At 34.9% G+C, this 144,179-nt stretch overlaps 1 protein-coding gene across 1 annotated transcript; it reads right to left on the reverse strand.

Moving 5' to 3' along the window:
• Positions 1–43,730: 43,730 nt before the first annotated feature.
• LOC149556950 (PHD finger protein ALFIN-LIKE 2-like) lies at positions 43,731–79,574 on the reverse strand. The gene is made up of 5 exons (XM_089831591.1): positions 79,216–79,574; positions 79,079–79,111; positions 46,417–46,639; positions 44,552–44,675; positions 43,731–44,445 (listed from the first exon to the last, which is right to left on the reverse strand). Exons 1-5 carry the CDS (start codon positions 79,316–79,318, stop codon positions 44,185–44,187), a joined length of 744 nt encoding a protein of 247 aa, XP_089687717.1. The 5' UTR covers positions 79,319–79,574; the 3' UTR covers positions 43,731–44,184.
• Between the last annotated feature and the right edge of the window lie 64,605 nt (positions 79,575–144,179).

Consider the following 144,179-nt stretch of genomic DNA (forward strand, 5'->3'; position numbering starts at 1 on the left):
GGTGTTGGACTTGAATCTCTCAAAAACATGTATAATGGAGATGAATACTTCAAAGACATTTACAAGGTTTGCACTAAATTTGGGAGTAGCTATTATACATAATTCTCTGAATTATTTAATTCAATATGGTCTTTTAATTAAAAGGTTATTAGTTATGTGTGCAAAAAAAATTAATAGGGGATAATATTCTAAAATATAGTGGATGTAGAAGGGGACACTGTTGGAAAAAACTCCTTGAATTGGTAAGAATATTTTATCATTGGCCAAAACTACAAAAGAAATGTTAGGAAATTTGTGGATACATGTATGGTATGTCAAAAATCTAGTGGGACAACAAAAAATGTGTGACTCTATCAACCACTTCTCTTTCCTTCAAGACCATGGGAGAGTGTAAGAATGGACTTTGTGATGGGTTCACCAAATACTCGAAAAGGGTTTAACAATGTTTTTGTAGTGGTAGATAGATTTAGAAAATTAGTTCATTTCTTACCATGGAAAATTACAAGTGATGCTTCATATTTTGTGAAACTTTTCTTCAAGGAGATAGTGAGAATACACGATCTATCGTTAAACATTTTATCATACATTGATGTGAAATTTGTGGGATATTTTTAGAGAGCTCTATGGAGGAAAATTGGGACAAATTAGTCATTCAGTTTGACCTATAATCCTAAAATAGTTGGTTAATATAAAGTAGTAAATATTTAACACTTGGAGACTTATTAAGATGTTAGACAAAGAAACATGGATAAAAGTGGGATGGTATCCTTCCTCAAGAAGAGTATGCTTACAATGACACTATCAACAAGAGTACATGGAAAATTTTATTTTGGATTATTTATGGATTAAATCCAAGGGGAGTATTGGAACTAAGAGATCTACTCTAAAATGAACAAGTTAGTTCTCATGGAGATAAATATTTAATAGGGATAAAGGTGATTGATGAAAATTGTAACTAGCATTGCAAAAGGCCACAAAGAAGTAAAATGAGTAGGTATATAATAAGAAAAGGGATGCACATTTCCAATTAAAGATCTAGTGTGGGCCAACTTGAAAAAGGAAAGTTTACCAATGGGTAAGCACACAAAGCTTATGATGAAAAAGTTAGTACCTTGTCCAATCTTAAATAAATTTAAGAAAAAAGCCTATGAGATCTAATTACCTTCAAAAATTAACATCTCCCTTGTACTTAATGTTGAAAACCTGACACTATTCATAGGTGAACCACATGAAACATATTCATTTTGATAAAAGATGAAATAGAGGTACTAAAGGGTTTTCTAAGGAAAGGAACACCAAAACTAGAAAGGATTACAAAAACCAAGTTCTATAAGTATTATCTAGTTAAGTGGAAATGACTCCCTAAAGTAGATGCAATTTTGATAGATGAAGATCAAATCAAGAAATATGATACAACATCAGAAGAACTCATATAAAGTGGACTTGAGATTCAATCACCCTAGGAGTATGGTAAAAGAAAACCCTATTAAAACCATGAGGATACTTCAAAGGAGGATCGTTGAATACTTTATGGAACAGGAAAGAGAAATTAATAGGATGTTATCGAGTCAATAAGGCCCAAATTGTAAGGTCATTGCCCTTATTGCATATTTATAAGCCATCAAGGAAAATTGGTCACATTGGTCCATTATAGTATAGTATAAGGTGATTCTAGTATATAAAGGTAATATGCTGGCCATTAGAAGGCATAAAACAAAGTTGTAAAACCTAGGAAAAGTTCATTTGCAAAAAGTGCAAAATTGACAATAGAAGTTACAAAAGTTGTCAATAAACATGACAAATTTTTTTGAAACTAATCAAATAAATCCAAATGGAAACATAATTTAATATTTTCTTGGAAATATTGTATAATCATATATAAAGTCCTCTTGTATTGAATCCAAGGATTAGTTGATGTTTTTGCAATATTTTGGAGTTTGAGTAATAATAAAAAATTGAAGCTTTTTCTACAAATATGTTCAATTGATCATATCTGTCAAATATATTGCGGGGATTCCTTAAAACATATTTATTAATAAGGATAATCACTTATATTTCACTTGAATCTAGTTTTAGTTCTTCAAGAACTAGGAGTGAAGATATCTAAAGGATTTTGTATCTACAAGTCTACAACCATAGTTTTGTAAGTGTTTGAAGTTTAAAATGTCCAAATGTGACATTTTTACCATAAGATCTTTAAAACCTTTGGAAAGATGTTAGTTTGGACAATTTAATATAGGATTATGAAGGAATTTTGCAAAAATATTTTTACACCTAGGATAACAAGTGATCCTTAGGCAAGCATTTACATGTGATCGCCTAGAAATCTAGAGAAAAATAAGTTGAAAATACAATTTCGGGTAGAATATGATTTTGAAACTATAGATTTTGAAGGTTTCTAGTCCACTTGACATCAATTTTATTTTATTCAATATAGGTGAAGAATTTGAGGCACTTGATTTATAATTTAGGCATATTTGGCTTCATTTGGTTTGTGGGAGTAGTCTAAGTCAGGACCCTCATACTTGGAGTTAGAAATTATAACCTTGGGGTTTATGTCATTCTAAAAAGGGTATTTAAAATTTTATTTATTGGGAGAGGTCCTTTAGAAGAAAAGAAATTTAGGTGCAAAAAATCCTTAAAGGAGGGCTACAAGGAAGATTGGGATACTATAAAGAAGGTACACCAACAAGTGTTGAGGGATCCAAACCAATTGTTGGATCATGTTCATTGAACTTGTAGGAGACATGACTCAACAAGGTTTCACCCCATTCCTAAGTTGGATATTTGAGTAGTTCTAAATTTTTCTTGTTCCTTAAATATGGATAAAGTAAAGAAGAAGATATGTCTGGATCTTGTCACACAAATGTAAATTGAGACTATAGATATGATAAAAAAAAAGTCTTAAGGAGACCTAAAATGGAGAAAGATACTCTTGGATTATCATTGTAAGTGAAGATACTAAGCTTCCTACTTATGGGTCTATACTAGTTTATAACTCTCCAATCAACATAGTACCATCATATTTCACATTCTTATAATCCAATGAAAACTTGTTACCATATCAAAGTACTCCATCTACATTCTCATGAAATTCTTCAATTACAATACCCCCTTTGAATCTAACTGAGCAACTTTTGACTGGCAAGAGAGATGGTATCAAATGATTGATGAGCTTGCAAAAGAGTTTGTGGCTTGGATTGCTAAGAGTATTGATATATTCATCCATTTCTTTGATAGCCTCTTTTAATTTCCTTGTTATTTTTCCATGATCTAGACAACATATGTTTGGTTGAAACTTCAAAATGATGATTATCTTCTTCTCTATTTACAATGCCCAAATTTTCCTTTTCCATGTTATAATATTTAGCAGTAGGACTAAAACATTCTTCCTCTATAGTTGGTTTAGTCACTTTTTCTACCCAATTACCTATTTTTGGGTCAAGATCCACTCTAGATGTGGCACTCAATTTCTTAGACCTAGGAGTCTTAAAATTACATTTTCTCACCACATCCCTGGTGTGAAGAGAAATTGGTACTATATTGTAGTTTTTATTAACCAAAGCCATCAAGCAATGTGGAGTGATATTTTTTAAGGCATTGACTTGGTTGGATTTACCAAGAGTTGGGTAACATTATCATGGAGTCATTTGAATCCAAGAGATTATCTCATAGCTGATTTGAGTTCATTGGTATGTTGCTTCTTCCTCTCCTGCTCTCCTCTGCCTAAATCTAAGACTACTATCCACTCACCACTTGATTATTGCTTCCTATTGGGCTTTGTCTTTGAACTTGTCACTCATGTGGTAAAGCATGTAATATAGGAGTTTTGGGTTGTTTTTTGGTAGTTGGATTCTTGGCTCTAGCCTTGATTCTACCTACATCACAAGTTGAAACATCTTAGAAATTAAAGCTAGAGAAGGGGATTTAAATGTATTTTTGGACACCATGTCATCACAATCTTAGGTTATTTTTCTTTTTCTCTTTGACCCAATTCTTAGTCCTCTTTATTGAATTGGGAGTTCTCATTTGTATATCATCATTTTCAGCCTTCATCCATTTGGCTTTGGGTAGAGGTTGAATCTTTATCTCTTGAAATTTTGAATCAATTATATCTTCACTATCTTCCTTAACTTTATTAGTATCTATCTTCAATCCCATGGTTATAATCTTCTACAAATTAAATATACTCCAATGCCTCTTTCTCACTTCCATCTCATTAGGGAAATCTTTCCACAAGCCTTCAATATGAGGTATAGGTAAAAACTGGTCACCTAACTTTAAGTATTGTCTAGCAAAACTTTATTGTAAAAGTTATGTCTAGCCTTATAATATTTGAAATAAAATATCTTAGATCATACCCCGTACTTAATGTATCAGAAAAGGTCATGCATGAACAATTACCTAGTTCAAGAGAAAAATAACTCTCATATTCTTCTTTAGGCAGATTTTTTTTGGTAATATGTGCTAGACGTTTTCATAACTTGACCAACACAAAATAATCTATGGCATACCTTAGTAGTTTTAATGGTTCATCTTCGTAGCCTCCTACATGAACATACATAAAATGAGGTTACTAGATATAGTAGCTACTATAAATACTCAAAATATGTTTTTCTTTATTGATCATCCTCTTGATCAATGCACCAGTTATTTTGAAAACCAATCTGCTAATGAAGACATTATTCACTCTTTTTTAATCTTTGACTACTCTCTCTTTGTGGAAGGGGGTAATATTCATAGATTTCAATAGTTTCAAACCATGGTTCATGAGAAAGACCAACCCACTCTCAAGTGTAGGCTAATAAATACGTGAGGTATGATGACATGTGAGAATCCTTGTGACCAAGGCATACTACTTTCAACTAGTCTTGCATAACTTTGACTATCACTCCTCCCTAGTCTATATATTGGGTTCCTTCATGAAGCAAGGGATGGTAGGAGGGATTAGTGGAATAAACTCAACTTAAACCTACTAACACTCTACCAAGACTACACATAGAATAAAATACAAAATTGAATCCAAGATACCATAGATTTACTGATTGATTACACATGATAAATAGCAACCAATATACCCTGGTATGAGGCCTTCTAGGTTGTGGCCTTATACAAAGAATTACAATATCAAAATCCAAGCTCTCAATCTAGAGACTTTCTAATCATATCTTCTAAACATCTTAAACCATCTATCCTACATCTAATTCAAGCTTCTTAAATAACCATCTAGAGCACAAATCAGTCAGTTAGACATTTAATTACAATTATAGGTCCAATCCTAATGATGTAAACCATAACCCAAGTAATGGGCATCAATTGTTCATGCACTCTTGAAGGTAGGTCTAGACGCAATATAGGAGTTAGCTCCCAACTTCCCAAGATGCCATGTCATCATAGGATATTATGCCAGATGAAAAAATATGTTACATTGGATGAAAATAGTAGGAAATTGAACTAGAAGGAATGGCATAGAAATTGATCAATATAACACATCACCATTTGTTCTTTTAGGGTAAGGACTAAAAATAGATCCTCGTCAACATGCCAACTATGTACAGTACAAAACTTGGGGCAGCAATAGCTACACCATGAATAGAAAAAAGGTACAAAAAATAAAAAATATTTTTGAGTGATGCAAGATTGCTCATTGGCCCAAGATGCTCCTAAATAGAATTTTGATGCAGGACCATCCTAGGGTAGTTAGTAATCATGCATGTTTGAGGGATTTTGGCTTTGAATTTGGAGGACTCGGTCACCAAAGGAATGGTGCTCAATTGTGTTACAGGGTGTAGTGTTGGCCAAGGTACTCGGTCGATGAAGGAGCTCAACATATACTATTTCTCAACAAATATTGTTTCTCAACACATACTATTTCTTGGCATGTACTATGTTGCTTGTCAATGCTTGTAGGATCTTGGTAGTGCTTGATTGGTGGTTGTTGACGCTCAACTATGTGGCTTGTAGGATGGAGTTCTCATGAACTTTCTTTTCTTACTTGGTGCATTTATAGTGTGAGGATTGAGATCATGGCTTGGATTGATCATGGGAGTCTGTGTGGACCTATTTGGGTCTTGGTCATTTTTCCAAGGTGCATTTAATGGGTGTTGTAAGCCTTCTAAGGAATTTGGTATTTAATATCTATTGTAGGTTAGCTTGTGGCTTGCACATGTATTTAATGTAAGGGTTTATATAATTTGTAACTTTCTAGGATAACTTGTGGCTTAGTTGGATATAAGCAAGGGGTCTTGTGGCATCTTAAGTAGTAATCATCCATCCAGGAGAAGAGGATGTGGAAGAGGAGCAAATTTTGAGAAGAGCTAGTAGTTGTGGCTTGGGAAAAAAGGAGATTGTTTGGTGTCTTGTGAGCACAAGTTCGGATCTTTCTTGGAGGTTCCTACCAAAGTGTGATGGTTTTGGATTGGGTCTTGAGGGATCTTTCAATATTATTAATTTCTTTGTATTTGGTTGTAACTAGGAAGGCCTTACAGCCAGCACATTGCATGTAATCCGTTATTTTATGAATAAATAGTTGTGTTTGGTATTAGATCTTATATCTTTTGTTGTGTTTCCATTTTGTAGTCATTTTTTGGGGGATAGGACATATCCTTTGGGGATTCTCCTACCTTTCACTACATTAGGTGGTATTAGAGCAAAGGTTTTCTTGAGTGTGTAAACAGATCACCAAAGTTGTGGCAATTTGCACTAGGACCTAGGGTGAAGATCATCAGAGTGAGTATCTGGTTGACCTTGTGGATTTTTTGAAGAGGGTTTTCAAAGATCTTGGAAGATACCTTAGTGTGATTGAAGACCTCTGTGATGGTGTGGAAGCAAGGATCTTAGAGCAGGTTTAAATGGATTTTACAGTTGAGATGGAGTTGATGAAGAATGAGATTATGAGGGATATTTCTAGTGTACCTTGGCATGTGGGTACAAAAGATGGTTATGAGGAAGTTTTTGAAGACTTCAAAGTTGTTGGATCGAGTGATGAGGACAGGACTAATCATGTGGAGAGACCTATGGGAGATAGGGTTATTCAATTTGCTAGATCTAGATCTCAGTTAAAGCTAAAGCATAAAATGGAGGTTTCTAATTTCTCAGGTACTTTGAATCCTGAAGACCTAATTGATTGGATTAATGAATTGGAAGATGACTATGAGTTAGAGGATATTGGAGATCTTCTCAGAGTGAGGTTGGCATAGACTAGGTTGAAAGGTCATGTCTCTTTGGTGGAAAGAATTCCAAAGAGATAAAGAAGAGGAAGGTGAAATGAAGATCACTAGTTGGAGATTGATGGTGACAAAATCGAAGGCTAAGTTCATTCCTATTGATTATGAACTTGAGTTAAATTTGAAGCAAAAGGATATGTCTATGAAGGATTATATAGAGGAGGTCTACAAGCTTACTATTTAGTCTAGACATAGAGAATTGTCCAAGGAAAAGGTATCTCGATACACTAATGGTTTGAGATTCAATATTAAGGATGAGGTTGGTATGCTAAAGATTGATTTGGTTGAGGATGCTTATTAGTATTCTCTAAAGGTGGAAGATAAGTTCAAAAGGAGAAATCAAAGAAGTTCCAATGGGAAAGAGAAGTAGGATCACTCAGAAAAGGATAAATTGAGTGCAGAAGATGAACCAAAACATATTGAGTTAAGGGTGAGGATGGGTAGGTTTCCTTTATAGGTAATTGTTTTCTTTTTGGTGAAGAAGGATGTAGATTTTATGAATATTCACAGAAGGCTAGTGATAGAAGAGTTGTTGTTGTGAATGAAGTTGAAGCTCATGTCAATAAATTGGAGGAAGGAAAGAACTTGTTGGTTTGAAAAATATTATTTTGTAAGAAGGCGTTGGAACCTTGTCATAGGAGTAGTTTGTACAAGGTTCATTGTAAGTTTGGTGGTAAAATTTGCAAAGTGATTTGTGGATGGTGGTAGTATGGATAACCTTATTGTTGAGGAGATGGTTCATAAAGTTGGTTTAAAGAGAATGGACATCCTTGCCCTTATAGGATTGGTTGGTTACAAGATGATCATGATTTGGAAGCGAGGAAGCAGTGTCTTATTGATTTCCATATTGGGAAATACAAGGATTAAGTGTTGTGCAATATTATGGACATGAGTAGTTGTCACATATTGCTTGGTATACCTTAGCAGTATGATTGTAGGATTATGTGTGATTGTTTCAAGAATGTGATTACTATTGAGAAAGGTGGTAGGAAGTATTCCCTAATTCCTTTGCAAAATAAAGAACTTAGTAGAAGGAAACTGAGTATTAGTAGTTAAGTTGAGTTGAAGGATTCTGAGAGGGTTAGAGATCAGCATGGACAAAAAACTTATGGCATGCCAAGGATGGGTGTGAAGAAGAAAAGGTGAAAAAAGGGGAAGAGTGTGCAAGTTGAATACTTGGAGGACATGTATGTGAATAACTAGTTTGGGATTTATGTGTTGAATCCCAGAAAATGTTCTTCCAGCTACTAAGAACATCTTTTTGTATCTTGGGTATCTAATGTAGTAGCATCCTAGGGTATTTAGTGATCTTCCATGTTTGAGGGATTTTGGCTTTGGAATTGGGGACTTGGTCATCAAAGGAGTGGTTCTCGATCATTACTAGGTGAAGTGTTGGCCAAGGTGCTTGATCGTTAAAGGAGCTTAACATATACTATTGTTGGACACATATTATTTCTTCACATGTCTTATATTTCTCAAAAATGCTTGTAGGAGATCGGCGGTGCTTGGTTGGTGGTTGTTGATGCTCGGCAGTGTGTCTTGCAAGATGGAGTTATCATGGATTTGCTTGGCTAACTCGATGTAGTTATTGCTTGAGGATTGAGATCATGATGTGGATCAATCATAGAAGAATGTGTAGACCTATTTGGCTCTTTTTATTTTTCCTAGGTGTATTTAATGGGTGTTGTAATCCTTCTAAGGAATTTGGTATTTAACATCTATTATAGGCCAACTTGTAGTTTAAACATGTATTTAATGTAAGGGTTTATTTAATTTGTAACTTGCTAGGATGACTTGTGGCTTAGTTGGGTATAAGTAAGGGGTCTTGTGGAGTCTTAAGTAATAATCGTCCAGCTTAGAGAAGAGGATGTGGAAGAGGAGTGAAGTTTGAGAAGAGCTAGTAGTTGCAATTTGGGAAACAAGGAGATTATTTGGTGGCTTACAAGCACAAGTTTAGATCTTTCTTGGAGGTTTCTACTAGAGTGTTGCGGTACTATAGATCTATACTAGCTAGTAGTTGGATTGGATATTGAGGGATCTTACAAAGCTATTACTTTCTTTGTATTTGGTCATAATCAGGAAGGCCTTACAGCCCGACACATTGCATGTAATTAGTTGTTTTATGAATAAAGAGTTTTGTTTGGTATTAGATCTTATATCTTGTGTTGTGTTTCCATTGTGTGGTTATTTTCTACGAGGCTAGGACATCTCCTTTGGTGATTCTCCTACCTTGCACTGCATCAAATTCCTAATCATAAACTGAATACATTTTCTTAGCATCATTCAACTGCTCACTATAAAAAGCTATAGGTCAAATCCTTCTTAACTCAAAATAGCTCTAATAAGACTTCCACTAGCATCATAATCAACTTGAAAAACTTTACTAATATTAGGAAAAGAAAGTGTAGGTAATTAACTTAATCTTTTTTTCAATGTTTCAAACTCTTATGTGCTCCATGTGTCCACTTGAAATTCTTTTTGTCACCCCTCATAGTAGATGTCATAACATTGCATACTGAACTAAAATTCCTTATAAACTTCCTACAGAAACTCGCTAATCCATGAAATGAGCTAACTTCTCCAACATTCTCAAGTGTAGGCCAGTCAAGAATAGATTTTACCTTTTCAAGATTCATCTTCAAACCATTAGCTGAAATTACAAAAACAAGAAACACAATATCCTCCTTCATGTATGAACATTTCTTTGAGTCAATCAACAACTTCTCTTCCTTCAATCTCTACAATAATTGTCTAATATGTTCAAGGTTGTCTTTTTTAGTCTTACTAAATATCAAAATGTCATCAAGATATACAATCAGAAACTTACCTGATAATTTCATCAAAACTTTGTTCATTAGCCTCATGAAAGTAATCGATGCATTAGTTAAACCAAAAGGCATAACTACAATTCATAAAAACCCTGATTAGTCTTAGAATATGTTTTCCATTCATCCCCTTCTCTAATTTTGATCTAATGGTATCCACTTTTAATCTAATTAGAATGGTGGTTATTCGATCACGAGATAACCTGAATTCAATAAAGGTGAGCCTCTAATTTTTTAGGGGGGCATAGCCCCCTAACCTAAAATTTTATGGGCCCTACCATAGTATTATATCCATACCCGCTATCATTTTACGTAGGTAGGTTATCAAACTTTGTAAAATATTTTTCTCCACTCAAACAATTCATTATGTCATCCATCTTAGGCAAGGGAAACTTATACTTTACTGTGACTTTGTTTATAGCTCTAGAGTTAGTGTACATTCTACATTCTCCATTTTTCTTAGGTGCTAATATAGTAGATACAACACAAGGACTCAAACCTTCTCTAATTAGACCCCTTTCAAGAAATTATTGCACGTGTCTATTCAATTCTACATTTTAAGAAGGTATCAACCTATGTTGTGCTTTATTAGGAAAACTAGCTCTAGGTATCAAATTCATACATTGACTAATACTAATCATAGGAGGTAAACTACTAGGTGCATTATTAGAGATAATTTCTTGAGACTTTTCCAACAGAGATTCAATCTTAGGTGCATGCTCAAGTTCATCTTGTTTCTTAGTCTTTCTAGGAATCAAAGAAAAACAAACATTATTCTCCTTTTCATCTGTAACAAATTGATTTCCTTCGACCAAATATACTCTAACTGTGGTACAATGGTTCTCATCAAGATTTTCTACCAAAGGTAACAAAATTTGCCTCTTCCCATCAACCTAAATAGTATACTAATTCAATCTACCCTCATGCAAAGCTTGTTTATCATACAACAAAGCTCTACCCAACACAATATGACAAGAATCCATAGGAATAATATCACATAAGACATGTCATGATTATTCCTGATTTTGAACTTAACGAGGCATTGTTCACTCACAAGTAATTTATGCTCCTTATAGCTCTAAGAAACATGATAAGGCTTAGGATGTCTCAATCTCCATAATTGAAACTTGTTAACCAACTCCTTAGATGCCAAATTATTTGAACTTCCACTATTAATGATTAGTTTGCAACATTTTCCAGTAATCTTACACAAAGTCTTGAACAAAATTCTTCTCAAAATAAGTTCTTCATCAATTTCCTCATTCCAAAAAACTCTTCTTATCATCAAGTTCTCACCATGCTCTAGTTCATTAGGTGTTTCAATGAATTCTTCACAAACCAAAGTATTTATGTTACTACCTCAATCTTCTTACCAGAATTACTACATTCAAAATCTCTACATCCTTCTCTACATTTGAAACAAGTGCCCTTAAACCAAGATATTTCTTCTTTTTTATCACCATTCTTATTCCTAGAGTAACTAGTATAGCTACCTCTAGTTTAATTACTTCTCTTCCCAATAGGTTTTTCTTTCCATTCTGTCTTTCCTTTATCTTGCATTACATTATCAAATCTACTACCTTCTCGATAGATTTTGCTTTTTCTTCTTTAAAATCTTCTACCTCTACCTCTTTGTCTTTTATTGTGTTTCTTTGCCAACCTTTATTCATCTTTCAATATCGATATGCTTCTTCCACACTATCCATCTTAGCATAACTGATTTCATCTTGAATTGATGTCTTCAAACTATTCAAGTATCTAGCTATCATTTCAACTTCATCATCCACATGTCAAAATTTGATATCCAATTTATAGACTTCCATATTTAATTCCTTTATACTCATGTCCTTTTGTTTTAGGTCATGCATTTTCCTTAATAGGTTAACTTAGTAATCTGCAAGAAGGAACTTCTTCTCTATTTTGCCAATCATCTTTGCCCATATCATGATCTTTTCTCTTCCTCTTTTATATCTTTCATTCTACAAATGATCCCACCAAAGTGAAGCATGAGCCTTCAACTTTTTGACTACTATTTTCACCTTCATGTGATCAGGAGTGCTTTCATACTCAAAGTAAATATCCATCTCAGATATCCATTCTAATACAGCATTAAGTCTTCCATCATAGAAAGAAATTTCAACAGTGGGTCTACATTTAGCACTAGAAGATTTTTTAAGAAGTCTTTCCTCATTTTTTTCCACCTCAGGTTTAGAGTTAGGATTAGGTGTTTTTTCTTCATCATCACTAACATCCTCAAGATGTACACCTCTTCTCTAGGCTCTCTCAACAATTTTAAGTCTTGCTATAATCTGCCTCAACATGTGCATTATAGAATTATCTCTATTTGCTCTACCTCGAACCATTTTGATGATAAATCATGTAAGATCATAACATTTTGCAAGTTATATACAAATTTTAGATCTACCACCCTACAACCAATCTAATCAAGGATTTCCATGATCTAATTCACAAAAAAGACTTCAAGCTATGATACCACCTAATGTAGGGGATGGTAGGAGGGATAAGTGAAATGAACTCGAATTAAACCTACTAACACCCTATCAAGTGTACACATGGAAGAAAACATAGAATTATAGTAAAGACACCATAGAATTAATAGATTTACTAATTGATTACATATGATAATCAACATCCAATATGTCTGGTTGCAAGGCCTTCTAGGTTGTGGTGTTATACAAAGAATTACAACATTATAACCCAAGCTCACAATCTAGATACTTTCCATTTCTATCTTCTAAACATCCTAAACCATCTATCCTACATCTAATTCAAGCTACTTATATTGCCAGCTAGACCACAAGTTGATCAATTAGGCATTTAATTACAATAATAGGTCCAATCTTGGAGATGTAAACCATAACCCAAGTAATGGGAATCAATTATTCATGCACTTTTCAAGGTATGTCCAAACACAATCCATGATTTGGCTCCCAACTGTGCAATATGTCATGTCATCATAGGAAATTGTGAAAAATGAAACAACACATTGCACTAGATGAAAACAACAAACAAAAAGTGGAAAGAATGGCACAAAAATCAAGAAATATGACATTTCATCCTTTGCACTCTAAGGGTAAGGACTTAAAATAGGTCCTCGTCAACATGCTAATTGTGCACAATTCAAAACTCAAGGCAACAATAGCTACACCATGAATCGCAAATAGGTACAGAAAATAAGAAATATTTTTGAGTCATGCAACCTTGCTCATTGACCCAAGATGTTCCTACATCACTTCCAAAATAATTTATATAAATAAATAAATCCAATGTAAGAAAATATATAATTCCTAAGAAGCTTTTTTTACTCTATGTAACAAAACCACCTATCCCTCACATAAGGCTTCATGTTTTCATGGGTGAGAGGTTTTGGTAGCCTAGATCCACCTTTTTGAAATTTGAGCATCTCATTCCTACCTATGATACTTATATGCATGTATACTCTCATTGAGTTCAGTAATAAAAAGAGAAGGGGTATCTTTTTGTGGTAGGGGTATTTCAAATAAAGACACAATTATTTTCGTATATATAATAGTATAATTTCTCCATCATCCTTACAAATGTATTGATGTCTAATTTTTTACCTATTGTAACATTCCCTAGCCAATTCTAGATCAAAATAGCTTGAGGAAATGCAGGGCTTCAACTAGGCCACTTTTGGTAATTTCCCTTATGAAGGGTTCTTCTGCCTATCTTCTCAACCTACATGAGTGAAGTGTCTTTAAGTCTTGTAAATCAACCTACATCAGAAGTACCACACTTTAACCTTTTCAAATCCTTTAAAATGAATAACTAAAAGTAAACTACATGCATGTAAACATATTAAATAAACATAAAGTAAACACATGCATCAACAACACATAGCACCAGAAATTTGGTAACCCAGAAACCCTCCAGGAATAAGAAGGTAAAACTAGGGTGGGGATGATACCCACAAAATCATTGTAGTAATAATTGGTTGACCACTTCTGATGGTCTACACTGTTAAAGGCTTTACACTATGTCAATAGTGACCTGGTTAAAGGATTTAAAACACTTTACATGAAGTGTCACCTTGCTAAAGGATTTAATCACCTCTTCAAAGGATCTACAAAATAGTTGTTAAGCTAACCTATCATCATAGGATTTTCACTATCTAATACAATTGCTAGAGAATATTAGAAATCTTTGACCTGATTGCTTACAACCTTCAATTGCTGATTTCAGGCACTTGATCTGCTCATTCTAATGTGATCCTTGCTTTATCTGATATCTATTTGTATCCCTTGCTTTGTTCTAATCAATTTCATATGTAATTGCTGCTCAATTCACTAAGTCTTTGATTCCCCTATTGTTTGCCCTGTTCTACAATTTTTGCTATCTACTTAGCAACTTCCTTAACTTTTATTCAACAACTTGAAATTGTGGGGTCTAAGTCTTGTTATAAAGGCTTCATAGACTTAGGATTAGGTATGGATCTATGATCCATATTGAATCTTTAATTCCCACTCATTCCTTGCACTTTTCTTACTGGTTGCATACCTTCTCCATTTTTCTTATTGGCTACATGTTGATTGCATAGGAAATATAAAAGATTCATTCTTATCTTTAATATCCTTCGAGATCCTTCCATATCGGCTCAAAAAAAAAATGGTTTACATCTGAGTTTGTGAAGACACAAACTCATATGTTGATTCTGTGTTACTCAACACATACTAGATTACTGATGCTCGACACATGTTTGATCCTGGTTTTCTCAACACCTATTACATTCTATCTTGCTTGACACATGTATAGTTCTAGCTCACTCGACACATGAAGCATTCTAACTTGCTTGGCATCAATTGTGACTCAGCACCTATATATCACTTGGCACATGTATAATGCTTGGCACCTTTTGGAATTTTGGCTTAGCACATATAGTGTACTTGGCTTCTATACGAAAAGTGGTTAAGTGTGTTGAGATTCAATTGTTAAAACCAATCTGAGACCAACATACCATAACTACTAAAAATTATTGACAAGAAGAAAGGTTCCAAGCTCACCTTGTGAGATGGAAATACCTATAATCTATGTACATGAAAAACCAACATTACCTTCACTATTTTTCCTTGGATTCATAGTTATAATCGTGTGATTCCTTTCAACCCTTTTAAATATTCACTATTGATCAAATCTTGGAGATTTATATGAGCATCCTAGTCTTTAGGTTTAACCCCTTAGGTTTATCTTTAATTTTTTAATGTAACTAATTCATGTCTTCTCAATGATGATTCACTTAGTTATAGAGTAAAACTATATTTTTGTATCAAGTAGAGGATAAATAACATGTTCTGGCCAAAATTGGTTTACGTCAAAATAGCTTTGGCTAGAAATTTTATAGTTAAACATATATGGTGTACATGCAACACTATGTGTACACTTTTTTGATGGTGACAAGGTATGGTTGAACTAGGTTTGTTCAAAACCAGGGCTAACTTGACATGGTCACATGGATGACCATGCCCTCAAGCCTCATATATGAGTAACAAGTGTTAAATCAAATTAAAATAATAATTGTGAATTTTTCCAAAGGTTTTTTTAAATAAAATCATTTTTTATAATTATAAAAGTATTTTTTAGATTTCAAGGTCAACCATCAATGACTATTAAAGGCATTTTTATGTCAAAGGACAACCTTAAAGATTAGAGGCATTTTTTGCATTAAATATCAACCATAGATATTAAAGGCATTTTTAAGATTTATTTTTTATTGCAAGTTAATTTTTATACTTTTCTTTTTTCTTTTTTTCGTATTTTCAACTAAAGCATTGTTCAATTACTACTTGATTTGTGAACTCAAAAATATTATTATAAATTATTTATTGCTTATACTGTTTTATACATGTAGGTGAATTGGAGCTCTCAATTTTAGTAGTTCATGCAATGGGGAATCAAAGGACTAGAACAAGAAAATGTGATCAAGCAGGGATGATGAAATTGAAGGTCAGACAAAACATAATCAAGATCAACCTATTAGGGTTTAGAAAGAAGTTATTGATATTGAAGATAAATTGATAGTTCTCAAGATAGAAATATATCATTTCAAGGCATGGGGAATTTAAAGGAGATGAACGAGGATTCACTTTTAAATACAATTTCATCAAAACACGTGACATATGAAAGAACAAATAAATTATATTGCAAAAAAAATGGGATGAATTTGTGAGGCCTCACCTTGACTCATCATAGCATAGTTGTTACATTTACATTTTGATACTTTATTTTGAGATTTTGGTACACTCTTGACTAATTTGGACATTGATTCATATCATTTGATACTATGTGATGATTTACTTTATGATGATTTTACCTATGATGATTAGGACGTATTCATTATACTTGATGATTATTTATATACGCACTCGATTGTTCATTTTATTGATAGAAATTGAATCATAATTAAATGAAAATGTTAGATGAGTAATATTTGAAAGTTAAGAAATGATTTTAATGATCATATCATGATGATTTAAATTATGCAAGTATTTTATATGCACATTTTTTTAGAAATGAAAAGGTTATTTGATATTGGATTGAGAAATATTAAATGTTGAATTTCAATTATGTAATGTAGATTTGATTGCATATATGTCTGTGATTTTTCCTTGGACTAATGATATGCAAATTTGAGTGTGTAGGAAAATAACCATGGTATTAAGTTGGACAATCAGGGCTAAACCTATGTGTAAACCATGAGAGCCAAGGTTTAATCTATTGAAGAGATTCAAACCTCATTGTGATGCAATTTATTTCATAAACATAATATGAATGTATGTTGTTAGATTAAATTCATTATGTGAATTAGATATGTCACTTGTAATGCAAAATATGTTTGGCGTCACTTGATACTCATAATGTTTATGTTAGTGACATGTTGAATTAGGATGTTGGAAAGAGACACCTAACACAAAACTAAATCAAATAGGATTCCTAAGTTAAATTCATTTGCATATTAATGTCATGTGAAGTTCCTTTCAAATAAATTTTGAATTCAGTTTTTAGGGAGACTTTAGAGGGAATAAAAGTAGTCCTAGAGTGTTCTTTTAGTGAACATAACTTACCTATATGATATTATTATGATTTAGGACTTTATTTTTTTATCTCCTTAATGCTAAAATAGATTTTATCACACTCCAAATATTTGACTTTCTAAAAGTTGTGAAAATGAAAATGGCATAACCAATTTTCCCTCTTATCCACACACTTAGTTGAACTTGCATTCATGAGGGGAGACTTAGGTGGAGGAAATATTCTCTTAGTTATCCCTCACATTTATGATGAGTAGTGGAGTAGGAATTTGGAGGTTTTATAGAGGATTTTTTCAAACTTGGTTGTTGTTTACCCACTCTCTAATTCTAGAAGCACCTAGGTTTTGGGGATTTTCAAGCTCAGGAAAGGAAAGGGGCTCTTCTCAAACCTCATTTTTTATTTACATTAGAAAAATATTGGTGTTATTTCCATGAAAGAGACTCACATTTTTTGTTGATTATTTATTTTATTATAGAATAAAATTGTAGTAGATGCATTCCTGTTATAACGGTCTTCATTATTTTCTTCTTTGTGATTTTGATGGCTTGTTACTAATGGGTGTGAAAGGACATCACTCGCCATTGGGAGTAAAGCAGTGGCCTTGGGTGAAGGGGTTAGTTGGGCTAGCCCTTAAGTGTAGATTATCTTCCCTAGAAGAAAGAGGGAGAAAGCTTGAAGTATGGGCTCTATGTGCAAAATATGTATTCTACACTTGGGAGTGATAAGGGAAGAAATTTTGAGGAGAATCATATGTGTTTTGATCCTTTTGAAGGCATGGTTTTGTTATTTGATTTTTTTGTAGCCTTGTGAAGGCATTTTATTCATTATATTTGGCTTCTCCTCTTAGGTTTGACACACCTTCACCCTCTTTCATGGGTTTCTTGAGTGACACATAATGATGCTCAATAATGGGGGTTCATTGTTGTTCTTGTGAAGTTTTACATTGTTTTTTAATGCATATGTGTAGCAAATTTAGCTTTAGTTCTCCAAGCTCAAGGGTGGTTTCATAGAGACCTAGGCTGGGAGGTGAGCTCTTCACGGTTATACTCATTATTTTATAGGTTGTGTGGATTAAAGCATTGGAAAAAGCTTTGGAGTTAATCCCCATGATGGTGTTATTGTGAAGAAGGAGAAAATGATGTATTGTTAAATTCAATGTAGTGGAAGAATCTCTATATTTTTCATCTTCCTTGCATTGCTATGTTGCAAAGTTTGTAATGGAAGAAATATATCTAGTTACATTTGTAATATATTGTGTTGTGTCAAAATGTAACTATACTTTCAAGAAGATGGTGCATTGTTCTCAATTTGAAAGTTGGTATGTAATGATATGAAGTATTAATTTATGAAGCTTGTCTTCACGTATTTCAAATGGTTATTGGAAATGTATTAAGAATGTTTTGGAATTCATTGTAAAATATGGAGTTTAGAATGATATGCTTGAATTCATGTTTTGTTTGTAATAGTGGAAGGAGGAATAGTTGATCTGAAATCACGTAGGAAATATATTCAAAGTTAATTGCATTAGAGAGAAAATAAAGTTTTAAAATAATAATCATATTGAGCTGTAGTATATTTCATTTCTAATTTAAGACTAAGAATTGTATTAGATTCAATTCAGTCATTTAAATTCATTAGTTGTATTTGATGTTATTAAAAGTTAGCATTAGATTATTTCTTACTTTAGAAATAAAACCCAAAAGGTAGAAAATTAATTGTTCATAAAATGAGTAGAAAATCAAAACAAAAAAAAAGAGATAAAAAATAATAATAATAAGTGCAAATAGAGACCTACAAGTCTCTACAAAATGTATGAGAAACCAAAATAATCCCATAGTCCAAGAGTTTACACAAAGGATTAATTACCTTAACTAAGTAATCTCCTAAATATATCCTATTAAAAAGGCAAAGTCATCAAGTCAAACAAGAGGAAGTCTAAAAATTTGAAAACACAAAAAGAATGTTTGCGCTCAAATTCTAAAAGAGGAAATTAATAAATAGCTTTTAGATAAAAAAATACTCCTATATTCTTGGTTAAAGTAATTGCTCAAAAAAATTTATATATAAAGAAACATCATTTATAAATTAATTCTTATAAAATAAAAGTACATATTTTTATTTTTTAAACATTTATAAAGGGAGGGTAGGGGGGCGAGGGAAGGGGGGGTACCTGAGTGGACCCCACACCACTGTCATGATTTGTAAACTAGAAGCAAAATTTTTGAAAAAAAAATTTAAAAATTAAATAATTTGGAGGGGACTAAGTCCCCTCCCCCCTTATGGTGAGACTTATGCCTGCACATTGTATAGGCTTGGCCTGCACGGGGGTGCCTGCCCCTCCTTTAATAAAGAAGTGTGTGTGGGAAGGTTAAGGAAAGTAGTGTTTATTTTATTTTATTATTATTTTTATTTTATAATATGTTAAATTTAAAATATATTTATATATTTATTTATTTTAATAATAGTTTTTTTTTAATATATAATTTAATATATGTAATATTTAACATATTTATAATTTATTAAATATAATATTTAATAGATATTCAAATATAATATTTAATATGTATTTGATTTAATTACTTTATATTTATGAATTAATTGTTATATATTTTATATTTTATAGTGTAATATTTTATTTAATAAGTTTAATATTGATGTATATAGTTTAAGAAATATATTATATAATGCAAGATTTATATAACATAGATAATATTTAATATTAGGAACAAACATTTAGTTTCAAAATAAATAATATTTTAATACATGATATTAATAACAAGTTATGTACTAGGTAATTGTATTTTCAATTGGAATATTGATAAATATTTGAAACTATAGCTGGATTTAATAATATTCAAGTAAAGTTATCACAAGAGAATTATTGTTGGAACATGGTTGTGCCTAATGGCTATGGACATTTTAATGTCAGAACTTACTACTCAATTGACCATTTGGAGAATTAAAATGTGAAAATTATTTTACACAACTAGAAATTGGAAAATGATTTTGAAAACCTAAGATATCGAAGTAGAACATGTAACTAATGAACTTCAACAATAGAAAATTGAAACCAAGCAAGATTCTCTTAAACATTCAACTTGAACTATCAATTTGTTCAACATAAACATTATATTGATTATCAATATAGTTGCAACTTAATTCGGTTATGCATTTAGTAACCTAAATTTTAGGCATGAAATTTTGGAATCAGAGCTAGGTTTTTTCAAGAATAATACTAAGGTTATAACATACTAGCATAGAATGCATTGCAAAAAGATAACAACAAGGTAAATTAAGTTCAAGTCACACGATTTAAGTAGAAATTAAGTTTGGATTACATCACAAGAGGATGTAGATTCACTATTCAATCATACTACATAGGTTTTAAACCCTACATTCTAATGCTACAAGAACACATAGGTCGGGTTGATTAAGTCAATTGATTTGAACCATAGTTTCATGAAGGTATGGCATTGTGTTCAAAAAGTATCTAGGGTTTCCAAGTCCCTAAGTTGAATTGAATTGGATATGTTTAGTTTAGGTGAGGTTTGATACACAAGTTGCATTTTCAATCATGAGGGTGGAAACATAACCCTTTATTGACATATTCAAGATTTAACCCTATTTAATAGTTAAGGAAACCTTGCTTAATTAAACTTTATTTCACAACATTATTTGATCAATAACATAAGTTTCATTAGGTTGAGACGATACCTACATTCATTTCATTATACTAGTTCAAAACCCTCAGTGAACTAGTTTTGCATCTTTAGGAAGTTGACCTACCACCTTAATACTTGATCTCAATTATTAACATAAACTATTAGAACTAGATCAAAACATTAAATATTCATCATTAGATCAGTTACAACATACATTTTATCTTCTAACATAATTCAAACTCATCCCATGATCTTATCTACTTAACTTTCCTCTATACACTTTCAAAGCATTAACATTTTCTTATTATTAAATTTCTATCACAAGCCCCATATATTTAATTGTTATTATTTTTGTTAAATGTCATCCTAAAATTATTAAACTATCATAATAATTAAACATTATACAAACTTGAAAACATTATTTCATTTACATACCCTAACACTTATTCAACTTCAAATCATCAACCTTTTCCATAACTTAAGTCTAATTTAATTATTTACTAACTAGAATAGATTTAAATTCAAATGCTATAAAAGGAAAAGGGAAATTCCTAATACAATACTTGAATTATATTCTACTATATATTATCCACAATATTTAACTATAAAACCATATTATTAAACCCTAACACTAGCCTAACCATCTCTCAATCCTACTAATTTCCAACTAATAAGGAATACTATACAATCCAAAATAAACATTCCCCATACAAATTAAATGTTCAAACTAAAAAGAAATACCCTCATTCTAAACCCTATTATAGATCACCAAAATACATGTACCAAGTACTAATGTCTATCTTATCCTAACCCTATCTAAATCATAAAACACTACAAGTTCTACTTATTCAATAATACCTAAATTACTCGCTAACTATACTAATAATCACTAATTAAATATTACTAGCAAATCTAAATTTTACAAACCCACAACAACTTCCTAACATCATAATCACTTTCTAACACTAACTAATTACTAACTAATTCTAGCAATCCTAACACCTAACCTTACCCATTAACCCACTTGGCGACTTACCTAAGCCTTTCCCATGCCTTGGAAGCTCTCCCCAAGGTCTAACAAATACTCCAAGTGCAAAATATGCTTCCCAAGGAAGATGTGTTTGTCCCATGCTCAGAAGTGCATGCATGGCCTTTGGGAAAATTTGAGAGTGAGTAGGTGAGTTTGAAAGTATTTAAACTTGTCTTCAATAACAATGTTGACTTTGCCTTTCCTCCATGTGCATAGTTGGTGTACAGACAACATACCAAGGATTACATTTAGAGAAGAATGTTGGAAAGTGGAGGAACATGGTAATATATGGCAACAACCTTCAACACATGGGAGGAAGAGGAATTTACAAGTGGGGGGGTAGGTAGTTAGGAAAACATAATCTTGATATTTTTTCAATTCAATGCCCATGCTGACTTAGCCTCCCCTTGGTACAATACTTCACCCATATTGGGTGATGAGGATGTGAAGTGGAGGTGGCCCCCATGGGAAGTCCCATCTCCCTTCAACATGTTTACTTTTAATTTGCTAAAGTCTCTCCATTAAAAGGGAAAGTAAGAGGGAGTTAGGTGAATGTTGAAGACCCTTTTAAAAACAAAGACCCAATATGATTTCAAGTGGATATCTTAGGAGAATATACTCTGTTACATTTTGCAATTTATAGTCTTTGTTCCATACAAATGATAGCATCTTGTAGGTGCTTCTTTTATCCCCTTTTTTGTTGTAATATTTTATTTTTCTTTCAAATGAGAAAAGGTTTTGTGGGGGTATCTTTTCAACTTCCTAGTTATGATATTAGGGTCAGTTTTAATAGTTTTAGGGGTAACCTGTGAGGTAATAAGAATGTGTTCCAACTTAAATTTAAATCTAATGATTACCAATATGTCTATTAAGCAATTTTATGATGCAATGATAGGAAGTATATCATTTTGAACTTAAATAACTTATGGAAGTCTATGCACATTTTGTTTTGGTTTCTTTGTGCAACCCCACGACATTACAATAACCCAATCTATCAAAAATCATGATTGAATCCAAGGTTACAAGAAGTTGGATTAAGAGGTAAACTAGATTCTAGCACTAATGTATTTAAAAGCAGTAAAAGAAATACATTTCAATAGGTTACAAGGAAGTCATGAATGATTTCCTTCAACACTTGACTACAATTTCTTTTCCAATACAAGGATGCAAGATGCAATAAGAATTTAACACAAGGAGAAGTCTCCAATGATAGGGTGACTCAAGATTTGCACCAAGAATCCATTCCAAGATTGCTTCCCTATTCGAATCCATCTGAAATATGAAAACACACACATGGTATGCCATGGAGATCTCACTCCCAACCTAGGCCTTGATGTGAGGCCACACCTTGAGCTAGGAGAACTAGTAACCGACCCGATGACATTCAAAATACAATCACAATGACACACTCAACATATAGTTCCCATATCAGAGATCTCACTCAACAAAAGAGAGGCATTAATGTGGTTAATAGGTGTAGTCTATGTAAAGAAGGTTATGAAGATAGAGATCACTTGTTCTTAAACTATACTTATAGTCAAGTATGGATTTCTATTCTCAACTTCTGGAATATCATTTGGGCCACCAAAATAATATAGAATAGTGTTTTAAGAGCTAGATTTTCCCATCTAAGGATAATGATGTTGGTTTCCTGTGGAAAATTACTCTCCCCCATCTCTAGTGGGGTATCTAGAAAGAAAGAAATAATAGAATCTTTAGAAACAAAGAAATGCCAAAGTGGGTGCTTGGCCAAAACATAATCAAAGCAATAAAGGAAAACTTCAATTCCCAGAGAAAATGTAATGAAGATTTCCAAATTGACAATCCAATGAATTCTAAAGGTTCTAATATGAAGAAAGAAGATCTAAGACTAAATACTAAGTGGAAGGCTCCTCCTATGGGATGGATTAAAGGGAATTTCTATGGTGCTGCTAAAGGAAACCCTAGCAAAGCGAGTTGTGGAGGGGTTTTGAGGGATCACACAGGTAATATTATAGATGTTATTGCTATACCTATTGGTATTTCTAATAGCCATAAATTTGAGGCTATTGCAACTCTATATATGATGAGGATAGCAGTGGAAACTGGGTTTCGGCACCTCTGAATGGAAGGAGATTCCTTGAATATTATAAATATGCTTAATGGAAAAATTTTGATCACATGGTCTATTGAAGCTAGTGTAATAGAAATTAAATCCCTAATGGATAAATTTGATAAAATCTTTATATCTCATTCATGTTGTGAAGGAAATGTTGTGGCTGATTGGATTGCTACTCAAGCTGTCCAACGGGAATGTAAGATGACATGGCATGATGACCTAAGTAGGAGCGTGGATTTGAAAGCTCTAATTAATTATGACAGAACTCACATGATGGAGGGAAAGATTTGCTAAGCTTAGCAATTTAATGATAAATGGAAGTGGGGTTATAGAGGCCAATTTTATTTTCCCAAGAAACTACATAAATGTGATTATTATCCTAGCTTGGCACATAATTTTTTTAATGAGTGCCTTGGTTTTTTTAATGAACACCTTGGATTTTCTTAATTCTTTACGTCTACTTGTCTGCTCGACTTTGGCATTTTGCAAAAAAAAAAAGTTTTCAGAAATGGGTGGGAAACCAAGAAAATAGGAACCAAAGAACTATAAAGCATGGAAGGCCAAAGCCTATGTTTGGTAGATTCTAGAGAAGGGTAATGTTACTACTTAGCTAGAGCACATTCATAGCTATAAACCACATATCACAGAGGCATTCTTCAAAAATTGGATCGAGGATAGGGTTTCTATGCATGGGGTAACGGTTCATTTGTCTGAAGATTTCATTGCTAAGGTTACAGGGCTTTTTAAGGAGGGCATAAAATTCAATAAGGAAACTAGTATCTCCAATGCTGCATTTAAGAACTTTTTGAAAATAGAAGAGGAGGAAAAGAATCTGGAGAAGAATGGTGACTTTTACGAGCTAGGTCAAATAAAAGTTATTTAGCAAGACGTTCTCTCTTGCATCCTTGAGTACTTCATTTTAGATGGTAGGGAAAAGCATGTTCATAAATTTCATTTTGTATTTGTAAATCATTTTTGATATAAGGATAGGATCTCATTTCCTTTTCATTTGAGATTTTCTTTGCTTCAAAATCTTCAAGCCCATAGGAAAAAAGAGTCCCATCCAATTTTACATGAAGGGCTAATCCTTTTAATTGAGAATTACTGTAAGAACAAGGCTATTGTATCTTCCCCTCGTTCTAAGAAAAAGAGGGGCTCTATCAGTGAAGCCTACTCTAGGAAGAGTAAGGTAGAGGAAGGGGTTAGTGTGAGAAAGAGGAGTCTAAAACACAAAACGCCTCAAAAAAAATGTTGAGGAAATTATTGAGTCTAAGAGTTTAAACAATAATGATGATAAGAATATGGAGAATGAGGAGAATATGTATGTGGGAGACTTTAGTTCAAATATGGAGGGTTACCTTGGCAGTAAGGGTAAGATTGGTAAGGATGAGGCTGGGGAAAGTAATGATAAAAATACAAGGTTAGATAAGTTTGGAGAAGAGGATAAAAACTAGAGTGAGAAAACCCAGAGAGCGAGGGAGGAAATTTTGGAGGAAGAAATTGCAAAGGAAAAGGAGGACCTCACTGGTAAGGGTGCTATGGATGAAGAGGAAGATACAGGGAAGGAGAAGAATGAATCTACTAGTAAGGAAGAAATGGAGAAGGAGAAGGAAGAATCTACTGGTAAGGAAACAATGCTTTCTTTCCTTCATACTGCTAAGCTTAAGGCTCATTCCTCTCTCCAAGGTGACTCCTGGATCTACAATGAGTTAATGAATTTGAAAAGAAGAATGGGAAAGATGCAATAGGACCAGGAAGCTGACCGAGCAAAGATCATTCAGCCAAAAGTTAAGGTTGGTAATATCTCGAATAAGCTAAAGGAATATAAACATAAACTCTGTCTTTTGATTAAAGAGAGTGGCAACAAGATGGAGCAGGTCACTTCAAGCATTTGTGCAGCTGTTGCTAGCTTAGGGAAGAGAAATAATGAGGAAATCATGTCTCCTGGCGAACCAAGAAAAAGAACAAGACAGAGTTCAAGAAAGAAGGTGGCTGAGGTAACTAGGGAATCTACTACTGATACCATCCAAAGAACTATAGAGGTGGGTAAGGAGGTGGTGAAAATTATCAAAGAGTTGCAATAGCTGCTAGTGGTGATTCTAGTAATTGGTCTCTATTCTGGTGGTGGTTCTAGTAACTGGTCTCTAGTCTAGGTTTTTTAATTCATTTTTTATCCTTTCATTCAAACACTAGGTTCTAGGTCCTTGTAAAATTTGGTCTTATTTTTTGGTCTTATTTTGTGGTTTCAAGTCCCTGTAAAACCTAATTTTGTAACTTTTAGACTGCATGTTTCAGGTCCTTGTAAAACCTAGTTGTGCTTACTGGAATATCTTTTGCTTTTTGTTAAGGGTTTTGGGTCCCTTCTAAACTTGTTTTTACCTTAATCTAAAACATATAGTTCCCATACAAGGTATCACAATAGGTTTTTTAAATAGCCTATGACTAGGGAGAAGGTGGATTTTTTTAGGTAGGAGATGTCAATCATGAATACAAATCATATGCCTCTTCCAAGGCTGCCAAATGACATAAACTTCCATTCATTTATTTCTTTATTTCCCCAAAACAAAATCAATTCGTATTGACAAGCAAGGGCCCATAACACCTTACTTTCTCCATCTCCCCATCACGAGAAGAGACTATATACTGACCTGGAATCCAACTAAAGCCTTTCTCCCATACATGGCCACTTCTACCCTATCTGAGGGTTAGTAATGCCAACATTCCCTTCACAATTTCTCCAATAAAATAAGAAAAATATCATCAAAAGAAACAAATAAAATCCACAATACCCATCCCTCACATGATACAAACACACACATATTTCAATATGCAAGAATCTAACACATACAACCAATGAATAAGAACATAACCAAGGCAATGAAGATCCTACCATCACAAAGGTTATGGCAATGAAATTTGAGATGAGCTAAATCATTTCTTTCTTGCAACTCTAAATTTTACTTCTCTAAATGTAGAGAATAGGTGAACACCTTCCAACTCTTCAAGGGGACTCTTAATAGTCTCTAAACTTATCTACCAAAAATAGTAATAACTCTAATCTTGACTTTAAGCCTCCTATGGTCTTCCCACTTGCCCCTATCATCAAGAAAACCTTTTAGAAGAGTGTAAATTTGGTCAACCTCATGGAGATGGCCTATTTTTGCAACAAAGGGAAATTGGGATATTTTAGGGGTCATAAATGTTGCTAGGAAATCTAGAAGGGTGGAAAAGGTTCCTAACCCATACACATACCACTTGGACACTTGAATTACATTAAATAAGGCCTCTAGAATCATTTTAGGACCTATGCAAGTGGTTTGAAATATTTGATTTTCAAAAACCCTAAGGATGTAATCTTTCCACTAATCCATAATTAAGGAAAACTAATTAGGGTTACTAACTAATCAGACTTAGATTAATGGGTGACTCTGCTAACCCTAAATTAACATGTCAGAACACATGCATATAATGAGTGTCAAGTGACACCATAAGATTTAATTTTACATAACATTCGACATGTCATAAAATATAGAATGGTACACATACATTCAAATTAAGATACAAATTAAACACTAGACAATGAGGTTCAAATCACTTTATTGGATTCAACCTTAGCCTTATCATACACACTGAATTTGAATATTAGTAGTTTGATTACATCACAGTCACATATTTAAACCAAATTTGCATAATCACATTGATCAAAATATTAAAACTTTCATTTAAATAATCTTTCTCAATTTTTCATACATATTTAATCATCACTAATCTCATAATTGGATCATCATAACATATTCATCAGTTCGAATTAAAATACTAAAATAATTGTTTCAATGCATACGTATACCCGAACATCATAACATCATCGATAGAGCATATTGAACTATCTGAATACATATAACCTAATCATCAAGTACCATAATTAACATCATCATCACAAGATGAAACACCCCATATCATTGTTAGTAAAAATCAATGTTTAAATAATCGGATAATGTAGTAAGTCTCAAATCAACTGATCTCAATTTCCATTAGGACACCTAACCATAAAACATTAATTCATATTCATCAACATAATCATTATATGTAAGATAGTCATAGTTTATCTTAATGTCTTCTACATGTCTTCTAGCAAGAACAATAGCATTTCCCCATATTATTGCCTTGTCGTGCTCATATATCCATTCAAATCTCCTATAAAGGTTTTAACAGACAAATTCATATTTAAATAAGTACATACAAGGAGGGGTCTTACAAGTTTATAAATGATCCTAAAACCAATTACATTTTACTTATGTAAATTTTAACCTTTGTGTATGATGCCTTCCATTACACAAGTTGATTGACACGGTAGATCCTCCAGAGTTGCACGTGAAATGCATGTTACAATAGAGCAAGAGGTTGAAGTTTCTAGAGGAGAACATGTATCCTCACTTGAGCCACCTCCAAACCCCAACCAAGAGGTTATGGATGCCCTCCATACTCTAATTAGAGTAGTTCAAAAGAGGTTATTATAAAACCCCAAAATTGGTCTCCTAAACTAATTTGCTCCTAACTTTGAAATATCAATCAATGATCAATAAATTCCTAATTTATTAGACATTTCTAGTCTAAATTGACTCTACTTGATTTGAATATCAATTGCATAAAACCAATAATTTGCAATAATCATTTAACCTTAATAAATCCCCAAATATTAGATTGAAATTGGCTAATTATAACCTCTTTGATTGATTAATTTAATATAAATTTCTAACACTTATCAAATTGATCCTCTTTGGTGAATAATACATACAAATGGATTTATTAAATAATTTGAATTAAGAATATTCCACATATTCATTTATTTGAATTAAAATATTTAAATGAGAGACAGGTTTCAAATGGAATCTTCAAATATGAGGCAAGTTACAAGAGGGAAGACATGTCATATTCCCACTCCAGTGCAATATTCCAATATTTTTCGAATTCCCTCCACTACTCTCCTTAGACCTTTGACCCATTTTCTCTTTAAAATGGAGAGCTCTCACCTCTCATAGAAAGGAACTTTTTGTGTAAGGTAAAGAGGTAGAGGACTATGCTCTTTTTCCCTTTTGATGAATCAAAAACTTGGATCCTTGAATCTAATCCAAGTCCTTGAGTCACCGTTATTGCGCCTTTCAAAGTTCTCAACCTCTGAGAATGAGCCAAGTGGGTACACACCTTTCACCAGTGATTTTACCCCACTATAATTAAGTCAATTTTGTAAAATAGAAATATTCCAATACCTTGGCAATTTCTCTCTCTTGACCCCATGGCAATATCTTGAAAGTTCTCTTCCCATTGTATTGAGTTGTGTCACTCCTAGCCTTATTTTGCCAAGGATGTACATTTGTAGGTGTTAGTGTGGTTGAGAGGCCTTAATCTCAGTTGTGAGAACACCAAGGGTTATCATGAATAGAATCCTATTAAAATATCTCTTAGTTAGAAGCTACATGGTTTACCTCCAAAAGGGGGCATAATTTTTTTGCAAGGAGAGGGGAAAATCTCTCTTGAAGATACTCACCATAGTTATACATGTGGACAATTAAAGGTGATATATGACATTGGCCCCTTCTACAAGAGTAACTTTTGAACATATATTATTGATTTCTTGGAAACACCAAAACACAGGCACCCTCTTAGGGGTGACATGACTATGTGAGGTGCACGTATATGCATAAGATGTGGGAAAAGGTTGTGTCTTCTCTACCATTTTCTTTGTAGTGATAAAAAATGTCTTTTGGGTCTATCTTTTCTAAATTTTCAAAACTTCCCTTCCTTCCAAGCTGCTTTATCCTTGGTTTGATTATTTGCAACTACTATATATTTCATAATCTACCTATTGTCCAAAAATTGTCTTTAAAACCAAACTACAAACTAAAAACAGTCTAATCTTGCCTCAAAAATTGTGCAACCTTGAAAAATGATCTAAACACTCATATAGCCTTGTGAGAAAACTCATACAATCCAACACACAAAAAATGGTTGTCTTCCTTTACTCGTACAATGTCTAGTCTTGACTCGTATTAGCCTAGTTCTATCTTATATGAGACTTTACTCGAAACTGTGAAAAAATTGTCCAAAACTTGTCTAAACTAAAACTTGTTGAAAACTCTCATCTGGTTGTGCATTTCCTTATATGAGCCATGCAAAAATTCATCTAGGAATGCAATTCTTCCTATGAGCATCTCTATAATCTATCTTCCAAAGCCTAAAATTTTGTTGTTTATCACCTAGTCTATTCTAGTCTTTGTCTAATGATCCTTTGTACACTTCTATGTCTATAAACAACCAAAATCTGAATTTGAATCCTTAGTTTGAACACTTTATCTTTGTACAAATTATAAGGAACATAGGTGCGAAAATAGCTTCCTACACTAATCCCTTAAGGAAAGTATTGTGCAAATTCCTATTAAATCCTTATAATTTCATATTCGTTGTTATGTAAACAATAATATTGCAGTCAACCATAAATACAAAAAATAGATAGAGAAAGAAAAAACACATAAACACAAAGATATGTTGGTGGGGAAAAACTTGCACAATGTATTATCTTCAACTCAAATATTACAACACACTTGCAATGCAACTTCTTTCAGGATACAAAAGACCAATCCAATAGCAACCAACAATACACTTTTCACTCTCTCCTACCTACAACCCTAAAAATGCTTATATCATGTGCTTTGCATTTTTTAAGGCAACTTCCAAAGAACAACCATATTAGGGTTTTACCATTCTCCAAAAAAGTAGAAACCCAAAACCCCGCACGCTAGATGGAGACTCAAGTGTATAGTACTCAATGATCAATTGCCACGTGTCTTCATGTCTTCACCCATCATCAAATCTTCCAGAGATAGCTCTTATGCATCATAGGAATCTATCATAACCGTTTCAGCCATGATCTCCTTACACACAATTCAAGATGCTGACACATACAAGTGGAGTGACACATCAACATGCCAACTAGACATGTACACTCACACTTACATTATTTGTAAAAAATACATTTACAAAACAAATAAAAAGAATAGGAATTATCCAAGGTTGAGACACCTTATTCCTAACACAAACTGGTCTCTCACTCTTTTGTCTTGTTTTTCTTGTTATGTTGTCACACCTCATTGTCACGATTGTCAAACATCTTGGTTGTTTAGCCATTACTCTAATGATTTGTACATTGGTGTAAATCACTTGTACTATCGTCTACTCCTACCTTTGAGATGAAGTTTAAGCACGGTCTTAGTCTAAGCCTATCACACCTTTCTTGTCTATGACTATTGCGACTAGGAGTGGACGAGTGTTTCCTTCACATAGACCTAGAAAAGGAAGAGCTTGAGGTATAGGTAGAGGTAGAGATCATACCAGGTATATGATACACCTTGATTTTAGTGAATAATTCTCATGGTACCCACCCCCTATCACACAGTCTCGTATGTCTAGCACGGAGTCATCATAGTCTCCTTCTCTTGTTGATAGACCTTATGTCAAATGTAGTTTTCAATCAAACTCAGTCAAATCCAAAACCCACTATTTCAAGAACATCCTAGAGACTACACCTCTAACAGGTCATCTCTTGAACTAGACTTTTCTATCAATAACAAGACCACATTACGTACTACTCCAAACACAACACCTTTACACACTAAGCCCCTACATACTGAAAACTTACACAAAGAAAAAATGGATAATCAAAATCAAAACCAAGGGAACAATAGTAGAATTGAAAAAGATAAATAGCAATATCAATAAATCCTAGAAAATGATGAAAAAGAAATGGGAAAATGTTGAGGAGACAAAGGTTTTAGGAAAATTATTGAACTCCTGATGAAGGAAGAAAAAGAGAAATACTTCCTTGAACTAGCTAAAGAGGGAGCCAAGCTACCTCCAAACGATGACATGGAAACCATTGTGATGAAAGAAGAAGAAACTAAAACATCTAAAATCAAAAAATAGATGAAAGACAAAGACAAATGATGAATGACGAAGACAAAACTATTAAAAAATACAATCTAGACACCATTTGTCCTTTCCCTTTTGACAAAGACCTCTACATGTCTCCTTTTCCTAAAGGAGTCGAGCTACCTTAGTACGAAAAATACATGGTCGCTTCTAATCCCAAGGATCATTTAAGAGATTTTGGTGCCCTGACCATGGAATTTATGCATGATCAAACATATCTTATGCACTTATTTCCACATAGTCTAAGTGGACAAGCTATGGAGAGGTCTTCTCAATTACCCACTGGGATCAAAACCTTTGACGAAATTGCAAACATATTTATCTAACAATACTCACACAACATCCAACAAATGGCTAATATCAAGGATCTTTGCAATCTCAAATGAAGAATGGAAGAACAATTCTTAAACTTCCTCCAAAGATGGAGACAAATGTATACCAAATACTCCCGCAAGATACCTGAAAATGAGAAACTTGACATATTCATGGACAACCTTCTACCTAATTTTGGGTATAAGCTAAAACTTCTAGGACCCACAAAATTTTCCAAGATGATTAAACAGGGTGTCCGTATAGAGGAATTCATGGTCAAGGAAGGTGATTTGACGCTACAAAAGGAAAATAAACAAGGGTCTAACTCAAGAAAAGATAAATCCAAATATATCAACAAGAACCACAATGCTATAAATGATGGAGTAGTGGACAATATCATTCCCAAACCTCCTAAAGTTGTCTTCAATCTTACAAATAGCGTACAAGTTCTAAAGCTAGAGAAAAGGTTGACACAAAGACTAAACAAACTGGAAGCATTATTAAAGATAGACCTTGGGCTCCTAAACCAAAACATAACTATATACCTCTCAGTGAACCTTTGGAAGGCCCTTGCTAAGTCTAATGTACCTAAGGACTTAGATCTTGATTAGCTTCAATCCATGGTGGGTCACCTAACTTCACCACACTATATGTGGTTCATCTTCATCATCAACCACTGCATATCGAAGTCATGATTCATAGGATGCATATTTGTCATGTTATAATACATGGAGGTATTGGTCTTAACATTTGTTATGCTAATTTGTTAACTCAACTTGGCTATGATGAGGAGTTTATTGATCCTCACAGAAAAAACTACCATAAAAACATATGATGAAGAAGAAGAAAATCCAAGGTACTTGTTGTGTTACCTATCAAAGTGGCAACTGTAGAGAGAGATGTCATATGAAAAATCCTTCACATACCATTGGCGTACAATATACTACTAGGTAGACCTTGGATACATGGGATGTAAGGGATTCCTTCCACATGTCACTAATAAATAAAATTTCCTTTTCAAGGGGCAGAGGTGACCATACCTGCCAATATCAGCTGTACATGTAATACTCTCACTCAAGTTGTTGATAGTCTCATACCAACCAACCAAATGGCCATTGAACACTATGAAGAAAAACTAAAAGACATCAAAAGTCTCTCAAACTACAAGATGTTGCCATGGGGGAATACGAGATCAAACCTATGCTATCTTTGACATCACTACCCCTGTCTCCCCAATACTATGGGAGACCTTCTAAAGACATGAAATCCTCTACTATACCACCTAAGACTATTCATAATGGAACTTTTGTTTATGGAATTGTACCTATAGAAGATGAGGAGGAAAATAGAGCTATTTCAATCTGGATATACGAAGGAGAAGACGTTGATGATATTGAAATTCAAAACTATGAAAAAAAATCCTAAGAGATATGGGTGAGGCATTAAACTCGTAAAATGACTAGGCTATAAAGTAAATGGTCCTCTTAGACAAAATTGAAAATGATTTTTCGACCCAATTGAAGCTAAATTCAAAAGACCTCATGATACAATAGGTCTAGTTTTCAATAAATTATCATTTCACCTAGGGGTCAACAAGTTCCTACCAAAACTTGATAGTTCACCTAAATCTAAAGATTAGTCAACCTAAAAATCAGGAAGAAATCTTAGATGGGGGGGATACCTTTCCTGTTCTCATTCATGTAGAACTCACGACACTTCTTGCAGATCCTGATGATTTTGTCCCACAAATTAATAGCACTAAAACTAATAGTGACTCTGATGAAACTTCTTTTGTCACTCCTTTGACACAACTTGAGCAAGGTGAATCCAATCAAGCTCTAGCTACTAAAAAAAATGAACTAGATCAAGAAGACAATGAAAGTGGTAAGTGGATACCCATGACTATAGGGAAATATTTCAATCTACCTTAATATAGTACTCATTCTCATAGGTATGAGTTTGGTTTTTTGGCTGATGCTATAGTTGATAGAGAGATAGACATGGTCCACACATCTGAAGATCATCTCAAAGTAGGAGAGGGATCTATGGTCAAGTCTAATGAGTTTGATTCTACTGATTTCAACTTGTCCTCTTTGAACATCATTATGGATCAGGGGCATTTGAAATGCCTTTGGATGAGATTGTGCAAGGCCTTGACTTATTAGTCTACGCTTTTGATGACTATATTGTGAATGCATTAGAACCAGTTGATTCTCTTTCACTCATCTATCATGAGCTCATAGGTTGGAACTCTAATTCTACATCTAGTGAAGTCCCTACATTCTAAAATGACTATGCTCTTTCCTATTACCTAAATATTGTCAAACACATAATGTCTTCCACCAATGAATAAAGTGTGAACATGACCAAACCTGACATCAAATATCTCAATCATATAATTGAAAAGATAAAGATAAAGTGCTATGCTTGTGAAAAGCACATTGTGGCAGTATTAGAGCGGCTAAAATAGTAAAAACAAAAGATGCATTTAAATGTGAGAACCTCCCTAAGCTGCCCAATGATCAGAAATTTGATGCACTTCCGAGTCATTTCTAGCAAAGGTCATCTATTTTGATCAAGTCAACACAACCTATGAACTTGGGCACCAAGGAAAATTCACAGATAATACATCTTGCACAATCATTGTCAACTGAAGGGAAAGAACAGTTCACTACTTTCTTTGAGGAAAAGAAAATAAACTTCACATGGGTGTACTCTGATATGTCAAGTCTAGACCCTGATCTCATAATGCATCATCTATCCAATATTACGCCAGGTATGAATCCTATTAAATAGAAACTCTGGAAGATGCATCCACATGTGGCACTCCCAATCAATGTTAAATTAAAGAAACTATTAAAAATCATATTCATCCGATCGATTGACTATGCGCAATAAATCTCTAACGTTGTGCCAATTTTTAAGCATGAAAAATCTATGAGGGTATGCATTAATTTCTATGACTTAAACAAAACATGTTTGAAGCATGACTTTCCACTATCCAACATTGACATGATAGTAGATATGATAGCGAGATACAAAATGTACTAATTGATTGGTAGTTTCTCAAGATATAATCAAATCAAAATTGATCTAGAAGATCAAGAGAAAATAGCTTCCACATGTGCTTGGGGTACCTTTTTCCAGAATATAATATCATTTGGCCTGAAGAATGATGGAGCTACATACAAATAGGTTGTAACAACAATCTTTCATGACATGAGGCACAAAATAATGCAAGGTTATATTGATGGCACATTGGCCAAGAGTATGAAAAGGATCACTCATCTCAAGGACTTAAGCCTAATCTTGGACCACATGGAACTATTTAGTCTTAGCCTAAACCCTAAGAAATGTACATTCGAAGTCACATTTGAAAAATTACTAGGGTATATTTTTTCAGCTAAAGGCATTGAGGTGAATCCCAAAAAATTCCAAGCTATCATGGAAATGCCTCCACATTGGAACATTAGACAGATGAGAGGATTACAAGGAAGACTCAAGTCCATTTGTTGATTCATCTCAAACCTTGTCGATAAATCACAACCATTCACCAAGACTTTGCATAAGGGTGTAACATATGAATGGAATGAAGAATATGACTGAAGCTTGACTCATAAAAAACAATACCTTTATAATCCACCTACATCGATGCCTCTTATTCAAAGGAAAGAATATGACTGAAGCTTGACTCATAAAAAACAATACCTTTCTAATCCACCTACATTGGTGCCTCTTATTCAGAGGAAGCCTTGCATCTTGTACATCTCAATGACAAACACATCTATGGGCATCCTACTAGCTCACGAAGATCAAAACAAGAAAGAAAGAGCAATTTATTACATTAGTTGCACACTAGTATCTTACGAAATGAACTACAACATCATTAAGAAGGCCTACTTGGCAGCTATATTTTCTTCCCAGAAGCTTAGGCACTACATGCTCGCTCACTCTACAAAACTAGTTGCAAAGATTTATCCATTAAAATATTTGTTGAGCAAATAAACTCTGACAGGAAGGCTAGAAAAATGGGCAACAATATTGAGTGAGTTCGATATCGAATATGTGGATAGAAAGGCTATCAAAGGGAAAACTATCGTTGATATGTTAATAGAGGCACCAGTGCAAGCTAAACACCCTATGAACATTGAATTTCTTGATGAGTCTATACTACTGCAAACACAAAAAACATGGAAAATGTGCTTCAATGGTTCATTCACTCAACAAGGATCTAGTGTTGGAACACTATTCATCACCCCTCAGAAATATTCTCTACCTAAGGCGTACAAGATCTTATTTCCTTGCACGAGTCCAAGTGTGTGTTAGCTAAGATACATGAGGGAATTTGAATATCCCACTCAAATGGCCTGATGTTGGCTCACAAACTTATTAGAGTTGGTTACTACTAGCCAGCAATGGAGAAAGAAGATACTCAGTATGCCAAATCTTGCAAACAATGCTAGCTTCATGGTAATCTAATCCATGCTCCAGCCAGGGAACTAATCCCATTTATCAGACTGTGGCCATTCTAACAATGGGCCTTTGATCTCGTCGGAAAAAATCACCCATCTTTCTCAAATGGACATAAGTTCATCACTACAGTTACAAACTATTTTACAAAATGGGTAGAGGCAATACCTCTTATTAATGCCACTGGAAAAACTGTAGACATTTTCATTCTAAATTATATGATCTATCATATGGTGTACCCTCCTCAATAATCACTGATAATAGGAGGCAATTAAAAAACAAGGATCTGAAAGATCTTTGTGCCAAATTCAAAATCACACAACACTAGGCTTATATCTACTACCCCTAGGATAACAGACAAGCAAAAGCATCCAATAGGGATATCCTAAAAATCCTACATTGCATGGTAAACAAGTCTAGAAGGAACTTGCACGTTCAAATCAATCCAGCTCTGTGGGCTTGACCTACCATTATTCGAACGCCTATTGGGGCTAAACCCTTTGCTTTGGTATACGAAATAGATGATGCTCTTCCTATTGAGGTAGAGATTTCCACCCTACGAGTTTCTCTGAGAGCCCTTATTTTTTATGATGATTACTAATGTCTTGGCTACAAGAGCTAGAACTACTGGATGAGCATCAATGAGTGGAGTTCAATTACTTAAGAGCTTACCAAAAGAGGATGCCAGTGAGCTATAACAAGAAAGTGAAACCCAGGGACTTTCAAGTGGGTGATCTCGTCATGTGGGAGAACCCAAAGAATCAACAACACTGGGATAGAAGGGTAGATTTGAACCAAACTGGCTTAGTCCATACATCATTGTTGCAGTATTTTGGATCAAGTGCATATCAACTCTCTACTACTAAAGGGAAACTGCTTAAGGAGTCGATCTACGCTCTTTACCTCAAAAGATTCTACAACTGATATCTTGTTGAAGCTCTGTGTACTTAGCTAACTATCCTAAAAAAGGTACTAAAGTTTGGAAAAGGTTTTGAAAAAAATATTATCTTGGTGAAAACTTAGCAATATGAACCTTAATAACACAAAAAAAATTTGAAAAATACAAAAATACAAAATAATAATAATAAGTAACAAAACAGGTGTCATGGTAGCAAAAATAGAATCTTTGTCAAGACGGTGAAAACTTGGTAAATGTGTCCCTCTTGTTCAAAATGTTTTATCTATCATTGCACCTCTTGGCTCATGTATACATGTTCTTTGCCTTCACTTTCTTGCTTTGAGTGCTTTGCTTTTCATAATTTCCTACTTTGCTGCTCTCGCTTGTGCATAAGCTCCAAATCACGTTGAGATACTACTTGTAACTACATGGATTAAAATTGTTCATAGTCTAGGGGCAACCTATCTAGACTAGGGGAAATGTCTTATACTTTCAAAGAGTCTCTTGTGCATCATTCACTGTTTGTTTTAGCTAAGTTTGTCTTACTGTCACCCTACTACCAAAGCGATTCTTCACACACACTTTGAACTCCAAATGTGTCCTCAATCCACTAAAACTATGAGCTATGTTGGGCTTTTCTTTGTGTGATTTCTTTTTTCTTTGTCATTCCCCTTTAGGAAACTCTAGGATGTCTATCTCAATTAGAGGAGCAAGGACTGGGGGAATGATCTTTTCTTCTTTTTTCTGTCTGTTGGTCTAGTTCTTATGATCTGAAGGGTCCAAATAAAAAGGGTGTCCACTAAAAAAACCTCTATCTCGTGTTGGATGGTCATGTGTACCTCGACTCATTTTATTGGACACTTTATAGTGAGGTTGGTTCTTCTCCTTGTCTATTTGAGTGAATTCTCTATATTACAATACATAAGGATACTTGTCTTGCAAAGTGAACATAAGGGACAATGTGAGTATATCACACAAACTTTTGTATTAGGTGACAAACGATAAAAGGTTGTTGCAAAAAATATACTCACTCGTACTTAGCATAAGTAGGATATTTTGTGTGTTTGGTGTGCTTGTATTCAACCAACGTTCTGGTCATCCCAACGCTTATGCCCTAATACTTATGTTTGCTTGCTAAATCAATAAGAAAAGATGTTTTGTTCATTCTCGCTTCTTGTGCCTTACTACTTACATCCGATTCCAACAAAACTACGCCTAATGTCTTGTTCATATTCTTGTGATAGCAATTTAGTGAGGGTTGTGTGACATCAAGTGGCCTTATCAAACGATGCTCAGTGATGAAAACTATATCATAATGATTTAGTGACGAAAACCAAGGATCATATTCAGTTAGGTTGCATTGCATTTTCTAGGGTTTGCATTTCAGCGTGGTTCCACTTTCTCTCTCATTCGCATTTGACAAACTGAGATCCCTATATGTGTCACGTCTTCATCTCAACTGTACAATAATTGCACACCCTATCTTCGAGAAATTGATCAAGAATGTGTCATGAATAATAATTAAACACTTGCATGAGATGTTAGTAACATTTTGCATATTCTTCCATACATATAGACATGTGCGTAAAATGAAACATCTGCATCTCACATCATCCATGTGCATTTGAAAAATTAAGGCATTTCATCATTCATAAATATCATATACAAGGAAAAGGAAATCATACGTATGCATCTCATCTACTGCACCTAATGCATATATATATACATATCAAGTCATAAAAGCTAGAAATCCATACATTTATCACATCTAAATAACATGTAGGAAAATAAAGCTAAAATATAGGATACATGTCCACTAAACATCATAGGGTTTTATAGTCGTTATGAAGGATATTCATGACAAGGTCAGAGATGCATTGATCAAGAGTGTGGAGAAGTACAAAACTAGGCTTCATGAGAATAAGAGGGATGTTTAGTACAAAGTGAGAGACTTGGTGATGGCCTACTTGAAGAAAGGGTTCCTAAAAGCCAACCTACCAAGCTCATGATGAAGAAGATTGGTCCTTGCAAAATATTGCACGAATTTGGACAAAATGCATATGAAATTGATTTACCCTCAGGATTAGCCATCTCACTTATTTTCAATGTATGTGATTTTTCCCCTATAAGGGTTTTGCGGATGCAAATACAAATGAAGAAGATGAAGTTGAATGGCTTGAGAACCTTCGTCCAAATAAACCATTAAAGCTTGAGAAGATTTTGGATTCCAAAGTGCTTAAAGGGACTATGAATAGGACATCCTAGGAGTTTCTTGTGAAGTGGGGTAACCTACCTGATGAAGATATCATAAGGATGATTGAGTAAGATATAATCAAGCATTGGGCCATTGTTGATGCCTTACTTCACCAAGGGACTCGAGTTCTTTTTCACCTGGGGAGACTAGTGCAAAGCACCCAACACCTTACAAGAATCCTAGAGGGCATTTGAAATATCATAAGATGTCAACAACTACCATAGGTTAATAGAGAGACATCACGTGTTATTTTGTGGTCATTAGAGGCATTTAGAATCAAATTGTCATGTTTTGGTTAAGTTATGAGAACAAATGCAACTTTTGCCAAAAAGCTATCAAAGTTGCCGACGTTGTCAAAGTTGCAACAAAGTATCCAACGACCAACTGATTCAAATTACAATTGAAGACAATTGGGACAATTATAGGAAGGAATATATGAGACCAATATGGTCACCTCAACATGTAACTTGAATATTTTGGTGAATGAAGAGATTTTGAGACTACTTTCAAATTTTCTTTGTATAGACTTTATCTAATTGGCTTATCAAATCAATGATTATGGTTTAGTAGAACAAATTAACTTTCCATTGCTAAAAATTTGAAGTCATTTAGTGATCAAACAAGGGAGATCCATTCAATTTTGTTAAATATGGTCACTAAAAACCTTAAACCCTAGGTTTTGGACACAAATGGCCATGGTATATGGCATCACCATTGGATCTGACCAAATTTGTGGAGGATGTTAGGCACTAGTTATATTAGTTGCAGAAGTGAGGGTTGTGTGGGTGTGAAAGAAAAGGGTTGTTTGGATTCCTTTGTGTATAGCCAACATGTTGTAATGAACCATTAACCGAGAAACATTAACTGGTGAAGAGTTTTTACAGACCTTATAGCCAAACTAACCATTTAGACCTAATAATTTAGGCACTTTTTGGTTGACAAGGTCATCATCAAAACCTAGGTCTCATTTGAGATATTATACATAAGGGCTAAAAGGGTATTGAAAATTAATATTTTTGGGGACGTCATTTTAATAAATTGGAAGTTTGAGAGCCAAAAAGTAAATTTGGAGGGCTAATTGCTATTAGATCACCTAATAGGGCTAATTGAGCAAGTCAAGGTTTTGGATAGTTTGGGCTATTTCTAAAGGGTCGCAATAATTAAGGAATGTGTTAGGAGAATAAGTAACACAAAAACCTAAGAGTAAGGTATGGGGAAAAGATCCTAACATGCTAGAGGTTTAGGTTGCTTTAGGTTGTCTATAGGGTTGAGCTTGCTATGAGAAGTTGTATCACATAAAGGGAGATTGAGTTTCTTAGTGAGTTGATCACAAGAGGAAGGGCCAAGACCAAGTTCAAAGGTTTTAAAGCCTTTTTGAAAAGACAAGTGTATTAGACCATTGGATGGTGCTAAGAAGTCTAAAGCAGTGAAACCCTAAGCGAAGCTTGAGCAATCCTAGAATCTCTGCATTGCATAGGTTCAAGACAAAAAGAGCATGTCACCACACATAATTAAAAGACACTAAACACGTGCACAATGAGCTAATGAGTTCCAAAGTTCATTTTTGCTCTGATACCATTGTTGACACCAACCCCGGAATGACATTAATCTAACCAAACATAAAGGTACAAATATATGTTTTTACTATGAGTGTGTGTATACTTTAATATAATTATAATTTCTACTAAACATTAAGTCCATTTCCATCTATACTTTAATGTAATTATAACTTATACTAAACATTAAACATTAAGTCCAATTTCCACTCTACAAATGACATGATATAACTTAATCCTCTTTGGGTTCTCTAACATCGCTACTTTAGCAGCATACTGATTTCGTATCTAACCAACAAGATACATCACTAAATTGCATCATATGACTCATAAGCATTATGTTCTTCAATTCTAGTTTCATTTCACAGCACCAAACCGAAATGTTCCTAGCTTCTTTCCTTTACCATAGCAACATAATTACTATACTTCACTAACACCAACCATCATTTAATTATTTTCTTATCACAACCATGCAACTACACAAATTACATCAACATATACAAGAGTGCCATATCAGAGGAAATGAAAATATGTACAAACTAAAAAGTTCTAATCATAGTTCCAAACACATCAAGGAAATGCAAGAAACCATAAAATAAACCAGATGCAACCATAAAACCAGATGCAACCATAAAACCAAATGGAACGAGACTCTAGTTTCCACCAAGGATGAGCATCATGACAACCGAAATCAACGCAATCTAGTTTAGGAAACATATTCATTGCCCTTCTCACATGGACAGGCCGTAAACCCTAATTGGGAATCATATCAGTCTTATATCAACGAAATAGAATCCAAATGCATTTAAATCACCTGAATCAAACATAATAATTCCCCACAGATCAATCAGTAATAATAAAATAAATTATAAATCAACCCTACTGCATCTGGTATGTAATTAAGCCATAAATTTGGCAGCAAGGAAACTGATATTCAATGCATCTGTCAAGGCAAGCTACAGAATTGAAGAATTGTGTTACACAATTGCTGTCATGGACATAACCGCTAATTTTGTAACACATTTGCACAGTTTGGGAAAGATGGATAATATAAAAAATTAATTAAGCCCTTAAAATAGATTAGAGTGTGAACCCATTTAGGTCTCCCAACTTCCTTTCTAAAGTCTCAATCGATTAAAAGTCCAATCTCAATTAGATGAATGGAATTAAACAATTTCCAATATAGGTTGCAAAAAGAACTAGGGAAACTCAAAATACAGTTGCATCACATTTACCAAATCATTAACAGATTGCCATAAAATGAAAAGCACAAATTTCATACATCCGAACAACATCAAATGACATAACAAACATCATAGAACAAGCAAATGAAATGAGGGATTTAATCCCTGCTCCAGAGATCCAACCAAAGGATTCTACCAATGAAATGGGGAAGGCAATCCAACCTCAATGACTATCAATCGATCGACCGTCACTTCCAACAATTACCAGGACCAAAGCAACGGAATTCACCGCAAAAATCTTCTCCACCAAAGAACAAAACTCTTAAGCAATGCCCTCTCCTAAAACGTAAAAATCCAGGTAAGTGTCAGCAAAATTCCTCGACCAAACTTTCAGAATTTTCTCCATGAAAACCCCAGTAATTCACTCATTTCACCCCCAACAACCAGAATGTAAGAGGACAACACAAATAAACTTCCCAATGTTGTGCAGGAAGGGAACCAACTCCCAACCAATTCTTATCTAATGGGAATTATAAAATTTATTCACAGCCCCTACTGCCCCTGCCCAGAAATAGACCTGTACATTACCAATGGACTACATTGTACTTGGCATACATGCCAAACTACAGAATTTCCCACACAAACACTACTTTGTGAACATCTTTGGCCGCTGATTTCTGTATCTTTACTATTTTGTATTTGCCCAATTCAACCATGCTGGTTACTGCTGTTGCATCATCTTTTATTATCTTATATTAATTACTAATATTACTTTCAGGGAATTAGAATAACAAATGTCTTTGATTCGTTTAATAATGGATCAGTCAGAAAATACACTTTGTTATATTTGCCTTAGACCTTTCATAATGTAACTCCTATTTTGTGAAATTATGAAAGGCATATGAAACCTTGGATGCAACAAAAATGAGGCACGTGCATTAATAAATGGAGGTTAAAAGTCCAGAATTTTATAAACAGAACAGTCGCAAAAGAAAATTCTCATATAGCGAGATGTATCAATTCTTTACAGCAATACAAATCTTGGCCAATTAAAATAAAACCTGGATTATTACAAGAGATTCCTTCAAGAATGCATACGATATCCCAATAAAATAAGATTTAGAAAGCTAGCCAAATTTTACAAAAACCAACATGAAACAAATCAGATCCAAACCTCTCCAAACATAAAATTACTCAAACGATGGCATGCGGTCCCAAATGAGTATTTCAAATTTTACAAGAGAACTATAGATCTCTCTTAGCTTCCCCCTTCCTTACAAAATTCATTTGTAGATGTTCTATGCCAAGCCATCACAAACCATCTTATATCCTGAAACTTAGAGAATATAGTACTGTTACCAAAAAAAATTAAGTGCAAAGTAGCAAGAAAAGGTATAATTTCTTTTGAAATAATGCAGCCTTAGTGTTCTACAACTGTGCATGTTTAATGTGTTGCAAACGCAAAGAATCATCAATATCTTACAAGATGTCTCAGATCAACAATTATCTTAAACTAACTTAAGAGTGGCAAGATACTTCACACAATGGACCCCTGCACCTTCTGAAGCACTTCCAAGCTGAACAGGTAAATAAGATTGTAACTATTGTTATCCAGGCTTCACTGGCGAACTTTCTTGCTATTGCATAATGGGCATTTGTAGGACTTGATAGTTTGGGCTTTAGCAAATGTAACCTTCACACATTTACCATGGTACCATCTTTGACATATATCACAACCAATCCAAAACTCGTCTGAAGAATAGATTCCTCCACAAATTCCACATATTGTATCACCATGCTCTTCATCTTCATCCTCGTCTTCTTCATCATCCTCCTTAACAACAGTTTTAGTATTCTTTAACTGTCCATCACTAGTTCGCTGCAATTTAAAAATATTATACAATTAAATCTATCATCACATAAATATACCTAGCAAGACAACAATGGCAAGTGAAATCCCATCCTCTAGAGGCAGAAACTCCAACCTTTGAAGATACTTTAGATTTGCTTCCACTATTATCTGCAGGAATCTTATCCTTTGTCTGCCTCCTATCAGAAACTACCTCAAAAACAGTTGGGAGATCATTTATCATATTAAAAAGTCGTTTCCTGCCGATCAATAGCCAGATACTTTTTATTAAAATGCATTAAAATTATTCAAATATATATATATGGAAATACACGTAACAGCTGAGTATTATCTACAAGTGAACACCACCAGAATTCAGCAGCTACAAAAGAATCAAAAGAGCCCAAGAATCCCATAAGAAGAAATATTGTACAAAACATTTTCATACCTTCTACAAAAAGAATTCCTGCATAGTGAAAAAGACAGATAGGAAGAGCAAAAAACTACTATATTCAGAATTTGGGTGATACAGAACTTAATCAAAATGGACAGAACAATGAAAATCACTTGAATAACTTCTGTCCTAGTTGCTCAAATATATGTGATCAGTTTACAGGAGAAGATTGTTTGGCTGCCACAAAGAGAGAAATATCAGTAAATTGCAAATGACTTGGAAGAATTATATCTTGTAAAATTCCACCTTGAGGGCAAAATCAACTGGTAGTGGTAAATGCCTAACTACCTACTGATATTATGATCAAAAACACAAGTACAGAGGGCATGCAACCAATTTACAGCTACAAATTTTCAAGCTTACGTACAGCTCAATCCTCAATGTATTAACACACAGTACAGTTTTGAAACCACTGAACAGTCTGCATCACATGCCTTAATACATGTTTAAAGACTTCAATTTAGAATTGGCAGCACTAACCATTGATCTGTCCATTTCAAATTCCATGTTCAATGTGCCATGACAATACTGCTGGTTTGGGTCAGGTAGTGACAATTATGACTGACTGCATGATACAGATCATTGCACAACAGAACAACCATGTGAAACTAATGGATACTTGAAGTTTCACCAAGGAATAAATATAAAATGGTTTGCATCGATGCTAGTAACAAGAGCAAATGGTAGGTATTCTTGACTCATAACAAGAATTTAGGGTAAAACTAGAAATAACATATTGTTAAATATAATAAACAGTAAGTCAACAAAGGTTTAAAAAAAGTGGCCTTTCTATAGGAACGCTACTAACTTTCTTTCTCTGCCATTTGTTCTAGGTTACATTCAACAGATATAGTTGGTTTTTTCAGAAATTGTTCTGAATGTAGATAATCCCTTTTTCAGAAGCTATTTTTAGAAATATTCTGAAGACTCCAAATAAGCCTAAGCTAATATTTCTGTTTCATTGCTGTGTTCAAATAGTCTAATGATTTATCAATCAGTATGATTTATTGATATATGTGTGTTTGTGGGGTTAAGTCTCCAGGTGAAGACTCACCTAGACTTACCAAACTCAAAGCAGATGCCCCTGCCTCAGACTTGGAGTCTGGACGAGTCTCATTTCTCTGGTATGAAGCCCATCACAACTATGTTGAACAAATGTCACTTCTCAACCTGCTCCTGCTCCTTGCACAATCATTCAACTAGATCCTTGTCTCTCAATCTGTTTTAGCTAGAGTTAAAACCAGCTTTGCCATGACCAAAGTTCCTACATCCTAATTAATCGTAGCGAATTCTCAATCACTTTCTTTCAGATTTAAAATTTTAAATACATTGACTATCCACATGTCCCAAGGACATCACTAGCCATATAACAAAAGAATTAACAAGTTTTTTTAAGAATAATTTAAGAATAAATGTGTTTTCTCACTAACAAAAGTACACGAGTAGAGCCAAGAAGAATGTTTTAATATAAAAAGTTTGATTTCTAGCAAGATAAAATATAAAAAATAGTTCTTCGAACTCAGAAAAGAAATTAGAGAGCTAAATACCTATCATTGTGGTTAAGCCTGGCACCATGATAGAAAGCAACAGCAAGCAACCAAGAATCACTGTGCACAGCAACCAAGGAAAGCCAATCCTTCCGTTGCATACCATCTCTTGCGAAATTGATACCCAAAGCAGGCTCTGGAAGTTCTGGTGGAACTTCCTCCGCAGGCAAGTTTACTTCCCAAGAATCATTAGGATATCCATACAAACACAGGTTATCTTTCTCTGCAGCAATTCATTTAATTCTAATTTAGCACTGATACAAAAAAACAGGAAAAATCTAATCATCTATTGTTATAAACGATAACCTGTGGTTTGCATCTCTCTAGAGAAGAAATTAAAAAATGTTTTATATATATGAAATGAACTCTGAAAGTCAATGATTTTCTGTAGCATATATTACAGACTGAACCACTAACACTATTCCACGGCATAGAATTCTGGTGATTTTTTATGGACAATGAACATGCTTATAGGACAACACAGTTTTGTTCAACAGTGTAAAAACTTATCTTGAATATGAATAATTAACTTTCTCCACAACACCCGGAACATTTATCTAGAATCATTGAACAAAATGAGGGGCATATTCTAAGAGAAATAAATACGAGAATTAAATTTCATAAAATCTGTTAAACTATTTCAACTTTAAAAAGACAAAAGTTTAGTATGTTTATGGTAGAAATTAGGTTTGTGTTTATTCTGCAGAGGACCACTTCACCCCAATTTTAAATTTCAGTAACTCTCATAGTAAAACTAAGCTAAACCTTAATTAAATAAATATAGTTTAACTTGAAACAAAGGAAAACTGTTAATCTATTACAAAATGAGATCAAATGGTTTTTTGAAGCTAAATTCCATCATTCATTAAGATAGCATGGCCATCATCCATTGAAGAATCAATAATACTAAATAATTATAGTGCAAATTGAATTTCAATAGCAACTCAAAGGGAAATCCGGTAAAAGCTGTTGCTGTATCTTAGGGACTAGCTCAATTGGTCATGGCCTCTTATCTGGTCATTTCTTACAAGATAACAATTATGCAGAGGCTTGAACTTTGCTCATACGTTTAAAATGTCTTTTGGAGCTACACATTCTTTCTCTGGAAATCAGAAGCGATTCCTGAGTGGTTATTTCAGAAATGAATAAGCACACTATACCTGCCAGAAGCTTACCAACACTCTATGGGAGACGATTAATAGCAAGCAAATACCAACTTTACACATTGCCACCACAAAGCTAATAAGCCTGAAAACTTCCTAGCCAATGAATGGGGTGGGTCAAAACAGTTTCCCTTCAATAGCTAGCTCCAATGCCAATGATTGGACAAACTTGTCAGCCATAAGCTAGGCTTATGTAATGGATTTCAAAGTGATTGGGGAACCCCACTAATCTTCAAGAAAATATTTTAGGATGGATTGTTGCCTCCTTAAAAGGAAAGAACAATTGTTGTGAGAAATTTTTGACCCAAAGGCCAAGAGTTAAAACATTAACTTTGCACTTGCTGACTCATTCCTCGATAACCTGACCTCAATTAGTGAATCTGTTGTGTTTGCCAGAATGCCCATCCAGCGTATGCCCCTGCAATCAAACAGAAATAACAAGAAACTGTGGCACTTTCCCACTTGAAGCAACCTCCAAATTCTGTCCGACTCCCCAATACCAATGCAAACTGCCAGCAATTGGGCAAACAGGAAAGAGAAATGAAAGGGTTCACAATTCAAAGAGATATTGTGCCAAGATAGCTTCTACTTTGTCATTCTGTATAGAAACTAAACTAGATTGGGCCAGAGATCAATATCTTCAATTTGTATACAGATACAAATAAAAGGCAGTAATCAAGACCCATAGAACATTCCATGTAACATTGGTGACAAATTAATCAGAAAGAGTATTTCACATAATATAGATAACAGATGGATGGAAGGCAGTTGATTATAATCATTCCAATTGTCACTGTTTCAGTAGGTTCAAATGGTAAATAACATTTCCAACTGTCATTGTTGCAACATGGTTCAAAAGGTCAAAGAATATGTCTGACTAGTCCCCACATAGAAGACTGCTTCAAAACCAATCATTCCTAGTCTGGCATGACTACAATGTACCAAAATAGTTTCAACAATTCTTCAATTCAAAATACTCGACTCGGAATGGGAAACTATCTATATAGCTTAAAACAACACAGATAGGCAAGACAGTAGCAGTGCCAACTCAACAATCTAGCCGATTGAACACCAACTAATGGCACAATGCTAAGAGCTACCAAAAACTGTGGGACATTACATTAAGTGCTTCAATTATACTCAATTGCATTCAAATTCAGAGGTTACAACTGAGATTTACCTACAACAGCTATTGAAAATTACAATTGCCCTCTTTAATTGAACATTACAATAGATATTTAATTGAAAATGAGGTCCTAAACATAAAGCCAGATGCTACATTTATACAATTTACATATGCCTGGAGATGTGAGATGAAGCCATTGAGGGCATCTGCAGAGCTAGGGTTTTCTGGTGCATCTTTTTCTGCTGTGGGCACCTCTGTGAAGGGCCAGAGGAACAACATTGATGGTATTCATGGTAAGGTCTCATTTTGCAGGATCAACCATCAGCAGGCTTTACTGAACCAAAGGAGTGTTGATATTCGCTCGCACAATGGTGGGAACTTGCATGATGCTGGGCGAGGTAGGAACAGTCTATGGCATTCAAAGGAGATGGCACTAGCTTCGATGGACAAAAAGAACATGTTGGGGAAGGGTGGCGCCGATGCAACTTCCCCGGCTAAGGCACAAGAAAGTTTCAGAAATCCTGCCCTTGATGAGGGATGCTGAAAGGGACTGCCCGTGGTGTGGAACTCAATTCCGAGGGTTGTGGCCAAAACATCCTCACCCAGATTTTTAACAAGGTGAATCATTGTCAGGATGGTGGACTACAAGGCGCAAGAAAGATGCACTCAATTGGTACCATCAGTGTGAATTTTAAGGACAAGATTGAAAAGGAAGTGGCTCATAATGTTACTGTTTTCTCAAAGCTTGCCTTGATTGGACATTTTAGAGAATTGTGGCCAAGCCTGAGTGATCTCCATGAGTGGATTACAGAGCTCTAGGAGACTTTTTTGACGGGTGTTTACAAATTTGCCCAGCTGCCAACAGTATCTGCATTGTGGTTTTTTAAAGTGTTCAAGATAGGAGAAAAAATTTATGCAATCATTATTGGTGTTAGGAGGACAAGTTTTCCTTGATGCTAAAGCCCTAGGATCCATCCTCTTCTCCTACTACTGAAGTCTTTAACAAGGTTCCAGATTGGGTAAGCTTCCTAATCTTTCCCCACATTTTTGGTTTGATTCATGCTTGGAGGCTATATGGGAAACTCGATGGGTATCTTTCTGCCGGTGAATGGCGAATCTTCAAATCTCTCATGTTCTACCTTTGCTCAGATTCTGGTAGAGATGGCTGCTACTGTTGGGCTCCCTGAAGAAATAATGATCAAAGCATCAAAGACATCAAAGGGTTGTTGGCTGCAGCCCTTGAATTATAAAGGGTATCCATTCAGGATTAAAAGGTGCTTGCAAATAGGGCAATTGGCTGATCACTACCAAACGAAGACTACAGAAAATGGCCTCCTAAAGGAAAGATGTTTCCACAAGTCATTACACAGTGGAGGAGGATGGGAAGCTTCAGAACTATTCTCAGGCTGTGTCAGGGAGTAGACAACCATGGTCATCCGGAAGTAAAAATCAAACTGTTTCTCTGGTAGTAGACAGTGTGTGTGTTGCTAATATTGGGTGTGCTAAGGATCTGAATTATAATTCTGGTGCTGTTGCATCTGAAGGTAGGAAGAAACATAAACTCATGGGGTCACATAACAGGTGGGGGAACTTGAAGGTGGTCAGATTCGGCAAGACTGTTACTCAACAGCTATGAATTTGAACCCTCGGTAGTGTTAACTGGAATGGCAGTATGAGGCAGATAGGGTGGAAAAGCAATGGTAAGCTGCTAAAAGTAAAAAAAAAGAGAATAAAGCAAAGAACAATACCTTTGATATGATACTTCATGCTCATATAAAGGGAGGCGTGAACGATAAATCGTGACTGTTTTCTTGTTCTTATAAGTTTCATTGATCTAGATTACTTGATTGATTCATGGATTCAGACTCCTTGATTGACTCATGGATTCAGATTTATTAATGGGTCTTTCTATAGTGATTTCCCCGGTTGTTACTGTCCCTAGTCCAGGTCAGGTTTTCCCTGGTTTATTAATAGAAACTCATACTTACCATCAAACAAACAAAATTGTGTATGCTTAACTAAGTGCATCAAAACAGACCGCATATCAAGATTGCTTAACTAATACCTTGTGTGGCGTCAAAATTATGTACATAGATATGCAGATATTAGCTTGCAAACCCAAAATGAGTATGTTCACTCTTTGTTTGAATTAATTATAACTTGCCCTACAAACAGTTTTCTCAGTCAATTATCATCAATGATTCAACATTGTTACTACTGACTCCCTACCAGATATATCCCACACACATTAAACTAAAGCAGTAAAAATCATTTGGGAAAAAATGGCTAAATCAATATTAAGTACAAAACTTCACGATTCCGCCAGAAAGCTTGCTATTCATTCAGAGTAATCAACTCATGGAATCAGAACAAATAATTGCTCCGATTCGTACAAAAAAAAAAAAACCATATAAAGAAATAAAATGAACCAAACTATTAACTGTAACGTTTTCGGATCATTATTTTATTTCAAAATTTATATGAATGATAACACGGAACCAAAGGATATGTTTTAAAAATGTCTAAATAGCACAATACAGTGTAGCATGCAAGCTTCGCTAGTAATGCTAGTAATGCTAGTAATTATTCTTTGGTAACTTTGTATGAAGTTGACAAAGTTATTGCTAAGTAAACATTAAAGATTTTACTGAATGATATGTAAGTATATCTGTAGTCTTCTTGTATGATGTGAGTAGATAAAGTTATCACTAAGTTAACTTCTCAATATTTGCCTTCAAAATTAGAAACTTAGAATAAGATTTTCTGTCGCATGTCAAAATACATTTAGTTTTATATAATAACTTATTAAAGGATGAGTTGTGAATGACAGTATGCATTCAATCTACATAAATACCAAAGAAGTTGAATAAGAAACTCGTGACCTAAAAAAACTTAAGAAATATTTCAAATAAAATGAATATATCGTTGAATGCACAAATAAACTAATTGAATAAACTAAATGGAGAACCTGCAACAAATTCTAAGGCATAGGTGGCGAGCTAGTGAAAAGGGGAAGAGCAAAAGCTGTAACTAATTCTATGACTCGTCAAGGCTGGTGAGTTCACACGGTGGAGGTACTTATCAACATCCACTAGTGGACCAGAGTGGCACACCAAAATGAAGAAAGCACATAATCCAAAAACTATATAACAATAAGAGTGCATCTCCAATTACTAAAGACCAGCAGAGGCAGCAGTCTTCTTTCACTGACAGTTATCTTTGGTTCCTACAAGGTTCTATGATGAAAACTTTATTGATAGATATGCCTCAAAATACTTTTGATAATACTTGATCTAAGCCAGCCATGGAACTTATTACAATAATAGATAAACATCTATTATTAGTTAATGGTGATCTATTTGTAATCTATTGTAACTATTAGAATGTTTCTAATAGTTTGTTAGCTGTAGATAACTGTTAGTTTTGTCCTAGCTAAAATAGAAATTTTCTATTCTTTATGATTGTTTCCGAAGGAAACATCGTTCCATTCTTTTGTATATATAGACCACTTGGTCTATTAATAACAAGCAAGTATTTTACCAATTATTTTGTAATATGGTATCAAAGCCAATACTTCAAAAAAAAATCGACAAATTTATAATTTCTTTCGAAATTATTTCAGTCGATTTCTCTACAACCCACCTAGGGTTTCTACCTTGAGGAATCCAAATGCTGAACGCATCTCGGTTTGAAGATCTACAAAATGTGTCAGCAAATCGCATCCATACAAAAAAAAGCAAAGATCATTTTTGTTTATACATGGTCATTTTTTCTCCTGCAAAAAATCGGATCAAATCACGACTTCATCTACAGTGTCTAGGAATCTGATACTCGTCAAGATTGCTCGCGATTCTCTGCAAATCATGTGTAAAAATCACATTTTTTCAGCCCACAACTCATGATGTTTTGTGCGATTTCTTGAGCGTATTCGACGTTGTTTCTTTGATGTCTCTGCAAACTCCACTGACGCCTAAACAAGCCACACCAATCCTTGTGAAAATCAAGCATTATCTCCATCAAATCGCCATTTTTTCTAGGTTTCTTTACCCCCATAGTCGTTGCCTAGACATTGTTCAAAAACCCTAATTTGTGGGTTTAAAAAAAAAAAATTTATCTCAAATTCTTGGTGGATTTTACTAGAGCTCAACTATGTTGTTATCCAATTTTTCTGGTTACCTCATTTTTTGTGTCTCAATTTTCAAGCCAGTAAATCCAAAGACCAACAACAACTTCCTACTGGGTTTCTTGAGCTCTCTTCTGGGTAATCTTTCAAATTTTCTGGGTGTTCTATTTTTTGCCTTGAAGTACGTGCCTTAACAGATACGCACGCTTTTTTGGAAAATGAGCAATGGCATCTTTGACAAATATTCTACTCGAGATCAACTTCAATGGTCGAAATTATGGCACTTGGATGCAGCGGATCATAGCAATTTTTAAATATTGGAATACCCATCAAATTGTTTTGGGTGTTACAAAGTGTCCGATTGCCCCTAGTACTGATCAAGATACATGGCATCTGAATAATCAAGAAGCGATGATGCTTCTCAAATTATCTATGTCCGATGATCAGCTCTCTCAAATTCCATCTGGCAAAACAACTGTCAAGATATGGGCACATCTCGAAGTTCTTCATGAAACTTTTAACAAAAGCAGAGCCTTCTTCTTGAAGAACACTCTGTTTTCTATTGTCATGGATGAGTGAACCTTGCTCCAAACTCGGTTGAATAGGATTCAGGAAATCCATGATCAGTTGCTTGTCATCGATCACAAGATGGAGGACATTGTGGTTATCTATCCAAGAGGACATTACGTCTTCTGGTGTTGATCTGAAGTTCACTGATCTTTGCACATGTTTGCTTCAGCAAGATTAGTGGAAACAACAATTCAATAATAGTTACAGCTCCACCTCCACAGAGTAAGCCTTTGCTGCCAAATCTTTTCAGAAGGATAAAGGCAAGTTTCAGCAGTGTTCTCAACAGAAGTCCTTTGCTCCAGCTTCACAAGGCTCTCGAAAGAAGACCATTCAATGCAACTATTGCCACAAGTTTGGTCACACAAAGGTTGAATGTCAGAAACGCTACCCAATCTAAGCAATTAAGTTTGCAGCCCAAAAAAAAACAATGTAGAGCACACTAAGATGACAGAATCTGCCTTATGCATTCATGGCTAAAAGACCGAATGTTAGAAACGCTGACCAATCTAAGCAATCAAGTTTGCAGCCCAAAAAAAACAATGTAGAGCACACTAAAATGACAGAATCTACCTTACGCATTCATGGCTAAAAGACCTGTAGATCATGTCAAGTCGTCTGCCTGGTACATTGATTCAAGTGCCTCTCATCATTTCACCCACCACAAAGACAAGTTCACTAACTACCAACCTTATTCAGATGTTATTTTTGGCGACAGAGAAGAGTACACTATTGTCAGCAAAGGCAACATTCATATTCAATCCGCTGAGAGGAATTTCCTCGACGTGTACTATGTTTCAGGGATGGAACTAAATCTACTCTTAATCAGTCAATTGATGCGACATTCTCCATAGTTGGATGTCACCTTCAGTGTACATCAGTGTACCATCACTTATAGGACGACTCAATCTATTGTTGAAGTGGGTCTTGAGGACCATGGTCTTTTCCAACTTACTGATTCTAGTGATTCTCGAGACTTAGCTATGGCTGCTCGGTGATCTTCTATTAGCACACTTTGGCATCAATGATATAGGCACTTAAATGTGCATTATCTCTCTCAGCTTGCTCGGGAAGAGCTTGTACTCGGTTTGTCGGAGATTCAGACTCAACAACTTGGAGTTTGTGATGCATGGTAGGCTAGGAAGCAACATCGCACACCTTTCACCAGGGCAATTCATGGCGAGCTTCTCAGGTACTTCAAATTGTTCATACCGATATTTGCGGCCCTATGGCCACTCCTTCTGTTCTTGAGTCCAAGTATATTATGTTGTTTGTTGATGACTTTAGTAGAAAAATGTGGTTGTATTTTCTTAAAAAGAAATCAGATGCATTTCCAATCTTTCAAAAGTTTAAACCTTTAGTTGGAAGAGTCTGGAAAATCTATTATTACTCTTAGGTCAGACAATGAGGGAGAATTTTGTTCTAATGAATTCTCTAGCTTCTTGGATACTCATGGCATCGAATGTCAACTAACCACACCTCACACACCACAACAGAATAGTGTAGTTGAGCGATGGATTGGAACAATCACCAAGATGGCTCAATCCATGCTCAAACATAGACATGTTCCGAAGTTCTAGGCAAAAGAAGTTAACACTACAATTTATCTTTTGAACCGGTTACCCACACTGGTGGTTGAAGGTAAAACTCTGGAAGAGGTCCTATCAAGTCCCAAGCCCAGAATAAGTCACTTGAAGGTTTTTGGCTCCCTTGCTTTTGTTTGGACCCCTGATGTGTCACGCACCAAGTTGGATGCTAAGAGTCAGAAACTCATGCTTGTTGGATATAGTAGTTTTCACAAAGCCTACCACTTGATCGACACTAAGACATCTCATCTCCTGTACACTCGTGAAGTAGTCTTTGATAAGCAGTGAGGAACATTCATGCTTGTTTCTCCGATTCCTGATCCAGCGGACCAGTCTATGAAGGCTCATGATTTGGGAGTAAGGCTTCCATTAGATCCACCTGATGGGAGGGCTCCAGGAGCTCCTACAACTCTAGTTATACAAGTGATCCCTGTACAGACACCTCCAACTTCTCCTACAGGATCACCTCGAGTTGTAGATGCTTCACCTAAGTTTGATCTAGATTCTTCTGATGAGGAACCTGATCACCAAGCATCTCTTGATACTAATGATGATCGTTCTCCTTTCCAACCTGAGTAATGGGCTAAGACTCTTGTTGATCTTCGCGATACTGAGCTCATTAATGAAAGAACTTCTCGAAAAAAGAGAAAACCTACAGAGTATGTTAACTTTGCTCTCATGGCCAACATTCACAATGTGTTTGAACCTCAAAAAGATTCTGAGGCTAAAGGAATTCCAAAGTGGGAACAGGCCATGACATTTGAACACTAGAGCCTATTGAAGAATAACACCTAGGTTCTTTCTGATCTTCCACCAGGGAAGAAACCCATTGCCTGCAAATGCATTTACAACATTAAATACAAATCTGATGGTACTTTGGATAAGTACAAAGCTCATTTAATTGCGAAGGGCTTTTCTTAGCGTCAAGGCATTGATTATGAGGAGACATTTGCTCTTACTACAAAGATGAGCATAATCAAATTAGTCCTAGCCATGGCAGCACAGCTTGGCAGGAAGGTCCATCAAATGTCAAGAGTGCTTTCCCTAAATCGTGATCTCCATGAAGAGGTCTACATGACGCAGTCTCCTGAATTCAAGGTTGCTGATAAAGACCATCAGGTTCTCAAATTGGTGAAAGCCCTCTATGGCTTGAAGCAGGCCCTTCGGCCATGGTACATAAAAATTGATAAGTACCTCAGTGATCAAGGTTTCAAGAGATGTTCTTCAGACTCAAATTTGTACATCAAGACTGCTAACGATGACATTATCCTTCTGGTTATTTATGTGGATGATTTGATCAACACTAGCAGTTCAACATCTTTGATTCAGGGAATCAAACAAAATTTATGCCAATCTTTTGATATGATTCACCTTGGGCTCATGCATTATTGCCTAAGTATTGAGGTTTGGCAATAGTCTTCTAGTATATTCATCAAACAGGCTAAATATAAAACCATTAGTAGGCTTGTCATTATCCATGACTCCTACACAATCAAGACCTTGAAATCCCTACATATCAAGTATACATTGTGGAAAGCCTAGCAAATCACCCACATTGTGAAACCTACTTGGTAGAAAATACATTACTCCTAAATTCCATGAAGGTGTCTAAAAAACAATATAAACTACAATTCAATTCTCCTAGGCAATTTTTTTATAAATATCTATTAAAAACTCACATTGTTGGATTATGACAAGGCCCCCAACTACACTTGCAAAAGGGATGTGACTAATGTCCATCTCACCTAGTCTATAAAAAATTATTCAATTATAAGTTTTCCCACTAAACACTCCTTGGATTGGACTCTTCATGCTAAAACACCATGCTAAAACACCACAAAATAGTGTCGCAATTCCTCTAAACTAACCAATGTTTTTCATTAGCTCTATCAATCCTAATCTCAATCCTTATGATAAACTCAAAACTTCCCTAAATCTTTTGTATCAAAATACAGAGAAAGGAAAGATATCAAAACCTTACTCATAACTTTACTATTACCAACCATCATCATGTTATCCACATAAAAAAAGAGAACAATAAATTGATTGTAATCTACTTATTATATGATATGGTGATCTAATTTGTCTCTAACAAATCCTAGCTTCAAAATATATGAATCAAATTTCTAATATTGCATCCTAGGGATGCTATTTCAAACCATAAAGAGATAATTAACTTGCAAACCATTTTCTGCTTACACTTGCCATTAAGTAATCCACCACATCATGCGAATCTCTTCATTCAAATACCCCTTGAAGAACATGCATTTGCTCAAGCTTAAGGTCAAAAGCATTGCAATAAAACAGATGATCTCACCAAAATCAATTCAATCTACCTCAAAGTAACCTTTAACAATCGTTGACTTGTTTTCTTCTCAACTCAAACAATCATTCATTCTATAGATATATGATTGGGACAGTTGGAACATTCAAATGCTGCCATGGTCCTTTTAAAAGCTTCTTAAAATTTGGTTCTTTTGAGTGTTTCCTAACATTCTTTTAAGACTAAGAAGTTTACTATAGGTTTTTATCAAAACCATGCCAACTTCCCTAAGATTTCCCCACAAGGTTCTAATCGCTTGCCAATCTCTACCAAATGGTGAGACAATCAATAAAATAACTTAGTTAACTCTTTGCAAGAACTTGATGTCCAAGTGAACTTCCCTTCTTAAGCTATCTAGTCTGATTTAACTGCCTTTTTCCACTTGGTCAATACACAAATCTCCTCACACCTGATTACCACTAAGCGATATTTCAGTTTTCATGGAAATCTGATCCTTTGCAAGAAAATTTCCTCCGTCCAAACTGAACCTTTTTAAGCTGAATATTTGGTTCACTAGTTTCTTCCACATTTGACTAATTATAAATAAAATTTAAAGCATAAAAAGATCCAAGGTCCATGGAAACTAGATCGTTAAGTTTTTTCATAACTTGGGTTCATTTTTTTCCTCCAGTCTTCTCTAGCTCATGTCAAGCTAACAGCGTTAGTAGAACTTTCCTTTCCCAATAGATACTAAAGGCTGGTGAGGTCCGCAAATTTAGTTCCACAAATCTAGTCCAGAGAGGCTTTCCCACATGTACAATCAAATGGATGTTCCCTCAAAGCTTCAATTGCACCTCAAACTCCTACAAAAGCACATAAATTATCAGATATGCAACATTGATGCTTTCCAATACCCTCCAAAGACTAAATTCTGATACATTGATGCCCAAAATTATTATAAATTTAGCTTTGTAAGTCCAACAGGAAAATCAAACTCTAGTTTCAACAAGTTTCAAAAGTTTCAAAACCTTCATCAAAAACTGAAAAGGTTTACAAAAGCACTTTGAAGGCCGACAAGCTTGAAGAAATAAAACAAATAAAAAGGCCATGTGAGCAATAAGTTACATTTTTGGCTATTTTGAGTGAATTTGAAACTCATGTCAATGTCTAATAAGCTTGTCACAACATTGTCAAAGCTCAACAAGGTTCTCAAATAGATTTTATTGCCACCACAAGTATAGCTGTAAGAAGGTTAGTTGTTAGATTCATGCCCGGAAGGCCAAATTTGGGTGCCAGTTCAATCCAAATTCAAATTTGTGCCTGAATTCATGTTAATCCAGACAGGGTCCTTGTTTTACACTATGGAGGGCCACAAATCCAAACAAATCCACTATGTAAAATAAGGATCCTATCGGGATCGGCAGATATCCGCACAAATCCATGCAAATTCATGGGCAAGCCAAGGTTTTGAGAATCATAGATTCATACTAGAATTATAGATTTAGTTTTAGAATTATGTATATTTCTCTTATTTTTTGTATATACAATTGTAATATCCCTAACAAGATATTTGCTTTAAACCCCTTAATGGAAACTCAATAATTTTGAACAATTAAACTTCATGCAATGATTTTTAATTTTTTCCATCAAAACTCCAATGAACAACAAAACAAAGCAGTCCCAAAATATTATTGCATTAAATCTCCAACAGAAAATACATATATTTCATTGTAAGTTCTTAAAAAAAATAAGCCAAAAATCCAATCGTTGATACAAAAACTACAGCAAGATTGGATAATAGAAAAGATGAATTTGGAATACAATGTGTAACACCTGCACGAAATTTCCAACTGATAATGGGTTTTCGTCCACTGCCCAAGCTTAAGGGTTTTCGTCCTCTCGCCTACTAAAAGTTGAAGCTTTCGTGAATAACTCTCCTAAGAGAGAAAAGTGTAATCCAAATCACAAACCATGTATGTTGGAAATGAGCTCCATCTTCCCTTTTAATAAACAAATAGGTGACTCTTCGCATTCCCCTTTCTGTTTAAATCTTCAAGTATTAAAATCCCTAACCAAATGAACTCATTTATGCATGTGTGATAGCTTGCCAAAAAGATCTTGACAAGACGCTCCTAGTCCAACCCTGCAATGCCAAGATGATGAGTCTTTGAAGTTACTAAAAATAGCAAGTGTCTAGAAACCCCACTGAAGCAGCCCTAATTAGCCCGCAACTGAAATTGCATGGCCAAAAACTGCACTAATCATATAGGGGACCTAGTTTGCCCATGGGACCAAGGCAAAATGGCCTAATGGCACAACAAAACTCACTGGCTAGAAAAGGGGACATGGCAATTATCCCTTCCCAAAGATAACTTGCTCCCAAGCAATACACATTTCTAAGCTATAGGACCAAATGCCTAGATCCCAAATTTGCCTCAAAGATGATACTTTGTTCAACTGTCACCTTGCACTGGTGTAACCATCTCTAATCTCAGAATTAAACCCAAACACCAATTGACTGGATACGAGAATTCCAAAACATCGCACGTGTATACTCAACCAAAACAACTTGCCATGCACTGCTAAGGAAAATGCTCCCTTCCCAACCAAGTTCCTTACTCAAGCTATAACTTCACACCTCTAATATTACAAGGTGGCAGGACATCAACGATAGAGCAATCTCCATATAGATGAAATGCAATAAATCACTCATGCCAACTCCCTGATTCGTAACCATCCCTATAAAAGCTCCACCTGGATCCCAAGTAAAGACCTATGTGATGTCACTAATATCACCAACTCTTGCAATACTTGTGCCCATGAAGAGAATAATATACCACACTACCTCATGAACCATAACAGCATGATGGGAATCATGGAGGAAGCCAATAGTGCATCTCAAAAAAGAGTGACTAAGAAAGCCATCATATCTCACCTCCCTCAAATGTCTTAAAAAAATACACTACACCAACTATCCAAATTCTGCACACAAGGAATCCATCAAAAACATAACATATCCAAGAAGATCATCACACCCTTGTCGCATGACTCTGACATCATCTTGACCATACCAAGATTGGCAAAGCCCATCAATGAAACCCAACCAAGCTATACTGCTAACTTTGTCAATGCTCGAGTACTAAAGCAAATTGCTCTCACATCCATTGTTTGAAAGGAGATACAACTCACTTGATCAATCTACAATCTAACAACTACATCCAACCTCTGGAAGACTCCTACAAATGTGCTAACTTTACATGTAACCCAATTGGTAGCAACTGACACCATAACCAGCCTGTAAACCTGTATCCACACGAGAAACCTGTGACATAGAAGTAAGCAACACACTGATACATATCATTAAAGTGAAAAATTCGTTAGTGCCCCTGTAAGTTATCTACCATCACCACCTAATTCAACTACTTACAACCTCTAACACCATCTTCAAAGGATGGCAGACCTCCATCCGACAATGGATGATACAATTTGAGTCAACCTACCCCTGTGCCTCATCAAAACCTCTAGGTGTGAATCAAACATAAAGTGATGAGCACTCCTTGATGTATAGTCACAATAAATAGCTCCAACCTCTGTCAATGGCTATCATACACTACAATCAGCACACTGGAAGTGGATGAAACCTACTCAACCTGATCAGCCCTCACGCTATCGTCACTAATAACATCCTCAATGGTCATATTTAAATGTTGGGCTGAATTAGAGCAAGCCAAATCTAACGTTTTATTTAACTTGGCAATCTGATTTTCTACTTCATGAAATGGTACTAAAGTAGCCTCAAGGGTGTCCTTTGCATTCACGAGCTCATATGTACATACATCTATGTATGCTTCCTTCTTCCTCAATGCTTCTGAGTAAATCTCTGCAAGGTCAAAGAGATGATCACGATCTTAAAGAAGGATAAGGTCAAAGAGATGATCACAACCTAAAAGAAGCCTTAGGTAATCTGATTTCAAAGTTTTCAGCTCTTGTATTATTAACAGCTTGTGACAATTCATCTTTAAGTCCCCTTTGTTCCCCCTCCATATGTTCCTTCCAAAGGTGCTATTCAAACATATCATATATGCCATCAAAGTATGATAAAGCTGCAATAATCTTATGTTCAGTCACTTTCCTTTGACTCTCTAAATAAGGTTTAACTAGTAGGTGGATGAGATTAGTGCACCAGGTGGGAGAATGTGTTTCGTTATACATATCCACATCATAAATGTCATCTTTCATACCCAACTGTGTAGAGGAATTAGGGACAGCATTATGTTCAAAAGCAAACTCATCACAAAAGGAATCTATACCATCTGTAGAGACCATTAAATCTGAATGAAAATTAGCATCAGCACTCACATAAGGTGGGAGTCGTCACCATGGGTTGGTCAACTTCCTCACAAGGGCTATCCACATGCTTATCAAGAGCAATAATGCAAGCAGCCCTATAAGATCCCTCTACCTCCAAACTGTTCGTCAATAAACATGTGCCATATTAACATCTATCCCATGATCACGTGAAGACTATTGTATCCACCAAGTATGAGTTTCTAACTCTTGGCATCAAACTTGGTTCGTGACACATCAAGGATCCAAACAAAAGGAAGAGAGTCAAAAACTTTCAGGTGACTAATTTTGGGCTTGAGACTTGACCAAGCCTCTTTTGGAGTCTTACCTTTGACCACCACTATGGGTGACCAATTCAAAAGATAAACTGCAATGTTAACTACTTCTGCCCAAAATTTCTTCAGAACATGTCTGTGTTCAAGCGTGGTACAAGGCATCTCGGTAATTGTTTTGTTCCAATGTTCAACTACATTATTCTGTTGTGGCGTGTGGGGTGTGGTTAACTAGCATTTGATGCCATGAGTATCCAAGACGCTAGAGAATTCATTAGAACAAAATTACCCCTCATTCTCTGACCTAAGAGTAATAATAGATTTCCCAAACTCTTTTTCAACTAAAGGTTTAGACTTCTAAAATACATGAAATGCATCTGATTTCTTTTTAAGAAAACATACCCACATTTTTCTATTGGAATCATCAACGAACAACAAAAAATACCTCGTCTCAAGAATAGGAGTGGCCATAGCGCCGAAGTTATCTGCATGAACAAGCTGAAGTACCTGAGAAGCTCATCATGAATTGCCACTAGTGAAAGGTATGCTATGTTGCTTCCCAGCCTACCATGCATCACAAACTCCAAGTTGTTGGCTCTGAATATCTAGCAAACTGAGGACAAGCTCTTCCTGAGCAAGTTGAGTGAAATAATGCACATTTAAATGCCCATATTGTTAATGCCAGAGTGTGCTAACAGAAGACCGCTGAATAGCCATAGCTAAGTCCCGTGAATCACCAAAATCAACAAGTTAAAAATTACTATGATCCTCAAGACCCACTGTAACAATAGACTAACTCACCCTATCAATGAACATCCAACTGTGGAGATTGTCGCAGCAACTGACTAAGAATAGATTTACTTTCATCCCTAACATAGTACACATCAAGGAAAATGAGATTCCTCCGAACAGACTGAATTTGAATGTTGCCTTTACGGACAACAATGTACTCTTTCTCCAACACAAAAAATAACAAAACCTGAATTAGGCCGGTAGTCAGTGAACCAGTCATTGCGATGGGTGAAATAACGAGAGGCACTTGAATTAATGTACCAGGCAAACCACATCACATGATCTACAGGTCTTTTAGCCATGAAAGCTTAAAAGGCAAATTTTGTTTGCTCAGTGTGCTCTCCATTGTTCGCTTTGGGTTGCAAACCTAACTGCTTAGATTAGGCAGTTAAGCATTTCCAACATTCAGCCTTCATGTCACCAAACTTGTGGCAATAATTGCATTGAATGTTCTTCTTTCAAGAGTCTTATGAATCTGGAGCAGAGGGTTTCTACTAAGACTTGCCTTTATCCTTTTGAAAGAATTTAGCAGCAAAGGCTTGCTTTGAGGAGGTGGAGCTGAAACTGCTACCGAACTATTGTTTCCACCAATCTTGCTAAAGCAGGAGTGTGCAAAGATTTGTGAATTTCAAACCAACACCAGAAGAAGTGATGTTGAGAGTCACAATAAAACGCTGATCTCGAAAGTTTCTTGCCAAACGGAATCTGAGAAAACTGATCATCAGCTACGAATAATTTGAGAAGCATCACCGCCTCCTGATTATTTAGATCCCATGTATCCTAATCAGTACTAGGGGTAGTCAGACACAATGTCACACCCAAAACAATCTGATCATTATTCTGATATTCAAAGATTGCCATTATTCACTACTTCCAAGTGCCATAATTCCAACCATTGAATTTTAAACTGCTCTTTAGAAAAATATTAGTCCAAGATGTCATTGCATGTTTTTCAATAAAAAGAGTGAAAATGTGTGAAGGCACGTAATTCGAGGCAAAAAATGGAAGACCCAAAAATTTTGAAAGGGTACCCAAAAGAGATCTCGAAAAACCCAAAAAAATATGTTGTCGATGTTGGAAATATAAGGAGTAACTAAGAGGGGAGGCGTGAATCAATTACCACTAAAACAATTCCAAATCCCTTAGATGTCAACAAAAACTTCCTTGAAGCTCACAACTTGGTTAAAACTAGAAATCCACTGTTACTTGGTTAACAAAGCAATCTGATATATTAATGTGCATTAACCTTTAATAACTTAATTGCAGAAAGATAAAGCAATAAGCAAATAACATGAACACATGACACACCAAGATTTAACTTGGAAACCCAATTTGGGAAAACCACCAATGCAACTAGTTACAACTTTTCACTCTTCTGAAGTGAGCCCTATTAGGAGCCAACCCTGTTAAAGGTTAAAAAACACATTGTTAAGTGTGACCCTATTAGGAGTGGCCTTGTTAGAGGTCTTAAAACACTTCAATCTAGACATGCCACCTTGCTAGAGGATTTACAAAATGATTGTTAAGTCAAGTTTGTTAAGAGATTTCTTCACTGCTACAATTGTTAGAGAGTAACAATGTTTGACCTTATTTATGAAGCAACTAGATTGCAAATTCATATCACTATTCTAGCTTATCCTTTGAATCCTTCCTAATCAAAATATTCTTTGCAGCTCCTTGAATATTCTACCCTTAGTCAAATATCCTTCTCTATTTGCATCTCATCTTCTTCAACACTTTACACACTATTCAATCCACATCTTGACCTTTCATATATATGAATTACAATGTCAAGTTGGCTTGAATATCCTTACAAATAAACAAAATAACATCCACTAAGTCAGCTTGCAAAAACAAAATAAAGAAAATAATTCTGATGCAGGTCAGATTGAACTGAAACTGAGTCACTTGGTTACCACTGAGTTCCTTGGTAACCAACCTGACTTGGTTTACACTACACTTCTAACCGGTCAAAACTGAACTCCTTTGGTGACTGACCTAGCTTGGCTTCAACTGGATTATTAAACTTGTAATCTACTCGGCTACTGCACGAGTCTTATGAGCTTGGTTCCAACTGGCAATGTTGGGTTAGAGTATAAAATTTGTGTAACATTACTGACAATATACAATTGAATAATTGTTATCAACAATCTCCCTCTTTGGCATTGATGGCAACACAACATGTCATTTTGCAAAGAAAACTAAAAGCAATCAAATGATTTATAAGATTTTATAATATCCTTAGTTTCGTTCTAATTCTCTATCTATTCAAGAGAACTCCCTCTGAGATTCTCCCTCTGCAATCTTATCTCCAAACTCCATCAGATCAAGTTCTCCCTCTTTCTGATATGCAGATCACTTCATCTGATCAATCTCTCCCGCAATGAATATAGGACATGATTCAATCTCTCCCTCTTTTACATCACATGCCAAAGACTTGACACAGTGCTTTTACAATGTACCTAATGTACTAATTCATATACAATGAGCTCTGACTACTTTGCATCAATTTGATAGTTCTTCAATGAAGCTCGATTGATGCATCACTAATATGTACTCTAGTGAGCATCAAATAAGGGAATGACCCCTAGCTTTCCTCTTAGATACAAAAATGCATCCTTAGGTAAAGGTTTGGTAAATAATTTAGCAACCTGCTCCTTTGTGTTAACATATTCCAATCTAAGCTATTTACCTTGAACCTATTCTCTCAAAAAATGATACTTGATTGCAATGTGTTTTGTCTTGGTGTGCATAACTGGATTTTTGGATATGTTGATTGCATTCGTGTTATCACAATAGATAACCACTAAATCCTTGATCTCTTCCTTCATTCCTGAAAACAGTTGATTGAACCACATTATGTTCGAACAATTAATTGTTGTTGTGACATATTCAGCCTTTGTTGTAGACTGAGAGATGCAATTTTCCTTCTTACTTGTCCAAGATACTAACCTCTTTCCAAGAAAGAGTGATCCTCCACTGGTGCTCTTTCTGTCGTCAATGCTTCCAGCCCAATCAGCATCAATAAAGGATTTCAACTCAAGTTCCCTCCTTTCTTGTACCATAGGCCATAGTCTTGAGTACCTTTTAGATATCTCATAATTCTTTTGATTGTCATCATATGATTTTATATGGATTTGCAGAGAAACCTTGAAACTATATCAACTGCTAATGCAATATCAGGTATAGTGTAAACAACATACTGAAGTTTTCCAATCATAGCTCTATAGGTGATCTGATTTACCTCTTTTGAATCATCATCCTTGGATAAATTGTGACAAGTAGACATAGGTGTTCCAACTGGTTTGGAATCTTCCATTCCAATGGTCTTCAATATCTCCTTGATATATTTTGACTAAGTAATGTAAAAATCATCCTTCATTTGATGAACTTGTAAACCAACAAAGAATTTTATTTCTCCAAACATTGACATTCCAAACTCTTTCCTCATTTCTTCAGAGAATTACTGGCATAAGTCATCATGACCTGTAAATAAGATATCATGCACAAATATTTCTGCTAGCAAAATTGTGTTTTGTGGTCCCTCTTTAATATACAAATTGTTGTTATCACTAGTTCTTTGAAAACCAATCTTTACCAGATATCCATGCAAACTCTTATACCATGCTCTATGAGCTTGCTTTAGACCATATGAAACTTTGTGTAGCTTACAAATCATGTCTCTTTTGTTTGGATCAATGAAACCTTTAGGTTGATTAATGTAGACTTTTTCTTTTAAAATTCCATTCAAGAAAGATGATTTTACGTCCATTTGATACACTTTGAATCCTTTAAATGCAACATATGCAAGTAGTGTTTAGACTCCTTCAAGTCTAGCAATAGGAGCAAATGTTTCTCCATAGTCTATGCCTTCTTCTTGAGTGTATCCTTTGCAAACTAGCCTTGCCTTATTCCTTGATACTTCACCCATTTTCATTCAATTTAATTCTAAATACTCACTTTGTACCAATTAAATTTTTATCCTTGGGTCTAGGAACAAGAACCAAGTATTGTTTCTTTCAATTTGCTCAATCTCTTCATTCATTACCTCTATCCAACTTTCATTTTTCAATGCATCATTAACAGTTCTAGGTTCAAATTCAATAAGAAAACATGTACCTTTTAGTTTGTTCATTGTCATTGTGCCTTTTGTTTAATCTCTAATTATTTACTCAAGTGCATAATGCCTCCTGACATATATAGCAAGTACAGGTATGTTACTTCTAGATTCTGGACTGGATTCACTTGGTTCACCATGCTCAAAGGTTCTATGAATTTCCAAATTTTGTTCTATTGTCTGAGACTCAAATCCCACAAACTGCGACTCGGGTTCCTCTGTCTGAGACTCGGTTTGAACTGTTCCCAACTCGGGTTGCACTGGCTACAACTCGGTTGACACTCCAGACTTGGGTGACTCGGGTGAGTAATTTGTTGAATGTTGGACAATGTATCAGGTTCAAAGTAGACAAACTTTTTGTAATCTTCAGGTTCTTCGTTGTTTTGTTCTTCACTCTTTTTTGCAAACTCATCATTTTTTATATGTACACTTTCTATAACCTTGTGTGTAGCAAGATTCAAACATTTGTATGCTTTGCTCTTGTTGGAGTATCCTAGGAAAATGCCTTCATTACTTTTCACATCAAACTTTCCTTTCCTTGACTCTTTCAAGATATAAAATTTGCTTCCAAATACAAAAAAATAACAAACATTAGGTTTATAGCCTTACCATTATTCATAAGGTGTTTGATCTATACCTTTCTTCAGTTGAACTCGGTTCAAGGTATGAACTGTTGTGCTAATTGCTTCCTTCTAGTATTTGGTTGCAACACTTTTCTCTATCATCAGTGTCCTTGCACAATCCCTCATGGATCCATTGCTTCTTTCTGCTGAGGTGTACCAAGTGCAGATACCTCTCTTTTGATTCCTCTTTCATTGCAGAACTCATTGAATTCATTAGAGATGAATTCTCCTCCTCTGTCGGACTTTAAGCATTTTAATTTTTACCTGTTTCTTTCTCAACTCTAGCCAGATACCGCCTGAATTTTTGAAAAGCTTCAAATATATCCTTTAAGTACAATACTGTCATCATCCTAGAATAATCATCAACAAACAAAATGAAAATTTTGTCTCTAGTGTAGCTCTTTGTACCTGTTGGTCCACAAAGATCTGTATGGACTAGTTCCAAGACTTCTTCAATGTTGTAATTCTTACTTTTGATGCCAGTTTTACCTATCTTTCCAATCTAACATTGTTTGCATATGGCCATTTCAAGTTTCTTCAGATTTCAAATACCTCTTACTCTTTTGTTTTTGCTTATAGTAACCAGATTATCAAAGTTTACATAACACATCCTTTTATGTCATAACCAATTTTTTTATACATGTGCCAAGAAGCATGAACTATCAAAGAGATCAAGATAGAATAGATTACCTTTTGTCTAATTGTCAATTCCAACTAAGTTTCCTTTACTATCCAGAAGCCTGGCCTTCCCATTCATGAATTCTACCTTGAATCTAATGTTGTTCAGCTATGCCACACTTAGAAGATTGTGTCTTACTCCTTAACCCAATAGGCATTATCACATCTAATTCCATTAAACAATGCAATGCACCCCTTTCCTTTCACATAACATGGTTCATTGTTTCCAAATTTGACACTTCCACCATCATAGTACTCCAAGTGTTCAAACTTGGTTTTATCACTAGTCATGTGATGAGAACAACCACTATCTATTATCCATGTGTCATTCTTGCTTACATGAGAAATAAGTGCCATCTTTTCAATATACTCATCATCTGATTCATCCTTAATAGCAATATACACCATTTCATCTTCACTATCACTATCAAAATCTTTAGCAATATAACAAGATTTCTTACTTTTGTCTTTGTAGTCTTTGTAGCTTTTTAGATCTTTCTTGCCTTTGAACTTGTTGGTTTTTCTGTCATCTTTACTTTCCTTGTTTGGATATCTTGCAACAACGTGACCAACTTCTTCACAAGAAAAACAAATCAATGGACTTTGCCTTTATATTTACCTTTGCCTTTTGGTAACCTTCTTGCAAGTAGAGCGTCAATGGCTTCAAGATCATCATCAGATTCTTCTTCTTCTTTACTGTCAAATTGTTTGCCTTTAGAGCTTCCTCCCTTTCTACCAAGGTTTAGTTTGGCTTTGAAAGCTGATTCTATGTTCCAAGATCCAAGATGATAGTTATCAAAGTTATACAACTCAACTGTTGTTAACCTAAGTCACAAGGTTCGCCGAATTTTCGGCTTGAAATTCAAAATTCAGCAAACCCCCAAAAAAATTCAATAAAATTCGACCTAAATATGTATGGCACAAAAAAGGTCGTCATTTTGCAAAAACGTTATTTTATCACCAATTGTTTTAGGGTTTTCGGCAACAAGATGTTATAAGTAAAGGATTTTCGTCACTGCAAATACACCAAGAGTTTCAGAGCGTCGAAGCTGGCTAAAGCAATTGTTTTGAGCAGTCGTGTTGGCTTTGAACAAATTTTTTTGCCCTTTTCTTTTGGCCACCACTAGTGTTTTGGAGGATGACACCCAATTTTGGAGGACAACGCCCAATGTGTTGAGGACGATAATGACAATTTCTCAAACTTCGTTGTAGCCTACAACTCCTGTTTAGACTCCGCTGTAGCCTGCAGCACCTACTCAGACTCCGACTCGAACTAATGCTTAGGCTTCGACAACGGATATCAGGTAGCCATTACATAATTTTTGGTCATTTTAGCTTACGTTTTTTAATAATATATGTTTAATTTGTTAAATGTTTGTCATATAAAATTAATAAACATTAAGTCTATTATATTATAAATAGATAGAAGTTTTGAACTATTTTTTTGTTTATATGGAATATTTTATCATTTTATATATTAAAAGTGAAATTTAAAACATTGCAAATTTTTAAATAGAATAATAAGATATTAAATAGTAAACTAATAATAAAAATAAATATTTATAATAAACAATAATAAATATTAACATTGTGATTTTATTTTATGTTGAATTATTACATAAAAATATTTATATTAAAATATTATATTTATTTTTGCAAGCATTTAATATTTTGTTTTTGTAATTATTTAGATTTGTTTTGTATTATTTATTTTTTAAATAAACTTCAAAATATTTAGACTTAATATCTTCCTTTATTATTAATATTATCATTTTATTTATTATAACTAATATTTTATTTAATATTTTTTATTTGAATATAAAATAAATAAGAACTAATGTATATAAAAAAGATTGAAAATTTATTGTATTTTTCTTTTATATTTTAAAACATATAGTGTTAGATTTAGTGATTTTTTGTAAGTTTAATATATTTCAATTTGAGAACATTTTTTTTTTTTTAATGAGTTTAAAAGGGTATTTTTTTTTTTAATGAGTTTAAAAGGGTTATTTTTTGTATCTAGTTAATTTAAATGGAATTTGATGTTTATTTATGTTTCATTATAGAGTTTGAAATAATTATTTCTTTTATTTCCTTTTAACGTCTTCAAGAAAATATTGAATGCTTTAAAATATTAATTTTCTTTTGCATCATGCAGGCTCTAATTGAATGGCTCCCAAAAAATCAAAGTCTGAAGTATGGAAATATGTGACCAAAGATGGTGCTAAACTCTATTATACTGGTTGTACAAAAGATTTTACAAGAAGTCTAACAAGGGCAAGAGACCACTTACTTATATGTAAGTGGGGGTACAAGAGGGGGTGTTAGAGCATGTCCAAAAGTGAATGCAATGGTAGCTAACAGAGAGAGAGAGAGAGAGAGAGAGAGAGAGAGAGAGAGAAAACTAACCTTTTTGATTGAAGCTGAACGCAAAAAGATACAAAAAAAACAAAGAATTCAAGAGGATGTGTCTAAGTTCACATTTGTGTCGTCCTCTAGTTTGCTCAAGTCTACAACCATAGGTGCAATAAAACAAAGTGGAACATTAAACAACTTTTGGAAACCAATAGAGAGACAAGAGGTGGATGATGTATGGGCTGATTTCTTTTTACAAGTGATGTTCCATTCAATTTGGCAAGGAATCCCCATTTTCGTAATGTAGTTGTGAAAACAGCAGAGTTTGGTAAAGATTCACACCTCCATCTTCAAAAGCTTTTAGAAGGTCAGATATGTGTCAGAGGCCTTTGATTAATGTTTTAGTGGCTTCCCCTGAAAGAGTTGTGTTCTTGAAAGTGATTGACATGATCAATCAAAAGCAAACTTTAGCATATATTTTCCAGATATTAGAAGAAGCTATTATTGAAGTGGGGGTAGAAAATGTGGTTCAAGTGGTTACTGATAGTGCAGCAAATTGTGTGGGAGCTCGGAAGCTGATTGTGGAGAAGTAACCACAGATTTATTGGAGCCCATGTACACCCCATTGTTTGGATTTGTGGCTTCATGACTTGGTCAAGTTCACATGGATACATGAAGCAATTTATAGAGGGAGAACAATTGCAAATTTCATTAAAAATCATCGTCTCACCTTGAGTCTGTACAGGAAACATCCATCAAGAGAGTTGTTGAGGCCTTGTGACACAAGGTTTGCTTCATTCTATATCACATTGAAGAGAGTAATTGAAGAAAAATCAGCTTTAAGATCTATGATTGTTCTAATGAGTGGGAAAGTTCAAAGGGGAAGAACATAGAGCAAATCATTTTAAACAGCAATTTTGGGAAAAGTGGATCAAGGGTTTTGAACATATGTGGTCCAATTGTTGATGTTCTTCTTATGGTGGATGGTAACACTCCTTGCATTGGCATGCTTTATGAAAGCATGGACCGTTTTAAAGAATCCATTCAGAGAGCATTGAAGAATGTGGAAGCAGAGTACATGTAGATATGAGAGGCAGTTCATTTCAGGAAGAAAATGATGCACACACCTCTACATGCAACAGCTTGCTATTTGGAGCCCAAGTTATTTCGTATTGATAGACAAAGTGACAGTGAAATTATGGCAGGGCTTTATGATGCCATTAGCAAGTATGAGCAAGATCAAGACACTATAGCTCTAATCAGGGACCAATGTTGGAGATACAAGAAAGCAAAAGGGATGTTTGGAATGGAAGCGGCACAATATGGCATGGCACGAGCTAAGCTAACTAGGTATAGATGGTGGATGAGCTATGGGGCACAAACTCCTTAACTACAGCGCTTTGCCATTAGAGTATTGAGTCAGGGAGCAAGTTCATCAGCATGTGAGAGGAACTGGAGTTGTTTTGACCACAATCATTCTAAAAAGACGAACAAGTTGCTGTCTGGAAAGTTGGGAGATCTTGTCTATGTTAGCAACAATTTGAAATTGCTCATGAACAAATCAGCAAAGGACTCCGCATCTTCTTCACAAAAAGGAATTTCAGAAGACATGGCAACTAGACCTCTAGAGGAACCAGACTTCTTGGATGATGAGTTAAGTAGTGACAATGATGATGATTCTACAGCAAATCAGCCAAGTGAATGTTGGTTCCCAAAACCGCAAATTGGAAATCCAAGAGCCTACCACTTCTCTAATAGGATTCCGCAATCAGGCCAACAAACAGGAATACTTCTCGATTCCCCTGCACTTCGGGCTCCGCTACACCTAGGTGGGTAGACCTCCTCCTCGAACCTAATCACTTGGTTCAGAGCTTTTCTAAAGCAAATTTAAACTTTGGGAGTTCTCCTGCTGGCAAAGTCCTCGAACTCAAATAAAATGAAAACTAGATGCTGGATAATGATTGAATGTTTTGTATAATTGAATAATAATTAATTTGATGCTTGTAGGAAGTTATAGATTTTCTAACTTCAATAATAAAAAGGCCAGTGCCTCTGCTCATTTGAGCAATAGAGTCAACTTCAATGAATTTTCACGTACAACTTTATAATGTTTTACACACTTTACTGCCAACAATTAAATAATCAAGATGAGACAAATCAAATATTTATGCAATCTTAATTTAGTCTAGACTGAACTTTAACTCCTCTGGTAGGGGGAGAAACTGGACATGTTACGAAAACAATTAAATGTTTCACAATATCTGCAATGATCAAATTTAAAAGCTAAATGACCTTATCCACTTATTCAATATTTGAATTGTACACAAAATTCCAAAAAAATAATTACAAAGGACGATTCATATGCAGTTTAAATCTCCACACTTTTAATAATCTAAGTTACTAATGCTAGTTCTGATGCTGATGAGGGTACGGGGCACTGATGCACGGATGCGTGGATCAACATGAAACTTAGGAATCTCTCTTCTGTAAGACATCTTTATCTTTATCTTAGGTCCTTGAAACCTTTTCTACAAACACCAACAGCTCTGGTACCAATTGTTGGAAATGTAAGATGAGTAACTGAGAGGGGAGGGATGAATCAGTTACCACTAAAACAATTCCAAATCCCTTAGATGTCAATAAAAAAGCTTTCTTGAAACTCACAGCTTGATTAGAACTAGAAATCCACTATAACTTGGTTAACAAAGCAATCTTGAAATATTAATGTGCATTAACCTTCAGTAACTTAGTTGTAGAAAGATAAAGCAATAAGAAAATAACATGAACACATGAAACATCAAAATTTAACAGGGAAACCCTATTAAAGGTTACAAAATACACTATTACGTGTGACCCTGTTAAAGGATTTAAATCACCCTATTAGGAGTGGCCTTGTTAGAGGTCATAAGACACTTCAATCTAGAAATGCCACCTTGCTAGAGGATTTACAAAATGACTGTTAAGTCAACTCTGTTAAGAGATTTCTTCATTGCTACAATTGTTAAAGAGTGACAATGATTGCCCTGATTTATGAAGCAACTGGATTACAGATTCAGATCACTATTCTAATTTAACCTCTGGATCCTTCCTAATCAAAATATTCTTTGCAACTCCTTGGATATTCGGCCCTTAATCAAATATTCTTCTCTATTCGCATCTCATCTTCTTCAACACTTTACACACTATTCAATCCACATCTTGACCTTTCATATATTTGAAATACAATGTCAAGTCGGCTTGAATATCCTTACAAATTGTAGATTGTAGTTTTCCACAATCCATTAGAATTCTTAGCTGTGTTTTCTGGGTAGATTGTGTTACAATTATTCACTAAACAAATAAACAAAATAACATCCACTAAGTCGGCTTGCATAAACAAAATAAAGAAAATTATTCTGATATAGGTCGGCTTGAACTAAAACTGAGTCACTCGGTTACCACTGAGTTCCTTGGTAACTGACCTGACTCAGTTTACATTGAACTTATAACTCGGTCACTGCTGAACTCCTTTGATGACCGACCTAGCTCGGCTTCAACTGGATTACTGAACTTGTCACCTGCTTTGCTAATATAGGAGTCTTCTGAGCTCGGTTCTAACTGTTAGAACTCGATTAGAGTATAACATTTGTGTAACATCAATGACAATATACAATTGAATAATTCTTATGAACGATCAATTTCTAGATCCGTTGGCTTGAAAATCAAGGCACACAAATTGAGGAACTCAAAAAAAAACCCAATTGAGATCTCAAAAAATCGAACAAGAATTTCTAATGAAAATTTTGAACCAAAACAAAAAAATTAGGGTTTTGAACAAAAACAGCCCTGCTGCAAAAAAAACAGATGGCAGTTGCAGAAAAAAGGTCGTAAGAAGCAAATATCACAGAAATAATTTTGAAAAGTATTCCTTTGATAATTTCAAACAAGAAATTATAATATTTTTCGAAGAAAAAAAGAATTAACTCGAAGACCATACTACAAAGTAATTAGTAAATATTTGCTTAATATTAACAGACACCGAGAGGTCAATATATGCAAAAGAATGCAACAATATTTCCTTGGGAAGACTAACTAATATTAGAACCATTCTAATAGTTATAATAGATTACAGATAGATAACCATTAACTAATAATAGAAGCTTATCTATTATCGTAATAAGAGTAGTGGCAACAGTTGCAAAGGTTTTTTAATTCAAATTAAATATAACATAGCTATCATTCCAAAAGTCTTAGCACTTGAGTCTTATTTTTTGTTTATTCTCCACAAAAGCTTAGTACTCTTTGAACCTACAAAAAACCTTGGATTTACGCCTAAAACACAGACCTTATCTTTTCGAAGTGAACAATATATAGTACAAAGATTTTGTACTTAAAGGAACATCATCAAAACTAAAGACATCCCTTTAACTAGTCCAAAGTCCTCACAAATCTACAAAGTACAACAAAATTGAGCATTATTTGTTATCCATATAAGCAATGTTCACAAAATTCAAAATAAAAGGCATAATCAACTAATCACTCAATCGTGTTTTTACATAGTGTTTGTCCTCTAATGTGGCCCATGTCATGCCACAAAACGGCCTTTAAAATGGATCTCTTTCATGGGTATCCACTATCAGAACTCTATACTACAAAACCTCCAAATTGTTACATTAATCAAGCTGCTAGCCTCAATGCATAACAAAGTTCCAATATGAATTCCCTTAAGCAGGACCATAGCTCCATGAATCATCTTGCAATATCCTTGTTGAAGACTACTTGCACACCCATGTCAAACATTTTGCTTACCATCAATATGTTACTACCTCCTAGCCAACCCAAGGTCAAACATTTTGCTTACCATCAATAAGTTACTACTTCCTAGTCAAACCAAGGATGTGAAAAACTCTAAAAAGAGACTTCATCCTCCCATAATCGAATCCTAGCTTGACTTTGCCGCATCAACCAAAATTAAAGAATGTATTGTCATCAAAGTAAATGTTTCCAATATCAATGCTCTCGTACTCTAAAAACCACTCCCTCTATGAAGTATCATTAAAAGACTCAAGCTAAAATCATGATCAAACCCTTTCTAGCCCTTATTTTCTTGAAGGTACCTTTGTGGCTAGCTTTGCCACAATTCCAACACATAACATTAGATTTGTCAAAAAATTTGAATCCACCTTTTAATTTGGACCTTCTTTCTCTTTCTTGTTTTTGCATATGTCCTCCAATTTACCCTTGACAACTAATATATCATTAATGGAAACCCAAGTTTCACACCTCAACTCCTCTAAAAATAAAACGCACCAGTCATCAGCTCAAGTACAAGCTTTGTGGTGGATCTGCTAAACACAATGGAGCCTCCATCACTCCTCCTCGAAGAAAATAGCTCCTTAAATAGAAAATACTTTTACCATATACATGTATCTAATACAGCTTCTATAGCTTTTTCCAAAGGTTATTCATGGCAGTCCCTCTTGAAACATTCAACAAACTAAATCTAGCAAAACAAATCTTATCAGGATTCTCACTTTCCACAAATTTTCAACAACATAACCCCCTTACAAATACAAGTGCAATGAATTAGTAAGTCCAAATCTAAAAACTATCAACGATTTCAATACCATGGATCAAAACCATAAGTCCTTTTTGGGCACCAAATCCATAGTCAACATTTTATTTTAAATGTTCATCTCCAATAATAGCATGTAACTTCTATGTTAAATAAGTCCCCTACCAAAACAGGATGCTCCATTTTGGACTTGCTCCAAAGAAGCTCTTACACATGATTATTGTGCATCACAAATTGGCCAAAAGTTTTTTCATGATTTTTCTAGTCCACCTTTCCTCTTACAAGATCTTATAAATCACAGATTTTCTTATACATTTTACAACATCATAGATGTTCTTGTACATCTTACATGACATAGATTTACAGCACATCAAAATCAATTAAGAAGTGGTAATAAGTGTCATTCCAAGTGCAATGCCCATTTTGTATGTGGGTACATTATGTTACAAAATAATAAATACAGATTAAAGAATTCACAAAGTCCAGGACACCTAATCCTTACATTGAGAATGCTTTTCAGGCAAGGCATATTTACAAAGAAGTTGCCATGACGGATGTTGAAGTTGTAGTTATGTAGCTTTTCTAAAACTAGAATTATGAGCAATCTAGTCCAATGTAGTCCCAAAGGTGATAAAGGCCACTTTTTGAATTGAGGAAGCCCCAACGATATTTTAAGTGATTCCACATTGTAATGCTACTTTTGACATTGGTTTGTCTACACTTCATAACATATAATGTCAGGTGAACACATAAGGGTCCAAAATTCTAAAAGACGGCAAAATTATCAATGCAATTATCTCTGGTCTTGTGAATAGAATTTAAATATGAAATGAAGAAGATTCTTAAAAAGACAATATATGGGTGCATTTAATAAGTAAATGACCTGAAAAGAAATACTGCAAAATAATGAAAACTTTTAACTATCCACTATGAACCCAGATTCTGCAATTGTCCAATGCATTATGAATTTATTAGTAATCTTCAGCAAGAGAATGCTTCAATATGTTAACTTGCAGAAAAAACCTCCAAACTTTTGGCAAAAGAACAATCAATCCTGAAGATACTTCCAACTATGTGATATCCCCTCAGAAATAAAATTTAATATTAAGTTGATCAATGTAATTAATAATATTAACCATTTCATTTGTTATTCATATAACTATAGAATCCACAATGTGTGAAATAATAAACTAATGCATAAAATATTCAGCAACATAATATTAATCTATAATAATCAACCTACATTAATCCTTAACTAATATAAGTATCAATAAAGACATATATCCTCCTAATTGATAGGGAGACTAAACAATTCCAAAATGTAAATAAATAGAGGGACACGATGTTAACAACAAATCGCTAGTTGGAGGTTAACAATAATAATAATAGTTGTGATTTGAATAAACAAGATAACTAACGGCCATTAAATATGTAACACTGCCCAAACATTATAATCATTCAATTAGCAAGATAAATTATCAGAGATGATCTCACTTTAACAATCATCAAATAGGGAACGAACATGATAAAAGGTGACACTGCAAATATACAGCAGACAGGCTAAATTACATTTATGACAGGCTTTGGATTATATGTTATTAGTTATTACACAGCTAAGCAAAGTGTCACATATGACTATACCAATTAAGATGAGCTTATATATAAAGGATTCATTCATATATATTATAGATATATATGAATATGTATGTACATAATCTTTTGCTGATGCATTTCAATAAGAATAATACCACCTATTACTGTTTGATTTATGGAATGGATGTTTGTGTTGTTACCAAGATAGGGTAGGGATGTTTGTGTAAACTTAAGCAAAGGATATTTGTCCCAATATATGGTAGGGATCAGAAACCCTGCGTGCCTTGCAGACAAAGTCCTAAGAAAGGCTAAGGGCTTGGATCTGTAAACCTTGACAAAGCCCATTGCAGTTGGTATCTAAATGACCTGGATAATACCTACTCCTTCTGTCATTGAGTAGAAATAGTAATTTGTATAGAAAACTTAAATCTAATAAGATGAATGACTAATCCTATCAGTGGACTAAACAATCCAAATCCAAAGTAAGAAAAGTAAGATAAATTAAGGTCCCAGCAGGGAAAATTACAAACAACAGTACAAAATATCACTCGAAGCCTTAAACAGCAAACAAACACCACTGTCTTGTTTATAACAATTAATTTGTAAAAGAATCGTGTACAGGTTGACCGTAAACACAAGGAGTTCCCTTCTAAGTTGCATTATTTTTCAAATTTTGAATCACAATGTTTACATTAAGATTTTAACCCAAGAGCATAGTGTCAGATCAAACTTCGGCAGATATTAGGTAACTCGGTTAAGCAAAACAAAGTGTCTACTTGCGTATGCATGCTATGCGAATGCTAAGTATAATAAATTGACATGTCATGCACGCCCAATGGACCCAAAATTAAGCAAAATGAAGTGTCTCCTTGACTATAAATCCTTATGCAAATGATATGTAACAATATATTGACATATTATGCATTTGGACCCAAAAATAGCGTATTAAGAATGACCACGGTTACCAAGTGGGACCATCTAAGGCCTCTTTTTAGGTCACCCGCGTAAGAACACATTTTATACATAGATATGAATTGGCTACTTTTCAAATAATAAAGAAAAACCTTCCCCTTCAGTTTTAGCTCAGAAAGGAAGAAGTAATTCGGGAAAAATCATTATTCTATAATTTACACGGGTTTCTTTAATTTTGAAAATGTGCTATGAAACAAAAGTAAAACAATAATTGTGTTTTAGAAGATCTGAAAAAGCCAGGCTGAAACAGTGAAAGCCATTTCCTAAAGAGCCGCTCGCTTATACGAAACCACTTTCACCGGAAGAAATGATTTTTTTAAAACAAATAGTTTACTTGCAGTTGTAGTTTTTACACCAGGTAAATTCGTCGAAATGTTTTCAGAGATCTGGGAAAAAATACGCTTAGAAGCATGCATAATTACCAATTTGAGATAGAACGTCAAAAAGAAGCTCAATAGTTGCCACATCAAATCGAATTTTAGCAAAAAAATCAGCACAGATCTGGAAGAATTGTAAGCGAAACATACTAACCTGGATCACATAGCGAATAAAAATGGTCCACTTCTGCAAATAAAATACAAACCGAAAACAGGAAATTATGAAATGAGGAAAAACAAAAACCAAAAAACCAAAATAAAGAGCAAGAGAAGATAAAGAAAAAATATTACCAGAAGTAAGAGCCCGAACAATGGCAGCTCGGCGGGCCCTGAAATCTGTAAACACCTCTTCCACAGTCCGAGGGTTTGAAGAAACGGATGTGGCGGTCTCCATGCCAAAACCCCACTTTCTTTTTATATTTTTAACTTTGTATTATAGCTGTGGGGACTGTTACAATTCCCCGCCCAAATTCTAGAGTAAAATCGGAATTTTACTCCACTCCCAACATCTCTCGCGCTAGATCAAAATCGAAAAACACCCCCCAAGATTAGCAGATATATTATTTAAAAACCGCATAGCGAAGCAACGCAGATATCTGCCAAATAAATATGAAAAGAAGAAAAAGCGGTTGCCAGTCTATGAACTGCACAGATATCTTCCTCTTAATTTGCAGTTACTTGTACTTCGATTTCAACATGGGGATGCAAAGTGGGCCCAAACTAAACCACCTCTTAATGAGATTCCGAGAAAATTTCAACGGAACGGGAACTCGGTTTATTAGGACACTATTTAAGAAGGCTAATTAAGGCCCCTTTGGTTGCTGGAATATAATCAGAATAAGAATAGAAAATTAGAATTCGTTTTTAATTTTCTGATTGGTGTGCCAAATCAGAATTGGGAATAAGAATATATATTCCCATTTTGCCCCAAAATGATCATTTGTCCATTTTCCAAAATACTTGTAATTGGAATTGTTATTCCCATTCCCATTTTGAATTTTTTTTATTTGAAAATTTTTTCAGATCCGCTTCATTATGACTTCTTTTTGGAGCTCCCCAAAGTGAAAAATCATGGCCATTTTCAAACTGACGATGCTAAAAAAATATATATATTCAAGATTTGTAGGCAGACTTTTTAACTACTTGAAATTATACACAAACTATGCAAACTTTTTGGTATGCATGTCTCACAGCAAGCAAAATTGTTCTATATGGGTTGAATCTCGAGGAGAATATAGTATGAAAGCATAGTGTATAGAAGAAAGTAAATGTGCATACAAGACACAGATTTTGGAAGCATGCAAAAGATGTCCGAGTAGTTTACAAAAAAGTTTTGATTGCCTAGAATTAACACATTTTCAAAGCCACAAACCTTGGCTAAGATGAGCGATTCCCAGATTTCAGATCTCTCCTGGTAAATAGAACTAGAAATCAAACATATATAGGGAGACACTTAATAAACGACTTTGTTTTTGTCTAATTAACGTTTTGATGATGTTTTTGTCAGTTTGATTGCAATTTTGATAATAAGAATGCATCAAATTATAATTTATGTTTTGTCTATCCAAACAGAGAAAACAAATTCATATTCTAGAAAAACTATTCGAGAATAACAATTCCCATTTCTCAATTCCTATCCCCGCAACCAAATAGGCCCTAACGGGTTTGAAAGAAAAAAAGTTATTATTAAATTATATTATAAGATTTGGAAAATTTATTCTAGTATACATATGTTAAATATAATTTATAGAATACCCTCCTTTTTATTGTTGAATTAATGTTGATGTGAGTATTGCTAAACTTTACTACATAAACAATAACTTCATTCTACTAACAATGGTCTAAGATGTGAGGTTGGGACACTCTTTTACAATATGATGATGGATGATCTATTACTAAAATAATAGTCTTAGCAGATAAATGAGACATGTAGGTATTAAAGAATCCTAACTCAAAGATAATAAAGATATAATTTACCAATTCAATGAATCTCTTTAGCTCCAGTAGATTTTTAGTAGGAATAATATATGTATTTCAATTGTACTTGAGGGTATGTCCTCATAAATAGCTATCATCTCAATCTCAATGGGATCTTTGTATTTTTTTAACTTTTTGGGGGCAGTTTTATCATTAAAAAAATAGATATGTTAAATATAGTTATATATTTTTAAAAATTATTATTTATTAGAAAAAATATGAATTGAAATTTTAAATAAATATTGGTCAATTAATGGGCCTTAGAGGGTTCTTCCTCTGGTGGGAGTGTTGGGAGGGATGAGTGGTGCTCACTGAGGTTGGGTGGATCAAAATTAACTTTGACGGGGTCTCTAAGGGCAACCTAGGTCCTTAAGGTGTGGGTGTTGTTTCTTGTGATGAGGTTAGCAACATATTGGCCATGGGGGCCAAACAAATAGAAGATGGTGTAATCACCTAAAAATGGTCATCTAGACTATTAGCCCCCTTTTCAACATTTTGGCTAAATTAATTTAATCATTTACCTAGACCAAATTGCTAATAATCAATTTATTTGATTATAACCTATAGTTTGACTATGTTATCCTAAGTTCATTATTTGATTAAAAGAACATGTCCCCTTTTAATTAAATAAAAGACCCCATTCTTCTAACCCACTTATAGTGCACACATAAAGTCCTTTTTCTATTTTGCAATTAAAAGAAAAGGCTTTGTGACTTTTGTCTTATATGACAAGTCAACTTATATTCTATTGGTTGACTTGTGTGTGCACATGGATCACACCTATTTTTGAATTCCACCGTTGATCATCCACCATCTTCATCTTGATCTCAACCGTCCGTACATCTTTAAAAGGGAGAGAGCTTTCCCCCTCAACCCATCAATCCTCATTTTGAATATTGTTATGTTGCAGGTTTTCTAACAAGTTTCTTTGGAGCTTTGTGGAAAACTTCTATTTCTTGTCTACATTCTCTCATATACCATAGCATTTTAGCTTAGATTCATGTTGCATGTTAGTTTAGCTTCTATTTTGCAATAATCTATCTCACATAGCTTAATATTTGGATTGTAACACTCTCATACATGTTTTAGCATAGCTCCACTTTGCATCTCATTCTAGCTTAATTTTCATTTGCATTGCATCCTTGAGGAACTCCTTGGGACATTTGCATTCTTGCATCTTGTCTTTGGAACCTCCCATTGCATGGTTTACTAGCAAGAAGAGTATCTCTACAGCTCATTTGAGAGCTTTCTTATTCTTGAAATATACTCTCTTGCACTCCGTGGATAGGGAGCTCTAAGCCGGCATTCGAACATTTCGAACTCATGAAATTGTTTGGATAGAAGGGTTTAGAGTGGGACACTTTCGAGTGTACTGATGGAACAAACAATATGGCAAAATATTTGGCGACAGTGGAGGCAATTCAAATGGGCATCAATTTGGGAGTTTGGAAGCTCTATTTGGAAGGTGGTTCTTACATAGTGGTTAATGGTACCATCAAAGGTGAATTGGATGTGTGGTACTTGAGACAAATTTGAGCCTTGTTAGAAGAAGTGGATGAATTTCAAGTAATGTATATGCTTAGGGAGGCTAATTTTTTAGTGGACGAACTTTGAAATGTGGGGGTGGCAAGGTCGTTAAAAGAGAGATTTGTATTGTATGAGGACTTTAGGTCCATAGACGTATCAGGCATAAATTTGGTGACATGATTTGTAGGTGAGTTTGGTTGTCTTCTCTTGTCAATTTTGGAAGGATCGTAAGTTTATCAAAGTAGAGATGGGGCTTGTCTCTAGCAAGCAAGTGTATCATGCCATTAGGTTGAGATGTGTGAATTTAGTGTTACATGTGATGCAATGATGGAATGTGATTATTCCTCAATTAGGGCTCTCTTATTTGAATCTTTGAAGGTCTTTTAAAATGGGTTGGTGTTATTTTTATGATACATCTCATTGTTAGAGTTGAAGGTTGCGAGGTGGGGTGTGCTTGGTGACGATGGAGGCCACTTTTCATTGGGAACAAATGACTAATTTATGGCATTTAAGGGGTCGATTTCTATAAAGAGGTTAAGAAATGTTTTCAAGCTAATTGGTGAGGAGTTTTGGAAGGAAATTTGTATGATATATAGGAGGAGTATCTCCTATATGATAGGTGCCTGCAAAAAAATCTTGGACATTTCTTCTTTTTTCTTGGTTCTGGCTCTGATGGTGGGCTCAAAGAAGGGGAAGTTACGAAGGTTGCTCATACTTGTTTGGAAACAAAGTGGGATGTTGGGGTGGATGACATTGTGGGTAGAGATGAAGTTGTAGTTGGTTTACACATGGGGTTGCATTTGAGGAGGTTGGTTGGAGCACATGATGGGGAGTTACACCTATTGGTGGTCTGGTCATTTGCATGCCCTCGAGAAATGCATTTGGTGAAAGTGTGCAAAGGGTGGCTTCTATTGTTGGATTTTTTCATTCTTAAGAAAGGGAGAGGTTGGAGGAGGTGGTGGTCCATGGGAGGAAGAGAAAGATTGCTCTGATCAAGTCTTCTTCCACTTTGTATGGGATCTCGATTAAGAGAGTTTTGGTAGAATATTTAGTCACTTGACATGTATATTATTGAAGTTAATGAAGCTCAACCCCATAGCTCCCAAGGATCACTGCATGCAAACACCTATTATAGAAAGAGAGAAGCAAAAGATATGGAGGCTCGAATTTAGAGATCCACAAAAGATGAGACATTCTTGATGTGTAAAAAAAATGCAAATTATACCGAATGAATGAATTATTAAAAAGAGATCAATCCTTATAAAGGAGATCAAAACCCTAAATGGTAAAAACTAGGTTGCATGATAATAATTAATAATTATATGCCTAAATTTTAGCTTAAGTAGAATAGAGTTAATTATAAAATATCTAATTACTCTAATATATATGACTTTTGTTTGTTAACAAATTAACTCTTTTGGGGTCTACGGTTCAAGCTCTTCCTATTTACAGATGTTTTGTGTGGGTTTCTCCTCCATCTTTGTGAAGGATTTTAATGCTCTCTCATGCCAATTTAACTTGTCAGGTAATTTTATTTCTTCGAAATAGATCTTGATTAGATGGAAAATAGTATGTAGGCTAAATAAGGAAGGTGGTCTTTGTTGATCTTACAAGTCTCTCTAGCATAAAGTTTGAAAGAAGTATGTTGTAAGGAGTGTTTCCATTGATGGCCAAAGTCCTTAAGTGGCAAACTATTTGACAATTGGTCAAAGGAAAAAGAAAATGCAAGGAAATGTGGTTAACAGTAAAAGAGAAAACTAGTATGCACTTATGTGTACCACGCCAACATAGGCAGACAAGTATGCAAGTTGGCTGATCTAGGTCATCGGTGAAGTGAGTCACCATGGATGTGATAGGCAAGTAATGGATTGAATAGATGTGATAGATGCAAGGAATGAAACATTGCTCGCAAATAAGAATGAAGGATACCATTGGTTCATAGACTGACTGACATGTCTACTAGTCTAGACCCCTAGGTGTAGGGGTCATGGGTTTTTCAAATTTTGAATTTGAAAATGAATGGGATAATTTAGTTACAGGTAACTATGCCTTGATAATGAAAACTAATTTTTAAGCAATCAAAAGTCGAAGTTATTGTGATTGGGCAAAGAGTTTTTAGTTATCAAAGAGTATAGAACAAAGCGGTAGAAGAGTGTACAGAAGAACACACATAGTAGAGACTAGCAAGAAAACCAATTGGGAGGAAAGAGAATACAACTAGAGGCTGTCACAAACAACCAAGGGAAGAAGTGATGCAAAGAACTCACCGGGTGAATGAGAAGATCAATACATCTTCAAACATACGAAGCAAAGATCTACATGGCAAACCAGTGCCACATCTAAGGTTTAAATACAATAGTACACTTTCTTACCACTACATCTATTTGTAGCTCTTGACTAGGAAAGCCTCATTAGTAAGATTATTATAAAACCCTCTAACAAGGTGTATTGTCTTAAAATGGAAACACTTCCATGTTAAGAGTGTTTAGCCCTCTGCTTAAGTGGTTTGGGGTCATGTCAAGTGCCTTGAATGAGTCTTTGCATGGATCTGACTATTTTCCCTTGTTCTACTTTTCTCTCTTTATTTCCAACCTATTTCTGACAAACTAATATGTGAAACTGAGGACTTTGGCCTCTGGGTCAAGAACGACCTTCTGGGTCAAGGTCGATCTCGACCCTGACCTAGGGCAGGGTCGACCTCGTCCCTAACCTTAGGTCCAATTTTCAATTTTTGGGAGTTTTGGGATCTTGGGCTTTGGAAATTTTCTTTTCCCACTTCCAAGTCGTTTATTTTGGGTTTCGGAATGGTGGATTCTTAGATTACATTTAATATAGGTCTATTCCTAGCGTTTAAGGTTAAATGGGATTAAATGCTCCTATGTAGGCCTTCTCTGGGAGTTAGTGCCCTAGATCTCTATATAAGGAAGCCTCCTCTCATTTTTATCTAAGAAACATAAGTAAGGAGATGCATTGTGTTATCAGGTGAACTGTTACCTTTCTACGTCCATTATTCCATGAAGTAAAGTTCTATCAAGCATTCAAGTGTTCAAGCATCCAATTCATCAAGGAGGACCATTGTTAGCCATCGAAGGATTCAATCTCTATGGAGCCCTCTTGTTGAAGATTTCTCTATCCAAGCCTTCTTCTATGCAAAGATACATTCAAGATTGGTGTTGAAGATCTAATGACATTGATTTGAGACATCCTACACCATTACTACATACATTTGGAGCATTTGTACTTGTAGATTCAAGGATTTGAATCCTCTACACAAGCAAGGTGAATAGTTCCATTTACTTTGTTTATGCATATACATTGTTTCAATTATATTTTAAGATTAATTCCAAACAAGGGTTTGACTAAGGAAAACCCTGCATCTAACAAACAAAACCATTTTTCTTGCAAATATAGGTGTGGAACAACGAATTGGAGGGCATATTCAAATACCCTTTTGTGTCGAACTTGCAAGATCCACGAATAAAAATTGTTGGAGCAGTGTAGGTCAAGGTCAACTTTTTGGAGTATAATTGTGCCCCTAAGTAAGATTGTGCCCCACCAATAGGGTCAAGGTTGACCTCCCTTCAAAAAGACAAAATATTTATGAGTTTTCTCTATCCCAACATTTCTAATTTGGAACTACTTGTAGATTTTTCCAGAAACTACGTACAGACATCATAAATCAACATTTTCCATATTCAAGGTGAGTATTTGTCTTTTATCTATTTTAGGTTTTTGGCACATACTCTCCCATAATAGAAAGATCACACATAATCTCCCTCTTTCCCCCTATTTTTCATAACTTGATCGATTTCTGTATTGAACACCTTCTTGTGTTTGATCAATTTGGATTATTCCTTTTGAAAATTAGGGTTGTGAATGTTAGGATTAACCTCAGACAGAAATAACAATCACATGCAAATATAACCAATACCAAAAAATAATAGATCACATAAAAGAGAACACAAGACACCAAGATTTAACGTAGTTCACCCAATCCCTATGTTATGTCCACCAACGGCAAGTCCAATATTATTACTATCTAGTGATTTACAACCTAATTACAATCTGTAATCCCTTACATCTCAATACCACCACAAGAACCAATTTTTGTATCACGCCTTATAAAAATCCCTAACCCTAAGCCTTTTTATACAAGTTTTTTACCGCTTACAAATTTAAGGCTAAAATAATAGAAAATTAGTAGCCAATGCCTTTTACAATATAAGGTTATTTTTGGCTTCAGGGGTGTTGCCCCTAAAAACCCTCATAGTGGCGTTGCCCCTCGACCCCACCCTGTATTGCGATAGGGAGCGCATGTGTGGTGTTGCCCAAGGATCCTATAGGGGCGCTACCCATTGACCTCGTCTTGGGGATGCTACCTCCAAACCCCTGTAGAAATAATATGTGGAGAAAACTATCCTAAATAAACCTCCAAGTCTAATTAGACTCCACATCACAACAATCTCCCACATGGAGTCTAATCATGCTCCACAAAAATAACCTCCCACTTGGAGACTGATCATAGCACTGCTAAACATGTAGCTCCTACTAGAATATCAAACAACCCTAGACTCTATTGTTCTTTTGTTTTGTTCAATCTAGAAGACCAACCAAAGCTTAAGAGGAGTTCAACTTCTCCCTTGTTACTTGTAATGCCCCGCCAAGGGATCCAAAAGAAATAACCTAAAGTTTTACTAAGATTGGTAGCATTTTAAATTTTTTTTTTAACAAGAAAGAATAACATACACATCAAACACATAATAGTGGAAGCAGTAACATACAATCAATTAAAAGCATACATAACAAGTTACATTTCTTAAGGACCCCATGACATTGAATCACATATGAATTTGATTAATACTAAGTCTAAAAACTACCACATCCATATGAAAGAATAATTAAAAGTCCAATGTCCATTTAAATAATATACATTTGTTCTGAATGCCTCTTGGAAAATTAAATTTGAAATGCTCAATCATCCATTGTACATGTCACACAGTATGAAAGGCTTAAAAGAATATACATATGTAGAAATAGAAATACATCATCCTCCTCGAATCCATGATACAAAGTATAATAAAATAAATGAAACCATCCACCATACATGATATATCCATCCATCATAAAAGATATAAACATCCATCATGAAATACAACCATCCATATGCAGACAAGGAAGCTTCAGCCATGGTGACTACGGATGGATCTCAATGGTAAGAGTAAAAAAGCATTACCACTCGATCGCGTAGAACCTAAATGGTCCAATCCCATTGCGCTGAGGAGATAGTCTCAAGTCCCAAAAAAGATATCAAACCAAATATCAAAATACTCTCTAAGTCCAGGAAATCCTAAATGCAATCTAACTCAAAGGTTCTAAGATAGATTGCCATCTAAATTCATGTAGGAAACCTACTGTGTAAGCAGGCAAGTGTCATCACATGAATCACGTTGGAGTTACCTTGGCAGTCACTCAGGACCCTAGGATCCCTAGTGATCCCTATGTGGCCACTAGTATCCTCTCGTACTAACAAGGCATACTACAGAATGCAAGGTCGCAACCAAGCATTCTCTCTCTACTCTCATCCTAGTCTATACTAGCACTCGAGGCATGGGCGAGAACATACAAAGAATCTTATTAGGTTCATTTTACTCTCATTTAGTGTAATGTTTTCACTTATTAAACAACTCACAATGGTTTACCCTGGGAACCACTTAGGGCCCTGATCCCCATTACAAGCCACTTCCTGACACTACATGTAGATAACCTACCCTAGGCTCATAAAAATACAAATCAATAATCATATAAAAATCACCTCAGTCCTGTACAAGTGACCTGAAAGCATCAAAAGATAATTCACAGTAATCACATCAGCTCTCTATGAGCAACTGGAAAGCATCCCAAGATAAATCACAATACCCATCATTTCTCAACGAGCAACTAGAAAGTATCCCAATACTAATCAACGACTCAAAATGGTTAAATCAAACATGTCACAACATGACATCATCAAGAACATAGCAAACATTTCAATCCTATCAAAGCAACTAGAAAGCAATTCAAATATAACTAATCGAGGACTCATAAATGGTTAAGTCAAGTAAGCCATACATTCACCTTAGTATCACAAAAGATCACTGGAAAGCAATAATGAATAGTAAATACAAACATATTATAGAGCATACCATCACATTACCATGGTTGGGTTTAAAAATATTGAGAACAAAATATCAACATGACATCACAAACACATAACCCCCAAGCCTCTGGTAACAACCTAAGACTGGTCAAGACTAGGTCAAACCTTGAAACCCAAAAGCATAGACAATAGATTAGTCACATAGTTTTGTTTTGTTTTGAAAACATGCAGTTGAGTAAAACAGTAAGGTTTCAGTTTTTCGTTTAAAGAAAGTTTTTTCAAGTATCTAAAATTAACACTTTAACCCTTACTATTTAACCCATTTCTTGTATTTGAACGATTTGCACATTAGCCCTTATCTTACGAGATAACCAACAATTCAATATTTTAATAATTTAATAAATACATTGTTTTAAATGAAAAATAAATTTAAAACTTTACTCCATGATATTTATCATTCGTAAAAATTTAAATTAAATTTTATTTAATTAAAAAAAATTAAAATTATAAAATAAACTATATTAATTTATTATTAATTACTTAATTAAAAAATATTAATATAAATAATTAATAAATAATTAAAAATAAACTATATTAAAAATTCATTAATTAATTAAATTAATAATTAACAATATTTTATTAATAACATTATTAATAAAAATTATTAATAATAAATAAATTAATAACAAATTTTTTTTTTAAATAATAAAAAACTTTAAAAAAAAACAAACAAACGCATATTAAGAGGCCTGTCGGCCTATCATCTAGCAGTGACAGGTATTACTGCTGTCGCAAGCGGAGTACAAAGTACTGTCACTACGCAGCAGTACTACCTACCACGTGCAACCCTTGAGACCATGGCCAAGGGTGTTGGGAGGTGGGGATGTGGTGGCCCCGCCTCCCTCCCCTAAATTATATATATTTTAATTTAATTTATTCAAAATTTAATATAATTTAAATTTCAACATCATCACCTTTTTTAATATATTTAAATTTAAATCTTATTTAAAAGTTAATAAAATTAAATCCAAACATTTTTTTTAAATAATTGTTTTCAACATAAATCTAATAGAGAAAGTTTGACCAACCAATCGAATTTTCTCTATAAATTTCCTTTTTAAATTTAAAAAAACCCTCCCTGATTAATTTCCAATTTTAAATTTATCGAAAGAAGGATTATATTGTTCAATTAAAATGTCCATGTACAAAAGAACTAACAAACGTACCAGAAACTCATAACATGATACATTTGTCACAGGAATTATTCAAACAAACATTAATAGACACGATGAAGACAGGAAAGAGAGAGAGCGTATTAAAATATGTGAAAATCACAAGCGTCTACCTGGACACTGATGCTAATCACTACGTCTCAAAAAACTGTAGAAAAATCCACTCCTCTCATAACCTTCTTCTTTTCGAAAATTTCTTTCTTCTCCAAAATTCATGGTCAAAATTTGTGTCCACCAAAAATGAATCCTCCAATTGTGATAAAGAGTTCTCTCCTTAAACCGGGGCACTAATTGTGCGTTCACCTGTGAGAACTCCGTGCTCACCAGACTTCAACTCTTATTAACTTTTATTTATCTTTTCTTCATCCCTTTCCCATGCACATTCATTAATTAATTGAATTACTTTATTTAATTTTTACTTGACTTCTCTTTTAATTAATTTATTAATTTTCAATCTCATGCGCACTTTAGGCAATTAAAATATATTTATTAAATTCATTTGTTTTATCTTTTAATTAATTTCTTATATTTTAATCTCATGCACACATCATGCGAACTTAAAACTTTTTTCATAATTTAATATCTTTTCCCACTTTTAATTTATTTTCGAATGTTTAATTTGATAAAATATTTATTAACTTAAATAATAATATTATTTAGCATTTATTTAAAAATGAACTCTAAATATATTATTATTAAATTAAATAAATATTATCACGTTCTAAATTTATTCTTATAACTTTTATCTTCAAATTTAATTCTTTTTATTTAATTAATATCCTAATTAATTAAATATAACTAAGTATTAAAATATCATAATAATCTTCCATTAAATTAAATCATTAATTTAATTTTTTAATTAAACTTAATAAATATAAAATTTACCAAAGACTCATAAAACAACATACAAAGACCCATCAAAGAAAAACACATACAAAATCAAACTAAAGGGTTATAATCACGAATTAACGTCATTCAACGCATTCAAAGGGTACTCAACTCGGATACTTGTCCTAATTATCTAGGACAAATGACTTAAAGGTTTGGGATTTGGACTTAAAAATTTATCTCCCCTCTCTTACCATTGAGAAAATGCGATAAGGTACACTCATCATGGCAATTTAGGAAAGTCCATACTTGGTACTTGCAACCTGCATAAAATTTACGCATGTACAAACACAATATTCTAAGCTAAACAAGCAATGGCAAGAAGTGGTGCATCGTGTAGATCCCGACTAGCAGGTGACTATGACTCCCTTCCTTAACCACATCAGAAATGCCATACATAAAGAAAACAAACATGCACATCATACACATGTAGTATGAGGTAAGTATCCATAAGAAAACACATATGATAATCCATCTAACTAAACATCATCAATAACTAAAATCATTGAATAATCATTATGCATACATGAAATATAGAGCATCAAGTAATCTTGTCATATAATTAGTTGAATGTAAAACTATATATGATAATCTCAAAACAGTACTACTAGTGATCCAGCATAAAACTGGTCTAAAAGAGTTTGGCAATAATAGCAAAAAATGTAAAGTAGGGGTAGGCACTACATTACTACCTTTGTAAACATATTCACTAGATTGACATCTGTATGTATCTTGTCCAACTTTAACTATCCATTATCCAAAACCAACCAAATGAAACAGTACCGCAATTGAATGTGTTTTGTCTATAAATGTAGAGCTGAATTCTTTGCAAGATGAATGACACTTTGACTATCTGTAAACAAATAATTATCCTTCTGAGGGTGTCCCAACTCTTCCATGAAGAACTAAAGCCATATCATCTCCTTGGTTGCCTCTGTAGCAACAACATACTTTGCCTTTATAGTGGATAAAACAAACAGCTTTTGTAACCTACAAACCCAGCTCACAGCTGCCCCACTAATAGTAAATACATAACCTGTATACTCCGCCTAGTATCAATATCCCCTACCAAATCTGAGTCAACATATCTTTGTAAATCTGTTGTAGAGCCCCCAAAGTGTAATCACTTACTAGATGTTCCTCTCAGAAATCTGAGAATCCATCTGCATTCCAATGCTCAATTCCTAGATGACTCATATACTTGCTAATGACTCCCACTGCATGTGCAATATTTGGCCTAGTAGATACCATAGCATACATCAAGCTTCCTATAACTGAAGCATAAGGTACCTTGGATATCTTGTCCTCCTCTTCTTGTGTCTTGGGACACATCTCCTTAGTCAACTTCAAATAACCAGGTAAAGGTGTGTTGACATCTTTAGCATTCTCTATAGAGAAACATTGCAACACCTTCTCAATATAATCATCCTAAGATAAAGTCAATTTCCTTTTCTTCCTATCTCTACAAATCTTCATACCAAAGATTTTTTTGTTGCCCCCAAATTCTTCATAGCAAATGCATGTGCTAACTGGCATTTCAACCCCTTAATGTGATCCATGTTAGACCTAGCTACAAGCATATCATCAACATATAAACATAGAATAATGTAGTTGTCATCATCCAACCTCTTAAAATAAACACAATGATTTCAATGACACCTACTGTATCCATGCTCATGCATATACCTGCCAAATTTCAGATACCATTACTAAGGTGCTTGCTTCAAGCCATATAAACTTTTCTTCAATCTGCACACTAAGTTCTCCTTACCTTTGACCTCAAATCCCTGTGGTTGTGTCATATATATCTCTTCATGCAAATCACCATGAAGGAAGGTTGTTTTAACATCAAGTTACTCCAAATGCAACTCTTCAGTAGCCACAATACTTAAAACTGTGCAAATAGAATTTATTTTAACAACAGAAAAAAATATCTCGTCAAAATCAATGCCCTTTTTCTATGTAAATCCTTTTACAACTAATTTGACTTTAAATCTTTTCTTACCTCCATCCTCTTCTTTAACTTATAAACCCATTTATTTTATAAAGCCTTTTTACCTGTAGGCAACTCACATAAATCCCATGTCTTATTTTTTAGCAAAGAGTCTAGTTCTTCTTTCATTGCAGATTCCCACTGAATCTTTGTATCCACCTACACAACTTCATCATACCATTCAAGTTCACCAGAATTAGTAAGTAAAATATAATACAAGGAAGGAGAAAATCCTTCTAGAGGTCTACTTAGCCTTGTTGACCGTCTAACATTCACTAGGGTGTGTGGTATTTGTTGTTGTAGTTGTTGCAGATCATGAGAAATTGTTGGAACATCAACTTTTGGAGTATCATCCAACACTGCATAATCATCTTCTTTCTTCTCATGTTGCTGCAACAAATCTTTGTATAACACTTTCTTATTGAATATGACATCCCTACTTCTTATAATTTGTGATTTTCAAAATTCCAAAGCCTATAACCAAAATTATTAATTCCATATCCAACAAATACATGTTTCTTTGACTTAGCTTCTAGTTTGGTTCTATTTTCAGAATCTATATGAGCAAATGTTTCACAATCGAAGGTTTTGAGAAAAGAATAACTCACCTTCTTACCAGTCCATGCTTCCTCTGGAATACCACAACCCAAAGGAGTAGAGGGAATTCTATTAATTAAATATACAATAGTATTGATAGCCTCCACCCACATATTTAAGGGCAACTCAACATGTAACATCATGCTCCTTGCACACTCCATTATTGTCCTGTTCATGCGTTCAACCACTCCATTTTCCTATGGAGTCCTTGGAACAATTTTCTATCTACGAATAACATTAGTGGAGAAATAATCTTCAAATTCATGACAACAATACTCACCACCATTATCAGATCTAAGAGATTTTAATTTTCTACCAGTCTCATTTTCAACCAAGCATTTCCAATTTTTTATATTTTGAAATACATCAGATTTCTGTCTAAGGAAATAAACCCATACTTTTCTAATTGCATCATCAATAAATGTAACATAAAAATGAGAGCCACGAAGGGAAGATACCTGAGTTGGTCCCCATACATCTACATGCACAAGCTCTAATTTCTCACTTTTATTTTCCTTCCCAGTCTTCACAATACTCACTCTCTTTTGTTTTCCATACACAAAACTTTCACAAAAGTCCATATTGACATATTTCAAATTTGGTAAAACTTTCATTGAATGAAGTACTTTCATACCTTTCTCACTCATGTGCCTAAGTCTATTGTGCCACAATGTTGTATCAAAATCTACAACAACTATTTGTTCTCCCTGCTTAACTGCAGCAACTATTTCTAAACATTAAATTTTCTCTGAAACAATCAAAATAGAAGGAACAATATGACTTGTACAAAGATATAAGGTGCCTAATTTCACACCTTTTGCTACTACAAGGGAAAATTTTGAAACCTCAAATTTTTATCATTAAAATTAACTACACAACCCTCATCGCTGAGTTGCCCTATTGAAATTAAATTTCTACTTACTTCATGTAGTAGCCAATGATTCTCATTCTGTAACTTAATCTTAAATTTTTCCTTTCCAACAATTTGACAAGGTTCATTATCCCCCAAATAAACAAGCCCAAAATCCCCTTAGGCATAATCAATGAAATAGCCTCTATGAGGTGTAGCATGAAATGAAGCACCAGAATCTACAAACCATGAATTATCAACACTTTCTAAAGACATAAGCAAAGCATCCTCTTCGAATTTGATACTTACCACATTTGCCTCCTTGTTCCCTTTTGGTTTATCTCTTTCATTGTTCTTTTGAGTCCAACAATCTTTTTTCTTATGCCATGTTTTACCATAGTACTAGCAATCTCTCGGTCCTCTGGATTGAGACCTCTTTTCCTTTGACTTTCCTCTTGATTTCCCATGATTTCTCGAATTATTTCCTCTCTCAGTCATTCTACCTCTACTTTGTGTGTTCAAAACACTTCTTGATGTATATCCACCTGAGGATTTTTTACAAGTTTCCTCACTCAAAATAACACCGATCACATCATCATATTTTAGGGCATTAGATCCAGAAACAAAATTACTCACATCCATTACCAAGCCATTCCAACTTTCAAGCAAAGAACACAGAATCAAGAGAGCCCTAATTTCTTCATCAAAATTGATACCAATAGAAGATAACTAACTAGTATTAGTAATAAACTCATTTAAATGATCTATAATAGATCCGTCTTCTACCATTTTCATATTAAATAAACGTTTCATACATAAATACCTTATTTGAAGTGGAGGGGTTTTTCATACAATTTTGCTAGGGTTTCCATCATCTTCGCTTTTGTAATGTTAAATGTCACTGATGGTGCTAGGCATAATTGAATGCTTCCAAGTGCCTTTCTATGTAAAATCTCTAATTTCTCATTTGTCATAGTTCCCTGGTTTTTTAGTTTTTCCTTCCAACAACTTTCATAAATCCTTCTAATAGAGATATTCCTCCATTTGCATCTTCCATAACTAAAAGTTCTACCCATTAAACTTGTCAACCTTTAGCTTACTGTCGTCTACCATTGCTCCCACTCAACTGTGAGACCTTCCTAGAGAGGATGGCTAAAAAACAAAAAAATGACGATGATCTGGCTATGAAAGAAAAAAATGATGACCATCTGGCTCTGATACCACTTGTTAGGATTAACCTCAAACAGAAATAACAATTACATGCAAATATAACCAATACCAAAAAATAATAGATCACTTAAAAGAGAACACAAGACACCAAGATTTAACATGGTTCACCCAATCCCTGGGCTATGTCCACCAACAAAAAGTCCAATATTATTATTATCCAGTGATTTACAACCTAATTACAATCTGTAATCCCTTACAGCTCAATATTGTAGCAAGAACCAATTTTCACATCACACCTTATGAAAATCCCTAACCCTAAGCCTTTTTATACAAGCTTTTTACCACTTACAAAATTAGGGCTAGAATAATAGAAAAATAGTAGCCAACACCTTTTACAATATAAGGTCATTTTTGGCTTTTGGGGCACTACCCGCGAAAAACCCCATGGGGGTGTTGCCCCTCAACCTAGGGCGCTGCCCCAGGACCCCGTAGGGGCATTGCCTCTTGACCCCATCTTGGGGGTGCTGCCCCCAAACCCACGTAGAAATAATATGGGGAGAAAACTGCGCTGAATAAACCTCTTAGTCTAATTAGGCTTCACATCACAATAGTGAAGAGGGTTTCCATTTTATTTCTATTCATTTTGGTGAACCTGACACACTTACCCTCTTTTATTTTGTGGAATTAGATTATCTATTGTGTGTTTTATTTCCCTTTATATTATCCTATGTGCTCATCATTTTATTCATTTTTGGTGAACCCGCGATAGACAACTCTTTCTTTTTAGTGTTAGATTTGCATCTTGTGTTAGATCTTGCATGTTAATTAGATTTCCTTTATTTATATATTTTAAAAATACAAAAATATTGTTGTTTTATAGTTTAGTTCATTTTCTTTGCATTGTTTTATGAGCTTCATTACTTCTAGTCCCACTTCTAATCTTAGGGTTAGATGCAGTCATAGACTTATGGGTACCTTTGAGCTTGAGTCTTCTTCTCCTTTCCTGAGGATTCTAGATGAATATTGATTCTTCCGTACTCTAATCCTCTTATGGAGCAAAACTCTTCTCATTCATCTCATGATGAGGATGATGCTTTAAGAGTTCTTCCTAAACAAGTCCAAAAACTTTCAAATGAACTTGATAAAATGGGTAATTGGCTTCTTCAAGAAAACCATAATCAAGATTCTATTCAAGCTATCAAGGCTCTTAAGAAAGTTCTTCATGATAGTGACCAAGGTGTTAATCTCTTGTGTGGTATTACTCACCTTGTGCTCTCCAACATTAAACCTTTAGCTCAAGAAGCTCAAGATCTAGGGTTGTTTCCTCCTATCACCAATGTCGAACCTTCTTTTGTTCCTCTTCCTAGTGTTCCCACTTACACTCCTTCTTCGGTGACTATGATGGTTCCCTCTATTCATATGAGTGTTCCTCTTGTGTCCCTTCCTATTTCACAACCTTCTTATCATAATGTTCCTTTTACTTATTATACTCCTCTGTCAACTATAGTTCCTAGTGTTCCTCCAGTTGTGTCTTCTATTCCTATAGCTTCTTACACTTTACCTAGTGAATCTAATGTTGCTATTTCTCTTATTTCTTTGCATGATTCTACAATTATCATTTTGGCTCAAACTGTGTCATCTTTACAACAACAACTTGCCTCCTTGACTAAAAACAAGTTTAGTATCCCTACTTGTGATATGGGAAGTCTTTTGTCTTAGGATATTATCCATACTCTCATTCCTCGGCAAGCAGATATGCCTCTTTTTGAGAATTATAATGGTAAGGGAGACCCTATTCATTATGTTAAAACATTTCAAATCCTTTATAGTGATTATGCTCATGATCATAGGATTTTAGCAAAGTTGTTTGCTCAAACTTATTGTGACAAGGCCTTAAAATGGTTTTGTTCTTTGACTCCTTATTCTATTCATTCATTTCCTCAATTTTCTAATGCTTTTATTTAATAATTCCAAAACAACATTGGCCCACACGTGTCTTTGATTGATTTGATGCATTCTAAACAAAACTCTAAAGCAAAAATGACTGAATTTATTGGTAGATTTAAGCATTTGCATGCTCAGATTTCCTATCCTATTCCTGATATTGATATTCAACACATGTTTATTTCAAATTTGTGAAAGGATATTGGAGATAAGATTCTACTTACTGAATTTGCTTCTTTTCAACAACTTTGTGTAGCACTTTGTCATTATCAATTACAAGTGAGTCAATTTGAGAGGACCACTCCAATGGCTCCTTTTTTTGTTGATAAAAGTGATGTTGCTCCTAATCCAAATAAAGTTCAAAAATTTAACAAATGTTTCAAGATAAATAAACAAGCAAATGCAGTTGTTGATCAAGTTATTTCTGCATCTCACAATGCCACTTCTGCATCCACTACTTCTCAATTGAATCATATGTTTACTTTTCTATTTGAATCTTCACATTCTATTATGAATAAGTTGTTAACTACTAATATGATTACTTTACCTCCTATTCGTCCTCTTTTACCTACTATAATGGTAGCTAAATCTTTTGATCTGAAAGTTATTTGTCAATACCATCACTAGAATGGTCATGATACTGAGAAATGTTATTCTTTAAAATATAAGGTTAAAGACTTAATTGATTCTAATGCTTTATATGTTGATCATTTTGATGTTAGTGGGAATAAGTTTGTTTCTCCTCCTAATCAAAATTTTCAAATCTATACGAATCCTTTACCTACACATGATACTAATACTATTGCTTAATCATCTTCTATGGATATTGTGTATGATTCAAAGATAAATGATCTTAATCATGTGGTTAATCAAGTGGAGCATGTGGTTCAATATGTATCTCCACCTCAATCTCAACCTCTGCTTCAATCTCAAGTTTCAACTCTACCTCAACTGAAACCTAAGCCTAAATTGAAGCCTCAACCTAAAATTTGACAACAACCTAAGAAAAAATGACCTTGGGAACTTTTGATTACCTTTGACGATTCTGAGACTATTAAAGCTCCTGATGGTCCCCTTTATATTTATGCTAAGATTGTTGAGATACCTACTCATAGTTGTCTTGTTGATCCTACTTCCTTAGTCAATGTTTTTGATTAGATAAACAGGTTTTACAGGGAACCTGAAACCCAAAAGTTAGTACATAAGAAGGCTGATAATAAGCGTGACAGCCCAGCCAAAAAAGTAAAAGTTCAAAGGCTGATAATAAGCATTAAGCCCAACCAAAGGAAAGAGTACTGAGAAAAGACCAGGAAAAGGAAACAAACAAAGCCACGCCCAAAAGCCAGAACAAAAAGCCAAAAGACAACGATAAACAAAAGAACAAGCAAGAGTTATTCCTCGTTCTTTTGCTCCAGATCATGCATCACCTGAGCAGCCTCTAAGGCCTGTTGATTCTCCTCCTCATCCATCTATTGTGCCCTTTGATTCACCTGGTCCTGAGCAGGAGTGGAGTTGTCCTTTTCAAGGTCGTCCTCCTTTTTGGCCTCGTCCCTGTCATTTCCATCCTCTTCATCATGCATTTCTCTATCTTTGATCCAGCCCATGAGAGAGATGATGTTGTTATTGATGGAACTTAATAAGGAAAACATTCAGTTCGCAAGGTTGTGATTGTAGTTTTCCAGATTGTGTATCCTCTGTTTTGCCAGAGTGAGCCTATCAGCTGCATCCGTCTTCCTGTTGGCATCCATTCCTTTCCTTGTTGCCTCAATGTGTTTCACCTGGTCTTTAACCTCCTGGTCTTTAACTTCCTCAGTCAATGTTGTTATAGAATAAATCTTTTTATGAAAAGTTTGCAACGTGATTTGTATGATACATCAGATGTATGGATTCAAACTTATAAGGGTTTTTCTTTATCCATCATTTGGTTCTATTGATTTATTGGTTGAACTTTGTGGAAAGATTGTGAACACCACCTTTGTTGTTATTCCTACTTCTGATCAATTTCAAGTTAAGCTTGGTTTACCATGGTTAAATGCCATGCATGTTGTTGCTTCACCTATTCATAAATGTCTTAAGTTTATTTATGATGATGAAGTGAAAACTATTAGTCATAGTTTATATCATACTTCCAGGTCCAGGTATGTTGCTAAACTTGACTACTATTGGCCTTCTTAACCTAATTCATGTCTTGCTCAACCTGATCATTTTTTCCATTCATATTAATTCTATAAGTAGCTAAATATTCTTGAGTTAAGAGTACCTCCTAAGGATCTTAACTATGCTCTTTTGCCTACACCTTCTATACCTCATTTATCTATGGCTGCTACAACTGTTAATCACGCTTCTCCTATTGCTTGTCAGTCTGCTAGTAATCCTGTTAAGCCTTCTATAGAACCTGTGAAGGATCCTTTAATTGTTCCTTTTAGTTCTAAAAAAAATTCATGTTAAGAAAAACATAACCGCTCTGCTAATGAATGTCATAAAAAGCATTGTGCTCAAGCTAAAGCTTGTAATTCTACTATTCAAAAATCTTTGCCTTCTTTGGATACAACTATGCATGATGTGTTAGAAGAAGTTGTTACTCATAATGATGTTAAGTTACCTTATTATGATGATTCTATTTGTATCTTAGATCCTACTTTGATTAATTTAGATGATGAAGATACTCTTGGTGATACAGATGATGTTAATGATGACTATGAAACTATTGACATTGATGTTGATTTACCTAATATGCTTTCCTCACAATTAAAACTTACACCTAGTATTGAAAATTGTGATTCTCAAGAGGATCCTTGTTTGGAATTGGCTATCGTTCCTAGTCTGTTGGATATAGTCCCTCTTGTGAGGTAGTCACCTTCCCTAAATGATAAAAAATGAGATGGGGAGAATAGGCAATGTGCTTGATTGGCTAGTCCTTTATGGTAGCCTCTTTTGTGTGTTTGTTTGTTGTACTATGCTTCTCCAATAATATGTTTACTAAATGTTGTTAGATTCTTTTATATGATCTTTGTTGATTTGTTGGTGCAAGGTGATAAAAGAATTGAACCTATTTTATTATTCCTCTATATGTATCTCTATTCTTCCATATGTTGTTTCATGTTGTGTTGTACTCGTGCTATTGTTTATACATGTTTCCTTGTGTGATCTAGTTGGATTCGTGACTTTGTAGAACTAATTCTTTTTGGTCTCTAGGTCATGGTTTGAAAATATTCTTCTTTGTATTTTCTTATATGACCTTTCCTCCTTTGTGATTGTAGTTCTACTTTCTTTGGGGAATGATGTCAATTCATTAGCAATAATATCATACATACATACATACATACATACATACATATAATATTATGATCATATTGATCCCATGGTAGGTAGATCCCTTCTTTGTTCTTTGTGTGTTTATGTGGTATATCCCTTGATTTGTCTTTGTCTGGGGACATCTCATAGTGGAAACATAATTAGTGGATTTGTTTATGTTTTTTGTCAAAGCCATTGCTCTTGTTAAAGTGTTAGCAATGACTTTAACATGGGGGTATGCTCACTTATTGCACACACACTTTTCAATACATATATATTATTTTCCAAGATAACTTTTTTTCCCTTTTTGAATTAGCGACTAATCCTTAAAGCATGGATTTATATTTTTAGGATCTCTTGATCCCTCTAGTTTCAAATATTGTTAATCCCTTAAGGTTGAAGGTGTCCTTAAGATTGGATCTCTTTTGGTTTTACTCCTATGGAATAGAATATTCTTGAGGGTGAATCCTTGATGGGTTGGCTAGTGAGTAGCCACATTTACTAGGTGGTTCAATTCCATCTTGCTAGTTACATAGTTTCCTTGTGTGGTTCACAATGGGACATAAGTTCTCATTAGGCAAGATAATCACACTCTTTTTCTTTTTCTCTTTTTCTAGAGATGTCTCTCTTATTGTGATCTTGGAGTTGACAAAGACTTGAGTCTCTGGGGGCTTGAAGATTTCTTTGTTCCTTTTATTTTAATAAGATTATCTTTTTATTACGATCTACTTTACCAAGAGTTTGCATTGAGTCCATACTCTTGCTAAAGTGGGGCTTAATGTATCATCTTAAAATGGAAGCACTTCCATATTAAGAGCATTTAGCCCTTTGAGTAATTGGTCTGGGGTCATGTCAAGTGCCTTGAATGGGTCCTTGCATGGATTCAATTGTTTTTACTTTGTTATGCTTTTCTCTCTTTATTTCCAACCTATTTTTGACAAACTAATCGGTAAAACTGAGGACTTTGGCCTTTGGATCAAGGACAACCTTCTAGGTCAAGGTCAACCTTGACCTTGACCTGGGTCAAGGATGACCTTGACCTTGAGCTAGGGTAGGGTCAACCTCGTCCCTGACCCTAGGTCCTATTTTCAATTTTTGGGAGTTTTGGGATCTCGGGCTTTGGAAAGTTTCTTTTCCTACTTCTAGGTCTATTGTTTTGGGTTTCAAAATGGTAGACTCTTAAATTACATTTAATCTAGGTCTATTCCTAGGGGTTAAGGTTAAAATGGGATTTAATGCTTCTATGTCAGCCTTCTCTAGGAGTTAGTGCCCTAGATCTTTATATAATGAAGCCTCCTCCTCTCATTTTTCTCTAAGCAACCTAAGTAAGGAGATGCATTGTGATATCGGGAAAACTATTACCTTTCTACATCCATTATTCCATGAAGTAAATTTCTATCAAGTATTCAAGTGTTCAAGCATCCAATTCATTAAGGAGGACCATTGTTAGACATTAAAGGAATCAATCTCTATGGAGCCCTCTTGTTGAAGATTTCTCTATCCAAGCCTTCTTCTATGCAAAGATACATTCAATATTAGTGTTGAAGATCTAATGACATTGATTTGAGACATCCTACATCCATTCCTACATACATTTGGAGCATCCATACTTGTGGGTTCAAGGATTCAAATCCTCCATAGGGATTTCCACATAAGCAAAGTGAATAGTTTCATTTACTTTGTTTATGCATAGATATTGTTTCAATTATATTTCAAGGTTAATTCCAAACTGGGGTTTGATTGAGGAAAACTCCCCATCCAATAAACAAAACCATTTTTCTTGTAGATACAAGTGTGGAACAATGAATTGGAGAGCAGATTTGGATACCCTTTTTCGTTGAACTTGCAAGATCCACGAACAAAATCTTTGTTAGAGCAGTGCAAGTTAAGGTTGACTTTTCGAGGTACAATTATGCACCAGGGTAATATTGTGCCACACCAATAGGGTCAAGGTTGACCTCCCTTAAAAAAGACAAAATATTTCTAGGTTTTCTCTAGTCTCGACATTTTTAGTTCGAAACTAGTTGCAGATTTTGTAGAAACTACATATAGACATAAGAAATCAACATTTTCTAGATTCAAGGTGAGTATTTGTCTTTTATCTATTTTAGGTTTTTGGTGCATACTCTCCCATAATAGAAAGATCACACATAACCCTCCCTTTCCCCCTATTTTCATCACTTGATCCATTTTTGCATTGAACACTTTCTTGTGTTTAGTCAATTTGGATCATTCCTTTTGAAAATTAGGGTTGTGAAAAGGGTTTCCATTTTATTTATATTCACAAGGTATCTCTGAAAAGGAGATTTATAAATCCTCTAACAACGTAACTTCCATAGGCTTTTGCACCCTAATAGGTTATAAGCATTCCTAACAGGATGTGTTTCTAGAAAAAACACTTGTACCTCCTAATAGGGCAACCCTTTACATGCATTGTAAGGGCTAGTGGGTACATTATCCCCATTCTGGTTTTCACCCTCTAACCAAGGGTTTCTACTTATCAAATATTTGTGTCAACTTGGTGAATGCTTTTGTGTGTGAACTTACTAGCTTTTACCTTACTACGTTTATCTTGGTTTTAGCTTTCAAGTGGCTTAATAAAGCACAATCAAAGTGGTTAAAGGGATAATTGATTTTGGAGTGGGTACTGATTTGCACCCCCCCCTCTCAGTACTGGTTGGGACCAACAGTCTTGGTCTTACACTTCCTAGTTTGGTTGGACATATTGTAGCTACGAATGTATAGTAGATATGGTCCACATATCATGATCAATATTAGGCTAAAATTCTCACCTAGAAGTACCAATTGGGATTTACAAGTGGGAATAATACTTCTTGGGGGGTGTGAATCAGATGTACCAGACTTTAAGCTATAAAACCTTTTAACTGAAATCAATTCATGCATGAAACATATCTAATTAACATGAAAGTAAATGCATGTATGAAAATAGACAACACAATATTTGATCACCCAAAAACACTCCAAAATGAGAAGGTAAACTAGGGTGGGGATGACACCCACAACTTATCATTGTAGCAATATGTAACTTGTCAAGGTTACAAAGTTTGACCATCAACAATGGTCTGCCCTATGAAAGGTCTGCCCTGCGAAAGGCCTGCCCTGTTAAAGGCTCTAACACCCTGTTAAAAGTGACCTGTCTAAAGGATTTACAAACATTCACTTGGAATGTCACCCTATTAAAGGATTTATAATATGGTTGTTAATCCAACCTATCTTCATAGGATTTTCATTCTCCTAATACAATGGCTAGAAAGTATAGTAGAATGTGTTGACCTGATAACTTACAATCCACAATTGCTGATTTTCGATCCTTGTTCTATCCAATTTGATATGATCCTTCTTGATCTTATATGACTCTATTTGTAGTGCTGATACTCTATTATGATAACTGATACTATAATGCTCTCCTTCTTCTAAGTCTTTATACCCCTTAAAATTTGCTATCATTCTCTCCTTGCATTCCTGTACACACACTGAATTATGGAGTTTCAACCTCCTTAAAAGGTTTTGTGACTTAGGGTTAGGTATGAATCTTATGATTGAGATTCATCCATCTTTTCTACTCAATTCTTTCCATTTTTCTGATTGGTTACATGTTGATTTCATAGGGAATTAAAAAGATTCGATCTTATCTTTTAGATCCTTTGAGATTCATCTTTTGTCGGCTCAAAAATAGTTTACGTTTGAGTTTCTGAGGGCATAAACTCTTATGTTGATTTTGTGTTATTCGACACTTACTGATTCTCGATGCTCGACACATATAGAAATTTTGTCTTGCTCGACACCTATAGTGACTCGACACATATACTGACTCAACATCTATTAGTCACTCGACAGTTGAACTTTGCTTGGCATTGTCTATCTGCTCGACATCTGAATGACTCGGTACTTGTTGAATTTTTGGCTCGGCACATACTGTAACTTAGCAATTATACTATACTCAACATCTACTAAGAAAATTTCTTAAGTGTGTTGACACTCAATTGTCAAAACCAATTTGAGACCAACAATCTCTCCCTTTGACATGAGTGTCAAAAACACTTAACTATACATGATGAATCTAATCTCTTTTTGAGTATAATATAAATTTGTTCAGCATATATACAAAACTTTCAAAAATTGTTTAAATTTTTGTGAAGATACCTCAAAAATTGTAACCCCCCCTGAGTTGATCATGTGCCTTTGTTGTAACTAAAACTTCTCATACTGGATTGTCTCATGCTGAATGTTGATTCTAATCCATCTGCTCTATTTTATCTACCCTGCTCTAGTTTTACTCCCCCTTTCACACATCTTCCCTTGTAGTTTCAATTTCCTTTTGGCTCAAAATTTATCTTTCTATCTCCCCCTTTATTTTATCTCCCCCTTTTTGATACTCATGTCAAAGGGTTCTATACATTAACTAAATACTTAGCCAAAAAGGATTTATTTACTTCCATAACTATCCCGAGAGTAGCATCCTAGTTGTCTAGTGCAATTTCTAGTGATTTAAGTTGGATAGCTGTCTCTGCTACAAGGTGAACTAGGCCTTCTAGTGTAGAAAGATTGGAGTCTTTCTTAATCACATTTTTAGAGGCCAATTCTTTCTACAAAATTTCCATGTGTGGGGGTGATGGTCGATTGAATTTGTATTAACTTGGCCTTGGTATTTGCCTCATCTACTATTAGTACAACTAGTTCCTTCTGAGTGTGAAGCACATTTTGAAAATGTTTCTCACTCTGAGCTGGATCCTTAGGTAGCTGCATGCTTTATATCTCAAGGTTGCTCTCCAAGCTCATTATCCATTGGTTGGTTTCTTGTGTGAAAATTGATGGATCACATAATTTTGAGTACAATGAGAATATATTCTTAAGTACTACTTTTAACTTTTCAATCTTCTTGGCGAGCTCAACTTGAGATAGTGCTATTTCACTTGATATTCTTTCATTCACCTTCATTTGAAACTTCTTTTCAGACCATTCTAACAATTTTGCATTAGTATCAAGGTCTTCATTCTGTACCTAGTCCACTATGCTAGATAGTTGCTCCATGATTGGCTTGGTTTCATCAGGTACCTGCAAGCTGAATGCATCTAAAAAGATGTCTTTTATTTCAATCAAAGCTTGCTTATGTTTATACTCATTTCTGAGTATCTCTTGATTCTTCTTCCTCTCAAGTGCCTTTTGTACTTCATTGATCTGATCAATATTCATATTTTCATGGTCATATTTGGGAAGGACTATGTCTTCATCTAGTGCAGGGTCTCCATAGTGAAGTACCCTTGCAACTCTTGTTGAGCTCGAGCTTGGTGCAGATATTTGCAGTGGCATGGCAATAGTGCTCGACTTCTGAGGCATTGTTGGAGTCCTTGTTGTAGGCAAGTTTACCAGTGTTTGTATTGCCTCTTGCTCCTTTTCCTTAGGGGTCTCCTCCTCTATTCTTCCTCGATCAATTATAGTGATATTTGGGGGTACACCTTGTTCTTCTGTTGTAGAGACAGATGTATCTATCTATCTTGTTGGCTCCCTTGTAGGCTTTGTATCCTCTGTCCCTTGTGTCTTTTGAACTGTGGAGTCAACCTTTGCTAATGTGTCTTGTGTAGCTTGCTCTAGGGGTTTTCCACTTGTAGTTGTTGGGATATGAGAAGATGGTTCTTGTGGATTCACCTTATCCCTTATAATATCAACTATAGCCTTTTGCAATTCTTCCACACTTACCAAGACTGGGTTTGTACACAGTTGTGCTTGCAAGGTAGTCTGGTGAAGAATCTTTTTAAGATCCTCTGTAGTCAATGGATTGATGTTCTAACAAGATTTGTTAGGAACATCTTGAATAGTTACTATATCTGCAGGTGTGGGAGTTACATGTAGAGGACTTGGTGGTGGCAATTGTGTATCTTGCACACTTTGTTCCTATTGCTGCTCCTTATCAGTTGCCATTTCATCTATTTGTGTCTCCTTCTCCACTGTAACATCTTCTTTTTCTTTTTCTCCTTTTTCCTCCTTATCATTGTCTTCTTCCTCTTCATTATTTCTACCCTCAAAGGGGTCTGCTTCTCCTTCTTTCACTGTTGTCAGCCCATAAATCAATTTCCACATTTGAGTGAACTTTTTCACAACATCCTCAATTTTATTCTATAAAATACTAAAGGCTCTATACTTGGGTGCAAATTTTCCCCCATGTTTCTTATTTGCCTTACTTATTTGCCCTTTAGTATGTTTAGGCATTACTCAAGCCAATGTTGACTCTCTTATTTATTTCTCCATATTGAGACAATAATGCTATTTGTTTTCTACAATAGAATATAACTCCTTAGGCATTGTATTGTCAAGTTCAAGTGGAGTGTTCTTGAACTTGGCCATCATAGTGTAGACTGATTCTTCCACTATGTTTTGTTCTTCTCTAGTCAACTTATTAAAATCAATACTTATTAAACCAGATAAGTCTGCATTATCTCTAATTTTATCACATATGCTTTCTAAATCAGACTTAGGGGTGTGACTTACCACTCTGAATTGTTCATTGTCATCAAATTGTATTCTTTCTTCATTTGATTCAAGGGGTGCAACATATCTTCTTCTGGGCTGGACCTCCCTGTTCAATAGCCTTCTTCTTTTCCTACTCCTTAGCATTCTTTGATGTGGCTCTTGTGTTGGCCCTTGTGGTAAGCTTTGTTGGGCTAGGCTTTGCAACTTTCTTTGGCTTGGCAGCTGGTTTGGTGGTGGGTTTTCTTTTCTTTTGCTGAGGCATGGTAGGTGCTTCTTTGTCTTGTTCTTCCTCCTTGACACCTTCTACCTCTTCTGCATCTTCTCCCATGCCTTGAGTTAATGCAAGTGGTCCTTGATCTTGTTCTTCTTCATCTTCATCTGCCTCTTCATCCTCCTCCTCACCTTCTATAGTGCCTTCACCAAATCTTGCCTTAAGCCTTTTCACCAATTTGTCCTTTTTCTTTAGTGTTGAAGCAATTTTTAGTTCCATGTCTACCTTGGATTTGACGACATCATAAGTGCCAAAGGGTTGAGCACTTTTGTCAATTTTCTGCTAGTAAAGTTGTTATTTCTGTAGATGCCTCATCAATATTGATCTCATATCCAAGTGGCCTTAGCCATCTCACCCTTGGTATTCATGCTTGGATGTATGTGAGATCAATATCTATTAAGAATCAAATGTCATTGATGTGTTGTTCAACAAGTGAGACAGGTATCCTTAGTCTCTATTTTATTGACTTCTTGAACTCTTCAAAGTAGTTGGTCATTATAGTCTTAAAATGTGCCCACATCTACTGCAATACAAGGTACACTGTTGAGTCAGCTTGACTGGTAAAATTTATGGGATATGACTCTAACAACAAATTCTACAAGAGGATATTTGATTGTGTCTATTGTCATCCCTCTCTTGTTCCATTTTGTACCAATGTTCTTTTCTAAAGCCTCTTTAGAATCACTCCTTAGGGTTTTTGGCTGGTCTAGGGTTGGATACCTGATCACTCTATGTATAATTTTTTTAGATAGTTTAATGGGTCCATCTTCCAACCATAGACGTCCATCATGGATTCTTCTCAACACAATTCTTACCCATTCTATCTTAAATACAGTAGGGAACTTTAGGGCATGGGTTAAGCCCTTCCTTTCAACAATTTGAAATTCTTCTTTAAATACTCCATTTTTTCACAGTTTATTGTATGCTTCCCTAATCTCCATATCACCAATAGCACCTATCTTGCATTTATAACATCTCCTAACATCTTGTACGATTACTACTTTGGGTGGAATCACAAATAAAGCTCCGGCAAGGTCGTTATTATAAGCTACCTTGGGAATTAGTCTAAAATTTGGTTGCTTAACTTTATTATTGACTAATTGAACCTCAAATGACTCATTATCCTAAGGTTTCCTAGAGCTAAATGCCATTTCTTCAATCTAGGGTTTCAAAACATAAAAATTTCTTAACTGCTTAGCTCAACAATAGTGTAAATACCTTGAATAGATGAAAAGATGCTAAATCTTGGCTTGAATCTGCACAAAAGTTCAATTTCTACTTGGAAACTATTTTTGCACTCTTCTTGCTCTTACTTTATGTTTGCGATGATGAGAAATGATTGAAAACGTGACCTTATACCCTTCATTTCATAGCATTTAATGCTTAGTGCATATCCAACTATCCACTTGGCTCTTTATGCAATTCTATTTCACTCAACTTCCATTGATTTTTAAATCACTCGACATGTATTGGGGTTTCCCTTACTTAGCTTCCATTACTAACTCAACCTGTACTAACTTTGGCAGACAACTCGACAACTAAAAGCAACTTTCCTCACTCGGAAAAAATGTGAACATTTTGAATTTAACTTTGCATCTTTATTCATGCTGATCTATCCTTTTCAATACTAATTTAGTCTTGGAACTGATGTATGATAAATCATTCAAATATCAATCCCACATACCTTCTTTTGCTTAGTTGGATGAAGTGTGACCACTTGACCTTTTAGGTGAAGTGATCCCTTCATTTGATGTGTTGCATCCATCTTTTCTTTTCCATGTTATATTTATTTCTCCTTTGACATGCTCAACATCTACTTTCCCTTTTCCTTTGTTGAGCTCTAAGTTAGGTGCCTTTGACCTAGTTGGGTAGTGCTTACTGATATGTGCAGTATTCAAACAACTGAAGCATGTAGTTTGGCTCAACCATCTATTGTAGCTCCCACTAAAGTGTGTTCTTATGTAGTTCTCTAGAATGTGTCCATACTGTCGATAGTAGTGACAACTCTGCCTAGTGTTGTAGTCCCAATTGTAGTGATATCCATGATTATTTGACTTTGCTGGTTGGTTTGGTGTCCACATAGGCTTATATCTGCATTCAAGAGCTCTATGTCCATACTTCTTGCAATTGTAGAAGTGACCTTCAAATCTTGGTGTCCTGGTGGTTCTAGTCCTGCAGTCATGTGCCTAATGTCCTTGCTTGTTACACTTGTGACAGTGACCCATGTTTTTAGGTTTGTCATGTTGGTTGGCATTCTTGCTCTTGCACACATAAGAGGTATGTCCCTTTTTACCACAAAAATGACAAGTGGGTTTAGTGTTCTCACCTTTGTTGTTTCTTTCTTCTGCAGTTTTAAATGACTCTCCTTTTTTAGTGATGTATCCTAGTCCTAAAGTGTCATTACTGGATATTGGTGATTTCAATAGGTGTTCAAAGTACTTGATAGCTTCATTAGGTTTGTTGAAGCTCTCTGCAATTTCCTTCTCTCTTCTCAAGTCATTTTGCATCTTCAGTGTGGAGATCTCAATGTCCTTGACATTCAGCTCATGATGGGCATTCATCATTTGGCTTAGGGTGTCTAGCTGCATGTTAGAGATTCTTGATAGTAGTGACAACTTTGCCTAGTGTTGTAGTTCCAATTGTAGTGATGTCCATGATTATTTGACTTTGTTGGTTGGTTTGGTGTCCACATAGGCTTAGATCTACATTTAAGAGCTCTATGTCCATACTTCTTGCAATTGTAGCAGTGACCTTCAAATCTTGGTGTCCTAGTGGTTCTATTCATACAATAATGTGCTTGATGTCCTTGCTTGTTACACTTGTGACGATGAACCATGTTTTTAGGTTTGTCATGTTGGTTGGCATTCTTGCTCTTACACACATTAGGGGTATGTCCCTTTTTACCACAAAAATGACAAGTGGGTTTAGTGTTCTCACCTTTGTTGTTTCTTTCTTCTGCAATTTTAAATGACTCTCCTTTTTTAGTGATGTATCCTAGTCCTGAAGTGTCATTACTGGATCTTGGTGATTTTAGTAGTTGTTCAAAGTACTTGATAGCTCCATTCAGTTTGTTGAAGCTCTTTTCAATTTCCTTCTCTCTTCTCAGGTCATTTTGCAGTTGTTCATTTTGCATCTTTAGTGTGGAGATCTCAATGTCCTTGACATTCAACTCATGATGGGCATTCATCATCTGGCTTAGGGTTTCTAGCTGCATGTTAGAGATTCTTGCAAGCTCAATTGACTTCTCCTCCAATCTGTTCGCTAGGTTTCTTTTGTCATCTTCTATCATAGCTTTTTCTTCAATAGCTCTCTTCTTATGTTCAATCACTTCACAAAGCATCATGGCTTGTGATTCTTGCTCAATCTTGAGAGTTTTGATCTCTTTTGCTTGAGCTTCATTTTTCTCCATTAGGTCTACAATTGCTGCATCAAACTCCTTAGAATCTCCATTGGCAAACACTTTTGAGGTGTTAATCTCCTTGTACTGTGTATCATTTTCAGTTGTGGCAATTTATTTTCTTCTCTTTAGGGATTTTCTCAATTCTTCCCTAGCTTCTTCTAGAGAATGTAGAATAAGATGTATCTCGATCTCTTGATTCTCTATAATCTTCCCAAGCTCGTAGACCTCCATTACTGGATCTTTTCTTCAAGTTGTAAGGCTTCTTCTTGTAAGAACTTGGCTCTGATACCAATTGTTGGGATTTACAAGTGGGAAGAATACTTCTGAGAGGGGGGATGAATCAAAAGTACCAAACTTTAGGCTATAAAACCTTTTAACTGAAATCAATTCATGCATGAAACATATCTAATTAACATGAAAGTAAAGGCATGCATGAAAATAGACAACACAATATTTTTTCCTTCAGCTCTCTTATCCTGATGATGGATCACAGAGTGTGATCCAAAACGTTTGTAACACAATCTACCCAGAAAACACAGCTAAGAACATAATATTTGATCACCCAAAAACCCTCCAAAATGATAAGGTAAAACTGGGGTGGGAATGACACCCACAATTTATCACTGCAACAATAAGTAACTTGTCAAAATTAAAAAGTTTGACCATCAACAATGGTTTGCCCTGTGAAAAGCCTTCCTCGTTAAAGACTCTAACACCCTATTAAAAGTGACTTGTCTAAAGGATTTACAAACATTCACTTGGAATGTCACCTTGTTAAAGGATTTACAATATGGCTGTTAAACCAACCTATCTTCATAGGATTTTCATTCTCCTAATACAATGGCTAGAAAGTATAGTAGAATGTGTTGACATGATAACTTACAATCCACAATTGCTGATTTTAGATCCTTGTTCTGCCCAATCTAATCTAATCCTTCTTGATCTGATATGACTCTATTCATAGTGCTGATACTTTGTTCTAATAACTAATACTGCAATACTCTACTTCTTCTAAATCTTTATACCCCTTTAAACTTCATTGGCATTATCTCCTTGTATTTGTGCACACACACTAAATTGTGGAGTTTCGACCTCCTTTAAAAGGTTTCATGACTTAAGGTTAGGTATTAATCTTACAATTAAGATTCATCCATCTTTCCTACTCAATTCTTTCCATTTTTCTGATTGGTTACATGTTGATTTCATAGAGAATTAAAAAGATTCGATCTTCTTTTTAGTCACTTAATGAAGGGTAGCTTGCTTGTCAGTAGGGCCTTGTATATGTCACTATGGGAATGCCTTTTAATTGTTTACATGTTTTGCATTTTATTTTTCCTACGTCAAATCCAAACAACATTATCTTATTGTTATGTATCCCATGGTGTGGCCCTAACTACGTGCCAAATTTTTTGCATTCTCACAGTTATGTCATGGCATTTCATCAAATTCTTTTTGAGAAAGCGAGAAATTTCCACTTGTCCACCCCATTGAAAGGTCTTAGCATGTCTATGTGTTAACTTCCTATAAATCTAATGACTCTTGCATTCTTGCATTGGAACTTGTTTGATGTTTAATCTTCATGAGAATGTAAGATGCATCCATATATTTCTAAAGGTTATGGGAACAAGCAAGCCTAATATACTTGTTTCCTACTTTCCTATTGGTTGATCCTCTCAACAAAATCTCCTAGATGTTTTCGCATGGTGAGGATTGACAACAACTATGAATCTTGTCGATAGGACCAAATGAAATGGCAACTCAAAGATGTGTTCATGACCAGATGGAATCAATTCCTATCACATTCTCTCAATGGAATTTGGTCAAAGGTTAATCTTTACGAGAATGCAAGATCTTGCCACATGTTCTCAACCATCAGAAGTGGAAGATTGTGAATTATGTTGCAATTTTGAAGGTTTCTCATTGGCTCATGTTCTGCATGATGTCAGTATTGTCAAGGGCCAAGAAATACAAAGGAATTAACTAATGGTCAATTAATATGTCACCTTTTAGCACATGCCTTATTCGGTGATCTTTTGATTTGATGATGAAGATCTTCTTAATAATTAACTAAACAAAGGATGGTTGACTTGTTAAATCATAGAAAGAGATCAATGACTCTTAAGATGTCACAATGAATGTTGAACAACTTTTAATCTTTGTTACATCACAAGATTATGCCACATGGTTGGCCACCAGAAATGCATGTTGTTGGTTATGTGCTACCATGTCACCTACATGATGATGCATTTAGTTCTAATTGGTTGTTAGGTGCCCCAATGGTGATGAGAAGTTCAAATTAGTTTATAAGGAATCTCCATTGTAGGATGAGGTAGGTAGGTGGAAATTGATGGTCGATATTTAAATTTGGTGATTCACTACTTTTTGATTATTTACAAAAGTATATGAATTTATGGTGCACATAGGAAGAAAATGATCATATTCTTAGAGTTTTTTGTGGGTTTTATGATTATTCTTCCTATTTTAAAATTGAAATATGCTTTTTGTCTACTATGGTAATCTTATGGTGCTGTCTCCATACAAAATTGAGCCTTATTTCAATGATAGAGTAAATTGTAAATATCATGTCCTAGCTCTACAATTTAGTAAATTAGAAGGATCCTATTGTAAATTTGTGAAGGATTTTTACTCTTTCTAGGTGGGGTGTTTGTTTCCATATATAATTGTGTCATGTTGAGGGATTTTCAAATTCTTAGGATTTGTTTGGCATAAACCCTACCTGTAAGCCTTCATAGAGTGAAAAATTCTAATCTTGAAGAATGCCTCCCATTAGAAGATATTTAGGAAAGATAAACTATACAAATAGGAACCTTTATGATGATTTTCTTGACCAATGAAAGCTCTCTACAATGCAAAAGATTATAGTAGTTGACCAAGTTAAGTATGGGAAAGAGATTTCTCTAATGCTAAGAGATAAATATGGATTGGTCAGAGATATTGAGATGCCCACTTCTCAATTCAACAATTTTAGGCAATTGTATTGGAAAATAAATCTTACAAACCCTAAATTTAATGCTTGGTAGTATGATCTTAGAAATATACTTTATTATATGACATTGATGTGTTATTAAGCTTCACTAAAAAGTATGACCCCATAATTGGAGAAATAAGGGATATGTAGGCAAATGTGTTAGTTAAGATTTTTGCATATGAAATTAGAAAATTCTTTAACCTTTGACATATCTACAAATATAGAATATATAAGCATGAATCATTTTGAGAGGGCATATAGAATTGCATCAACAATGATTAAACAATAGATGCTCTCAATACACTTAGCTTTTGTAGATGTAAATTTATCTATTAAAGATCTTGGGGTTTGATGCAGGAGCATCCTGGGTGTAAGGGCAATCTCGCATTACCCAAAAATATTTTTGTTTTTTTCATTTTCAACAAGGGCTATTTTAGTATAGAATTACTATTTATGAGAACTTATTATTTTTAGTAAGTGGGTCATACGATCTTGGAATCTTCTAATTTCATAGGTGGAGGTTCATCTAAGTCATATTAGCTTTCCAGTGCAGTTGCATTTGTCATACCATATGTATTATAGAAGTTATTGAGGTTTTTGGGTAGGAAACCTTTGAGCTCATATTTGAAGGCCTTAGAGGCTCTAGAATAGGGTTGTGCCTCGGCTGAGTGGGACAACCCTATTCCAAAAAGTACTTATAGTTGAAAATCAAACATATGGTTTAAAAGTTACAACCTCCAGAAGTTTGGGTACCTAAAAGCATAATTAGGATTGACCCTATGTAATAAGCTAAGAAATAATTTTTAATTTGAGTTTTGTCAACCTTAGGATCTAGGGTTAGTGTCTAAAATCTTCCCTGATGGTGAAAAATTACATGTATAAGGAAGGCCCATAGTGATGTTTAGGAAAATTTGGGTGGTAGCTTGTGGCTCTATGTTAAAGAGTATTGTAAAGAAATTTCCCATGTGGGTTTGCATATTGTATTTCAAAACTTTGTACTTCTACATTTACAGTGATAATAAGAAGCCCATATTTTGTTCTTGCCAATTGTTGTTATTTTTTTGTTTATGTTATGTGTTTATGGTACTAAAAGGTGCAGCTTTCATGAATTGGTATCAGAGCAAGAGTTCTTGAGTGTGTTAACATATCACCAACTGTAAGGTAGTTGCACCTAGACCATGGTGTGGGTTGAGCGTTTAGACATATCATCAATTGTGAGGTAGTTTGCACCAAGGTTTGGGTGGAAGCGTGAAAATGCCTCCATGAAGAGAGTGTAGTGCAAGAGTTGTAGGTGTTATACCTGAGGGTTTTAGAGCCCTCCAAAGACAAATGAAAGCATTGGAAGAACAAATGCACAGAGGAATAAATCTCATCGTAAGAGATGAAATTGAGGACAAAGGAGAAGAAGAAGAAAATGTCAAAGAAGAGGTAGTTTTAAACCTAGAAGAAGAGAGAATTTTTAGGGCTACTAGTAAAAGATTTGAGTTTGAGGTTCCCACATTTTCATAAAATCTTAACCCATAGGAGTTGATTGGTTGGATCAATGGATTAGAGGAATACTTTGATTATGAAGATATTAAGGATCTTTATAAGGTCAAGTTTGTGAAGGCCAAATTGAAGGGTCATGAGAAGATTTGGTGGCAGGAGATTTTGATGGAGCGAAATAGAAGAGGGAAGGACAAAATCACAAGATAGGACTGGATGATAGCTAAATTAAAATAATAATTCATTCCTGTAGATTATGAGCTTGATATGTTCAAGAAGATGCAAGAGGGTTGAAGCAAGTAGGAAGATCTAATCAAGAGTATAATGAAGAGTTCTACTGAGTTCTCATTAGAATCGATGATAAGGAGAAAGTTGTTGTTATCTTAATGGGTTGAGGCCAAGCATTCAGGAGGAGCTGAGACTAGTTCAAATGTCTAGTATTGAGAAGGCATACTAGTTTACCCTAAGAGTTGAGGAAAAGTTGAACAAAAAATTAGATAATAAAAATAGTGGAAGATATTGGAAGATCTAGTGAACGGTCTTATGGTGGCCAAAATGATGATCAGAAGAATAAGGATGAGATTAGTAGTAATAGTCAAAACTAGAGGGGAAATAATTCCAATCATTTCCATGATTAGAACAATGGAGATTAGAGAGGAAAAGGTAGAGGGTGAGAAACCTAGAAGAGGAGGTTTTTGTAGAAAATGTTTTCACTGTGGATAAGAATGGCATAGAGCTTTTGAGTGTTCCTAGTGCCAAGGAAGAACTGATAGAAGAATTTAATGCCAGACTAGAGTAGCACATGTTAATGAAGATACCAAATACTCACATTCTTAAGATTTTGAAAGAGGAGAGGTCCTAGTTAATAGAAGAGTCTTGCAAAGTTGTGAGAATGAACCTGATCAAACGAGGAGTTTGCTTTTCACAAGGTGCAAAATTGAAGATAAGTATTGTGATGTGATCATTAATGGTGGAAGCATTGACAATATAGTATCAGAAAAGATAGTCACAAAGTTAAATCTCAAGAGGCAGAAACACATGTATCCATACCATATTGCCTAGGTGTAGGATGACCACAAGGTCATGGTTAATGAGCAATGCCTAGTGAAATTCAAGATTGGAAGCTACCAGGATAAGGTGCTTTGCGATATCATACCTATGGATATATATCATATGTTGTTGAGTAGGACGTGAAAATTTGACATACATGTTGTACATGGTAGGTGTACAAATGGCTATATGCTAACAAAGGATGGAGTGAAACATAAGTTGAAGCCATTGAAAGATACAAATGAAAAGGTATATAGTGTTGCAAGAGTATGTTTTGTTGATGGAAAGAAGTTCCTAGAGGGTATGAGACATGATCATATGTGCTTTTTTGTAATTTAAAAAGATGGTAAAGAAGAAGTAGAGGAGGTTCCTACAAAAGTTCTAGATCTATTAGAGGAGTTTCTAGATATTGTATTAGATAATGTACTTGATGGATTACAACTAGTAAGGAAGATCACTCACCATATGTACTTGATTCCAGGAGCCAGTTTGCCAAACAAGATAATGCATAGAATGATACCAACAGAAAGTGAAGAGTTGAATAGATAGGTTCATGAGTTGTTGCAGAAGGGGTTGATTCAAGAGAGTCTGAGTTCATATGTTGTACCAATAGTATTAGCACAAAAGAATAGTGAAGAATAGAGGATGTGCACAGATTCTTGGGTTATCAATAAGATCACAATCAAGTATAGATTTCTATGATGCAAATGGATGATATTATGGACTATTTGAGTGGAGTTGTTTATTTCACAAAGATAGATCTAAAGAGTGAGTACCAACAGATTCACATCAAAGAAGGAGATGAGTGAACGACTACCTTCAAGACAAGGGAAGGATTGTATGAGTGGTTAGTCATGCCTTTTGGGCTAACCAATGCACTTAGCACTTTCATGCAGCTCATGAATGAGGTATTGAAGGAGTTTCTAGGTAAGTTTGTCATTGTTTACCTAGATGATATATTGATCTTTAGTAAGACATTAGAGGAGAATTTGATGCATATTCGCAAAGTGTTTGATAATTTGAGGGAAGAAAAGTTGTGGATAAATATAAGAAAGTGTAGTTTTATGGAGTTGGTGTAACTGGGATTTGTAGTCTTAGTAGAAGGTCTAAAAATGGACCTTGAGAAAGTGAAATCTATCCTTGAATGGTCTATACCATGGAGTGTGTCTAAGGTAAGATCTTTTCATGGATTGGCTAGTTTTTACAAAAAGTTTATATAAGGTCTTAGCAGTATTTATGGACCCTTGACTGAAATAATGAGAGGGGATAGGACAAAATTTAAATGGACTATAAGAGCTAGATAAGAGTTTTAATATGTCAAAACATAAAGTTGCAAAATGGGTTATTTTAGCACTTCCAGATTTTAATAAGGTGTTTCAAGTAGAATGTGATGCTAGCAGTACTACAATAGGACCTGTTTTGAGTCAAGAAGGTTGCCCTATTGCTTATTTTAGCGAGAAGTTGAATGATGCCAAAATAAAATATTTTGTTTATTATTAGGAATTTTATGCTATAGTTCAGGCATTGAAGAAGTGGAGACACTATCTTCTCCCTAAGGAGTTTGTTTTGTATACTGGTAATCAACCTTTGCAATATTAGAGTAATCAAGGAAAATTGAACCAAAGGCATTTTAAATGGGTTGAATTTTTGCTAATTTATACAGTTGTTTTGAAACACAAGAGTGAGAAGTCCAATAGAATTGCATATGCTCTTAGTAGGAGACAACTTTTGTTGACAAAGATGCAGATTAAGGTTACTGGGTTGGGTTCAAGGAACTCAGGAATTTGTATTCAAAGGATCTTGATTTTAGTGAGACTTGGAAAGCTTGTACAAAACCTATTACACTTAACAGGACAAAGTGGTTGGATTTCATAATCCAAGATGATATGTTTTTCAAAGGAAATCAATTGTGCATTCCTAGAAGTTCTATGAGCTCATTAAGGAGAAGCATAATGGAGGATTGGCTAAACATTTTAGTAGAGATAAAGCATTGCTTTGGTTACTGAGAATTATTACTGGCCATAGTTGTAGCAAGATATAAAAAGTTTGTATAGATTTGTAGAGTATGCCAGATGGTGAAAGGAGTGAAGAAGAATATGGGATTGTACTAGCCATTACCTATACCAGAGAAGTCAAGGATGTCAACATGGATTTTGTTCTTGGTTTACCAAGGACTTAGTGTGGGCATGATTCTAGTTTTTTAGTGGTTGACAAAATTTCAAAGATGGCACATTTCATTCCCTGCAAGGAGACTAGTGATGTTGCTTATGTGGCAAAGTTATTTTTCGAAGAAGTGGTGAGATTACATGGTTTGTCAAAGAGTATAGTTTTAAATTGACATACCAAGTTTGTTGGGTATTTCTAGCATACATTGTAGAATAAGTTGAAGAAAAATTTGAAGTTTAGTTCATTACATCATCCACAAACTGATGGACACACAAAAGTTGTGAATAAAAGTTTGGAAAACTTGCTAAGATGTTTGGTTAGAGATAAGCCAAAGGGTTGGGATCTGATTTCACCATTGGAAGAATTTGCATAAAATAATTCTATCAATAAGAGTATTGGTAAATCACCATTCTACAGATTGTATATGGGAGCAGTCCCAAAGATGTTTCTGAATTGAGAAAGTTAGATAAGGGAGAGATAAGTAGTGCCAAGGGTGGGGATTTTGGTGAACATTTGAAGAACATACATGAGGAGGTGAGAAGCACATTATAAAGATGTATACACAATACAAGGCAGAGGGAGATGAGAAAATAAGGTATAAGGAATTTCTATAATCATCTAAAAATGGTCATCTAGACCATTAACCCCCTCTTGAACATTTTGGCTAAATCATTTAATCATTTGCCTAGGCCAAATTCCCTCAATTAAATTTATTTGATCTTAACCTATAATATCTCAAGTCCATATTTGATTAAAAGAACATGTCCCCTCATAATTAAATAAAAGACCCCATTCTCCTAACCCACTCAATGTGCACATATAAAGTCTTCTTCCCTATTTACAAATTAAAAGAAAAAGCTTTTGTCTCACATGAAAAGTCAACTCCTTTTCATTGATTGACTTTCTCTTACACATGGATCATGCCAAAAGTCAACCCTCACCCTTGATCATCCATTTCCTTGATCTTGATCTTAATCATCTGTATACCTTTAAAAGAGAGATCTCTCTCCCTCTCTAAGGATCCAATTTTTGAGCTAATGTTATGTTGTAGGTTTGTTGACATATTTTCTTAGAGCTTTATGGAGAACTTCTTGTTTCCTATCTAGTTCTCTCATTATCTAGATTCATTTGCAAATAGTCTAGTTTCTTTTGTAATAGCTTAGATCACCTAGTTTAAGTAAAATGGTTTTAATATGCTCATCTTTCTTAGTTTAGTTGCATTCTTGCATTTCATCATAGCATAGTTCATTCTTGCATTGCATGTTTGAGAGCTCTATTGGACATTTGCACTATTTCTCTTGTATTTCTCCCATTGCATGGTTTAGTAGCAAGGGTCTTGTCTCAAGGCTTACCTGAGAGCTTCTATTGTGCACAAACACACACCTTTGCACTCCATGGATAGGGAGCTCTAAACTAACATTCGAGTGTTCCAATCTATGGGATACCTTAGATAGAAGGGTTTAGAGAAGTGCATAAATTGAGTGTACATTTTTTGCGCCCATTGTGGGGTAGGATGTCTTAGTTTTACCTCTCAATCAACATTCTTAACTTGAATTTTTCGCATGTTGTTCTATCTTTCTTCTTCTGTAGTTGTGATTATTGTGTGATACTTTATTAGTATCATACGATAGTTCTTAGTACTGTTGTGCAATACGTTTCTAGTAAAAGTATCATACACATATACAAAACTCTATGGCATGACTATAGGGAGAAATATCACATAGAAGTATTGTAGAATATACTGAAAAATATTGTACGATATTTTATTAGTAGAAAACTATCACCCAACCTAGAACTTGTTGATGTATGAGTTGTTTTTTTAATTTTAGGTCTTTGACATTATGTTTTTCAAATCTCTCAGGTTTACTATTGTCTAGCAGAGATTTTACTATAGGTTTTTTGCATTATTTTTGGACTAACCTTTGCTAGACTAACATTTTTTGCATGTAGGGTTTCTCTAGATGCTTGCAAAATTGCTAAAAGAATGCATGTTAAAGCTTCAAATTGAAAAAGGCTACTAATGGTTGTTTGCAGGGTTGTCTAGAAGCATAAAAATAAAACAAACAACTGCTTGTATTTCCTTTATTTTTGTTTGTGGCAATATTTCTAGTTGTTCATCTTTCATAGGCACATTAAAATATGCAATTAGGATCTCTTGGTGGTAGGAAAGTATGTTCTTCACCCTTGTGGTGAATCAAAAATCTTGACCCACCTTTAGATTTCAAAAGTAAGTGGGATAATTGAGCTTCTTGGTATGTCTGGGGGAAATGATTAGAATAGGAGAGTATGTTCTTCACCCTTGTGGTGAATGAAAAATCTTGATCTCCAAGAGTGGATCCATTTTGTGTAGTTTATAATCCTTTAGAGGGCTTTCTCTTGAGAAATAAAGAGGAATGACCCAAGTGAGGTCAAGCAAACCCAGCTATTCCAACCCACTATAAACTCAAGGCTATCAAGGACACAAAACCTTGGTAGACATAGTTCTTGTCTTCACTTAATGTGAGTACTTGTGGGATTGAAACAATGATGAAAATGCTAAGCAAGAATGCTTAAGATACTCTTGTGACCATGAGGTCCATTACTTGCTGCAAGGAAAGGTGTCCTATAATTGGGTGCAAGAGGAGTGCTATGAATGGAAGCCCTTTGTAAACACCATAGGCTAGAAGCTACCTTATTTTTTTGCTCAACATCTTGGTGCAAGGGCCAATCCTAGAGGATTACTTGGATCACCCCAAGATTTTACACTCACCATTTGTGTTCCCTTGGTTATGCAAATGACATCTCCATGATAAAGCCAATATCTTTCATGGGTAACTAGTTAATGTGAGGTGAAGAGGCATCAAGCATGGGCCAAGTTGTTGAGTAATAAATTGTGACCTTAGATAGTACTTCTTGGCATGTGCTTCGAATGTGCTAGACCCATGTAAATGTTCTGAAACATCAAATAATCTGGTTAGCATTCGTAGCAATTTTTCTTTTGATATCTCAATTGCATGTTGGTAAGGTTGCCTTTATTGAGATAATGGGTGTTGCACACATTGCATAATATTGTTATTTTATTATTTTATTTTATTATGTAATGTTGTACCTAGATGGATGTGCAACATGTAAAGATTCCTATGGAATTTTTCTTGATGAGTTGTACTGTAACATTGTGATAATATTTTATGTAATTATTTAATATTGGAGAAAAGAATTAAATGCTCAATATTAAATGTGGGGTCAGTGGGTTAAGTAGCACATGGTTTATGTAATACCACTTAGTGGTTTTGTGAGACTTGCTACTATATAAGTAGCCACAAGGGTAGTTGTTGTAGAGAGTAAGAGTGAGAAAGGCAAGAGTCGAGTGAGACAAGGTTTGATAGGTTAGCCAAGGGAGCATTTGTGAAAGTTGAAAGCATGGCATGGGATGTGTGGATTCATGCTTGTTCACATAGTTTGCTCGGTTGTGGCTATGACCATGAAGGCTTCCATGGTTGTATGGCAATGGCATTTTTGCTAAATAATACATAGTGATGGATGCTTTTGAGGCTAGGTTTTTCCCTCAATGAGGGTTTCCCAGGGTATATCTTGTGTCACAATTTTTGTGAGTATGTTATCTATTCTCTTGCATGTGGATTTTAATTTTGTATTTATTTCAGATCTATTATGGGTTATGTGGAAACGGTTATATTCTTTGTTGCCAAGTTTCCTTACAAGTGGTATCAGAGCTATAGTTTTATTATTGTAACCCTAGATTGAATTCATGGGAATGCATGAGAGGATAAAAGAAAAGGGCAAGATATATGAATGATTTATTGCAGATCTGAGGGTTTTGGGTTTGCTGTTATGATGAGATGTTAAAAGATTTGGGCATGTGAAATTTTTGGGACAAAAGGATTTTTCGGATGTTTCATTTAAAATGAGGATTTTGGGGGGTAGCATGTAAAAATAACCTCCTGGGTAAAAACAGACCTCACCATTGGATCCGGGTCGACATTTCCATAAATTTTGATATATAATATGCCCTAGTTTGGCCATGTTCAAAGGAAATGAAAGAGTTTTTTTTGTTTCAGCCCATGATGGCTGTCAAATTTAATCTCGTTGAAATTTTCGTCACAGAAAAAAAAATAAAAAAAATGAAAAATCATACTGAAACTAGTAAAAAGACTGTCTTAGTAAAACGACCATAAATTTCTCTCAAAATATCGGATTTCAGAGTTCTTATAGGCGTTGGAAAGCTAATTCAGAGCACTACAATATGGTGTAGGTTTGGTTGTATGATTTTGATATTTTGTTAGGTTTTGAGAGCCCTAAAGTCAGATGTTATTTATTTTGAGCACGGATTAGGGCATAACTTGGGCATACAGAGTTGGATTTTGGACTTCGAGTAGTCAACGGAAAGCTCTTGGAGAGCTCTACACATTGGTTTAGATTTGGTGTAGGTTTGGCATAATTTATTTATTTATATATTGATCTGAACAGTTTATAGATATATTTTGACTATGGTAACATTGTGAGTTTATGGCATTGGAGATTTAAGATTTGATATCATTGTATACTCAGTTCATATTTCAGATTGGTCTCATGATGATATGGTTATTAGTGTTTGGCTTGCATATGTACGATGACTTGTTGGATCTACAAGTTGTGGAGTGTTCTAAGCGGTTTATACTTACAGGTTGCATTTATAGCTTGGTTATGGGTTGTCTTTGCCCATTGATCTTTCATTATTGATGCATATTCAGATTGGTGGCTTAGATTTGGGTTGTCTATGCCCTAAGTCACATGATTTACTATTTTCTTCATGTAGAAGGGATGAGATGTTGTTACCAGGTACAATCATGGTGGAGGATTGTGGTTGACTATTTTATGCTGACAGGTTGGACATATTGAAAACCAGATGCTCAGTTCATGGATGTGATCATGGTGCCATGGATTTTGGCATGACATGATTGGATATACAAGTACATCCTTGATGTTCATTAGCTTGGATTTTTTGATTCAGTTATGGTGGTATATCTTCTTGGTTTGAGGATCATGGTTATTTGGTTTCTTTTGAGGAGCTCATGATGTGCACTTTGAGTTCTTTGATGGTTTGATGCCTTGGTTGATTCTCATGGTTAGAGGATGGTTTTTCATCATGATGTCATGGATAGCTTGGATACATGGTTTAGTGGGAGCTTGTGACAGTGATGGGGTGACAGTGCAGGATCAGTTTCTGGTTTGGTTTGGATCTTCAAGTAGGAGATGGATTTTATGATGCCATAGGTGACTTGGTACCATAGTTGAATGGGAGTTGTTGGCATTGATATATTTATTGAGTGTTTGTAGATGTTGGAGGTTTGTCTTAGATCCCATTGCTACAGAAGCATCTTTGACATTTGCATGGTACACTTGTTATTTTCATGGTGTGTGAAGATGGTTAGATCTTGAGGACTCATGGAGTTCTTAGTTATCTTCATGGTGTATGGAGATGGTTCTTCTTGGTATGTGGAGATGGTTTTCTTCATGGTGTATGGAGATGGTTTTCTTCATGGTGTATGGAGATGGTTGCATCTTGAGGACTCACAGGGTTCTTGGCAAAGGTGTGGTTTATACTTTTATTTGGCATGTTATCTTTGTTATGAGCATGGTTTCATTATTATGTCATGGTATACTCTTGATATGCATTTAGAGTTGTGACATGTTATGGTGTGTTCACGTGGAGCATGTTATCTCTTTAGTTGAGATGGTAAGATCATGTTGTCATGTTTATGTTCCTGAGGCCATGGTTGGAACTTTGACATTGATCTTGGTTTAGTTTCTTGGTATTGAGTACACTGATCATAAGCTGGATACTTCATGATATTGCTATGTTGCATTTGGAGTTGGCATGGATTGATTGGTTACAGGTGCTCATAGATACTTAGAGACGGTGGTGATGTTGATTTCTCTTGGATTAGAGAAGTATTTATTGGGACGGTTGATGGTTTCAGTAGGAAGTCCGAGGGGCAGTCACCTGATATGGACTTGAGAGGAGATTGTTCTTAGATGAGTCTTGGTTGAATACTTGGGTATCTTGATGAGCATTCTCATTCCCCACTCTTGGTCTACTCGGCGGTTTGCTACTTGAGAGGTATAGCCCATTGTTTTTCTCAGTTGCATTATATTTATGCTTATCTTTCATGGATATGGATCTTGAGCTATGGTACATGAGTTAGTTCTGGAGGGTTCATTTGAGAGATGGTTTAACATTGGTTATCTCCATGTGCATATGTTGTTATGCTGGTTGGGTTTGGGAGATGGTTTTATATTGGGCATATTCCTTGGATTAGGAATGGTTATTCCTTGGTTTAGGAATGGTTTATGGGTTTGATCTTCTTGTGAGAGGCTTACATCCATGATTAGTTATATGGTATGGTTTGGGTGTTGTTGAGGCTTCTTGTTGAGGTTTTATGGAAGAGATCATACTTGCACAGTTTACATCTAGAGGTGTGTGTAGAAGGACATGATACAGGTTATGATTCACATGGTTTCTCTGGTCTTGGTTATCTTCCTGGATGTTTAGTTTTGCTTACATTGGATTTGAGATTGGTTGGAGATTGTGATCATTGGTTTATGCTCATGCATGTCATGTGAGAGATGAGATGGTTATTTCTTTCTCTTTCCTCTGTTGGTTGTGGAGAATTTGGAAGACTGTTGGAGATTTGTTATGAGAGTTATTCTTGCAGGATGTTGGATTATGTATTGTGGATGTCCTTGATACTACACGGATTCACTTCTTTGAGATGTGTTGAGTGGATTTGTTATAGATTTGACATTATCTTTTGCAGTGGGAGCTTCTTGGTATATATGTGGCAGGTATTGCTTTTGAGGCTTGTGATTGCAGGTTATAGATTGGATATGTCGGTGATATGAGATTCACTTGTTATACCTTAGAGGTATGGATAGTTGGATGGGTTTGGCACTTGCTGTGGGTGCTATTTCAGCTATGGATATTTTGACAACTACGAATATATGTGATTACCTTTGGATTAGGTTATTTGTGCTTGGAATTTTAGTTGGTATAGGATTTTATGATCTTCTAATGTGATAAATTGGGCGGCTTTCTCTTTGGATGACTTCTATGTATGTCCGGTGGCAGTGGCATAATAGGAGGTGAGATCATTCATGTTTGAGATGTTGGATACTTTGATTTTGTTGCGGGTACTAGGATCGAGCACTTGGTTTATTTTGATCCATGATGGTGGATGTGCTGGGAGGGATTGTTCCCTTGTTCATTTATGTGGCTACGGATTGACCCTATGCAATGTATACAACAAGTGGGAGATTGTTGAGATAATGGGTGTTGCACACATTGCATAATATTGTTATTTTATTATTTTATTTTATTATGTAATGTTGTGCCTAGATGGATGTGCAACATGTAAAGATTCCCATGGAATTTTTCTTGATGAGTTGTACTGTAACATTGTGATAATATTTTATGTAATTATTTAATATTGGGGAAAAAAATTAAATGCCCAATATTAAATGTGGGGTCAATGGGTTAAGTAGCACATGGTTTATGTAATACCACTTAGTGGTTTTGTGGGACTTGCTACTATATAAGTAGCCACAAGGGTAGTTGTTGTAGAGAGTAAGAGTGAGAAAGGCAAGAGTCGAGCGAGACAAGGCTTGACAGGTTAGCCAAGGGAGCATTTGTGAAGGTTGAAAGCATGGCATGGGATGTGTGGATTCATGCTTGTTCACATAGTTTGCTCGGTTGTGGCTATGGCCATGAAGGCTTCCATGGTTGTATGGCAATGGTATTTTTGCTAAATAATCCATAGTCATGGATGCTTTTGAGGCTAGGTTTTTCCCTCAATGAGGGTTTCCTAGGGTATATCTTGTGTCACAATTTTTGTGAGTATGTTATCTATTCTCTTGCATGTGGATTTTAATTCCGTATTTATTTCAGAACTATTATGGGTAATGTGGAAACAGTTATATTCTTTGTTGCCAAGTTTCCTTACAGCCTTGTCCCTTGTCCAACTATTTGAGACCTATTAAATCCACTTATTATTTTCAAACCATGTTGTCTTCTACCACAAATTGAGGTTTAATACTGTTTGCACTACGTTATGGCCTGAAGCGTTTGAAAAATCAACTTGAAACATAGGATTTTCAAGCTCCAAAGTACATTTTTCATAGTTTACTATCCCTTTATCATATGACCTTTTGAGAAATATCGTACGATATTTCATACCTAATAAAGTATCACTTGTCTATTATAAGTTCTATTGAGACGAGGTTATCAACTATGTCGCCATGCTTAAAGGAAACTATTGTATGAGAGAAAAGTATCGCCTAGCTATTGTAAAGTGTATCGTACGATATTATTTGTTGATCTTGTATCATTTGTCCTTTTGAGAAATATCGCCCAGTTTTTGCTGCTTCCAAAATAGAGTCAAGATCATGTCTTAGCTAATTTAGGGGTGTCATCACTTCATCCTACTTGAGTCTGGTAAAAAATATTCATGTTAGGTACTACTCTAAATTGGAAAGATGGGTCTAGTTTATCAGATGTAAGCTAAAAACATTTCTAACGGTCACTTGTCAAATTTTGGTTACATCTCTATGCTAGCTACTTGCCATCAAGCTTCTTCCTTACTCTCTCAGCTCAAGTCATTAGTGTTGTAAATTCTTGAGCACTCTCAACAAGCCACTTATCTTTTATCATTGACAAGTGATTGTTCTTGACCTTAAAAGCTTCAAATTTGAAATGCTTTACCTCATTTGAATAAACAAAGATATACCCTTACATGTCGGTCATGACTAGGTTCCAAGTCGGTAAAGGGAGTCATCCTTGTTTCACCTTTGAACGTCCTCATGAATAAGTTTGTGTGGAGGAACCCATCTCTGATAAACTACAAGAAGCTAATACTTGGAAAAACTTGCTCTATAGCTTCAAGAACCCGTTTGATATACTCTTTGATACACCTAGGGCTGAAGATAACATGTCACTCACCATGCATCTCGAGGAGAAGAAATGCCACCTAGAAGAACAAGCACGTCTACAAAAGGAAAGACTCCAAGAGACCATACACATGTGTTGGAAATATAAGAGGAGTAGCTGAGAGGGGAGGGGTGAATTAGTTACCACTAAAATAATTCCAAATCCCTTAGATGTCAATACAAAGACTTCCTTGGAACTCACAGCTCGGCTAGAACTAGAAATCCACTATAAATCAGTTAACAAAGAAATATTGAAATATTAATGTGCATTAACCTCTAGTAACTTAGTTGCAGAAACATAAATCAATAAGCAAATAACATGAACACATGAGACACCAAGATTTAACATGGAAACCAATTTGGGAAAACCACCAACGCAACTAGTTAGAACTTTTCACTCTTTTGAAGTAAGCCCTGTTAGGAGCCAACCCTATTAAAGGTTACAAAACACACTATTAGGTGACCCTAATAAATGATTTAAATCACTCTATTAGGAGGCCTTGTTAGAGGTATAAAGACACTTCAATCTAGAAATGCCACTTGGCTAGAGGATTTACAAAATGACTGTTAAGTAGACTATGTTAAGGGATTTCTTCACTACTACAATTGTTAGAGAGTAATAATGATTGACCTGATTTATGAAGCAACTAGATTGAAAATTCATATCACTATTCTAGTTTATCCTCTAGATCCTTCTTGATCAAAATATTCTTTGCAGCTCCTTAGATATTCTTCCCTTAATCAGATATCCTTCTCAATTCACATCTTATCTTCTTTCACAACTTCTATATTTTCATCCCACAACGTGACCTTTCATATATATGAAATACAATGTCAAGTCGACTTTAATATCCTTACAAATAAATAATTGACATCCATTAAGTCAGTTTGCATAAAGAAAATAAATAAAGAAAATTATTTTGAGGTAGGTCGACTTGAATTAAAACTTTGTCACTCGGTTACCACTGAGTTCCTTGGTAATTGGCCTGACTCGATTTACACTAAACTTCTAACTTAGTTACAACTAAACTCCTTTGGTGGTTGACCTAGCTTAACTTCAACTGGATCACTTAACTTGTCTTCTGCTTAGTTGATATAGGAGTCTTCTGAGCTCGGTTCCAACTAGCAATTCTCAGTTGAGTACAACATTTGTGTAACATCAATGAAAATGTACAATTGAATAATTGTTATCAACAATCTCCGTCTCTAGCAATAATGGCAACACAATATGTCATTATGCAAAGAAAATTTAGAGAAAACAAATGATTTATAAGATTTTATAATATCCTTAGTTTCATCTTGATTCTTTATCTATCCATGAGAACTCCCTCTATGATTCTCCATCTACCATCTTATTTTTAGACTCCGTCAGATCAAGTTCTCCCTCTTTCTTATATGCAGATCACTTCCTCTGATTCTTCTTTGAATACACTATTCTTTTCCTTAAATAATTATATGACATGATTCAATCTCTCCCTCTTTGACATCATATGCCAAAGACTTGATACAATGTTTTTGTAATGTACTTGAAGTACTAATTCATATCTAATGAGCTATGACTTCTTTGCATCAATTTGATAGTTCTTCAATGAAGCTCGATTGATGCATCACTAATCTATACTCGAGTGAGCATCTAATAGGAGAATGAGCCCTGGCTTTCCTCTTAAATAAAAAATTCATCCTTAGGTAAAGGTTTGGTAGATATATCAGCAACCCGCTCCTTTGTATTAGAATATTCCAATCTAACCTATTTATCTTCAACTGATTCTCTTAGAAAATGATACTTGATTGCAATGTGTTTTGTCTTGGTGTGCATCACTGGATTTTTGGATATGTTGATTGCACTTGTGTTATCAAAATAGATAATCATTGGATCCTTGATTTCTTCCTTCATTCCTGACAACAATTGCTTGAACCACATTATATTGGAGCAATTAACTATTGCAACAACATATTTTGTCTCTACTGTAGATTGAGTGATGCAATTTTGTTTCTTACTTGTCCAAGATACTAACCTCTTTCCATGAAAGAACTCCTCCATTGGTGCTCTTCCTATCATCAATGCTTCCAGCCCAATCAACTTCAGTAAAGGATTTCAACTTGAATTTCCCACCTTTCTTGTACCATAGACCATAGCATTGAGTACTTTTTAGGTATCTCACAGTTCTTTTGATTTCCATCATATGATTTTATCTGGGATTTGAAGAGAACCTTGTAACTGTACCAACTACTAATGTAAATATTAGGTCTTGTGTGAACAACATACTGAAATTTTCCAGTCATAGATCTATAGGTAGTTTGACCTCTTTTGAATCATCATCGTTGGGATCTTCCATTCCAAAGGTCTTCAATATCTCCTTGATATATATTGATCAAGTAATGTAAATCTCATCCTTAATTTGATGAACTTGTAAACTGACAAAGAATTTTATTTTTCCAAACATTGATATTTCAAACTCTTTTTGTATTTCTTTAGAGAATGACTTGCATAAGTCATCATGACCTGTAAATAGGATATCATCCACAAATATTTCTACTAGCAAAATTATGTTTTATGGTCCCTCTTTAATATACAAACTATTGTTATCATTAATGCTTTGAAAACCAATATTGACTAGATATCCATGTATTCTCTTATACCATGCTCTAGGAGCTTGCTTTAGACCATATAAAGCTTTGTGTAGCTTATAGACCATATCTCTTTTTTTTGGATCAATGAGACCTTTAGGCTGATCCATGTAGACTTTTACTTCTAGAATTCCATTCAAGAAACATGATTTTACATCCATTTGATACACTTTGAATGCTTTAAATGCAACATATGCAAGTAGTGTTCTGATTCCTTCAAGTCTAGCAACAGGAGCAAATATTTCTCCATAGTCTATACCTTCTTCTTGAGTGTATCCTTTGTACACTAGCCTTGCCTTATTCCTTGACACTTCACCATTTCCATTCAATTTATTTCTGAATACCCACTTTGTACCAATTAGATTTTTATCCTTTGGTCTAGGAACAAGAGTCCAAGTATTGCTTCTTTCAATTTGCTCAATCTCTTCATTCATTTCCTCTATCCGACTTTCATTTTCCAATGCATCATTAATAGGTCTAGGTTCAAATTCAGTAATAAAACATGTACCTTTTACTTTGTTCCATGTCATTGTGCCTTTTGTTTGATCTCCAATTATTATTTCAGGTACATGATGCCTTCTAACATATCTAGCAAGTACATGCATCTTACTTCTAGATTTTGGACTAGATTCACTTGGTTCACCATGCTCAAAGGTTCAATGAATTTCCAAATTTTGCTCTATTTCTGCTATCTAAGACTAGGCTCCCACAAACTATGACTTGAGTTCCTCTGTCTGAGACTTAGTTTTAATGGTTTCCAACTCGGTTTGCACTGGTTGCAACTTGGTTGACACTCTAGATTTGGGTGACTCAGATGGGGTAATCTGTTGAATGCTAGGTAATGTATTAGGTTCAAAGTAGACAAAGTTTCTGTAATCTTCAGGTTCTTTACTGCTTTGTTCTTGATTCTTTTTTGCAAACTCATCAATTTTTACATGTGCACTTTCTATAACCTTATGAGTAGCAAGATTCAAACATTTTTATGCTTTGCTCTTGTTGCAGTATCCTAGGAAAATGCCTTCATCACTTTTCACATTAGACTTTCCTTTCCTTGACTCTTTCAGGAGATAGCATTTGCTTCCAAATACTTTGAAATAGTGGACATAAGGTTTTTAGCCATACCATAATTCATAAGGTGTTTGATATGCACATTTCTTTAGTTGAAATCAGTTCAAGGTATGAATCGTTGTGCTAATTACTTTCTTGCAGTATTTGGTTGCAACACTTTTCTTTATCATCAATTTTCTTGCACAATCCATGATGGATCTATTTCTTCTTTTTGCTATGCCATTCTACTAAGGTGTACTAGGTGCAGATACCTCTCTTTTGGTTCCTCTTTCATTGTAGAATTCATTGAATTCACTAGAGATGAATTCTCCTCCTCTGCTTGATCTTAAGCATTTGAACTTCTTACCTGCTTCTTTCTCAACTCTAGCCAGATACCACTTGAGTTTTTGAAAAGCTTCAGATTTATCCTTTAAGTACATTACTATCATCATCCTAGAATAATCATCATCAAACAAAATGAAAAATTTGTCTCCAATGTAGCTCTCTGTAACCTATTTGTCCATAAATCTCTGTATGAACTAGTTCCAAGACTTCTTCAGTATTGTAATTTTTACTTTTGAAGCTAATTTTACCCATCTTTCCAATCTGACATTGTTTGCATATGGCAATTTCAGGTTTCTTCAGATTTGGAATACCTATTACTCTTACGTTTTTACTTATAGCAACCAAATTATCAAAGTTTGCATGCACATCATTTTATGTCATAACCAACTTTCCTCTACATGTGCGAAGAAGCATGAACTATCAGAGAAATCAAGATAGAATATATTACCTTTTGTGTGATTACTAGTTCCAACTAGGTTTCCTTTACCATTCAGAAGCCTGGCCTTCCCAATCATGAATTCTACCTTGAATTCAATGTTGTTCAACTATTCCACACTTAGAAGATTGTGTCTCGGTCCTTGAACCAATAGGCATTATCACATCTGATATGCAATCTTTTCCCTTCACATAACATGGTTCATTGTTTCCAAATTTGACACTTCCACCATCACAGTGCTCCAAGTGTTCAAACTTGGTTTTATCACTATTCATGTGATCAGAACAACCACTATCTATTATCCATGTGTCATTCTTTCTTACATTAGAAATGAGTGCCATCTTTTCATTATCCTCATCATCTAATTCATCTTTAATAGCAATATACACCATTTCATCTTTATTATCACTGTCAGAATCTTTAGCAACATAACAAGATTTCTTACCTTTGTCTTTGTAGTCTTTGTAGCTTTTGAAATCTTTCTTTCCTTTGAACTTGCTAGAATTTATGTCATCTTTACTTTCCTTGTTTGGACACCTTACAACAATGTGACTAACTTCTTTACAAGAGAAACGAATCAATGGAATTTTGCCTCTATATTTACCTTTTTCTTTTGGTAACCTCCTTGCAAGTAGGGCTTTAATGGCTTCAAGATCATCATTAGATTCTTCATCTTCTTTACTGTTAGACCATTTTCTTTTTTAATTTCTTCCCTTTTTGCCAAGGGTTAGTTTTTCTTGGAATGTTGATTTTATGTTGTGAGATCCTGGAAGATAGTTATTAAAGTTATCCAACTCAAACATTGTTAACCTTCCCACTAGTCTATCTAAAGTTATATCATTTTTGGGATCACATCTCATCTCTTGAATATCTAAAACTCTAATTGCATAAATAAGAATAATAGTTCTTAATAACTTGTTGACTACAGTTGCATCTTCATTTTTTCCTCATGAGGCTCTAATTGAACTCACACTTGCTTTGAATCTTTCACTATATTTTGCAATGTTTTCATCTTCTCTCATCTTCATCTGATCAAACTGACTTCTTAAACTTTATGCTTTGGCTCTCCTCACATTGTCATCTCCTCCATAGATCTTTTTTAGCTTGTTCCACATTTCATGAACAGTAGGACAATCTCCGACTTCATCAAATTCAACATAATTAATAGTAGAAGAAAAGTCAATCATCATTGTATTGTGATTCTTGTTTTCTACCATTTGATCCATAGTTAAAGGATTAGGATGTGAAACATACTTGTTGTCTAGGAATTTTAGGCTCGTGTCTCCAATGGTTCCTAAATGCAACCTCATGAGTTCCTGTCATGCTTTAAAGTTATCTGTGTTCAACTTGGAAATCTCTCTTCTGTAAGACATCTTTATCTTTATCTTAGGTCCTTGAAACCTTTTCTACAAACACCAACAACTATGATACCAATTGTTGGAAATGTAAGATGAGTAACTGAGAGGGGAGGGTTGAATTAGTTACCACTAAAACAATTCCAAATCCCTTAGATGTTAATATAAAAGCTTTCTTGAAACTCACAGCTTGATTAGAACTAGAAATCCACTATAACTCGGTTAACAAAGCAATCTTGAAATTTTAATGTGTATTAACCTTCAGTAACTTAGTTGCAAAAAGATAAAGCAATAAGAAAATAACATGAACACATGAAACACCAATATTTAATGTGGAAATTTGATTTGGGAAAACCACCAATGCAACTAGTTACAAATTTTCACTCTTCTGAAGTGAGTCCTGATAGGAGCCAACCTTGTCAAAGCTTACAAAACACACTGTTATGTGTGACCCTATTAAAGGATTTAAATCACCCTATTAGTAGTGGCCTTGTTATAGTTTGAAACATTTGAAAAATCAACCTAAAACATAGGATTTTCAAGGTCCAAATTGTATTTTTCACACTTCCCTGTCCCTTTATCATATGGCCTTTTGAGAAATATCGTACGATATTTCATACCTAATAAAGTATAACTTGTCTATTATAACTTCTATCACAACAAGGTTATCAACTATTTTTCCATGCTTAAAGGAAACTATCGTATGAGAGAAAAGTATCACCTAGCTATTGTAAAGTGTATCATATGATATTATTTGTTGATCTTGTATCATTTGTGCTTCTAAGAAATATCACCCAATTTATGCTGCTTCCAAAATAGAGTCAAGATCATGTCTTAGCTAATTTAGGGGTGTTGTCACTTCATCCTACCTGAGTCTGGTAAAAAATATTCATGTTAGGTACTACTCTAAATTAGAAAGATGGGTCTAGTTTATTAGATGTAAGCTAAAAACATCACTAATGGTCACTTGTCAAAATCTGGTTACCTCTTGAAATATTAATGTGCATTAACCTTTAGTAACTTAGTTTCAAAAAGATAAAGTAATAAGAAAATAACATGAACACATGAGACACCAAGATTTAACATGGAAACCCAATTTGGGAAAATGACCAATGCAACTAGTTACTACTTTTCACTCTTCTGAAGTGAGCCCTGATAGGATCCAACCTTGTTAAAGGTTACAAAGTACACTATTAGGTGTCACCCTATTAAAGGATTTAAATCACCCTATTAAGAGTGGCCTTGTTATAGGTCTTAAGACACTTCAATGTAGAAATGACACCTAGTTAGAGGATTTACAAAATGATTATTAAGTCAACTCTGTTAAGAGATTTCCTCACTGCTACAATTGTTAGAGAATAATAATGATTTACCTGCTTTATGAAGCAACTGGATTGTAGATTCAAATCATTGTTCCAATTTATCCTCGAGATCCTTCTTGATCAAAATATTATTTGCATCTCCTAGGATATTCTACCCTTAATCAGATATCCTTCTTAATTCACATCTTATATTCTTTCACAACTTCTGTATTTTCATCCCACAACTGGCCTTTCATATATATGAAATACAATGTCAAGTTGGCTTGAATATCCTTACAAATAAATAATTAACATCCATTAAGTTGAATTGCATAAACAAAATTAATAGAGAAAATTATTTTGATGCAAGTTAGCTTGAACTAAAACTAAGTCACTCAATTACCAATGAGTTCCTTGGTAACCAATCTGACTCGATTTACACTAAACTTCTAACTCAATTACAATTGGACTCCTTTGGCAATTGACCTAGCTTAGCTTCAACTAGATGACTAAACTTGTCTTCTGCTCGGTCGATACATGAGTCTTCTGAGCTTGGTTCCAAGTGGAAGTGCTCGGTTAGAGTATAACATTTGTGTAACATTAATGACAATATATAATTGAATAATTGTTCTACCACTAGAGAAAGATCTTATCATCAAGATGAGGCTGATGCTCATGGGTGTAATGCTAAAAATAGACATGACTAATATAGAAACCCCTTGGAATGAAATGGGGATCAATATTTTCAATACGTGACAACTAAGAGATGGAAACTCCCTCGGGATTTTGATGTGCAAAGAATCATCCAAAAATGAGAACCTACTAAAGTTGAGATCTTGAGAGAGGAAATGTGAGAACTTAAAAATTAGCTCACTCAACTACAAGTTTCCATGAAACAACCCAAAACCTCTTTTGTTGAATCAATACATGCTCTTCATTTTGATAGGAGTCTTTACATGGTCCCATTTTCTAGGGATATATAGGTTCCTAAATATGATAAATATGATGGAAATGATGATCCTCATGACCATGTATGGACTTTATGCATGAAGACAAAACCTTATGAGGTTGTTTCCTAGGAGCTTGAGGGTCTAAGCCATAGAATGGTTCACAAAGTTGTCGCCTCCTCTCAAGATGTTTGACCAACTTGCACAATGCTTCATCCAACAATATTCTTATAACATTCAAGATCCTATCACTATGTTGCACTTGTGCAATATTAAAAAAACAAGGTGAACACTTTTCTGTGTACCTCCAATGATGGCGATATTTACACTCTAGACACCCTCAACAGATTCCTGAGACTAAGAAGATTGACATTTTTGTTAATAAACTCATACTTGAACTCTATTATGACCTTGGAAAATAATTTTTCACATCCTTCAATAACATGGTCGAAAGTGCATACCACATTGAGGATGTTGTTGTTAGAAAAGGTGACATTGTGTGAACAAAGATAAAAATAACAATGGAAATGACAAAGACAAGAATAAACCTTGGAATAAACACAAGTATGTTGTCAATGATGGAGTAGTGGATGCTCCTAAGATCAAGGAATCAACCTTTAATCTTTCCAATGCTATTTATGCTGTAAAACAACAAGAGACTTCAAAGTCTCAAACATTTGACAAAAACAAAAAATCTTCTGAGCCAAAGTGTGTTTATACAAAAATGGTAGAATCTTATGAAGTGGTCTTAAAGACCTTGTTCACAAATAAGCTTGTCACACTTCCAAATAACTCCCAACCCTATAACCACCCATCAAACCTGATTGGTTGCGAGATGATCATTTATACAACTACCATAGAAGCAAGGGACATAACACTGAAAACTACTTTAAGCTCAAAGATGTTATCCAAGACCTCATTGATGGAGGCAAATTCATAACAAATGACCTAGTAAAAAATTCTGATAATAAGGCCTTCAAACAACCTTTACCTAAATATGAAAGAAGGGAAATCATCCCATGCTCACAAGAAAAATCATGATGCAAAGATCAACTACACCTACACTGATGTTGACAATGTCACAAACATGCTAGATATTGTTGAACATATTTGCATGATAGGTCCTAAATTTGACAAGGAACCCAACTATGACACAGATGATGAAAGACTTAAGGTAGTTCTAAGAACATGTGATGCTCAACAAAATCATAGGGACACTTGGCCTAAGCTAGTTCTTAGGGTGGAAAAACCTTCCTCCTCGCATGGTGAAACACTCAATGCTGTCACTAGGGGGAAATCCAAGGTTGTCCTCAAAGTTGTGAATGATTCCAGGAATGCTTCCTTGTCCAAACAAGTGGCTACCCCACATATATCTGGCTATTATCTTGTCATTCAACTACAATGAATCCATGTACAAATATCAATCTTTGAGTTGTTAGAACTATCTCCTTTACACAAGGAAATTTTTGAGAAATCTTTACGCATAAACTATGTTCCCACAAATATTAATGTAGAATGATTCCAAGCTATGGTGAATCACATTTCTTCACCCCACTATCTCACATTCTCTGAAGAAGATGACAAGTCACTCAGTCATCCTCACAACCTCATCTTCCACATCGAAGTCCAAATCTTCTATACTCGTGTTCATCGAGTCTTGATAGATAATGGTGTTGGGTTAAACATCATCTGCTTCAATGTTATTCAACAACTAGGCATGTATGAATTTGTTATTGACCCTAGGAAAAAGATCACCATCAAAGCCTATGATGAGGTTGAATGACCTTCTAAAGGCCTTATTGTGTTGCTGATTTGTGTGGGTCCTGTTGAAAAAGATGTGGTCTTTTAAGTTTTAGACATCGTGTTGGCACATAGTTTATTGCTAGGAAGACCTTGGATCCATGATATGCAAACAATGCCATCAATGTACCACCAATGTATCAAATTCCCTTTCAATGGTATTGAGAGAGTTATTTCAGGGGACAATTCAATGTCTATCAACATGTTGTCTGCTGCTAAAATGTTAGTCTCCCATAATCACTCTTCTCATGAGCTCAAACCATCCCTCAAAGAGTGTGAACAAAAATTGAAAATGATGAGCATTGGTATGGGAATGTACACTCTAGACTCTTTTTCTACTTTGTTAGTTTCTCCTAGATCTTACGAGAAACATTGTAAGAAACTAAAGCCCTCAGCTTCTGCTATGACCATTTTCAGAACCCTTGTTCAATCCTCTATTCCCTTACAAGCATAAAAAGAAGGGAAAGCTATAAGAGATTGAATCTATAGGGAGGAGGAAGATGTTGAGGAGGTTATAGTCACTACTCCTATTTCTCCTAAGTATTATGGAAAGGACTCAAATTTCTAAAAAACATGGGCTTTCATGGCCAAGGGTCCTTAATTGGTGATAAGAAAGCTCTCGTAGAACCCTAAGTCATACTAAGGGTCACAAAAATAGAGATATTATTGACCTAGGCTTTGGGATAAAATATGAATTACCAAGGTTTGATAGAAGGGCTCCCATGTTTAGTGAATCAAAGGATGATGATCCACCATTTACTACTACTATTCTACAAGAAGAGGATTTTATGCCTCCTACTTCTCTCCTTTTGGGAGAAGAACTAATGGTCACCCTAAATTATGATGAGGCTTCCACCTCTAGACAACATGAATCAGATGAATCTAATTATGAAGATTCTAACTGAGGAAGGATAAGAGAAAACATTGCTCGCTTGATAGCCTAAAACCAGAGTACATATTCTGGTGAATATGAATGGGAATCCATTATAGATGCATCTTGTGAGTTGGAAGTGGATGTCATCCATGTCTATGCTACCCAACCAAACATAGTCAAAGAGTCTAGTCTAGGATCTGAAAATTTTGGTTTGCAATCTTCTTTAGTGGATCATGTTGGTCCCTCTAGTTCTATTCTTGATTTGGATTCTTTTGGGGCTTTCACCATAGGCTCGACCTCTCATGTCACCAGTGATGACTCCTTCCACATCAATAACCTTGAAGCCTCCACTTCCATCTCATTAATCCATCCTAATCTCACAAACTGGTCTACTCAACACCAAAGGCCAGAACTATCATCTTTTCAGAATGACTATGAGATCACTTTCTACCTCAAATACCATTGAACCTGTGATATCTTCCACTAGCGAACTTGTGATTAACATGGCAAAAATAGATATCAAGTACCTTAGTCACAAAATCAAGAGAAAAACAAAAATCAATGTTTAGATGGCGAAAACCACTTTGTGGCAGTGTTTGAACCCCAAAAAAGTAAAAATAAAGATGTATCCAAGGGTGAAAACCTTTTTGAGGCACCTAAGGATTAGGTGCTTGGTAGTCTACCTAGCTATTTCCAAGATAGATCTTTAGTTCTTATTTAACCTATACAACCTATCAATCTTGGTACAGACAAATCTCCTAAGATCACTCATGTGGCTCAATCATTATCAGCTGCGAAAAAGGAGGAATTTACTAAATTCTTCCAAGAGAAAAAGATAAACTTTGCATGGACATATTTAGATATGCCTGGTTTATAAGACATAGATCTTATCATGCATCATCAATCCATTTCTCTTGATGTCTATCCTTTAAAGAAAATGCAACCACGTGTTTCTCTCTTGGTTAAACTAGAACTAGAAAAGCTCTTAAGCGCAAACTTCATCTGAGCTATTGATTATGTACACTGGACCTCCAACATTGTACATGTCTAAACATGACAAGTCCGTTCATGTGTGCATAGATTTTAGAGACTTGGACAAAGCATGCCCTAATGATGATTTTCCACTTTCCAACATAGATATGATAGTGGATATGACAACGAGTTATGAAATGTATTCTTTAATGGATGACTTCTCTGGATATAATCAAATCAAAATTTCCCTTAGGGATCAAGAGAAAACAACCTTTATATGTGTATGGGGTATTTCCTATTGGAACATCATGCCCTTTGGGTTAAAGAATGCAGGAGCCACTTACCAAAGGGCCATGACCACTATCTTCTATGACACGATGCATAAAAATATGGAAGACTATGTTGAGGACACATTGGCCAAATCCAAAAAAAGAGATACACATCTTGATGACCTAAGTTTGATATTGGGATGCATGGAAAAATTTCATCTTAGGTTAAATCCCAAAAAGTGTGCCTTTGACATCACATTAGGCAAATTACTAGGATACATCATATCTACTAAAGGAGTTAGAGTTGATCTAGAAAAGGTACAAGCCATTATGGAAATGCCTCCTCCTAGGAATATCAATCAATTAAGAAGTCTTCAAGGATGTCTTCAATCCATTGGGAGGTTTATATCTCAACTAGTTGATTGAGCACAATCCTTCAATAAGAACTTGCACAAAGGCTCCAACTGTTTTTGGAATAAGGAATGATAGGCAAGCTTAGATAAAATCAAAGGCTATTTGGCTAAACCTCCAATATTGATGCCACATGTAATACCCCAAAATTGGCTCATTGCCACGACAACCAATTCTAGTCTATTTTGATCAACCCTAAAGTCCTATTTATATAGGAAATTCTTATTCTAATTTTTGCTACTTGACTTAATCGTCAAATGTAGAAAACCCTAATATGCATTAATCATATTACTCATTTAATTCCTAAAGTATTGACTTAGGTTAGTTGCATTAAACCTATTGATTAGATTTAATTTAAATATAAAATACTTAAATTAAATTATATTATATCTGTAGGCCAATGTACTAATGAATTGAATTTATTTAATTTAATAATGTGGTTATTTTAATTAATTGAATGTGATTAATCAATTAATTGAAATATGCATTTAATGAGGTCATATCTCACCTTATTAAATTAAATAATCTCTTCAAAATCTTCTCTTTAGTTCCAAAATGGAAACTCTGAGTGAATTATCTCTCAAATTGGAATTAAATTTATTTAATTTAATAATGCAGTTATTTTAATTAATTGAATGTGATTATTCAATTAATTGAAATATGCATTTGATGAGGTCATATCTCACCTTATTAAATTAAATAATGTCTTCAAAATCTTCTCTTTAGTTCCAAAATGGTAACTCTAAGTGAACTATCTCTCAAATTGGAATTAATTTAGTTAACTCGTTCTCATACTCATGAAAAACTCAGTTAACTACTCATCGCACTTAGATTTGAAACAATTAACTTCACCTACACAAGGAAGTTTCCATTTCAACTAAATCTTCTCTTTGATCTTAATCTTCCATCCAAATTGATCTTGACCATCAATCAATTCTTGGATTCTATTTAAGGGACTCCCAATCCCTCATTACAGAGGTTGGAATTTAAATTGTATTGAATTGCTGTCAAAGTGATTACTCATTTAAGTTCTAGCTTTTCATACTTGGCTTAGCATTTGATATCATTTTAGATTAAAGATACATACATTTAGTCTAATATCTTTGGTTTCCTAGATTAATGCTTGCACTTCATATAGATTAATTGCATAATCATACTTTGCATAAAATCCTTCATTCTAGAAAGGTCTAGTTGCCTGCTCCTCGTTCTAAGAGCATATAGGCATAATCTTTCTAGTTAGAGGCAATAGGTTGCATTTTCGGGCCTCTTGGATAAATGACTCCATGTTTATTCTAGGATGAATCCACATATAATGACCATGTTGAAGTGTAGGTGAAGATCCGAGGCCACAATCTACACATACATTTCTGGCACCCACCGTGGGGCCAAGATTTTTTTTTTAGTCCTCATCTATCTGGTTTTCTAATATTTTCATTATTCTGCCATACTTGTATGTACAATCTTCTAGATTTTCATGCGGGAAATCTAATTTTCATGCTAAGATTTGAGGGTTTCACTCATTCCTCTCCACTTTCTTGTGCAAAAAAGTTCACTATTGCACAGATTCTCATGTGGCACCTCATTTTCTTATGTGTGTAAGTAAAAAACTTTGCATGGACCTGTGCAAGATTTTACGCAAAATCTTGAAATAACATAGTTAAGAAGCAGTTTTTCAGTATGTTGTTTATAATTTTTCACTAACATGTTTTCTCTAAAGCAGCTTTATTTTGATTTTCTTGATTTTTTGTAGCCTAACAGTTGTCTGTAGGACGTTTGATGAAGACTCCTTTACACAAACTTTCCAAACATGAACTGAGTATGCGTTTGCAGGACGTTGTCAAAGATACGATTATCGAAGACCAATTTTAAAACCCACTAAAATAATGTGTCTTTTTCTTGCTTTCCAAACATAATCTAATTAGGGCTTGTGAACTTCATAGGGTGCAAGACAGAGGAATAGGGGACTATGCTCTTCACCACTTGGAGGTCATGACAAGCCTATAAAAGATGACATCTGAGGGAGGCAAGCAACTTAGTGATTTTCTAGTGCTAATCCTCTTCTATGATGGGATGATGAATTCCTTTTAGGGGATCAGAATCTTTAGAAAGGATAAGTCTAGATTGATTAAGCTAAGTTGGTGATTAATGTGTTTGGGTGAGGAAATAAGGTAGAGGAGTATGCTCTTTCCCCTTGAGGGAAATCAAAAACTTTGACCCTACCACAAGGGTTTTCATTTAGCGTAATGTTATTGAGCCCTTTGAATATACCAAAAACACAGGTGCCCTCTAGGGGGTGACATGGCTGTGTGAGGTGCACGCATGCACATAAGTTGTGGGACAAACATTTTGCCTTCTCTACCATTTTGGTTTTAGGGATAAAGCATGTTTCTTATCAAGTCTTAAACATGTCCAAACCTGTCTAAACAAAATGAAGGTCAAGACTACCTCATCCCTCTAAGTTGCTTTGTCCTTAGTTGGATTGTATTTGACTACTATTTGCTTCTCCTGTCTTGTTCAAAACATTTTGTCTTGTTCAAAACCAAATGCTATTTAACAACTTGAAAGCTAATCTTGATGTTTGTTTGAAATTTGTCAAACCAACCAACAATCTATCTAGAATAGTCTGAAATTTTTAAAAATCTCTTCAAAATCTAGTTCAATTGTTGGTTTGGTCTCAATTTTTGTGCATAGTTTGCAAAATTTTTCTTGAGTACCTTTTGTCCTATAATTTCTTCATGTGGTTCTAACTAGGTCCTCATGCAAGTACTTTCAAATCCTCGTGCGAGATCTTGTTGTCAGCATTCTGTCTCATTTGCCAAATCTTAGCACTTCTTCACATGACCTGTAACACATCCTCACATGAGTTTAGATTGTTGTTCTAAGACTTTGCTTGTGCCTGTGTACTTTCTCGCATGCCTCCTAGAGGATCTTCACATGGGATCTTGAGTTAAAACTGTCTAATTGATCTATTACAGCTATTTGCGCTTTGTGTTTAGTTTGTTTCCCGCATCAGTTTACCTCTTCTTTATCTGTAAACAGTCCCAAATAGTGGCATCTTTCTTAGCTGATGACTCGTGATCTATACTTTAACTAGTCTCGTCTCTTATTTGTCTTATTCTCATCTTCTAGTGTTCATTATACTCTGTGTCATGATAGTCATAATCTTTGGCTATTCTAGCCTTCACTTAGACTACTCATACCTTAGTATACAACACTCTTCCCTTGCTTTTTGAGACTACATTTTAGTGTGATCCTTGTCTTGGTCTTTGCTTCTTGCCCTTGTCTATGATTGTCGCAACAAGAAGTTGAAACATGTTTTATCCACTTAGACTTAGGCAAGGTCGAGCAAGGGGTCATAATTGCGGTAGAGGTTACCTTCCATTTTATACATGATTTGCATCTAGTTTGTCTAGTGAGGAATCTTCACAATTTCCTTCACCTATCAGATCACCTTGAGTCCAACGAACATTCTCCATAAACTTACAACAAACCAAGAACCCCTTGTATCAAGAGGATCTTGAGCCTAGCAAAGGTACCACATATCCAAATAACACATCTGAATTCTTTTTCAAAGGGCCTTTCCAATCATAGCATACTGAAACTGAACACGTTGCTATAATGGCTAATTATGAACCTAAACATGGTAATCACAACATAAACCATGACCCACCTAGGAATGAAAAAGAAAAAGACCATGACACTGATGAGGAGTAGGAAGAGGTGGAAATACTTCTTGAACACATAACAAAGTGTCGTAAAGACAAAAACTTTCAAAAGGTCATGAAAATCCTGCTCAATGAAGAGAAAGAAAAATACTTTCTCAAACTTTCCCAAGAGGGAGCGAAGCTACCCCATCATTCCAATGTGGAAACTATCATCACATGTGAAGAGGAAACTGAGACTTCCAAACTCTAAAAAAAAACTAAAAATCATGCAAGACCAACTAGCTTAGATGATGCATGATAAAGACAAACCTACAAAAACATACACCTTAGATGCTCTTTGTCCATTTCCATTTGACAAGAGCATAGACATGCCTCCTTTTCCAAGAGGAGTAGATTTACCCAAGTATGATAAATACTTCAAAACTATTGATCCCCAAGATCATTTGTAGGAATTTGGTGCCTTGTCTATGGAATTTATGCATAATCAAACATATCTCATGCGTTTATTCCCAAGAATTCTGGGTGGTCAAGCTATGGAGTGGTTTTCACACTTGCCTCCTGGTATCAAAACGTTTGATGAAATTGCTAACTTGTTCATCTAGCAGTATTCTCATAATATTCAACACCCTTTTAACATCCGAGATTTATGTAATCATAAGTAGAAGGTTGGGGAACCTTTCCTCACATTCCTTCAGAGGTGGAGACAACTTTATACTAAATATTCATGCAAGATTCCTGAAATGAAAAAGCTTGACATCTTCATTGATAACCTCTTGCCTGGTTTTGGGT

The sequence above is a fragment of the Cupressus sempervirens genome, chromosome 5, assembly GCF_028749045.1.
Source record: "Cupressus sempervirens isolate cs-2001-9-10 chromosome 5, ASM2874904v1, whole genome shotgun sequence".
NCBI classification, from domain to species: Eukaryota; Viridiplantae; Streptophyta; class Pinopsida; order Cupressales; family Cupressaceae; genus Cupressus; species Cupressus sempervirens.

What these genes read in the sequence shown, in the direction of transcription:
- LOC149556950 (XM_089831591.1), bottom strand. Translation starts at nt 79,318, where the DNA reads ATGGAGACCGCCACATCCGTTTCTTCAAACCCTCGGACTGTGGAAGAG. An exon ending in AGGCTTAACCACAATGATAG is followed by an intron (nt 44,676 to 46,416) that starts GTATTTAGCTCT and finishes ATTGATCGGCAG; the next exon opens with GAAACGACTTTTTAATATGA. An exon ending in AATCTAAAGTATCTTCAAAG is followed by an intron (nt 44,446 to 44,551) that starts GTTGGAGTTTCT and finishes TTTAAATTGCAG; the next exon opens with CGAACTAGTGATGGACAGTT.